This window comes from Lagopus leucura, unplaced genomic scaffold, assembly GCF_019238085.1.
Source record: "Lagopus leucura isolate 7727_CA_CO unplaced genomic scaffold, USGS_WTPT01 Super-Scaffold_100001, whole genome shotgun sequence".
NCBI classification, from domain to species: domain Eukaryota; kingdom Metazoa; phylum Chordata; class Aves; order Galliformes; family Phasianidae; genus Lagopus; species Lagopus leucura.
Window position 1 is genome coordinate 72423599 of NW_024962262.1, and position 124583 is coordinate 72548181.

The 124583-nt window shown below is 39.1% G+C and overlaps 1 protein-coding gene across 1 annotated transcript; it reads right to left on the bottom strand.

Annotated features, from left to right (window-relative positions):
- Nucleotides 1–20578: 20578 nt before the first annotated feature.
- DYRK1A (dual specificity tyrosine phosphorylation regulated kinase 1A) lies at nt 20579–105092 on the bottom strand. Its single transcript, XM_042867050.1, has 12 exons — nt 104974–105092; nt 75119–75197; nt 45194–45393; nt 32983–33075; nt 31869–32057; nt 31545–31692; nt 27957–28243; nt 26593–26739; nt 26057–26197; nt 25476–25782; nt 24628–24752; nt 20579–23933 (listed from the first exon to the last, which is right to left on the bottom strand). The coding sequence occupies exons 2-12, from the start codon at nt 75126–75128 to the stop codon at nt 23310–23312; spliced, it is 2271 nt and encodes a 756-aa protein (XP_042722984.1). The 5' UTR covers nt 75129–75197; nt 104974–105092; the 3' UTR covers nt 20579–23309.
- Between the last annotated feature and the right edge of the window lie 19491 nt (nt 105093–124583).

Consider the following 124583-nt stretch of genomic DNA (forward strand, 5'->3'; position numbering starts at 1 on the left):
ACGTGACTGAACATTTTGACTTAATTTAGAAATTGCTTTACCAGTAGCTACAAATTCCAATTTCTTCAAAGCCTCAAATCGGAAATATAATTTCCAGTTTAAGAGAATTAAAGAGAATTCCAGATTAAGAAATACTACCGCAGTCAGAACTTCAGTTGTATGGTGTAAATGGAAACTTTATTCAGTTAAAAGTGAAAGCTGCCCCACAACTCTTCTTTTCGAGACATCTATAACCTTCAAAAGTGTTTCACTCCTGCTACTAAGCAAAACAAACAGGTAAAGAGATTTTTCATAAACCACTCCAAGGCACAGTTACATCTTTTTATTGAAATATCAAGTACTTTTTGTCTGCATTTCTGCATGCCATTCTGCATTTTTGCAGAATGTTAGACTATGGAAGTTAAATGATAACACAGTTGAGTTAGTAAGTAAGAAATGTATACCTACCCTAAAATATGTACATATAATGTTATGAATAAATTAGTAAAATTGCATAAGTGCATGCACAAATCATCTTAGTCGGTAAATAAAGAGAAATCAGGAAAACAATCTTTACAAAGTTCAATTACCTACTTGTTTTCATAATCACATCTACTTCATTATTCTAACAGTAAGAGAAGATAGGAGATATGTATGAAAAAGTGATAGTTTGGCTTATTAACCTACCTTTAAGTCTTCTGCATTTCCCTAGAAATAAATTCAATGCACCTGTGAATGGGTAATGATGAAAGCATATTTACTAAGGAAGCACAAGAAAATCCTGTATTCAGACAACTAATTTAAATTTTAAATAATATATATGAGAAATTATTGTTATAGGAAAATTATTTACCTAATCTAAAATAAAAAAGGCTGTTAATAAATAAATTCATCTCAAACAAAAACCAACTTTGGGCATTCTGTTGACTTTATTTGCTCATGTTTAATCCACTGAAGTACAAATGCACAGCCAGTTATTGGCCAGAGCTTAGTAAAGACCTGGAGCCCTTAGTTCATGGCCTGGAATACAGGCTCCATTTTTCCATCTTTGGTTTTCCAGAGTACTTCCTGTGCAATTCCAGGACCCAGGAGAAAACAAACAAACAAACAAACAAAACAAAACAAAAAACCAACGTACTTTGAACATAATGTTACACAATTTTACAGTATTAACTGAAGTTGGCATGAGTACAAGTGGATCTGGGTTTTCTTCCTATTCCTGTCCAAAACCAAGCAGTGTCTTTATAAGCTTCCATTCACCTGTAGGTGGTGTACCTACAAGGCTCTGCACTTCAAGAAATGATGGATGCACAGCAGGTGTAGACAAGCTAGTATCTTGTTTCAGCCTCAAACCTGGAAGCGGGCCGTAGCCGAATGCTTTGGTTGACTCACATTCTACTCACCTCAGCAGAAGGCAAACTACATTCCTTAGCAGCAAGTTGCATTTAACTCTTGGTTTATCTGGCAACTGTTTCATCAGAAAATCAGTGAAATGCTGAGTAAATCTGTCCTATTTGCCTTCACTATCTCTTTCATCTGGCCTGCCAATAGGAGCAGAACTGCAGCACATAAATTCAATCACAGAGTGCGCAGCTCCATTGGTCCCTGATGACCTTTTCATGCAGCACGTGTAAGCATACATCAAACATCACTTTTATGGCACTACAGGAGTATGCACAAACGCTCACCCGAAAACTGAGGTTACTCAGTCACAGAAATGGTCTGTCGTGAATCTATGCCAAAACTGATGATATTTTTCTGTTGTGTGTTCAGATCACATCTCTTCTATAACCACAGTTCTTCATTGTTAGCCACAAAGATCACACTACAGCAGATAAACATTGAAAATTTGCTCATATAAAAGAATCATGGGATTCTTTTAAAAAAATTCACTCTTCCTCTGACGTTTAAGAATGAAGTAACCTTGCAATAGACAAAATGCTATTTTCGATTGTTTAGCACTACAAACTCCAGTGTTTAAAAAGTTTAAAAGTTAGTTATCTTAACACAATATTTCAAAAGGTAAGATAATTTTCAATAGTTCTTAAGCTCCTAAACTGCTAAGATATTTATGAAAGTTCAGCTTCCAGTCATTTTCCTAGGAAGAGTATTATTATTGCTGCTGGAGTACTTGAAATTAAACAATGTTCTGTTAGACAATAGGACAATAGGATGGAGATATTTTCTTCAGCTTGTGCTTCAGTGGAGTTCTGTTTCATGTGGGAAAAACAGCTAATAAACTGCAAACAAATAATTTTAAAGAAAGGATTTGCTGGGTAATTATCTGCATCTTTGAGACATTCTGAAACTCCTTTTTAGCACTTGCAGTTTCAAGTGGCGCTTTCCCACATCACATGAGAATGTATTCTCCTTCATGCTTTCTCTAAATATTACAGCACTAAATTACCGTGTAACATACTATAATCAGATTTCAAATTAATGGATATTTATTTGAATGTGCTTCATATTTAAGCCGATCTTATTTTTGCAAAATTCTATTTCCCCACTGACAACTCAGTTTTCAGTACTCTGCCCTTTTTCTCATCAGTCTTCTTCCTCTACGAATTCTGGTCATGCATTTCACTACATACCAAGGTAAACTATTTCTTATTGTTCAGGTTCTTCAACACCTGTTTCTTCAGCAAAGCCAATCATAGTTAACTCTAGCTCAACCTTTGATTTTTATAAGAAAAGCGGAATAAATCAAAATAAATTAAAGCCATCTAAATTCTGAGCACATGCCACAAAATGATTCAAAGCAATCAAAATAATCTTCTTCAAATTATAACCCTGGGTATTTTAGCTTAACTTTCTCAGTCTCAATTATAAAACGAGAAGCAACAACAATGAAGAGAAAATGAAACAATGCAGCGGTATTGTTAAGTTAGGTGAGGCTTCAATATGAACATGGGAATCCAGTACTATGGCTTTTGTAAACATCTCACACACACACACACACACCAAAAAAAAAACCAAAAACACAGAAGCTGCAAGAAGGAAAATTAAAGCTATACATAAAAATTAAAGCTATACATAAAACCATAGCATTGCTATTTTTGGAGAGCTATTTTCCAGTGCTAAGGAGAAACACAAGAAAGACTTTCAGTAATTTACCACTGAATTTGTAACAAAAAAAAACTGGCATTTAAATATAAATCTTGTTTAAATTTATGGGCCATGAATCTCTGTTTTAGTGAAGCTCACCCTAGGGACAGACTCCTGAGAACGGGAATATAGAGACAGATTACAGAGTTTTACACGTATATGGCTAATGAACATTTGTTAAGGATGGAACAAGCAGTAAGAACAGGTAGAGAATGCGCTCAAGGACAGAGGCAAAGTTAATTCCCGCAGAACCTTCTGGAGGAACATAATGTATAACTTTGTAGAAATGCTGAAGAAATAGCTTCAAGCAGGAATTCTGTGTGGGCAAAAGAACATGCAGAAGAAAGCCAGTGGAAGGGAGAAGTTAAAATGATGGCTTGGTGTTTCAATGGCCCAACAGAAGACTGCAAGGATGATGCACTATTCAGATTTCCTTGCATAGCCATCTTCCTAATTCCCAGTGATGGTGCATCTGCCCATGTGAGAGGGGTGGGACAAGGTGCAGATGGGAAGGAGAAGGATGCCAGCCACTGCAAACAGCACATTCAGGGCATCTAGAGAAGAACAGAAGGAAGATGGGCATGATGTGGTAAGATGCTTGCTTTCCATATGACAGCAAGTAGACTTCAAGGTACTGTATCACTGAATATCCCCTCTGGATTGAATATTTAGGCTGAATGATTGGTTCCAACGTTTTTAATTAAAAAAAAAAAAATCAGAAATTGAGTAAGACTAGATAAGCAAATTAAATGTATCAGAAGGAACAAAGCAGGCAAAAAAAGCAAACTTGGGAATATGAATCACCAAAATACTTACCAGCTCCCTTACCTGATCACTAATATACATTTTCTTCTTAAGCTGTAAAATAACTGAAAATCAGTTTCTATGATTTTGTTATGGAAACAAAGAAGAGGAGAAACAGCTTTATCTATGATTCAGTCTCCTGCTGGTATTAAAAAGAATATTCAGATAAAGTTTCACAATATGTCAGTAGATTATTACTCCCTGTACACCACACTTTAGATAACTTCAGTAGAAAGAACAATAGTAGCAAAAAAAAAGTAATCTAAGTCTTCAGAGAAAATTAATACATTGTACAAAACTGAATAGAACGATGCAATACAAAATAATCACAAGAATGCAACTTCCAAACAACATGCATTATTTACTAGCATAACTTGCAGCAGTTATGCTGTTCATGTTTTGCTGAAATGCACTAGAAGAAAAACAAGACAGTAACCTTTTAATCAACATTTACATTGTTTGGGGATTTTTTTATTATTATTATTATTTTAAATAAGGTTTGAAGGCATTGCGCCATCAGTTTAGGAAATTTTGTCTTTAGGCAAAGGAACAGAGGCACCTAAGGTCGTGGGTGTGTACAAATACCTTTCCCAAATTAGAGTCTATGGGCGCTACTGGAGCTACTCAGCACATCGCAGGATCATCTTAAAACCATCTGATTTTGTAAATGACCCATGGTGGGCTGTAAAGCAGTTTTATTTACTCCTCGCTGAACAGTAATAACTAGGGCACATGAGTTACCATGTAAGCATCTCAGCCTAAGTTCAAGGTACGCAACGTAGTGTCTACATGCAGCATTACTGTCCAAGAGATGAGCTAGGGGAGACACAACTCATTCCAGTGAGGGAAGGTCTTATGTGATGACCAGAAGCCAACAGCATCCTTATACCCAGTCTAAATCTCCCCTATTCTAGTTTGAAACCATTTCCCCTTGTCATATCACAACAGACCCTGCTGAAGAGCCTGTCCCCATCTTTCCTCTATCCCTCATGACAGGCCACAATAAGGTCTCCACAGAGCCTCTTAGCCAAACAGCTACAGCTCTTTCAGCCTGTCCTCATAGGGGAAGTATTCCTTCTCTTGGACCATTTTTGGTGGCCCTTAACACTCAGTTAAGCCAGCCTCACTTAAGACTCTTATCTTTTCCACTGAGCCTGTGCTGCTTTATTTTTTTTTTCTATTTCTTGTCCAAATTCAATGACTGGGAAAAAATGGTTCCTACTCATTGCAAATTATAAACGCACTAGAAATGCAGATGGATTTCAAAGGATATTTTTATTTATTTGTTTGTTTATTTATTAGCACTGATTTTTTGCTTCCTTTGAGCTGTATTCGCTCTGCTTTCTTCCTCTCACGTTCCACTCTTGAGTGATATGTACAAGTGTTCCGTGCTGGATCACATGTAATTTTGCTGCAGTCATCTGATACAGCAGTTCAGCTATTTCTGTAAGACTTTTTCTCTGGTATGGGTTTTGGTTAGTTCCACTATTCTGATTGCTTATGGATCTCTGATGCTTCAACTCCAGAAACTTACATTTTATGTTCCATTACTTCACAACATGACTGAGAAATTGCCCCTGCAAACATATCTTACTATTTTTACAAATCCTTCTAATAGCATTATGTTCTCAGATTTCTTCCATTGGCTGCTGTGGGATTTTTTCAGTGTCTCATTATTATTAATAGCTGTCCATCCCTCATGTCTCTTAACTCAAATTGACTTTCAGTTATTTCTGTGTTGACAGTTGCAGCCTCTGCATTTTATCCAACTGTGTACATCTCCCTTTCTTGAATTATGTTCTCCTGAAACATCTCAGACTGAGTTTTAACTTTTATCTTTCTGCCCCTAGAAATACAACACAAATTCTACCTTCAATGCATTCCAGTAAAAGGCTTTTAAAATTCCTTACTGAATATCAGAATATCCTTTCAGTAATATCCTTTCGTAAGAAAAAGTACAAAATTTCACCTTCTTTGCAATGTCATCTTGTGCCTATAAGTGATTGCATTCAGATAAAAAAGTGAAGAATGGTAAGTAAAAGAATGCAAGACAATGTCACAATGCACAAAGAATAACCAGAGGTTGGCAGTGCCATAAGTGCGCATGGGAAGGGAGCTGCATGCACATCACTTTGCTCTCCCCTGCCATGACCAGAGCCACGTGTTGCTCTGGCCAGTTTAATGGGGAGAATGAAAAGGCCACAGAGCTGAAGACATTTAATTCCCTTTTCTACAAAACCACATTTGAGAAATATTCTGTCTTTCTTCTAAGCTAATACTTGAGGAGAGATGGCATCAAATGCAAGAGAAACGTAACGGATAAAATACAGATTTGCTTAGTAAATGTACCTTCAGCATACTGCGCCAAACTAGATTTTTAGAACATCTTAAAACAACATTAAAAAAAAAATAAATCAATGCTGTTGCATTAGTTTTAATTGGCTTTAACTTTTCTACTTTTCTAGTCAAAATGCAACACATGAGGCCCGTTACAATTTGGATAGTTGGTGCTTCTAAACATAGTGTCAGAATGCAGTGAATGAGGGGGCAGGTTGCAGGCCAACACACACACAGCCAAGTGAAATAGCTGCTCCATCCGTGCTGCAAAATCAAACACATGCAGAACAGCAGCTATAATTAGGCATGGACAAACATATTTTCAGAGCCCACTTTAATTCCAATTAAAGTACCTCTTTTCAGGTACAAGGCTCTACCCCAAGTTAGACTGAAACCTGTTTCAGATGGTTATGAAGAGTTTGCCGCATTTTCACGTTTTGGTTTTCTTTTTTTTTTTTTTTTTTCCAAACAAAAGGAAAATCAAATCAGTAGAAATGTGCGTGCTTAGATCTGCTTTTTCCTGGTTCTCCGATTACCCCTTCTAAATCCTCCTCTCTCATTCGGATTTTGAAACATGCCTTCTTGAACTCACAGCTGTGAGAGTTTGGCCCACATTCAAAAAAGGGTACAAGAAGCTTTTTATGTAATACAAGGGAAGCCAAATGCGGATTCAGTGATGAAGGAGAAGGTTGCAGGACAGGCAGGCTTTGAGAAAGCCCGTACATGGTCACAGAAAGGATCCTCGTAGTCTTGTCCCTAACTATAGCAGGCACCAAACTTTCAAAGAGAGCAGCTACAGCAGGAAGCAATACAGGCAGCTCTTTGTAACAAGAAATAGCAAGGAAGTTTTCTCCTAACTTTCAAGGATTAGGTTGGATGAGTGCCTGTAAAGTTGAGGGTTCATTTTCCTCGTAATTATCCATTATTCATTTTAATTAACCACTGTCCTTATGTTATCTAACACTTTCTCTTCAGTCCTCAGTTTCAATTAAAGTTAGGGGAAGGAGTTATATGAACTTAGAACTGTGAAGGATAGGAAAGCCTTGACTTCATCATTTTCAACTGCAACTCAATTTCAATTTTTCAGCAAAGTAATTTCACCATATGAATTTCACCATTATTTAACCATGTGAATCAACAGGTGAACAAAAGTTTCCATTAAGTCCTTTCACACAAAGGTATATTTTATGTTTTTTGCTCCTTGTTAAATAAGCAGCCCGAGTCTTTTCAGCCTCCCTCCATGAGAGTTTTCCACTCTCTCCATCCTTTCTTCACACTCCTCTCTAATTCCTTCCCACTAGATAACTGTGCTGTGCTGCAGATAGCCAAACGCCATTGGGTGGCCTCCCCAGCTTGGTGAGATGCTTCTCAGGTTCCTCACAGCCTCCATGAACTTTGCCCAAGTTTACCACCATGCATCCTCTATGGGATTTGCCATTGTTTTCCTCACCTTGTTTCCAGATGTCTAGTAAGGACACAGATGCTAATCCAGGACCTTCTGTGTGTCACCTCAGATATTATTTTCATTCGCTTTGCTGTAACTTCCATCCTCTGAAATAGCATCATGCTTTCCTTCCCTGCCCCAGGCTCCCACTGAGTGTCTCCTTAACAGAGGAAACCATGTAAGCAGATGGCTTTGGGTCTCTCTTTTACACCGTCACAGCTACACAGACAGCAGGAATCATTCAGTTCCCTTTGCTTTACAGATGATGAAATAGAGCAAAAGACTTACGCTTCTCTTGTCAAGAACGATGTTATATTGCTTTTCATTTAAACAAATGTAAACAACATTTAAACAAATTTAAAATGTAAGTACAGCACTGGGGTAAGTAGACTGTGTTCTCTCATTTCTTGGGTTTTTGTGTTTTTTTCAGTTTTTTTTTTTTTAATTATTTTATTTATTTATTCATTTTTGCTAAAATCAGAAAATCTTGAGAAAAAGAATCCTTTGCGGAGAAGGAGCAAAATGGTGGACAGACAAGGAGAAAGACTTCCAGCTCTATCATTCATGAGGAAGAACATGTGAATGCTGAAATCTGATCTGTGTAGAACAGTTTTTCTGGAGTGATCATGACACTTTTTATTATATTTTCTTCTCTGTGTTATCACATTTGTTACCACCCTTAATCCATGAGGAACAGCAGTGATTATAAGCAGCTAAATGAGGGCATACGTTTCAGACGATGGCTAAAGTAAAATATACACTATTTTTTTGTTACTCAACCATGTTGTTCATCGTACAGATTGTTTTTAACAGTAAGTTGAGAATCAAATTACTATTTCTGCTCATGGAAATTATAAATTATATTAACCCAAGATATTCAAGGCTGCTTCACCAAAACTGCCTCTAGATGGCACATGGGGTAAGATTAGAGGAGCCAATAAGGATAAAAAGCCAGCTTGCTTTAATAAAGATGTACATGCCAAGTGAACACACAGTTATAAGCTACAATTATATTACCAATTTGTACTTAGGGAAAAAAAACATATTGGAGTTTGTCTAACTCAGTAACTTCTGTTTAAAGAAATATTTTAGTATCATTCTGAAATTACTTTTAATATTTGTCCAGAAAAAAAGAAAAAAAGCCACAAAACAAAACACAAAATGCCATAAAAGTTATTTCATTTTACAGTAAAATAGATGGTGCTTGATGGAGATAAGGCTACGTAAATTATCTCCATTGTAAGTTCCTATTTCTAGTGATTCATTCCAATTATCTATAACTACTACATTTAGCAAATCAGCAATTAGAACTCATCTCCAATTAGGAAGACGAAATTCCCAGTGTTTTCAGCTTTAAGAAAAGCAGTTTCTTCAAACATATGCTTTGCATCCATTTCTATCCATGTAGCCAAAAAGTCTAGAGCCAAAAAAACATATATTAGAACCAGGAAAAGCCCTTACTGAAACTAAATTGCCCATGCTCTACTTTCTGAAAGAGGTAATGAATAGCAAGGCATAAAAATCACCACATCATTTCTTTTATCAAGTGAAATTCATGATGAGCTGGCATAGATCAAGCAAACTGATTATTTTCTTAATTTCCAGTGGCCAGAACCATAAGCAAAATCTTGTCAGAAGAGAGAGTGTTGTGCTTGCTATATCCTAGGCCCATGCAACTGGCACTTGGAAGAGAGTAAAATCTCCAGAGATTAATGTCTAAAATCATATCATCTCACTGCAGGCTACTCTGGTTTTACAGCTCACTTCCACGAAGTATAAAGAAGTATAAAGAGCAAAGAACTGTGGCACCACAAGTCCTTCACTTTTACAAAGAAAAGCTACTAAAACCATTTATTATTAAAAACATCAAAAGGAAAATAAAAAATGATCAGGCAGATTCGTTTTCAGGAAAAACAATGAAGCAATGACTAGCTGTGCTCATTTTTTTAGGACAGAGAAAGGTGAGAGAGAAAAATAAAATGGATTTCCCACAGAAGCCAAAAGGCTTTGATGAGACACACAGCAAATACAAAATCATCTGCATAATTAGGACTGTGTAAATGTAAGCGAACCCTTTCAACTTGGACTTGTTAGAGCAGAAAGGTTGCTTCAAATGACTTGAGGCAACTTAGGTTTTTGCTCTTCTCGAGCATCTGAGCAATCAATCTTCTTTCTGAAGGTACTCTTGGAAATCAAATTTTATGGACACGGGCTCAGTGATTGCACTAACACCCAGGTTATCAAGAAATATATCTCAGCATCCTCAGGGATGAAGTCTTGTCACACAGGCAGGACCAAAACCCTCAAGCACTTCAAGAGGAGACAAAGAATGAAATTCTGTGCTGCTTCACAGAGAGGAAAAGTGTGGGCAGCAACAGGAGAAGCTCCACTTTAAATCTCTCAGATTCATAGGCTGCCTCAGGTCTTCAAGGTTAAGAATGCCGCGGTGACTTCTCTTAACTGGCTATAGGCCATAAAATTCTGAGATTTCTGTATCTCACTTATACATACAATATGCTATCCTGATAACTACCTTCCCTTGGTCAACATTATAAACCTTAAAGTAGTTCATGGTTTCCAGGCACCCACAGATTGAACATCTTCTATTTTAAACAGGTAAGCATTACTGAGAAGCCTCCCTTACTCCTTACCTTTCTTTAGCTGAAATAAAGACAATTGGAAAAACAGAACATTCCTGCCCCTTTCTCCTTATTCCTTGCTTCCCATTCTTTCTGAAAGACAAAAAAAAAAAATTGACAAGTCTCAGGAATTAAGGTGGAAACAGAGCCTCACAGAATCATTCCCCCCTAAATTTTACCACTGATGTTTTTTTCATGTATCATTACTCTCCTTTTAAAGTCTTTGCCACTTTGATTGCTGCATCCCATGTTAAATATTTTCCCTTTGTTGTAAGTTCTTGTGTGGCTTACTCTACTACCAAGTGCTTGCTTTGAAACTATAACTAATACCATTTAAGGCCTATACCATGTTCATATTGACTCTTTGATTCCTCAAAAAAATAATAATAGAAGCAAAAAATATGTTATAGCTGTTCACTGCAGCTAGGTTTTGAAGTTTGCAGTAAAACATACCTAGAATTCTTGGGTTAATGTCTTTGTATTTATATTCTCCTAACAGAATTTACAATTCTGAGAACATGACATTAGATGTATTATAAATATTGTATGCCCCTCAAAGAATCATAGAATTGTAAGGGTCAGAAGGGATCTCTGGAGATCATCGAGTCCAACCCCCTGCAAAAGCAGGTTCTCTACAGTAGGTCACACAGGAAAACATCCAGAAGGGTCTTAAACTTCTCTAGAGAAGTAGACTCAAAAACCTCTCTGGTCAGCTTGTTCCAGTGCTCTGTAACCCTCACATTAAGGAAGTTTTTCCTCATGTTCTAGTCTGTGCCCATTGCCCCTTATTCTATCATTGGGTAATACTGAAAAGAACCTGACTCCATACACTTGATTCCCACACATCAGATATTCACAGACATTGACAAGATCCCCTCTCAGACTTCTCATCTCCAGACTGAACGGTCCCAGATCTCAGCCTTTCCTTGTGTGGGAGGTTCTCCAGGCCCCTCATCGTCTCAACTGGACACTTTACAGTAGGTCCCTCTCTTTCTTTTACTGAAGAATCCAGAACTGGACACAGTGTTCCAGAAGTGGCCTCACCAGGGCAGGGCAGAGGGGGAGGATCACCTCCCTCAACCTGCTAGCCATGCTCTTTTTTGGTATCCCCTGGACACCACCAGTCACCTCAGTCACGAGGGCATACTGCTTGCTCTTGGCCAACCTGTTGCCCACCAAGACACTCAGGTCCTTCTCTCCAGAGCTCCTCTCCAGCAGGTCAGCACCTAATCTGCACTGATGCATGCAGTTATTCCTCCCCAGCTATAGGACTCAACACTTGCTCTTGGTGAACCTCATCAAATTCCTCTCCACCCATCCCCCCACCTTGTTCAGGTCCCACTGAATGCAGTACAGCTTTCTGGTCTATCAGTCACCTCACATAATCAGCAAACTTGCCAAGGGTGGACTCTATCCCATCATTTAGGTCACTGGTGAAAAGGCTGAGTAAGACCAGATCCAGCACCAACATCTAGGGAACACTGCTAGCTATAGGCCTTCAACTGGGCTTTGCTAGTCAGTCTGTTCTCAATCCAGTTCACTGTCCACTCATCTATCTAACACTTCCTAAACTTACCTACAAGGATGTTTTAGGAGAACAGTGTCAAACACCTTGCTTAAGTCAAGATAGACAACATTCTCTACTCTCTTTCCATCTACCCAGCCTGTGATGACATCATAGTAAGCTACGAGATTTACTGAGCATAATTTTTCATTTGACAGAGCTTGAGTACTCCTGACGACCTTCTTCTCTTCCAATTGCTTGGAGATGATATCCAGAATAAGCTGTTCTATCCCCTTCTCAGAGACAGAGGTGAAACTGGCTGGCGTTCCCCTGCTCCTCCTTGCTGTCCTTTTAGAAGACTAGTGACATCGGTATTCCTCCTCTCCTTAGGCATCTCTCCCATTCTCAAAGATGTTTCAAAGATGAGTGGGTGCCCCAAAGAGTGGGCAGTCACTTCTGACAGCTCTCTCAGCATTTGTGGCTACATCCAACCAGGGCCCTTGGATTTGTGTGAGTCCAATTTGACTAGAAGGTCTCTAACTAGATCTTCTTTGATCAAGGGAAGTCTCCAGACTCTCTCTTTCATCTTCAAGGATTGTGATCCCCAAGGGGCAGTCTTAGCAGTAAAGCTTAAAGTAAAGAATGTGTTCAGTATCTCTGCCTATTCAGCGTCATCCATTCCCAGGGTACCCACTCCACCCGGCAGCAGACCCAGATTTTCTGTAGTCTTCCTTTTTGCTATTGAGATACTTAAAAAAGCCTTTATTGTCCTTGACCTCCCTTACCAGATTTAATTCTAAGTTGGCCTTAGCTTTCCTTTTGGCATCTCTGCATGCCCTGACAAGATCCCTATATTTCTCCCAAGTGAATAGATACCTTTTCCACACTTCCTAGACATTCTTCTTCCATTTGAGTTTCATGAAATGAATCCCCACCCCAATGTAAATTCATTACATGCCGTCAGATTCCCTAGAGATAAATCTGCAGGAGACACCTGAACTACACAGGGCATCTTCACCATTTTGCCTGTGACACAGACATACAGAAGAGAAAAGTACTCATGTAGAGAATATGTGGAATTTTCCCTCCCTACACAGTGACCTATACCCAGTAATAGCTCCCAACTTGAGTTCAAATGCCTTTGCTTTCCCTGCCATTGCACTAGACCACACTTACTCCTTCTTTGCATCTTCTGCCGGTCCAAATTAATATCTAATTTCTTGCAATCAATAAGGTAATTTTAAAGCCTGGAGTTCAAAGTGCCTCTTGTTTCTTTTCTTACACCTATTTTGAAATCAGATGAAAGATGTGGTATGGCAGAATACCTCTTTGAAGTCACCGTGGAAAGGGGAATTCCACATCTCTCAAATCTCAGCTGAATGTTTTGTTTGAGGAAGAAACATTCACTAGTGATATAGAATCATAGAATCATAGAATCACAAGGTTGGAAATGACCTATAAGATCATCGTGTCCAACTGTCTCCTCATTGCCACTGCCACCACAAGCTACTAAACCGTATCTCGCAGCTCCTCATCCAGACACCATGTCAGACCTTTACTCCCCAAGTTCCTCAGTCTCCAAATCAGTAAGTAAAACACGTTCACTATCTTGTACCACCTAACTACAATTTGCATTGTGCATCTTCAGAGTCAACTCCTCAGCATAGTCAACAGATTGGAATGGATTTAACAGAAGAGAAAAAACATGACAATACCTTTGAGATATCGAAGTGAGAAAGAAGTAGTCGTCATGATTAGAGGAGAAGGCTCTTAGGAGACCTGACAGCAGCTTTTCAATGTCTAAAAGGGGGCTGTAAGAAGGGGACAGAGTCTTTAGCAGGGTCTGCTGTGATAGGACAAGGGAACATGGTTTCAAAATAAAAGAGGAGAAATTCAGCTTGGATATAAGGAAAAAGTCTTTACAGTTAGGGTAATGAGGCTCTGGCACAGGTTGTCCAGAGAGGCGGTGTCTCTGAAGACAATCAAGGTCAGGCTGGATGGGACTCTGAGTACCTGGTGTAGCTTTGGGTGTCCCTGTTCTTTGCAGGGGAGCTGGACCAGATGGCCTTTAAGAGTTCCTCCCAATTCAAATGATTTATGATTATCAGCACTTTCTTTGTGCCTCAGCACTTAATGTGTATATTTTATTCTCTGTGTACTGAAACAAACTCTTTGCTTGAATGTTTAGCAAGGAGAGATGCAAAAATAGGGAAAGAATAAAGAAGATTTAAAAAAAAAAAAAAAGCAAAAAAGGAAGAGAGAAGAAAATGGAAACAGAAGGAAAAGTGCAAATGTGTAAAGAAATTACAGACATTAAAATAGCATAAAGTGGCAAGAAACAGTGCAAGAAATTAGTGAGAACTTGAAAGGCATCAAAAGAATGAAAAAAATGCAAGATGTGAGCAGATGTAAAAAGAACAGAAAATACATGAAAATAAAATGACAATGAAAAAATTGATACCAAAGAAAAAATGAGGAAAATGAAAGAGTTAAATACTGAAGAAAAAGAAGGGAATAGACCTAAAAGACATTTGAAGCAAAGATGGAAATGGGAAGGGAGAAGCCTGAAAAGCATTGAAATTGGAATCTGAAAGCAAAGCAAACACCTGAAAAGCACTGAAAATAAAGAGGGGAAAGGAGGAGAAAGACACAGGAAGCACTGAATGGGGGAAAGGATGTAAAAAGCATTAGAAAGAAGAGGAAAGCAGAGAAAATCAGTGAAAGTAAAGGGAGAAAAGGAAGTGGGAGGGAGAAAGAAAAACAGAAGCAGAAAAGATAGGCAGTGAAAACAGGCCAAAAACAGTGAAAAATAATGAAGAGGAAAAAAAAACCCACAACCTGAAAGGCTGAGAAAAGAATGGAAACCTAAAAGAATGGAAAGCTAAAGTGGGAAAGAGAATGGAGAGCACCAAAAAGAAAAGAAGGGGAGCCTGAAAAACTTGAGAGGAAGTCAAGGGAGGAAAAAGTAAGGAGACGGAGGGAAAGGTGAGGCAGGGAGCAGAGGCCTGAAAGCATTTAGAACAAATGGGACAGGTGGAGCAAAGCAAGTAGGGAATGCACAGCAGGAAATTGAAGTGGAAAAGGCAGTAAAAATAGGGAAATAATAGAACCAAAAGAAATCCACCAAAAAAACAACCAACAACCAGAAATACAGGAAAAGTAAGAGGAGCAGCAGGGGAAAGACAGAAAAAAAGTGGGGATAAAATCAGGATAAAAATTAAAAGGTGGGAAAAAGGAAAAAACAAAAAAGTGAGAAGGGCACAAATGGGATGGGAATGAGGAGATGGAAGTTAGGGGAAGAAAGAAGAGAAACTGAGTTGGGGGAAGAAAGAGAGGGAGCAAAGGCCATACAGTGTTTCTGTTTCTGAAAAGGGAAATTGAATACAGTTTTTACTGAAAATAAAATGAGAGATTTTAAAATGATTTTACAGTATGCTTACTAATCTGAAATATCTCTGACCAAAAATTCTAACATTCCCCATAAACAAGCTCTGCATGTGACGTCTCTGATATTCAAAGCTCAGACCCCAGAGAGATTTCTGGATCTGTTTGCTGAGGTCAGTGAGGTTCGATCAGGACACAAACCTTGCTAGCGCTGCTATTTTAAAGTGACTTCAATTTGCACAATTGATTGCAGCTCTCATATCTCTGCTTTTTGCATTTCTTTTGCTTACAGAGGTCTCTTCACAAACACATAGAAAAGTATTATCTCAATGTACTGATTTTCTTAATTTTGAGACCGCCTACACAGAGCAAGTATGTTATTCCAGTACAGAACAAATTCATGGATAGCAATTTCCTTGGGACAAATGCTAAATTAGTGAGGGAAAACAAAACAATACAAAAAAAACAGTGTTAAAGTTACTTCATTAAGAAAGGCCAGCATTTTATACAGCCTGGAGACCAATTCAGGTGACAATAAAAATACCTCAGTGCTCTGGCAAGGCAAAGCAAGAAGGAATCCCAAAGGTATTGATATGTGCTGGCCCTGAATTGGGAAAGACAAGAGGTGGGAGTGAAGCTTTTGAACACCACATTCCTTCTGCTTTTTGTTGACTGTAAGGGCTCTGAATAACATTTTCTTCGGGTGCATAATATGAAAGAGTTTGTTGCAGTGAAACCGTAGAACAGTTCAGGGTATCTCCATTCAGGACTAGGCTTTCTTCCCGCCTGTAAAACACTCTTTATCATCATCCTTGCAGTCTCAAAAAGATTAACTTCATCTATCAACTGTTGGCATTTTATACTGGGAAGCACATTGTGCTGAATAATCCACAGGGTGGCAGGAAAGCGTCCACGAAAGAGGCACAGAAACACAGCAGGAGGTGGTGTGGAAGAAACCATTTCTACTGGTGAGAGATCCTCAGAAAGAATCTGGGTGGGGAGGTTTTCTGCTTGACATTTGCAATTCGTTGCTTTAGGACAAACTCACTCCATTCTGTCATTCCTCATTTTCCCATCACTATCCAATCTGTTATCTTTTGGTGGTCAACAGCTCACATTAAACTTTCCTCACCCTTTCGTTAACTTTTTAGAGACTACTCTGTGGATTTCCTTGAAGCCAATTTTCTTTTCATACGCACTACAGAAAGACAGCTCAGCATTAGCAAAGCCAGAACTTCTTATGCAATATCCAAAAAGAAAGCTACCAAGCCACGTCTTAAAATTATGTTACTTCCATACATCTTCCTCGGGTAGTAAGAACTGGCTGACACTGTGCAGAAAAATTAAGACAAGAAGCATGTCTGACAAAAACACTGCAACTTTCAACACCTTTAACAAAATAAAATGAAGCAATCATTTCGACTCAGATTGTTTTGTTTTCCAGGAGGAATAAGCCTATTCATCTCTTGTTATGTTGCGTTGGCAAACCAGTACCTTTCCAGCAACTTTTCACCACGGACTCCAGAAGGTAAATGTAGCAACAAAGAATCCAAATGGCTGATGTACTGAAGAAAGCATAGTATGTGTTATAAAAAGCGTTCATAAAGGAGACCAGTACATTTCTGAGAGGCTGCAGCACTGCCTGAAGTACACACGACAGCTCCACAAGGTTTGCCTGTTTGCACGCAAAATAACATTTTTGCTTTCCATTAACTGAGCAGTTTTAAATTAAGCTTGACATCTAAGAGGCCATGCTCTAAAAAAATATAATGCCCTTACAACTGAAATATATGCCAAGATGTCACGACAACTGCATTCCACACTGGAGTTTGCACCAGTGAGAAGCAGGAATTCCTGTCAAAGCTGTTCCTATGACATACTTAGACTCAGAGCTGGACAATGACTTACCAGAGATGAGAAGTGCCTCTTGTGAAGATATACAAGAAAGGTAGAAGGAGATTCCAGTGTACTACAGAAGTTTAATTGCATTGCCTTTTTTACCTAAAGCCACATTACATTCTGTCACCCAGAAAGTATGATGTATGTGTGGGTTTTTCTTCACTGGCTCTACTGAAATTCAGACCAACTTGTTTTGGGACATATCTGCTCTTTGGGGTTCTTTAAAATGCCAGATTGTTCAATACACTCTTCTTGAAAAGACTTAAGACATTTTTACAATAATGGTATTTGTCTTAGCAGTATTACTAGCCCTGATTTTCACCCCCTCCATCCCCCCTCCATCCCCCCTCCCCCCCCAAAAAAAAAACCCAAAACCTTTTATTAAACCAAAAATACTGGGGCCCTATTCCGTGCATGCTATTTTCACATCTGAGCTTTGCAGCTTTGCACTGTGACACTGTTTATCACTATTCAGTTGTGATGCTTTGCCCTGTTCTGAGAAAAATTACTCATCATGAAACAGAAGACGTCCTGCTTTCGGAATAAGAGTCACTGTGATTCCAGCTTACAAACACCTTTAGGACATAAAAATGAATATTAAGAGATCCTGTGCCCTTTTTACTCCAAGGCAACATTTTAATTTTTTTCTTAAGGATGTCTTCGGGGGCTCTCACTTTCACTCTCACCCTTCAAGATTTAATACAGTCACTTAACAACATACACTGCTTAACTGCTTTTTTTCTCCTACAGTTCTAGAACTCTTTAAATTCTAGCACGGTCTGCTTCTTGTAAGGTCTCACTCAGCTCTGCTTTCAGCCCATTTTAAATGTATATGTCTCAGCCTTAGCTAGTAAATAGATGAAAATATCGCTAAATGCCTACATGTTGACAATCCACTTTTTTCCATGACTGCTGCTTCTGCTGATCTGTTCAGTCCAATGTATTCTCATTTGCTCTGCTGTCAAAAACTAAAATCTCCTTCTTCAATTTAGACTTTCTTAATTGCAACGAACTCATCTCATCTTACATTTCTGCTCCCTTGCAAAATTGCAACTTAATTATAGTTTGGCTTCAAATCTACCTTGAAATAAATGCATACCTACATTCTGGACTTTTCTCACTTTAATTACAGCAATCCATCTTCTTGTGAAAAATGTATTATCCATTCGAAGTAGAAGTGTTAATCTTCATTCAACGTGGCCATGAAGTTCTTCATTTAGGTTCCATTGTAGGCTCTCTTTGGACCAGGACCACATAGGATATAATCTCAGTCTCACTTCGTGTCCCCACCATTCCGCTTTAGCTAAGGGCATTTCTCATTCTTCCCTGTGGTGTTATTCATCTTGTTTAGATTCCCTTCCAGAGAACAACCTTCAATTCCAACCCCTATCTTCTACTAAATCAAATCCCTGCCAAAGACTCAATTTCACTCTATTATCTCTGAACACTGATTGATGTGATTAAATTCTTCCCTTCAGCTGAGGAGCCTCAAGTGCACAATTTTAATGACCACTTTTGTCTGGCTCATGAAATATATTACATTCTTGTATCAAGGACTGTCACAGTGACTGTTTTGTGATTGAACTCTGTAATGCTCTGTAACATCTAGCATAAAACATGATAAACAACAGAAACTGCATATCCTCTCAGGTCTAGGCAGGTCGCATCTATATTTGATAAGGCTAATATGGAGAACTGTTGAAATAGAAACAAGGCATCTTAATCCACAGGAAACAAATAGTTAAGCTATCACTGTGAGGCGGAGAAATAAATCCTGATTTCAAACCTTTCAACAAGAAGTTACTCCTACAGAATGCAGAAAAAGAAAATCCAGGGACATACAACAGGAAACTGCAATTTGGCAAGGCATCTTTCTTTGCTTGACAGGCATAGGACGTAGCAAAATTCTAATACCCACTCTTCTAAATAAAAATGTATCACTTGCCACAGTCATGCTGCATCACATACAAACTATCCTCACGAGATCAATGCTCAGGAATAACTCTACTTTCTAGTCAGTTACTTGTGCTATTTTGACTGGAAAGATGCTTTCGTACTAGTCAGAAATTCCATACAACAATCTTATTGAAATATACTTGATCTATAAATCAGCACAGAATGCGTTAAACACCCTGTGTCAAAAAGTTATGGATTTAGATTATTTCCTTATTATAAAAAGGGATGCTTCTGATTGGTTTTGACAAGAATTATCTTCAAAGGCATTTAAGATTTTTCAAGAATAAAATATAAGCTTATTGATGGTTTAATAAAAACGATGGCAGAATGATAAACAATGAATACAAGTCACATCTATAGGTGAATCCAACCCTTCCGTAAACCAGTCCCATTCAGACATCTTTATACTTACAGGATGGAAGACTACATCCTGGAAGAGCAGCAGTTCTGAAAAGGACTTAGGAACCATGATGGATAATCAACTAAATTTACAATCTTTTAATGCAAATAACTGAGACTGAAAGATTTAAAAATGCAATCCTTGAAGGTATAAACAAACAAGCAAAGATATAAACTGAAAGGTTCAAGAATGTACCTGCACATACTACACGCACACAGCAATACCGAAATTACTACCAGAATGCTGTATGCAGTTCTCATGTCCACACTTTAGAATGGATTTTAAAACATCTGAATTTTCAGAAGAGCTGTAAAAGCTTTACAGTTAGAGATTTCATCTACATAGGTTATTAAAGTTAACATATTTTTTTTTATGTGAATAAAGTGTAAGAGTTTAGAGTAGTTATTAGTTGTTCTAATAGGCAGCTAGCTATGTGGTGGCCAGCAGCTGTAACTAAACAGTTCCAAAACCGAAGGAGGACTAAGAGAGTATGGAAAATGAACTAGCTGAATCGCTCGAGAGACATGGAGAAATCCTCACACTTGCAGAACCTACATGAAAACTGGTGTTTTTTTGTTTTGCTTTTTAAACTATGTTCTACTGCACCCAGAAGATACAGGCTCCATGATGCAGAAGTAAGTAGATTGAATCCTAGGGATAATGGCATGCCAGTCAGAATATTTCATTACCATGGTCACTTCTGGCCTTAAAATCAGCTAGTTTTGTATTAGGTAGAAAGCTGCAGTGCATATAAGAACATTCAAACTAACAGATGATAATATAAACAACTCAAACTACAAATACAGTCAAACAGAATCAAGCAGAGCTGTGTTCATACATCATTGATTTGTATACCTTGCTGTTTCAATTAAAAACTCAAAATTATCCATTATGCCTCCAACTTTTACTTTCATATTTTTAAGTCTGTTTCAATGTATCTGATATTTACATATTATAGTATAATCATACCTACCATACCATGGCTTGGAGTAGGTTAATTGCATAGGAAGATTTACTATGTTTACATTTTTTTTCTTAAATTACTCTTTTTTTTTTTTTTTTTTTTTTTTTTTTTTGTTTTTTTTTTTTTTTTTTTTTTTTTTTTTCAAAAAGCACAGTAAAGAGTCTGAGGACAAATTATTCAACTGTTTATCATACATAAGACTGCATGACTATAATACAAAGGGCTTGTCTTTTTCATTTAACGTTACAATATACACAGCAAGTCCGGACTAGATCTTACAATCTGAACACAGGTATTTAACCTTTTCCATGCTGTTTATGTTTACAATGCACAGAAGTCCTGTAACCAAACTGTGTAGTAAAGCACACAAAACTGGACTGTAACATAACACAGTATGCAGAAGCACTGGATTTTGTGGTTTCTTCTTTATGTAGGTGTTGTTGGTTTTTTTTTAACTGCTTCGTTTTTTTGGCGCTTGCTAAGGTGTGGCAACCCGTGCACACAAAAATACCCAGATTTCATATTACCCTTATATTCCTAGACAGCAGTAAGTACTGGATTCCTTTTTATATTGCTGAACTCAGCATCCTGTTTTTAAGGTGACAGCCTTCCAATTCCTGTAAACTTCTCTGAATCACTGAGTTTAAGAAGGAAAGAAAGAAATCAGGAAAAAAACAACCCACTTTCATCCACAGGGTTGACATGTCAATAGAAAAGAAATATGGATCACTTGTTAAAAAAGTCATGATTTACAAAAAGAAAAAAAAAAGGTAATCCCAAGTATTCATTCTCATGAACATGGTATTCAGCTGCTCTGCTGCCACTGTAAGTAGAAAAAAGTCCACCTTTCAAGTCTGAAAAAAAAAATGACTTAGCCACGTGGAATTGACCAGTATGAACTCTAGAATTTCTGCTGAATTGACTTTTAAAAGGGCTTGCTGGCAGAGGTAGATCACTGCTTCTGTAATATTCAGTGGGCAAACAGTGTTAATCTGGGATGGGCAATCACTGAATCACTCTTATTCTTTCAGATGTTTTTCACCGAGCTTTTACTTCTAACATAAATAAATCTCTGACCGGGCCCATAAATTTTGCAACTGCCAAGCTGACTGTGTTATATTAAGGCAGCATTACCCAAAAATTAGGCACCTGTTAAATACAGCCTGCTAACCTCAGGTCTCATGTGAGTGTTTTGCTTTACTCAGACTATTGTTTTGGACCTGTTCATGCAATCAAGGTCTTGCCTTCAAGTTTACAATTATGTTAATAAGGAATACAAGAATCAAACTGCTGGCTTCATAGCTTCTGGATCTAGTGTCCCTTTTACCTTCAGAAGCCTGAACACATTTATAACGTAACAGATGTTATAGTCTTGAAGTAGATGTCGCTCTATTATGTTCAGTACACAGATTGCTGTAAATGTATTGGCTATGAATTCAACAACAGTTCCAGTTTTGTTTAAGCAATAGTACAGCCATAATTCTCAACTGACATTTAAAAATGGTCTAGTTACACCTTGTGTCAAAGTGCAGAACTGCTACATTATTGGTTACAGACATCTATGTGCTATAAAAACAGCTTTGGTACAATAAATTATCAAAAAAGAAAATAAATTTTTGTAAAATTCACAGCATAATTGTGAGGCAAAAAAGCAGTCACATAAAATTCTGCATTTTTAAAAATGTTCAGGATGAACAGAAGACGTCTTTGTGCAGAAGTAATGGTGGAGAAACCACGTGCCAAGAAAAAGCAAAAGAAAAAAGTAAAAAGCGGGAAGGGACACAGTTGTAGCTATTTCCATCAAACGCAAACCACTACTCCTGTGACCTTCAACCAATAAGGAAGTCAACTTTATGACACACGCAAAGTGACCTTGCAATACCTTACAATAAGTGGGTCACAAAAGTCTATTTTAAAAGAAAGGCCTCTTGAATTACCCATTCTCTGTGTTTTCAGCATTAAGGACCGTCTGCAAAAGCATGTCCAAAAGTGATTGCATCTGAAATGGTAGGCTCTTCTAACTTAAGAGTCCAAATCCATAAGGCCAAAGGTTATCCCAAAGACCACCACTTAGACCTCCCCACGACTGGCCAGGACCGACCCGTTGATTGCTTCTCAGTGCACCTTAGTTATGAAACCAGTCATATTTCAACACTAACTCACTGTGGTCTCCAAAATATGAGACACACACAATCCCATTACAATTGCTGCTTTGATCCTCAGTAGATTCAGATAAGGAGAGTTCTGATCACCGCCACTGATCATGCTTAATGTGCCTTACAAACTCCATTACAACCGTCCCTTTTTACAACTGAAGAGTATATATTTGTGTAATCTGAAGGTCCCTCTTTCTTACAGTACTGCATTTCTGTGCCCGTGTTTGTTTGGGGAACTAAAAAAAAAATATATATTACTCACTCCTCTCCCACCCAAAAATTTCAAAGGGCCTTTTTGCAAATCATGTGCAATGCCATTAAAAATAAACTAGTTTGCAACTACAGCTAACATCTGAACAATAATTCCTGTTGAATGAGACTGAAAAAAAAAAAAAAAAAGAAAAAAACCTCTTTCTCTCCTCCCTCCCACCCCCCCAAGAAGAAAGCAAACTATGACTAGGTTGTGGCAAGTTAAGATGGGGGAAGCAAAAGGTGAACACTACTATGCTATCTGTTAAGGTGGGTCCGGACATGGCTCTTAAAAAAAACGAAACAAACCAAAAAAAAACTTCATTGTCCCTTTGCAATCTTTTCAAGTCTAAAAAAATAGTCAGCTTTGCCCTCCTGTAGCGGTTCAGTGAGTTTATCTCCTTCTGATTCAAGCAGCTTTGCACTTTGTTTTTGGAAAAACACCACTTCTATAAAAACACACAAGAAACAAACTTAGTTTCAGTTTAGTCACGAGCTAGCCACAGGACTTTGCTGAACACAAACTCCTGTCATGGGAGACTCTTCTCTATCAATCCCTTGCCTCATTGCAAGGTGTCCTTCAGTCATGTAATGAGCAGGACCTGTATTAGCAGAAAACTGGTACGTTGGATGTCCAGCTATGCCAGTTTCTTGGCGCGGATTAGAGTAGACTGTTAAATTCATGTCCATAGCTCCGTTTTGTCCAAAGTCCAAGGTGTTAGCAGCCACAGGGCGGTTCTGATAGGCCTGATTGCCTTGGTTACCAGTAGAGGAGGAAGATGTAGAGGAAGAAGTAGTTGAGGAAGACAGGGATGTCATGGAGTGGTGACTGTGGCCCACCTCCATAGAATCCTGGGTGGAGGAGCTGTTTGTTGGAGAATTGTAGACCCTTGGCCTGGTCCGGCTACCCAAGGCTTGCTGTCCATGATGATGGTGGTGGTGGTGGTGGTGATGGTGGTGGTGAGAGCTATTTCCGTGATGATGATGTAATGCATTCTGTTGTTGAGGGGTTACATGGAAGGTGGTTTCTTGAACTGGATGGTTTTCAACAGTGACCTGTGTAGGAGCTTCAGTGGCTGTCCAACCAATTGGAGGAGGAAACTGTTGTCGAACCTATGTTAACAGAAAAAAACAAATAGTAAAATGATGAATCACTTCTAATACACATTTCTAAATATAACTTAAGAAAGCTACATTTGCATTCTGAACTTTTTTTTCATACAAGCAACAGAAGTACGTCCAACACATACATGACCTTACTGCCAAACTAAAGTAAGCCAGATCTAGAAACACATCAATTTGTTGAATGAATTAAACTGCCTACTTGGGAGAAAAAGAAACTTTCAGCTGCAACAAAGTATGTATGATCTTTTCTGGTTTCCACTGGCTACTCCAGGAACTGCAGCAGAACTTCTGATCCACACTTGGTGCATATCTTGTCCTCCTCTACTCAGACCTTGGCATCAGCAGAGCTGTTTCTTTCTACGCTTACTCATTCCTTTCTCCCAGCTGCTGCTGTACAGTCTTTTTTCCCCTTTCTTGAATCTGCTATCACAGCAGTGCAACCACAGTGTCACTTGTTGGCTTAGTTCTAGCCAGTAGCAGGTCCCTTTTTGAGCCAGAAGGAGCCTGCTCTTATCTAACTTGGGTCAGCACCTGAATTTTTCTCAGAGGACACCTCTGCCTCCCTCCTCCACTAATGACATGACTCCTTGCCATGTAAACCTAATAAAATTAGTTTCAGGGATTTAATTCTCTCAGAAAAAAATATATTTATCAAATAGACAAAAGCTATACTTCAGCATACCTGCGGGCTGTGTGTTTCACAGTCCATAGCTTGAACAGCAGCAGTGAAGTGTCCACCACTATGTCGATGCTGGTGTGTGGGGTCTGACCGTGCCCTTCCACTGTTGCTTGTTCCAGAAGATCCACCTATAAAAATCATAGCAACACAAGAGAGAAAATTTACAGTAAGCTGTAAACAATGACAGCATAAAGATTTAAATTGATTCAAAATAAAAAATACAGGACGTATGATAATCACTCACAGTTGTGTAAATCTACTTAATTTTTTTTTTTATTAAAGCAGTTTCCTGTTCTAGATAATAAATAAATGCTTTTGATGACTATGACTGACATAAATTTTTCTGAATTACAACAGTGATACAACATTTCTCTGAGAAAGTCTCACAGAATCACAGAATGGCCAGGGTTGGAAGGGACCTCAAGGATCATGAAGCTCCAAAGCCCCTCCCACAGGCAGGGCCACCAACCTCCACATTTAATACTAGACCAGGCTGCCCAGGGCCCCATCCAACCTGGCCTTGAACACCCCCAGAGATGGGGCATCCACAACCTCTCTGGGCAGCCTGTGCCAGCACCTCACCACTCTCTCTGTAAAGAACTTCCCCCTGACATCGAAACTCAATCTTCCCTCCCTCAACTTAAAACTATTTCCTCTTGTCCTGCTGTTATCTACCCTTGTAAAGAGTTGACTCCCCTTCTGTTTATAGACTCCCTTTAGGTATACTGAAAGGCTGCAATGAGGTTACCCCGCAGTCTTCTTTGCTCCAGGCTGAACAAGCCCATATAAAAATCTTCTTTGACATCACTCAGAAATACAATTCTCTTTTCCATTAATGAGAAAAACCTCACCTGAGCTTGAAGATGTACTAGAGGTGGTTCCTGAAGACTGTGACTGCTCCATGGCAGGACTCGTAGACACACTGTTGCTTGTGTTGGTACCTTCGTCTGCTGTTTTCTTAAAGAAACTATGCTGTAGGGCATAATAAGGTTGAATTCGTGTCTTAGGGTCATAATCAAGCATCCTTAAGATGAGGTCTTTGAACTTCAAGTAGTCAGCTACAGTGTGACCCGATTCCCCAGCACGACGTCCACCTGGTCCTCCTGTTTCAACTCCTAGTATATTGTGAAGTTTACGAGTTGCAGGTGGTTTGTATTCCTGTTGGAAAACCAAGTCACATATATTAAGCTGCTTCCATTCATAGTTTAATTTTGTCATACAATAAGTCAGTCAAATCAAAGTAAGAAACTATTCAGTACTATGTAAATTGTCACTTAATCACCCTGTCTTATGACACAGAACAATGATAATAAACAATAAAGCTATGTTTTTGGTAAGATAATGTAAAACGAAGTAACATATCACCATTTCTTTTTTATTATTATTTTTATTTAGGGACATTCCGTATTTTCATCCTGATTATGTAACTTACCCTTTTTCCATCTTTGGTCTTCTTCAAGTTCCAAGTGCCATCTGGCAACTTCTCAAAGAACTTTCTTGCTTTTGGTGCTTGGTCAAGGATATGGGCAGGCGGTATCCCCAAAACTTCCACTATTTTATTCATTTGATCCACCTGTTCCACACAAAAAATATTCATGAATAATATGAGACACACAGCTGAGCAATGCAGTAAGAGTCCAATACTCTACATAATCACATGGAAAGCAAATGTTAACTACCCATAGACATTAAGTTGTGAATTAATTGCAAGTTTAAGAAAAATCCAACATTAACTAACCAAATTAGCTAATAAGGAACAGGGAAGGGGAGAGTACCCAGAAACAGAACATTATTACCAGGTGAGTTAGAGTTCTAACAAAAGGCATTGCTGTCATTCATGTTTTCTGATTTTATAATTATTAGTATTTCCTACTTTATGTATGAAAATAAAACAGATTAATACCACAGTGAGAATGAACAACAACAACAACAAAATCAAATCACGTGTACTGTATAACAGCTGCATACCTCATTTGCCCCACTGAAAAGAGGCTCTCCAGTGTGCATCTCAACTAAAATACACCCAAGGGACCACATATCAATTGCAAGATCATAAGGCATTCCCAGTAGCACCTCTGGTGATCGATAGAAACGACTCTGGATATATTGGTATATCTGAAATAAAACCATTTAAAATAATACACAGCATTCAAAGAGTGCTATTATGATTCTGTATTACAAAATGGAATTACCATAGATCACACTTTCACAGTAGGGAAAGCAAAGACAAGGTTTCAGTGATACTAAAGCTACACTGTAAATTTACAAAAATATTAAAATGTTAATTCTTAAGAAAATACTAACTCTTGCTTACAAAAAAAAAGTGCAGATTCACTCATGATGACATTTTACGCTTTACCGTTGACGAGGGTAATCTCATGCAACTACAGTTAATTATGCAACAAAATTTTGGTCTGGTAACATCAAGAAAAAAACTATTCTATGAGCCACATGAGAATTACATAGCATTTCTGACAAAACCTATGGTTTAAAAGAAAAATAAATAAATAAATAAATAAAAAGTCACAGTTTTGATGTGATGAAATTAGACAAAATTACCAGGTGATTCCACATGAAAAAAAAAGCTACTTCCCTACATCCTCTACTATCCTGCTCATTTCACAAGACAGAAAATTCTATACAGGAAAGATTTTTAACAGCTCAGTATCAAAGAACAACAGGACACAAATACAATTTTTTTTTTTAATATGATTAATATTATAGGTTTATCCAAATCTAAAGAAAGCAATGTGCCCCTTTGCCCTAGAAAAGCTCTGCATGTGTCTTTACTCATATTTATACCACCATTATGGAATAAGAAGATAATAAAAAAGCATACTTAAGAGCAGAAAGCACTGCAGACTTCTACAATCAAGTGCTGATGCATTATGCATTATAAAAATATAACCAAGGAGAAAAAAAAAAAAGATGGAGTGTTTATCTACTATGGCATTACAATGGCTATCTAAAGCTCTTCTCAGAGAGTGATCAGACCCTGGAATGGCTGCCCAGGGAGGTGGTGGAGTCGCCATCCCTGGCAGTGTTCAAGAGGTGTCTGGATGAGGAGCTACGAGATGTGGTTTAGTGCTTGTGGTAGCAGGGATAATGGGAGGGTGGTTGGAATAGATGATCTTGCAGGTCATTTCCAACCTTGTGATTCTATGATTCTATAATTCTCCTAAGGCCTGACAACGTCCAACACCCTATTCAATAATTAATTACTACTTAAGTCATCATTACTAAAATTTAAATTAGCTATCAAGTATTATGACTTACAAATATTACGTTTATTGCGTGTACCCAACAATAGCGCAATTAGAATTTTTACGTACCCTCTGCCCAAGTTGACAAGAACTGCCAAAATCAACAATCTTGATGGCGCTTCGTTTGGGGTTACAGAGCAGGATATTCTCAGGTTTTAGGTCACAGTGAATGATACTAAGTTCAGGAGTCGCCAGGAAAAGCAGTGCAGTGCACATTTGCTGCGCAAATTTTCTTGTCAGATTCAATGAGACACCTCTGAAGTTGGTGTTCCGCAACAAATCATACAGATTGTAGGACAGCATTTCGAAGACTAAGCATAGGTGGTTTCGGAACATGAAGTGGCGCTTCAAATGCACTTTAAAAAAAAGAAAAAAATTGTTAAATTTGTTTCCTGATATACAGTTATTTAATTACATGTTGGAAATAATATGCTTCTGCTATGCCTAGGTTTGGTTGGTTTTCATTCACACTACTCAAGTGCCCACAGGTATAACTGAGTACAGCTATATTAACAAAAAACGATTTTATAAAACAGGAGATTAAAAACAAAAAAACAAAAAAACAAAAAAAACACAAAAAACCAACAGAATAATTTAAAGCATACCGTAAGATTACTGCAATTTGTAACTCATGACTTCAACACATTAATTTTATTAGCATAATTAATCAAAATCACAAAGGCATTAAACTCAACCAGGCATAATCTCCAATTATGAAAGCAACAAACCCAATCTGAATCTAATCAATTTGTTTCATGAAATACACAAAAAAATCATTTGTTTAGAGGGAAGTGGAGTTTACCAGGTTTTTAAGCATTCAGGTTGGTTGCCATAAGAACATTGAAATATGAAAAAAATATTTGAGCACTTGGATAAGTAGCAATACAGTCTTCTCTTTGTCACAGTAAAATCTTGAACCAATGTTAGTACAATCAGAATTCAGACTTGCAGTTAAGGTCATTACTTGGTGTCCTAAAGAATTTTATTTTATTATTTTATGTCAGTTTTTCACTTGTCTATTATGACTTACTTGTAACAATACCATCTGCTTCTATCCCACAGAATCACAGAATTAATGGGGTTGTAAGGGACTTCAAGAGATCATTGCATCTAATCCCCTGCGAAAGGAGGTACCCTATAATAGGTCACACAAGGTAGGCATCCAGACGGGTCCTGAATATCTCCTTAGAAGGACACTCCACAACCCCTCTGGGCAGCCTGTTTCAATGCTCTTATCATCCATACCATAAAGAAGTTACTCTGCATGTTAGTACAGAAGTTCCTGTGTTCAAGTTTTAGGCCACAGGGTTTTGTCCTTTCACTACACATTGCCAAGAAGTGCCTGGTCTCATCCATTAGCCTCTCACCTCCCTTTAGGTATTTATGAACATTAATCAGATCCCAGTGCTAATTCTTGCAATACTGCGTTACCTAGATCTTTTGTACTTTCTCACCCCTAATATATTTCCAGTAACCTCGTACCTTAAAGGCAACAGCATTTGTTCAGGTTCTTGTGGCCTTCTTTCACCTAATTCCAACCCTCACCTACCCAATCTAAGCTTGCTGGACCTGCCAAATTGGCAAGAAATACCACCTGCTCCAACTAATATGTAATTGCCAGCATGTTATTTGGCCATCTGTACTACATGCAACTGCTATACGACTCAAATAGCCAGGACAACTGCCAGACTTTTCCTGCAATGGAGACATTACATTTGAATGTTTCTCCTCTACTCTGGCACCACAGAACTTAAATACCTCAAAGCATTCCTATACTTGCGTTAGATTTGAAGGAAACAAGCTATTAGAAGAGATGTCAGCAGTTTCACCTTGTGTCATTAAAAACTGGGCTAAAAATGTACATCTGCAGTCCTGTTTTCTAATTTCATCACGTTCCTTCTAAAATCTACATTTTACACCACCTCGTACATTATAGTATTTGCAAGTGCTTTCGGCCTCACTCAACGACTGTGTCAAGCAGCTGGGAGTCTATGCAAGGGTGAACAATCTCTATGTCCTACAGACATCTTTCTATCAAAAAAATATGTTGAATGCTTCAGTAAGTCTTGTTGAAAAAAACAGGTTTGAAACTTTTTGTTCCTGTATTTACAAACATTGTACAGCGAAGCACCAAGAGATCTCAGTTTTCACAACACATGTAATACATGGTATGCATTCAAAGCATGATCTATTTGGTGTCAGTTATTTAACTTTTATTAACGCTGTCATGTTTATTAAATACCATGGTAAAGAAAAAAGGGAACCACTCAAATATACCTTAACAGATTCAGAAACCAAATTGATCCAAGCCTAAAACTACTGAAATCAGTTGTGCTTGCCTAAGCAAAAGCTGTATGTTCAAAACTATTGGAACTTTTTTTTTTTTCCCTTTTCTAACTTATTTTTCTTTCTTTAAATATGTGAAGTTTTGGTCAATCTCATGTGGTATTAGAGACATTCTAAAAAATTAAAATTTCAAGAGCTCATTTAGTGGTGGCTACATTGTTTTTATTTGCTCTTGTTAATCTGAAACTGGTCCTTGCTTTCTTGCTCTTGAAGCATCTCTTCAAGGTAGGAGGGTATGAAGTATAGATTTTCTTTGGTATAAGCATGTTCCTAATAAATTTGAAATACCTTGAAAACATTTAAAATACATAAATATATTTATATAATGTATTTGCATAATGCATTATGAAGATAATAGTCTATAAATTACCAAAATGTTACTGAATAGTCATCAGGTAATAATTTAATATGCGTGTACTAACATTATTTCAAAAATTTCTTTCTGAACTACAGAAATAAATATTAGCAATATTAGTACAGCCATTGGTATTTCAGCATCTACAAAGATAAAGGATATTTAAAAACAGTTTCATCGTCTTTAATTATTCTTTCTCACAGTTCTCCATTTCGCATTACAATATGCTTTCTTTCCATCATATTTTTGCCAAATACTTCACTCCAGAGGACAGGATTTAATAAACTTTTTACTTGAACTGACTTCATTTCATTCTTACTAAGAAGTTCAAGTAGCATGTTAATAACAACCTCAGGGAACAGCACGCCAATCTACAGTAACAGTCAGAAGTATAAGCCTCGGAAATACTTTCTGAGATCTCAATGGGCAAGTCTAAACGTTTAAAAATTTTATCTCTACTTTGTTAAACAAGATTTTAAGCTTTTCAACATGCAAAAATAAAGAAATAATTATCAAGGTAGACATAAAACTACTGTATAGCACTGTTTTGTGTTAAACACACATCCTTTTATCCACGAAGTTTCCCAGATAACTTGAAACATACTAAAAGTAGTAGGAAACATGCAAAGTACTACAGCTTCTGTAAAAAAGCTAGTCCGTGGGAACTTGTTTTAGTGTCCATATCCTTAAAAAGTTCTACAGAAGGTCTGAATGTTACAGAATAAATAGCAAGTTGGTTATCCCAAAGCATTTCACGTATTTTTCTTCTGAATGCGGACCTACTGCAAAATGACATCTTGGTTATACAAAGTGAATGCCACTATTAAAAGTTGTATTATTTTTTTTTTCATTTTGTTAGCATCAAAAACATTAGTTGCAGCATTGTGCGCTAAATGGCAAGATATAAAATATTCACAGTTTGATTAAATAAATATTAAGAAAAACTATTTGAATACCTATATAGTACTTCATCTCAGTGTCATGTTTGTTCATAAGCTCAAGCAGTCGCACTTCAATCTGGGCTTGGTTTAAGAAAGCTTTCTTGTTTTTTATTATTTTGATAGCCACCCATTCCTGTTCCACTCGATCATAAGCTTTTACAACCTGAAAGACAAAAGCCGAAAAAATAAGAGTAACTTCTCAACCCGAGTATTCAACATTCAACCAAAAATATAATTGAGAGCTGAATTTCAAAATGGACAGGTATACTACATTAAATGATATGTTTATAATCTTTCACATGAATTAGAGGTTGTACAGCTGATAGATGTATTTATTACCTGTCCAAAGGATCCTTTGCCTATTAAAGAGTCAATTTCATAACGATCCATCCACTTCTCCCCATTTTTTACAATATAGTCATAGTTGTCATCATCATAGCCATCATTGTAAACTTTTCGCTCCTTTTTGTGACTGGAATCATCTCCTTGGCCCTGTTGATGCCGCCGTTTTTTTTTTGCATAGTAAACCTGAAGTAAGTAACGAAAAGTATATTGCTTAAGAGAGCACCTTTTAGAGCATCTATTCATGGAAATAGCTTTCATTGTAATCACCATGTACCTTACCCTGTGATTTTTGAAATATGACTTGGTATGCTGAAAGAAAAATACAATTCTCTAGATACATTCATAAAGGTTTCAAGATGAGCTAAAAAAAGTTTGTGCCACTCTTTACTTTTTTATGAAACATCAGAAAAATTTAGAGTTTCTTTATAAAGCAATAGAAAGTCATATCCAGGATAAAAAAAAATCTTATTGGCTGGATTGCAATGAGGACCATGACATCAAAGACTTAAAATGAGACCTGCAGAGAGGAACCATCATTTTTCTCATCTCTTCACAAGTCTTAAATGTTCAATGAATAATCAGAAGGAAAATTAAATAACAATATTTTCTTGAGATGAATTTCTAACTTTTTTCTAAGAATTTAACATCTTTTAGGCATGTTTTCAGAACTTGCAAGGAATCAGGCTTAGAAACGAAAGTATCCCAATACTTAATTAGCTTTGAAAATACACAGTTATTTAGAGCCAACTCTATTTCAAAAATTTTCAGCCATTTTCAAATAAACCTTCACTGGCAGAGAAAGAAATTAAAAAGCAATGTTACTCAAGGGGGAAAAAAGACTGGATTCTCTCTTTTTACTCTACTCCACATATGGGAACAAATTATTCTCTTGGGACACGATACAACAGGGCATTAATATACTTCTGTTCTTTGCAGGCACTTCAGATTTAATAAAAAGATTTACAGACAAAGAACTTTACTCTGCAAGACAAATCCAAAATAATGCCAATAGAGAACATGGTATGATTCACAGAAAATACTCTTAATAACTTATTTCGAACAAAAACTTCCTATCAACACACATTACAAAGATAGCTGGACCCATTACCTCATTAATATGCTTGTATGTTTTAATCAAATCTACTGAGAGTTTCCTCAAAGGAGCAGTAGCTGGATCACGGAAAGTTTGGGGCATCCGCCTCTGTAATGTGACAATATTAGATATATTAGAAAAAACAGGACTTCAATTATATAGAATTCCTCCACCAAACCAAGATTTTCCTCACAAAAGTGAGCTACTTCAATGTGACATATTCTTGATGACACACGCACAAAAACAAATACAGAAATCAAAGAAAATAACATTTAGTCCAGTTACTTTTTAATTTCCTGATCAATGAATCAATCAATAAATATCCAAACACATATCCCTTCTCAGTATACCTAACTGGCTTAATCCCTACAATCTTTCCTTTAGTTAAAAATACAGCTTATTTGATTACACAGATTCAAGCTGATGTTACTGCTCTACCTTCATGGCTGATATATGAACTTTATTTGATGTTTAGCTGCATTAAAATCACAAATGGAAGTTAGTAACTGTTGAAGAACTGCGACAATTTGCCACATTGAAACTACATTACATTCCAAATCAAGAAACTCAGGCCCACTGTGCTTTGCAATAACAAGTTTTAAAAAAATATATAAACCCAAAGAAATCTCAAGTGTGCCCATGAAAACCATACCGACTTTTGAAGTTTAAAAACATCCCAGAAAAGACGAGTACACTGCTCAGTTGTGTTTCCTAACACTGATTACTTCTCAAACATCAACATGTTCAACAGCAGGGTATTTTTTGGTATTAGTGTCGTAAAGCCGTAAGACTTCTGTGTGACACACTTATTCGTGCGCCTCTTTTTTCCTTGCAGACATGCCCCATACAGATTCTGGATCTACCACTCAACTGCCATTGCTCCTCAGGATTTGTTTGAACAAAGTTCCTGAAAAGATTCAAGTGTGAAGCTAGAGGTGATCAGTGCCACCAGATAAAACGGAAAAAAACTTAAGCCACAAACCATGTCATTTGGCTAAAGCTGACTAACTGTTCAGCATATACTTACCTAACAGCGCAAATGGACCACAAGGCAAACTATCAACTTCTCTGTCTCGCACAGTGTGTTGGATGGGGAGCTGGGAGACTGAGGAGTTTTAGCCAGTGCAACTGGTCCCAAAGCTTGTCTTCCCCCATTCCCTCTCTTCTCATTGACAACAAACCCCACAGCAAGTTCAACCATGCAGGGAAAAGCTTGTTTAATGTGTTAAAGTTCCTTTCACTTCCTTAATGCTAAGAGAGCCACCACACCTCAGCTGTACAATTCTCATCTCACATCATCTCATCTCACCCCAACAAATACACTCAGGCTCATAACCCTCTTCACTTCCACTTGCTTAATCTCATCTGCTGCCTCCCATTATAGCTGAACTCATAGTCACCCCCCTGCAGAGCTATGCAAAGAGCACAAGCCATCAACAAAAATAATGAAACTGGTTAATATGTAACTATTGCTGAGCTAATAAAGGAACTGGAAAAGCATAATCACTTCTCTTTCTTTCACAGTATTACTTAATTCTTAGGACTGTGGCTGTACAAATAGCTCTTCCTCCTCCACCCCCCTACGATGACCAAACAAAATTATGTTTATATTTTTAATTTAATCAATTTAATTAACCTCAGAAAGTTCTTACCAACAGAAGCATTAAAGAGAGTTTGGGTATCTGAAATCTTTGGATATCTGAAACTGGATCTGAACCCAGGCACCCAAAACAACCACACTGGAAAGGTTAGCTCATGCTCTCCTGTAGACAGGCAGCCACGGAAATAACTCATGAGAACAAAAGAGAACAAAAGAGACAGAGAGCAAGAGACTGAGAGAGTTTGTGAATGAGCTGAAGAGAGAGTACAAAAAAAGCCAAGAAGCTGTCAGTAACCACCTTGCATCTGCATAAGGCCAAGACTCCCAACTGCTGCACTCTGTGGAGCTTGAACTGCAATTCAAAGCTCTGGTGCACACCTCTCAGAATATTCCACATAACATTTCTACACACATGTGAGACTGCTGACTTTAAGCCTTTCAGATTAGAGACTGTTTCTCAGAGACAGTATAATAAACTTAAAACTTCCTCCAGGGAATTTTAACCCAAATCATGCTCTAGATGTTTACACTAATCATTCACTTTTGGATATGCCCTCTACCACCAATTTCCTTTCAGCAGGCTTATTAAATTAATTCCACCTTAATTCTTTTTTACTACAAGCACATGACCATTTCGTAAATATCAGGAAGGCGTTACAAAATTTTCTGAACAAATAATTTGATGTTTCCACAATATTTTTGTTTCTTCCTCTCATATGCCTAACAAATTTTAATCGTTACACAGATCACACCTAAAAATGATCATTTTTGGTACTTATGCTGCAATGCTAGAAACCTAAGCAGCATCCAGTCCTAATCACAACCAACACTGTTAGAGGCTTTTCACATGCAAGAGTCCCCTTTAATTTCTGAATTTGATTTAAAGAGATGATTGGAACATGGAAATACGGGTAGATTTGCCAGTAAAAGAATCTGGCACACAAATATTTGCAGAGACTTCTATCTGACCTAGGCTGATACGACCAGCCCCTGTAACTGCAGGTTATGTTTTGAGGAGATGGCTTATGTACAGAAGAACTCAATAGTTCAGGTTAACTATTCAGACATTAGATTGCTCCGATTTGGAAAAGGAATTTGTAGGATAAGTGTTCATGTTTATTTTCTAATTTAGAAATCAAATTTCTTTTCTTCAGAAAGTTTGGAGTGGGAGAGGAGAGAGATTTGACCTTTTTTCCCTTCCTCGCTATATTGAAAAACATATAACATTCCCTTCTTCTAAGATTCTTCTTCAGTCTTGTGCTCCCTTCCTTTCTGATAATGAAGACTATGAAACAAAGTGGTCTTTACCCAATTTACATAGCAATATTTTTAGTTTTTTTTTTATCATTAGGGTAATACCAATTTCCCCCTTGGCTTTGAAGAACTTTCAATAACAATAAAACAACCACCCAATTTTGCAAACACCAGTCTCTATCTGGTGGCCAGACAGCAACATTGCAACCTCAGATCATCCCAAAGATTAAATCAAAAGGTATTTCAAGATTAAGAGACAAGAAACTATTTTCATTACAATTTGTGTGTCAGTACAGGCCCATCACATTTTGACTGGTCTACACTGATGCCTTCATAGCATCAGCACAGCTACCTGGGATGATAGCGTGATGAAAATTAAATTGCAAGTAAGGAACTGAAATTTCATTTTCTTTTGATTAACTCTTGAGAAGCAACTTGTAAGTAGTATAAACAAGGAAGAATCAAATTAACACACACCAAAAAAATAGGTAGCCAAGAATCCAATTGTGTATATTTACCACATTTAAGACAAATCATGCTTCAAAGAAACTGTGACTGTTAACTCAGATATATTATTTTAAAGTGGATAGTGTTTGAGGCTTGCTTATGAATGAAAGAACAGATCGCCAGCACTCTCGATATAAAATTTCCCTCTCTTTGGGCATAGGCTTTATTATCCAAAAACAGATGGCACTGTTTCCTTTAGAATGCATGTTATTTTGACGAAGAGAAATTATGAGCAGGTACCTATATTCTGTTAATTGAATGCTTTGATGCAGATACTGAAACAAAAAAAAATTGATCTGCTTCTATCCACATTCAAGAGAGGGAAAAAAAGAGAGGGACTGCTGTTACCTATCAAAAAAGATTCATTTTACGAACAAAAGAAATAATGAAGATTTTATATTGTAAAGATTACAATAGGAATTCTTGTTAAAAGTTATGGCCTACATATTAAAGAATTGAACAGACTGTTCTAACCACCTGTAACACTAGCTATTTAAAACTCTTCTTCCATCACAATAATATAAGATAGGAAGTCAATGCTAATCTCCTGTGGCAGGCAGCCACATAAAAGATGTTGCCTCCAGAATCATAGAATTGCTCAGGTTGGAAAAGACCTTACAGATCATAGAGTCCAACCACGACCTAACCATACTACCCTAACAGCCCTCCGCTAAATCATGTCCCTGAGCACCACATCCAAATGGCTTTTAAACACATTCAGGAATGGTGACTCAACCAGCCCTTGGGGAGCCTATTCCAGTGCTTTACTACACTTTCTGTAAAGAAGTTTTTCCTGACACCCAACCTAAACCTCCCCTAGAGCAACTTGAGGCCATTTCCCCTCGTCCTGCCACCTGTCACCAGTGAGAAGAGACCAACCCTGCTCTCACTACAATCACCTTTCAGATAGTGGAAGAGAGCAATAAAGTCTCCCCTCAGCCCCCTCTTCTCCAGACTAAACAGCCCCAGTTCCTTCAGACTCTCCTCTGGGACATATTCTCCAAGCCCTTCACAAGCCTTGTTGCTCTTCTTCAGACCTGCTTCAGCATCTCAGTGTCCTTTCTGTACTGACAATCCCAAAACTGAACACAGTACTTGAGGTGAAGCCTCACCAGTGCTGAGTACAAGGGTGGGATCATTTCCCTAGTCCTGCTCAGAGAGTGAACAAAAATTGATATAATCGCAAGCCATAGTAACACTTCTCCCTGTAGTATAGAGCAAACTTCAGAATATCAGCAAAATGACTTAAGAAAAAAAAAAAAAACACACACATGCTACAGAACCAGAGATACCGTGACTGTAAACAGAGCTAGAATTATCCACAGATAGGGACACAATTTTTCAGTCACTGACTCATATCTGTGGGTACTGCCACCCTTTTCTGGCTTCCTTCCCTAGATTTTCACTCAGGTTACTGTGTAAAAGTAATAGTAAGCAGCAGATATAAGTTAAGCTATAAGTTAAATTAATTTTAAAAAGCAGCAGGCAAACAAGCATCTCTTTCAATACTTTATCCTGCCTGATTCAGCCCAATCATTTTTGAAAGAATAAAGCAGAGGGTGCTGAAAGAATAAAAGTAACTGAAAGAGAAAGAAACACACCAAAGTTCTTGTTGCCAAAGCATAAACATATTCTTCCAAAAATATCTGAGACAGAAGGAAAGCAAGGGAAATAAAATCCATGCTCACAATCACTACGTCTCCAAAGTCTGGTCATCATTAATTAGGTTAATGATTGGGTAGCTCAAATAATTAAGAATTTGCTACTACCTGCTACAACACATTAATTTCCTAATTATATCACTGTAATCAATAAAATCTCTGCTCAACAATCTGGTCAGCAAAACCTAGAAACGTGCAGGTGATAAGTGATCTTAGATATATACAGAGAGTAAGATGTTCAGCCATCAGCCTGACCTTTAAATTCCAGGTGCTTCGTGAAAACTCAACTGTTAGAATCTGTTACCAAATTCTGCCTAGGAATCTCACCTCAACTTCTTTATCAAGTGAATCAATTTTGTAATCTTTTTTATTTCACGGAAAAAAAGTTTTGAGCAGTCAGAATATCCATAAAGATAAATGTTAGCACAGCACAAAAGAAATGTTTGTTTGAAGACATGAAAACTTCTAAGCTCTTATCTTATATTGACATCAGGCTACACTGAACTCTCGAGATAAAGTCAGTTGAGACAGAACAGAGAAATATTACTGCTTGTTTCTGTTCAAGGAGAAAGGTCTCAGAGATCTCAGCTTTCCTATTCGCTCCAGGCCACATCCTCTCCTTGATTTCCCAAAGTGGGCTCTGGCACTTGTCAGAGAGGTAAGACCACACAACCCCATCCTGCAGGCAGGCACAACACTCAGTGAATCACTGAGAGTAAACCCCTACCATTCAGCAGTTTTGGGGAAACGAGAGCCTTAAGCCTGACTACTGGGGAAGGGAAGGGGGAGGAGGGAGAGGGAGGGAGGTTAGGGAATGTAAGAGGGGGGACAGAACTGTAAGTTCCTAACTGTAATTTAAAACCTTGTAAATAAATGGAAAACAAAAGCAGCCTGGTTCGGAAGTATCTTCCTGTCATTTGCTCCTTGCCAATGATGAGATGAGTAAGTTTTGGCCACCATAACCATTAGGCAATAGGTGCAAGAAAAGATAACGTAAACATCTTAGGGGTAACATAACTTAGAAAAAAAATTATATAATTTTAATATAAATCGCCATCACAGTTTCCTAACCTCTAAATTGCATGACTGTGTATGATTCATAAAATACCAGAATACGGTCTGCAAGCTATTACAAATCAAAACACAGGCAGGACAGAGGAGGAACAAAAACAACAAATTAACATGCAAGGCTTTACTTCCTTACAAGATAATACTCCTCAAAAAAAAAAAAAAGTCAGTCCTCAGAAAAGAAACAGACTAAAAAAAAAAAAAATTGGAAAAAAAAATCAACATAAGGGAGAACATTTTTGCTATTCATCAAAATGACATTGTTTACACAAAGTGCTGCTGTTCTAAACGCTAGAAGTTAAGAGCTAGTTTAAGCAACTGACAAGCAGTATCCTCATGCACCTAGCAGCAGCCTGACGTTTATTTCATGGAACCATAAAATCGTTAAGGTTGGAAAAGACCTCTAAGATCACCTAGTCCAACAGTTGACCCATGCCCACCACACCCGCTGCCCATGTCCCTCTGAGCTACATCCACACGGCTCTTGAACACCTCCAGGGATGGTGGAGGTGTTTCACCACCTCCCTGGTCACCCACCACATCCTTATCTCCAGATTGGAGGGATGTGGATTTGATGGGTGGACCACCCGATGGATAAGAAACTGGTTGAAACACCCACCGCAGACAGAGGGTGGTCATCAATGGCTCTACATCCAGGTGGAGGCCGGTAACGAGCAGCATTCCCCAGGGGTCTGTCTTGGGACCGGTGCTCTTCAACATCTTTATCAATGACATCGATGACAGAATTGAGTGCACCCTCAGCAAGTTTGCTGACGACATCAAGCTGAGTGGTGCAGTTGACACGGTGGAAGAAAGGGATGCCATTCAAAGGGACCTCAATAGGCTTGAAAGGTGGGCCTGGATGAACCAAATGAGGTTCAACACAGCAAAGTGCAGAGTTTTACACCTGGGCTGGAGGAATCCCAGGCATCCATACAGACTGGAAGGAACGGTCCTTGAGAGCATCCCTGCAAAGGACCTAGGGGTCCTGATGGATGAAAAGCTTAACATGAGCCAGCAGTGTGCTCTTGCAGCTCAAAAAGCAAATGGTATCCTGGGCTGCATCAAAAGAGGGGTGGCTAACAGGGACAGGGAGGTGACTGTTCCCCTCTACTCCACTCTTGTGAGGCCCCATTTGGAGTACTGTGTCACAGTACTCCACAGAAGGACAGAACTGTCGGAGAGGGCCCAGAGGAGGGCCACAAAGATGATTGTAGGGCTGGAGCAGCTCCTGTATGAAGACAGGCTGAGGGAGCTGGGCTTGTTCAGCCTGAAGAAAAGAAGGCTGCAGGGTGACCTCGTTGCAGCCTTTCAGTATACCTAAAGGGAGTCTATAAACAGAAGGGGAATCAACTCTTTACAAGGGTAGCTAATAGCAGGACAAAGGGAAATAGTTTTAAGTTGAGGAAGGGAAGATTTAGATTGGATGTCAGGGGGAAGTTCTTTACAGAGAGAGTGGTGAGGTGCTGGCACAGGCTGCCCAGAGAGATTGTGGATGCCCCATCCCTGGAGGTGTTCAAGGCCAGGTTGGATGGGGCCCTGGGCAGCCTGGTCTAATATTAAATGTGGAGGTTGGTGGCCCTGCCTGTGGGAGGGGCTTTGGAGCTTCATGATCCTTGAGGTCCCTTCCAACCCTGGCCATTCTGTGATTCTGTGCTACTGCCTCACCACTACTTCTGAGAAGCAATTTTTCCTAATATCCAACTTCCCCCTGGTAAATGTAAGACCATTCCCTCTTATCCTATTGTTACCTGGAAGAACTGCCACATCCCATCTCGCTACAACCTCCACTCAGGTGGTTGTAGAGATTGATGAGCCTCCTCTTTTCCAGACTGATCAACACCAGTTCCCTCAGCTGCTGTGCACCCCAGTGACAGCACTCCCAACACCAGGCAGGATAAAGGGGAGAGCTGGTGACATTTTTGCCTCTCTCTCTCTCCCTTGAGGAAGCAGAATTTGAGCCTTTGTTTACAATAAACAAGATATCCTGCCCTGTTTGGCTAAATTAAAGCGTTGGGGTCCTCTTGACTTTTTTCTTCCTTCTTATCCCTTTCAAATACTGCCTCAGTGAGGTCAGACACTTTTTTTTAAACACAAAATATTAGACGACAGAAAACATTAGCTTTTCTGGTACTTTTACAGCAACACAACATTAAAGTCTTTTCCTTCTTAATGTGAGGGAAACACATTATAGACTTCAAGAGGCAGCGGAGTGCTCAGCTTGGACAGCAGCCACCAGCTCGGAGTGTTGGATGTGGAAGCAACCAGAATGATGTGTCTCGGCAGCCCTCATCCCACACACATCCAGGGGAGGTGTGAGGCCTCCCATGCTCCCGCTCTGCCCACTGCAGCTACCAAAATCCCAGTGGGTGCCCAGCAGGAGGCAGCCGCGATGAATTTGAGCAGAGCCCTTTGTCCCCAGAGGGAGCAGAACACCTCTCTTCCCTCTGCATCTCTTTTACCCCGGATGGAAGAGGGGGCTTCTCACTCCCTGTGCACCCCAATAAGTGGAAATACACAAGAAAACAGTGTCTGTTCAGGCTTTGCCGAAGCAGGGAGATCCAATTAGACTCAATGCTTCAGTTTAATGACATCTCACCACTTTGGAACTGCACTGGAAGTTGATCCAAGCGTCGTCACTTTACAGGGCTGTGTGTGTGAACAGCTTTAGTTTGGCTCCAGCTCTAGCTGGGTAGAAAATAAGCCATGTTTCACTGTGCCTAGAGAGAATGTCATTTATTATCTACTTATTATCTTTTTTAATATCTCCTTGCTCTATAAAATGTCACGATCACAAAAACCGAGACTTCATCACCCTAGGTTTTATTTCCAATCCAGTCATTTTTGTCTGGACAGGAGCAACACACTCTAGGTAGAAAGTTCAGTAATTGTAGCAGTCAACTACCCACCCTTTTTAACACTTGTATTCTCGATTTCTTCAATTAAAGATTCACTGTGATGCCCTGTAAATCATTTCACACACTTTTAATTAGTAAGAATGGAGTTTATTCGAAGCATGGAATATTTAGAAGATCTGAGGGAAGGCATTCCTTGCAAACCACTGTTCTCAGCATGAGCAGTTCCCGGCCATGCAGTGCCCCGCTCCGGCCAGCAGATGGTGGCTGGAGCTCGGAAAAGAATTTTGCCCGGCCCCCAGCACGGCCAGCAGCAGCATCGGGTCTGGGAGACCCCTGCTTTCCTTACCACACGGCTGAGGCACCGGGGTAGTCTGGACACACTCTTGGAAGCAAAAGAGCTGGCAGCTCGCTGTCCATCACTGTCAGACAAGTGTAACCAAATGAGCTGCAATGGGTGAAACTGGTAGCATCAAAACAGACCCAAGTGTCTGGTGTGCTCATGACCTCTATTGCATTAGGAAGTTCTGGGAAAGGGAAGCTGAAACCTAACTTCTTTTCTGTCCAAGTGGATGTAGGACACTATATTAAAAAGTTGTAGTCTTTACCAATTACACTTCCTGCATCTGCCAAAGGTCTGCTTTTCCTTCTTCTGCCTTCATTTATGGAGATTAGATTCACCTATTTAGCCCTCTAGGACAGAGATTCAGCCCCTTCCTTAGTTAACTCAGAATAATTTTTCTTCGTGCAAGTCAAATTCTTAAAAATCCAAAATAATCAAAATCTTTAAATCTTAACTTGCTGCCCAAGCTAAAAACCGTGATCTCCTTGAGCAGATGTACTTCAAAACATAGGTGTATGCTAACTTTGCTACTAAAGAGTTCACCATCACTGAAAGGTTATTTTGATGTTACAGGCTTTAGTAACAGGCACACACTTAACAAAAAGAACTAAGGGCTGAGAGTGGGATTCCAAAAGAGAAACAGAACCACCACAGGAAGATGGTTCAGACAGTGACCTCTGCGAGAGGTTTTCCAAACCAACACATACAGGGCAGAACTGCTTTTATCAAAGACAGAGAGAAACAAGTTGCAGCACATTCAAACCAATCAATAAAAAGTGGTTCCTGTAGAACCATAAAGAGAGAATCTGCAAGATTCTCATGCAGACATGAAAACCTAGATAGTACGCAGATTTCATCCTGTACAAAAGGCAAGCAGATAGTGGTGTCCACAGCAAGGGAGAAATGTAACACTGCACGAAATCTTCACCAATGGAAGGTCATGGTTTGTATAGAAAGATATAAAAGTCAGGTTTTAATAATGATGAACTAGAACTGACAGCTAGACATCTACAAAAGCGCTACCAGAAAGAAGGAATGAAATTTTTGCTCACACAGAGACAAGGTGCAGAGCAGATAATCTGAGTCACTAGCATAAAGATGTTAGCTGAATTTGGTTTCACAGATGTGTTTAAGCAGAGATACCATGCAAAGGCAAAAAGACAGTGAGACTTCCCAGTAGGCCAACAGAGAACCTTCATACCAACCTGGAAGCTGATAATCCGAACTCATTATGTGAAATTTTGATGGGAGAAGTACAAAAACTCAAAAGAGGAAAGAATCATAAAAAACAAGAAGGCAGAAGATTTCAAAAAAGTGGCCCATAGTTTAAGTCTACAGAACTAAATGCAGCCAGAGGATAAACAAGTAATGATTCAGGGCTGCTTAAGGAAAGAACTATGAAGACTTTAGCTATGTAGTTACAGTAAAATATTAAATCTCAAGCTACAGTGCAGAAGAAAAAAAAAAAAAAAAAAAAAAAAAGGGGAACATAACTGGAAAAAAAACACTAATTCTAAAATGATATTAATGTTACAAAGACAGGTTTATTGTTCATATCAGGAAGTAGCCAGCTGATCATTTCTTCATAGGGTTAACCTCTCAGAACCAACCAAAACTATTTCCCTTCATTCATATACTCCTCTTGGTAGACTATGTTCTTTGGTCAACAGCTCTCTTGCCTACTCTGAAAGCTATTCTTCAGATTTCTATTATTCACCTACCATTTAAAAACCACTACCACCATAAACAGCAAGAGATGGTGATATATCCTAAAGTTCCTTCAGATTGCTTTTTTGAATAAACAACAACTAAGCACTAACATGTACTAAAGCTCATAGATGTGATGCCAGATTAGAATGCTTAGGTAAGTACCCTGGAAAGGTTTAAGGAACACGAAAAAATTTTCTTAATTGGCAGATTGGTTCACTAACTTCATTGTGGAGGTTTTGGCCTTTAGCCTAAAAAAAGTCTCATAAAATATTTTTGCAGATTTCTTAAGATAATGCTATTTTATATGGCCAGATCTACTCTTCCTATTGGATGGCTTACATGAAAATAAAAACATTCCTTGCCAGTTCCGTTCACTTCACCACTCTTCACAGAGCCCTCATCAATACAAATCTCCAAATCTTAGTATCAAATATCCTGGCACTTTGAATATTCTCATTTTCTCTAATCTTTTTCTGCATAAACTCCTTCTGACAAAGCAATACCAACAGAACATCTGTTGGTGGTACTGTACATTTTCTACCGAAGACGGGTATGAACAGACCTAAACCTGGTGGCAGCAAAAGACCTCAATCTCCACCTTCTTTAAATGAAACACAGTCTCATTAGACTGCATCAAATTTTGAAGCTATGATTTATAGACTTCTGGATTTTAACGCTTTGAGACACATTTGTGTTGAAGTCGTGACAACTGGGCAGCACCTCTTTGAAAAAAGAAACAGACATCTTTTACACAGGAAGATAGAACCAGAGACACTGACCATAACAGCTCAAAAGTGTCACAGACATTACCCCTAACTCTGCTCACTTTAACTGATAGCAGTAGAATCCCAGTGATAAGTAGTTTGCCTTTCCTAATATGTTTTTTGTACAAACCTGTACATTCCAACTGTATTAGCTAGCGACTCTGCATCAAAACACTCATCATTAAAACAATCACATTCTAACATCAAACAGCATTGAGGGAAAAAAAAGAAAAAAAAACTATTAGACTCTCTCCAACTCGACCTGAATGATCTTGTACTCCCCTCTCATCTCAAAAATGTTATAAGTAGAATAATCACAATAAATATGCACCAGATATCTGGAAACAACTTCCAGAAACATATTTGTCCATTCATCCTTGGCCTTGATCCTATAATTCATACATCTGTAAAGTACTTAGAGAAAGAACGTCTACATCTAAAGTAAGTTTCTTGTTGTCACTTACCTGGTTTGTTAGAGGTTGCTGAATCCGGTCAGTGTATGATGAGGCAGAAACCTGTTGGTCATTTATGTTCTGCTGCCGACGATCACTGTACTGCTGATGCGAATGGGACATCTGTCCAGCCATCTGAAGGCCAGCAGCATGGAATGAAAACGATGGTGCAAGCCGAACAGATGAAGGTTTGCATGCTGAAGTCTCTCCTCCTAGAAAGGTAATGGGAGTTTTTAATGTAAAGTTAATGGCTTTAAAATATTTACCTGAGTTAGTCTCCACCTCCAAGCCTACAGAGCATACAACAAACTAATAGTTTCACCATTTTAATATGTGTAAGTTTTCGTACAGAATCAACCCAGAAATCATTCTCATATTAAGATTATCTAGCTGAATTACCTCTTTCCATTTCAGTTGTGACAAGTTATTCATTAATCATTTATTCATATTTATCCTTAACATCCCATTTCTAATATCTTCATCTGTATGTACTAACTCAACTGGAATTTGACAAGGGTTATTTTCAAACATATGAAACTTGAGTGTGGATACCCAAGAAAGACAAGAAAGCATCCAGGTTCTGTCTTTTAAGGTTGTTAACAGCAACTTTTTGAACTGATGATACCAAAGGAACAACTTGTGCCCAACTTCATCTGCTCATCTTCTTTGGTCAGTGGCTATGGTTTCCTGTGAATAGTTTGCTCATTAACCTACATTTTGAACTTCCAACGCACACCGTGCTTCATCTCAGCTTACTGACTCCAACTGTTGAGTTTCACGGAGCTACAGTTAGCAAGTATGCAACCTCAATTAATGCCTTTTGGGAAGGTGAAATCAGACTGCAAGAAGCAAATGTAAAGCAAGAGACAAACAAAATGCCTGGTGTCAAGTTGCAGGAGAAAAGCAAACTGCATGGCCAAAGTATTATGTTCCGTAGCATACTTAAAAATGCCAGATCCCACAGGCATAGAAACTGCCTCCAACTGGGATGGATCCAACATCTCTCAATTGTTATTTCAGATATGTCAGATGGCATTTACTTGATTCATAGTCATCTTGTATTTTTACTGCTCTCTAACAGCAGAAGACAAAATGCAAGTACGATTTCATCTTCTTCGTTAATGAAAGTTTAGCATGTTCCACAGAACACCTATCCTTTTGCTTTTTGCTGTCTAAATAGATGTCGTGCTGGCACAACATAAGAGAGAGTACGATGAGACAAGCAGTCAGGCATACTGAAACCACTAGTGCCACTGAAAGAATACAAGTGGAAATTCAATCTAAAATCTAAAGCATGATTATTGGTAAGGATTAAATTTAGAAGCAAGATGTGAGACAAGCAAACTCCTTAACCAGCAAGGGAAACCTCCATTGCATTTACAATCAAAAAATCTGCAAGAAAATATATTCAGCACAAAACAGTTGATGAACATCTCACATCAATTTGACTTCCTTAAAAATAACTGACTGTTCAGTTTGCCACTTGTTAAGAAAAAAATAAAATGATGAAAATGATAGCACGTCATTGACTTGGCAACTAATAGGGAAGTCAAAGAACTACATGGGATGAAATCAAACATCGTATTAAATTAAGATCATTTTTCTCATGCAAGCTTCACAGTGTTCAACAAGGCCACACTCAAGGTCCTGCACCTGAATTAGGATCATCCCAAGCACAAACACAAGCGAGCAAATTAATGGATTTAAAGCAGCCCTAGGGAGAAGGATTTGGGGGGTGTTGGTTGATGACAAGCTCAACATGACCCAGCAGTGTGTGACTGCAGCCAAGAAAGCCAATTGTATCCTGGGCTGCATCAAAAACACAGCTAGCAGGTTTACTAAGGTGACTGTCCTCCTCTACACCACCTGCATGACACCCCAGCTAGGGTGCTGCAGCAAGCAAATGTTTTATTTTTCTCTTTTACCACTGGCCAGTTCCACAATAGCACACTAGGTACCTAGCAAACTAGATAACTAAAATTTTATTTTAAAATATCTGCATTTGCACATACCCCCAAAAAGCAAAAATTCATGTGTACATACAAAAAAAAAAAAAAAAAATAAAAACAAAAAACCCAACAGCATGGAGTTCTAATTTATATTCTGAATCCACAGTATCTTCTGGCACACACGAAAGATCACATCATTCAGAGAATACACTGAAGAACACACTGGACACAGCTTTTTGTTTTCTTTTTTGGTGTTTTTTTGTTTTGTTTTAAAAGGAAAGAGGAGAAAAGTATAGTTATCCCTCAAAAGAACGCTAATTTTATACCAGCTTTAAGCTTTCCATGTAGGCACATCCTTTCCCCTCCTGATTCCACTAGCGTGATGATACAGCTTTAGCTTTCTGCATCTTCCAAACTGAAGACACTCAGATGGATCAACTCTGTTAATTCAAAAGCAGCATCCCAGAAAGAAGAATTTCATGATTTACGAAAAGGTGATTGGACTGTAAATTCACAAAGAAAGTTTCTCAAAGAAACAGTCTGACAATGTACTCATTCAATTTAACTTTTCTTTTTCGGACATTCAATGTCTAACAAGCAGTTACCTATTTGCTTGGTGATAAGCTATACATGAACAATGATGTCAGCATATCCCAATCAAAAAGTTTCTTGTTGCAAACAATTTTATAAGTCACTGTCCTTTGTTAGAAACTTAAATCAGTTCTACAGAGCAACACCTAAAACGTGAGAGCTTGTCTACAGTCCGATGACTGGAAGTCTGGTAGACAAGTAGACAAGTAGAAATTGGCTAGTTAGTACAGTGTGTTCTTATGCCAAAGAGAGAGGCATTTTAATAGTCCCTGTCAATATGATGGTATATAACCATTAAAAATCCTGCAATAAGCAAGAATCATTTGGGTCAAAAGTTTAAGAACTGTAATTACTGGCTCTAAAAGATCAGTAGCCAAGTAATTTCTACCTTTACTTGCAATTTTAATCAGCAAAAAGCAAGTATGTTCAGGATACGACCCTTGATGAAAACACCTGACCTCAACAGATTTCAGACTTTGTTCCACGATAATTGCAATCTTTCCACAGGACAACAAAGCCCAAGAGAATCTCACAACATAATATAATGAGCCAAGAAGCAGCTAGCAACATCAGGAAGAAGTGAAGAATAAGGCTGGAATCAGAATGTTGACATCTCTATTGTTAAGCTGACTTGCCACTCAAAGAAGTAGGGGCCTCTGTGTGCAGATGAGTTTCAAAAAACTTATGATGGCCAAACTTCTGGAGCTCTAGACATTTACAAAATCAACCAATCTAGTAACATCATGAGGGTACTAGATTCCAAAGGAGCTCATACACATCATACATATACTACAGGATACAAATAGGTAAAGAACAAGTTATAGAACATCAGTTTTCCTTTCCAGCCCTATCCTGAAATGGTTACACTTCAGTATGCAACTTGCAAAGGAAACAAAGTGACAAGAAAGTAAAAAAAGCATGCCAAAATCTCTAAGTAATGAAATACTTCAAAGGAAGACACTGCAGATTTGCAGTGGGTAGAACCACCTTAAGAATGGGATTTAACTAATGTGTTAGGTCAGAGAATGGCAAAAAAATACACAGTTGATAATTTGGTTGCCTATGACAAGACTAGATCAGCACTTGTTGTGACAGTAGGTTCCAACTAGAGAATGCATCCCTCATTTCAAGGCCAGGTTGGATGGGGCCCTGGGCAGCCTGGTCTAGTATCAAATGTGGAGGCTGGTGGCCATGCCTGTAGCAGGGGGGTTGGAGCTTCATGATCCTCAAGGTCCCTTCCAATCCAAGCCATTCTATGATTCAATGAATCATTTCAGCCTGCAGTGCATATCACCTACAGTTACGAATGTAACAGCTCTTCAAAGTGAAGCTATTCTGAATGTTCTACTTCATATTGATGTTCCATATCCCATAACATAAGGTAAATGTAAATAATGAGAGTAACTTTTTATCTGCTGTAAATTTACTGTCTCCTGAAAGTAAAAAGTGACAGAAGTGAGCATCAAAAAAATGCAAAGCCACTGTACAAGCAAATAACTGTAATGATAACCAGAAAAAAAAAAGTTAAAAGGGGAAAGACAGCATAAATGTGATTATAGAAAAAAACTTAAATTATAACCTCAAATGAGGTTTATAACTCAGAACTATCTGAAAACACAGATGTTGCAGAATTGACTGGTCTGTCACATGGAAGAAGGTAAATCTCATTTCTTCATAGAAGTACTTGAGCATACTGGAAAGGGAATAAGTTCAAGAATATATTTCTTTATTTAGAGAGGAAGAAAAATAATTCCTTTGTACAAAATGGTTCATTTCAAATGACTTTTCCAATTATCAAATAAATTAGTAACTCAAAATAGAAAAACATTTGAGAGGGTAATTATTAAATACATGAACTACAACTGATTAGAATAGGAGAAAAATTGATACCATTTTATACATTAAAAAAAAAAAAAATTCAATAGTTTCAAAATTAAATCATCTACCTCACCTACAGATCTGTTCTTATCATTTTGACGTCTACGTAACTCACTTCCATGTTACCTCCTCTTCAAAAACGTGTAACACATCCAAGTGGTGTGCTGTAATACTGGTATTGTCCTTTTAAAATAAAACAATGCTCAAACATCCGCCAATTGACTGCTAAGAGTTGCAAGAGGCTCTGTGTGCCACCCGAGAGTGCAACACTGTCTCTGAAACTACACCAAGTATTTATGTAGTACACATAGTTCAGTAAGCACTGACTTTTAAATCAATTTTTAAAAAAAGTTGTATATGTTGTTCTTTTAACTTTAGTGTCTAAAAACATGAAAACTTCAACCAAAGTTTTCCCTACGGTTGGGTCACTGTAAGGTCTATTCTCTAGACAGACTGTCCAATATCTAACAGATCTGGAAGTCATGAAGGAGCCTTTTCTATGGTCACTACTTGGGCTACACACAGAATGTATCATGCATACTTTCTGTCTTTAAAAAAAGCCCGGAGATTATATATCAAATTCATACAGTAACAAAAAGCTATGCATAGTCACAGTGTTTCATGTTCCTTTTCCAAATGTGGAGTATGGTTAAATGTAAGCATGGAAGAAGTGCTACGTTTAATGCTGAAAACAATTACATTCTGGACTCCAAACATGTTCAAACTAAACCTCCAAAGATGTAAAATGCCAAATAAGCCTCACCAAAAAGGTCAAGAGAGCAATCCATGCATACAATCGGATTTGTTAGGTCTAGGAATAAGTTCATCTTTATCGAACGATTATTGTTCCCATGGGCTTTCATGAACACCTGTATCCTCCTCTGACAGGTGCTGTTAAATACATAGAGGCTGTCTGAACAACTAAGCTAACAGCTTATCAACAAATTATAGACATCCTGACACCCCAACCCAGGTGCAGTTACATCCTTACTCCAGCACATGTGGTGAAGAGAACAGAGCATTTCTCCCACAGGGAGAGGCTGAGAGAGCTGGGACTGTTCAGCCTGACCAAGAAAAAGCTCAGGAGGATCTCTTAAGAGTCTGCAAAACTCACCCTATTTCACTCTCTCTTCTCTGTTCTTCAGCATTTACCCCAGAAAGATCTTGACTGTCCTTTTACCTCCTCTACCTTCTGCCTCATCCTCCCTTTCCCTATCCTACCTCTACTGTCTACTATTTGGGTCATTTAGCAATGTGCTGAGATATTCCAACTCAGTGATAAGTTCACAGCTGAATGAGAACATGCTAGAAAACATGAGAGAATAAAAGTGTGAACTGTATCATTCACCACAATCAGTAGTCTCATTTCCACATTCTGAGTTCAAGAGCTTGTGGGTCTATACCACAGACCAAACGTGGCAGTTCTCAGTACTGCACACGGCTGGTTCACACTTCAAATCTGTTCATTTCCAATCTCTGCAGTGCCATCACAAGTTAAGGCCCCCATTCCCTCCCATTATTTTTCTCTGAGTGCCAAAAGAGCCATCAGTTTCCTCAAAGAGAATACTGTGTTAGTTGACAAACTGCACAACACTTTTTTTTTGGGGGAAAGAGGGGACAGGATGAGTGCAAAATTAATTTCATTGCAGAACTCTGTTCAATCTTGTTCTTTAAAATCCATGCTTGGAAAAGTTCTCTACTAATAATCATTACTACCTCAGCTATCATTCAATGCACCTTTTCGAAACAGGTCTGAAAAAGAGAGAAGACTGACCTGTGTACTTCTTTAACAGCCAACCACCTCTGAATGGTTATCCTAAAAGAGGCAGTGACAATTAGCAAGAGAGAAATCCCTGGATCTTGAGAACACCCTGTTCCAATGAACCCCCCCATTTAAGAAAAGTCAGACTACCTACGTCTGCCAAAGCACAATAAATGTCAAGCACTTGGGATTTTGTAGTCTGTATCAATCATTTTTAAGCAATAAGCAAATGCCAACCTGAACTCCAAGTGAACTACTGCTTTGCTGAAATGCTGTTTTGCCTATTGTCCTCATGCAGTACATTTAAAACGACCACATGAGGATTCGAGGGTACACAGATTTAACTCAGCTTGCTGTGGAATGAGGAAGGCTGTGAGAGAACCCAATGAACAAAGGAAAATTACCTGCAGCAGCAACTGCAGAACAAACAACTCCGTTATAAATATCCTTCCTCTGGAGGAGCTATATTATTGTGGAGGAATTATATTATTAAGAATGGCTCCTTCAGAAGCTATTCTACAATAACTATTCAGTCAACTTCCCTGTACAGAAATACTAAATGCTACCTTTGCTCAAAGCAAAATTAAGTCCTAAACTTAGAAGCAAGAACATTATTGAATCCTGTTCGCAATGCACCCAGGTCACAGAATTTTCTTGCTTGCACTCTTTCCTAATGGAGGGAGTAAGCTGCAGAGAAGACAAAGCATTTAGGAAGGGAAAAAAATTACTTCTGGGTGACATCTTTCCCAACAGTTTGCAGATCTTTGACATGACACGTCTGCCATGTGCCTGGATATTTGACAGAAGAAATGAGAAAGAAAAGCTAGGAGAAGCTTCATTAATTGTGAAAGTGTCATGTACGCCCCGGCTATCCTCTGCCCTAGATGACCTAAGGCAGGAGGTGGATTTGGGCAGGAATTACACGCAAACATTGCTGCTTTTGCACCTCTACTTCCATGGGACACCAACTCTACTCTGCTCTAGAAATGCTGTGGGGCTAACACCTGTGACTGAGAGAGATTGTGGTACACACCTCTACCCAACCAGCTCAGAAGTCTGGTACCATCAAACTAGGATTACATTCCCAATGCTCTCCATAATCCTCCCACAACAAGTGAAGAGAAGGGAATTTCTAAAACTCACAAATATAAAATTCTTTAAATGGAATACAACAGAGAAGCTTAGGAGTTAATCCACCGGCAACACTACAAATCTGCTTCATTACGTTGAGTAAACTGTTGGGAATTTTAGAACAAAGAAAGTGAAATTACTTTTTCATAGAAGGAGCCCAAGATCACCAAAATTCTCAGCTAAAATTTACAGGAAACATTAGCATGCTAACTCTAACCCCCAAAATCCTAAGCTCCACGAGAAATCTGCAATGTCTATTCTTGAGAAGTAGTGTGCCTAAAAGCACACATCTGAGAAAGTCTGCCACTCCAAAAGTATACGGTGAGAATGAAACCTGTATGTGCAGGCCTCCACAAAGCCCAGAAGCTTGCACCTAGGTATGCACTCAACTGAAGAAAATTGAAGAAGCTAGGAACAACAGAATACTTCCTCAGCGCCTCTATGTAAACCAATCATGGTACTATCTAGCTACACTAATAACCTATTTAGTTTAAAAGAGAGAATGAATGTAATGCTGACTGAATAGGTTGCCATACCACTAATTTTATTTTCATTGTATTTAATATAATATCACAGAATTATAAAATAGCTTGGGTTTGAAGGGAACTCAGCCCCAAACCATTGCCATGGGCACGGCTGCCACCCACCAAATCCTCACGGCTTCATCCAACCTGGCCTAAGACTGTGCCCCCAAATAGAGTTATTACTATCTGTAAATATATTCTACATAGCAGCCATTGGTTTTGTACCCATATAATTTTCTTTCTGCAGTATTCTTATGAGACTGATATTTATTTTATCTAAAGAAAAAAACAAGGAGAGGCAGGTTAAAGACAAAAAGGTTTCATGGCGTTAAATTTCTGATTTTATATAAATAGAAAGAATTCTATAAAGACCAGGAGCACACACTATAGGTAGATCTGCTTCACAGAGCTCTACAGAGGAGAAGCTTAATAGGAAGTTTCAAGAATTCAGGAAAAGTAAACCACGTAAGAGAGGTCTGAAAGATGTTCATTTCTGTTCACAAACAAAACTGAGCAAAAGGGGTACTTGTTTCATATTGGACTAAGAAGCACAGTTCTTTCTAACAATGGGACACTAACATGGAATTCCTCCACATACCAAATCACAGTTCCATTCAGAATCACTATCCTGTCTGACAGTTGTCAACAGCAGTCACCCAGGAGGACAGCAACAGGGCAAGCATATAGCAGTATGTGCCACGCATGTTCTTCTAGTCTCCAGTTCAGGAGTTACATAAAGCCAAATCCTTGTTATTAACATAATATACTTCACTCTTCTCCTCTATGGATTTATGATTTTTTTTTTTTTTTTTTTTTTGGCATTTCAGCATCTCTAGAACATCCCTTGGCAAAAGGCTCTGCAGCTTACTCAGAGCAACCCTTACTCATTAAGCAACATCTTCTTGTTGCTCGTTACAGACCTGCCATTTTCATCTGATGCTTCTGCTGAATAGTAAAAAAAGAATCATAGAATCACCAAGGTTGGAAAAGACCTAAAAGATCACCCAGTCCAACCGTTCACCTATTCCCAATAGCTCCTACTAAACCATGTCCCTCAACACAACATCCAGCCTTTCCTTGAACACCCCCAGGCTCGGAGACTCCACCACCTCCCTGGGCAGTCCATTCCAGTTTCCACCCTTTCTGAAACGTAATACTTCCTCATGTCCAGCCTGAATCTCCCCTGCCGTAGCTTGAAACCATTCCCTCTGGTCAGGAAAGCAATCTGCTTTCCTGCAAAGTGGCAATGATATGGACATGAGGAAATGAATGAGAGGCTTCAGTCCAGCCATTTTGTTTATTCTATTACTAGGGGTCTGGTTCATTACTTTTAAGCTCCCTTTAGACCGCATGCCTTCATGTGATCCTCAAAGATAGGATAATCTAGTATTTAGAGAAGAAAAATTCTCTATTGCATACCTGTATATACATGGGCATATTTTGTATTTAAGCTTTTTTTTTTTTTTTTTTAATAATATGTTCTCCAGAAGTTTTCCTACCACAATGCAACTCTGTCCAACACTTCATCATGAATGTTTAGTTTGAGAAACACAGGTCAAATTCAAGAAGTCTGGGCTGATGATTCAGCCCAATATGGCATTTTAATTGTGCCAAATGAAATACACAAATCAGAATACCTGAGCAATCAATACTTTATTAATTATTAATAAAAAAGACTAACATTTGCTTAAAAACTGGGAAAGATTTATTAAAAATCTTCAAAACAGCAAATATTCGTTTTTCAGAGGACAGATGTCGGTGAAAAAGAGCCAACCTTAATATTCTCATCTTTTTTGCCGTCCACAAACTTATGTTTAAAATTTCACACAATTATAACTGCAGCTGTACAGTTTATAAGTTTCTTAATTTAATGACAATCCCATCATTTACATAACATGGACATAAAGACAATGAAAAATGGATTAATTAGGTGAAAGGCCCACACCTATATATCAGTTCCCAGCATAACCCGTGAAAAGCAGACATGAATAAAAAAAACACCACTGACAAATTCAGTAAATAAAAAAGTGAAAGGGAGAATACCTCATAAGTTACAGTAACACAGCAACTTGGTGACAAAGTTTAAAACAACATGGTTGTACGAAGTCACTCCATTAAACACACTACAAAGGAACCCCTACACTTACATTCCATAAGCCCTCAAAAGCCAACTCCAAGTGCACACAAATTACATTATATCTTGGATATTTAGCTTCTTAAAGGCATTAGGAACCACCAAGTACAGCTGAAAAATTAAAACAAAACTCCACCGAAATAAAAACTGGATTTAATCACAGGTCACTCTGACAGCAAGCTCTGGTCTTCATGGCACATTGACTTGGAAAAGACTGCAGACTATTGCTCATCTAAAGCAACGCTCTCACACTCGTTCAGCCAACTCTAAGCACTGCATCACGAGAACGCTGCATGTTCTCTTGGTGTTTAAGAGCCAATCAATCAGAATTTATGAAAATCAAATACTTTTTGCGTGGGGATGTTTTCCATTAAATACATGGCACAAAGAAAAAAAAAATGTCGTCAAGTTGTACCACTTCTGGCAACATTCCCATTGCAGCTGAACTCAAGGGCGACCAGATCTGCTGACAACAGGGATATGTCACAAATACGCCAGCAAGAGTAATTTCCTCCATTACTGCTAAGTGCTAGGTGGTACCAAGCCTCATATATGTATTAATATCTGTGAGGGGAAGACAGAAAACAACAACAACAAAAAAGGATGCGGAATGTATGCAGATAGATTTACTCCATTCAGTAACGCGCTGGCAGGAGGGATGTGAGCATCTGTGTGCAGAAAGGCTGCGGCTTGCCCAGATGAGGAACCCTGAGAGAGGGTTCACCCTGGGAAGAGCAGGACTGAAGGCAAGCTAACCCGGGGTCAAACGGGAGAAGGGCAGATTTGGAAAGCTGACTTCAACAACAACAAAATGCTTTAAAATTAGATTTCCTCACGCTCTTAGGCAGGAATGACATGGAGACCAAAGAAACCCAGACTCCGCAGTTACAGCTGAGGGGACTTTTTTGCGAGGAAAAGAAAAAAAGATAACGTGAACACACCGTTTTTTTAAAGGCAAGTGTGTATTCCAGAAATAGCTGGTTCTATATTCCCACCATCCACAGATACGTATCTCGGGAACAGGGGTTACAGGGCGCCGGCGCTAAGCTGCCCGACGGACGTTCCCCGAGCCAGCTGCCTGCACAGACGCGGCTATCGCGATGTCAGGCGCTTTAATTGAAGAGGGAGAAAGAGAGAGAAAGAAGTGGGAACGCGCAGTGACGGCACTCTTCCATCCGCACAGCACTGGCGGTGAAGATTTATTTTCCATTAGCCGGCGCTGGTACATACCCACTGCACAGCACGTGCCCACGCACAGGTGCACACCGGGACACACGGACACACGGACACACACAGCGCTGAACGCCCCGTTCCCGCCCTCAGCCCCGCTCCCGCCCGTTGCACAATGCAGAGAGCGGAGCGCAGAAACCGCCGGAACCCCAGCAACAGCGGGCAATTAGCATAGCCTACCACGGCGGCGCCGCCAGCTGATTGGAAGAGGCGGCCGGCATGCTGGCCAATCAGGCGGGGCTATGCAAATCGCATCCCGCAGTTGCCAGGGCAGAGCTGCCGGCTATTGTCCAATCCGAAAACAAGCAATAAACAAGCCACGAAATTGAGCTTTGTCACATTTTCAAGTTGCTGTTAACACTTTCAAGTTTAAAGCGAAATTTGCTGCGTCTAGCGGGGATTACAGGCATGTTCTACATTTCAACCCCGCAGCAAGGGCAGGGCCGCGCAGTCACGATACGCGGGGATTAGGGCTCAGCGCTGCGGGCGGGATTCGAACTTGCGGCGTCACGGCGGCCCGGCCTGGGGGCGCCTCTCATGGCCGGGGGGGTCGGGGGGGTCACGCAGGCAGCGCTCGGGAGCTCCCGAGTGCGAGATTCCCTCTTAAAAAAGGCTTCAGGGGACTTTTCACTGTGACACCTGGAATAGAGGGGGGAAGTTCCCTTTCGGTGTGCAGTCAGATCCCCTGATACAATGATAAGGCTGATAAGCTGCGTCGGCTGGCGCGGGCTGCTTCCTTTCTGTTTGCGTTTTAGGAGGAAAAAGACTAAAGACAGAATCTCCTTTAACTGTTCACCCCGCTGACGGATCTTAAATAAATGAGTTGCAGCTCATTTGACTAAACAGAACCACCAGGTTAAGACTGCACGTAGGAAATGTGTGTCACAAGGAGAACAAGCCCATTTCTTCCCCCAGTTACAAAAACTAGGAGAATAGGAGAGACAATTGTGAGAAGTCTGAGAGAATACCTGCAGTTCTGCGTCTGCATACAGCAGCAGATACACACAGACCAACCATCACACGCCCTGACCACCAGCACCCCTCAGCTGGCTTTCCGCACACACGCACACAGATAGATGCAGTCAGAGAAGTGCCACCGCTCAGCGCGCTCAAAATGAGGCGTCCAGCGCAATGACCGACCCACGTATCCCTGCGGTCACCGCCTCGGAGGGGGAAGGCAACTGCACAGCCCGGCTCTACCGCCTGCTACACACACCAGCCTCTCTCAAAGCCACCCAAGGACAGTGACACCATTCCTCCCAGCCACCAACCCAGGGCACCACCGAAGGGTGGAGGGCTCCCTATTTCTTTGTCAGTCACTCAGACGTGCAAAATTTGGCAGCTATGAACCACAGAATCTACTTTTTTTTTTTTTAAGTGTTGAAAACATAGATTCCAGAGACTGAGCCTGACAATTCTGTTGGCTCCCTCAGCCCAAAAATTTAATTCTTTTCAAACATGTTATCAGTAGGAAAATTACTATTTCCTTATATGACCAAAATATATAAAATTGCCTTAGTATGTGCACCAGCCCCACCGACAGATGCAAAAAATCAATTCAATCTGTTCTGCATCTTGTTGGAGCTTTTTAAACTAAATTTGTGCTTTCTGATTTATGCCCATCTAGCAGCACACCCTGTACTGCACAGCAGCAGCAAGCAGAAGAGCGTTATCTGACCATCGGCTTACAAGATTTTCCAAGCAATCCATCCTGGGCCAATACCTCGCAGCACTAATCCTGCTAGTCTGCTCAACTGCCCTCTCCAAGTAATACTTTTATCAGCAGTTAAGTAAGAGTTCCCTGTATTTGTGCCGTGTCTTTTTTTCCCACCTCCAAAAAGACGACAAATAACATTACTTACAATCTTCCGTTGAGAGTCCAAAACTGAAGACCGAACATAAATTACCTGCTGCACGGCAACACAGCAAGCTGTAGAACTGTGCATGAGGTAGAAAACACAAAAATGCTGTACCTAAACAATGCCTATAGCTAACATGAAGCCCAATGTCTCAACTTCACATTTTAGATTCAGAGCGCTTTTCCAGCTGAGCACAATGGAAAGTTAGCGTAACTATGTGAATAATTTTTAAACCCCTCATTAAATCTACAGTACAAACACATATATATTAAAAAAAAGGAATCTTTTCCTACTCACAAAAACCATCAAGGGAAATAGAATAATTCAAGTCATTTCCCATTTGTAGTTACTGAGACACAAGATATATTTAAACAGTTGGTACAGAAAAAATGGAAAGCATCTACCATATCAATGTACAGCTAGCATGCCAAACCATTAATGTAAGAGCTAAACAAGAGATGAATACATCATGTGCAATAGTCTCACATGATATAAATTATTCAATACCTGACCAAAGAAAACAGCTTTCAGGAGAGAGGGGGAGGATCTGAAAATACTTTTGTAGTTTGAATAAATACAGTACCACCAAATGATGCAAAATAATCTTTTACCAAAAAAAAATAAATAAATAAATAAAAAGAAAAATCTTCCTACCCCTACAGCACAGTTAAATAATCATATTTAATGAGTAGGTTTCATTTGATACAGGCAAAAACATTTAATTTTTACAGTCAGCTTTACTTTAAATGATTTTGCACATAGGCAAGCATCTATTTTCAGAATTTATGCTATGACCCTTTCTCCCACTTGCAGGATTTGGTCAATGCACTGACATAATTAATTATGCCAAACAAAAGTACTTTGCAGACTTAATATACAACAATAGAAAACTAAGTGACAATTTGAAGAAAAAAAAAATGAATAAATACAGTTTGATTAAGGGGAATCTACTGTTGTAAGTACCCTGGGTCACGGCTGATTTCCTCTATCATTTTAAAATGGTTATTTCACCCAAACAGAAGTTTAAGTCCAGTTCTGGCCACTAACAAAGCAGTTATTTTGCTTTTGGAGATGGCATACTATTTTCACATCGTGTCATAGTAACAGAAATTCTGGTATTTTTTCTAAAAAATGAATACTTAAAAATTCATAAGCATGCAGTCCATATTAATCCACAGTTTATAAAAATAATAAAATTCAAAATGTTTTGTTTTGTTTTTTTTTACTTACTCCAGAGTAGACTGGGAGCACCAGCGCTACTTTCTTTTATAAAATATTTAAAAGTTATGGAATTGTAATGAAATCATTTTTCTGCTGTGTTTTCAATAACTTGATAAATGATATCCTGAGATTGGCATTTTACAATACATGTCTCAAGTCTGTCCATACTTCTTGACAAGCTAGATTCAGATTTTAAATCATTTCCCAGTAAAAAGCTCTAATGCTTCTGTATCTAGCTGGTTACAGAAAAATACAACTAAAATACATCTAAAATACAACTAAAATCAGAAATAAAACTTCAGTTTTCATAAGTGCAGTGGGACCTCACAATTCCAAAACGCTTATTTTAAAGACTAATTTCCTGCCTTTGTAACTTCTGTATTTGGTATACACACTTTTAAGTAATTACTTCTTTTGATTTGCCTCATTTTGAAGTAGTAGCTTTCAAAGAGGGAAAAAAAAAAATAGTATGGTTGAATACATGCTTGCAGCTAGCAACCACCAAAAGACAATGATGCCAAGTTTCATTAATCCAAACAAGAACACAACCCTGAAGTGTTTGGGGCTTGCTGAAAATTCATTGTTCCCAACCAGCATAAGTTTGGAAAGAAAAAAAAAAAAAGAAAAAAAAAAAAGAATTATCAAACCTCTATTCCTCTTCCTTTAGGATAATACTATAGTCTAAGAAAAATATTATTCAAGCATAACTCGCTTTTTCTTTAGAGACTTTACTGATCCTATAAACAGGAGGAGAGCCAACTCTTTGAAAGGGTAGATATCTGCAGGACAAGGGGAAATGGTTTTAAGTTGAGGGAGGGAAGATTTAAGTTGTATATTGGGGGAAGTTCTTCACTATGAGAGTGGTGAGGTGCTGCACAGGCTGCCCAGAGAGGCTGTGGATGCCCCGTCCCGGGAGGTACTCAATGCCAGGTTGGATGGGGCCCTGGGCAGCCTGGTCTAGTATTAAATGGGGAGGTTGGTGGCCCTGCATGTGGCAGGGGGGTTGGAGATTCATGATCCTCGAGGTCCCTTCCAACCCAAGCCATTCTATGATTCTATGATCTAGTATAAACTAAGCAGGACAGTTATAAAAAAGAAAAAAAAAATTTAAATGTTTCCCTTTTTCACACCAATGACAACAACACTACCCAAACACCAAAGCTGTGCAAACTGATAAAAGTTTAAATTTTGTCTACATTTTCATCTAAATATATCTATAAATCTTCAGAATCTCTAACCAGAGGATAGAGATCATGCTTACTATGACATGGCTCCTCCTTCCCCTACCTTTCTCCTCTAGGGATATTGTGGAAGATACATAAACCAAAGACATTCTGTTCCTGTTGCCCTGCTTAAGCCGTAGCACTTCAGCTTTTCTTTCTGTTGCTCTCTGAATGGTTTTACATGCCAGTTCTCAGAACAAGGTAAGAGAACAGCCCACCAGATGCACTGGCAGCATCAATATGGGAAGAAACAAAAAGATAGCAAAGTACAAGCAAACTTTGGCCACCAGAAAAGACCTCTTCCTTAAGGGAGCGCAAAAATGGTTGCAAATAAAAATAAATTTAAAAAGTCATTCCACCATTCCCTGAAGGACATCTAAGCTACACCTAAGAAAATCTGACTGAGATTTTCTGAGACAACATTTTGCGTTTGGTTTTTATGGTGTGTTTTTGTGGTTGTTTTGTTTTGTTTTTTTTTTGCTTCCACAGAGTTGCAGAGGAAGAAAAACATTTCACCTAAGGAATGAGTCTTGAGTGTTTTAAGGAAAGGGGATTATGTAAAATTGTTAACAGTACGTAAACACTAAACTCTAAACAGACAAGCAGTTCTTCAGGGTTCAGTTAATGGCTATGATCTGTGGAAAAATCATCAGAAGTTCAATTTGTAGCATAAATGCTAACAGAGCTCTGACCCCAGCAGGCTTTTAATCCTCACAGAGTTTCAAACACAACTGTGTCAGTGGTCTGATCACAGTACTCTTCCATTTCATGAGTACATACTGAACATTACATTTACAGGCAGCAGATAACTGTACTGTAATGCAGAAAGCCATGATCTCCTAACATATCATTTCACCTGGAGTCTAGGCATTGCAGGTAAAAAAAAAAAAAAAAAAGATCAATTGAAGTTTCAATGTCATTCTCTAAAAGAGAATGAAACAATTATAACTGATTTAGAAACAACAAGATCTGTTACTTAAAAAAATAAAAACAAAACCAAGCAAAACAAAATAAACCACTATCTTCCTAATTCCTTTCTAACAGGAAACTTTCTAATCCAAGAAGTACTGCAGTAAGGCACATTATCTCTTCAGCTATGCATACTATGCTTTACGGAATGAACCGGCATATATAACCATTTGCTGACAAAACATTCAGCTCCTTGGATGGCAGGCAGCTACCATACGTGAGGACCTTGGCAAACATGCTCTTGGAGATGTGCATCTTAACAGCTCCTTCAGCAAGTAGATGTTCAGGTAAGAGGGAAGCAGTTTGAAGTGTCCATCTTCTCAAAACTGAAAAAGCAGGCTCAGACCAATGGTTACATTAATCTTTTGTGGGAAAGATCATAGAATGGCCTGGGTTGAAAAGATCATGTAGTTTCACTCCCCCCTGCTATGTGCAGGGCCGCCAACCAGCAGACCAGGCTGCCCAGAGCCACATCCAGCCTGGCCTTGAATGCTTCCAGGGATGGGGCATCCACAGCCTCCTTGGGCAGCCTGCTCTAGTGTGTCACCACCCTCTGTGTGAAAAACTTCCTCCTAATATCTAACCTAAACCTCCTCTGTCTTGGTTCAAAACCATTCCCCCTTGTCCTATCACTATCCACGCTCATAAACAGATGTACCCCTCCTGTTTATATGCTCCCTTCAAGTACTGGCAGGCCACAAAGAGGTCTCTCTGGAGCCTTCTCCTCTCTGAGCTAAACAAGTTCCCTCACCCTTTCTTCATAGAAGAGGTGCTCCAGCTTTCTGATCACCTTAGTGGCCCCTCTTCTGGACCTGTTCCAAGAGCTCCACATCCTTCTTGTGTTGGGAGCCCCAGGCCTGGACACAGTATTCCAGATGGGGCCTCACAAGACCCAAGATGCTTGGAAAGGGGTGCAGAAGGAATGTTACTGACAGCAGGAGCAGAAATCAAGCTATAAAACAATCTTCAAAGTAATACGACTTTCTGTTACTACAATGATTAATTTTGGGGGGGAAAATATAATTAAAACCTAGTATCTGACACCTTCAAAGGAAAATGTGAGCTAGGTAACTTAGTATTCCCAACCAGTGCACTGCCACTGAGCAAAACTTTTGCCAAGTGCATGCAAAGAGTTTAAAATCCTGAGCAGAAAAAGAAAAAAAACACAACACAGCAATATTGCCACTGGAAAAAAAAAAAAAAAAAAAAAGAAGAAGAAGAAGTTGGTGCAAAATGAGCAGAAAAAAATCCAAACCACCTGCTGCTGCTTTGTAGCATCAACCATTATGCCAAGCAGCAGCAATACAGGAAGCTGGTATTTGCCAAAGCATCTGGGTTGAAAGCAGTACGGTGTTGTTCACGGTATAATAGCCAGACAAAACTGTTTCAAAATGTCAGTGAGTCTCAGTCAGGCTTTTGAAAACTTCTATAAAACTTTGCAGAAACACTACAGTTATTAACAACTGCACGAACTCCTATTTTGTACAAACAGAAGACATCACATAGAAGTTGCCCTTTTTCTCTCTTCCTCTCCACCACAAAAGAATAAGCAGAGATTGCTTATACAAAATGTCTAGGAACTAAAGAGAGTGGACAGAAGTGGCAAAACTTCCTCTGCCACCATTTGAGAGAAGGAACATTGTACTCTTCAGACTGGGACTGTACTGGTTGAACCGAACAGCCAATAATCCTGTGTTTCAAGATATCAGCAACAGTTAAACTTTATGCTACAAAAGTAGAGCTTGGCAGAGACTGATGATGGGTGGACAGTATTAGAAGGACTCAGAACAGAGACAACATTCCTTAAATGTAATTATTTCACTGTGGGCTGCACAACTGCAGAACAGACAAAGAACAATACAACCTAAACTGGCTACCTACATAAGCATGTCCCAAAGTCATCCTCTTGAACGAAAGATTGAAAGATTGACCTAGACCGTGCTCATCGTCCAAAAGGAGTCAGCACATGTTCCTGTCATGGGATGAGCCACTCCACACAAGAATGTGACCCCATAGGCTCCTGCAGCTTTTTCTACTCTATGTAGCAATTTTTATCTTCAGATTACAAAGTTTCCAATATCGTCTTTGAGGAGAGAACAGAAAAGAACTCTGAAAGTTTTAGCTCCTAAAAGAAGCTAAAATTCTTTTATTTACTGAAATTTATTTACTGAAAGTCAAAAAATGTAAATGAGCTTGTAGTGATGGCATAAAGGAAAAATGCTCAAATATCTAACTTTGACATGTATAAATAATAATAAAATAAGCAGATGTGTCTGGGCTACTGGATGCCAATTAAGAAAGCAAGCAAACTTTCATATTAAATACTACTGTGGAGAAACATAACAAACAGATAAATACAGCAATAAATCTTAGACCAAATAAAGCCACCCCCACCTATTCACTTAGCTCTCACTGGACATTCTTTTATCTTTCTTTATCAAGGACAAAAGAGCTACTGTCATTTTTAAGAAACCAAGCAAACGTATCTTCACAGATGCAATAGAATTTTAGACATTCTCAACACTGACCAAAATTCCTACTCAAATAGTATGGAGCTTTATCATTTGGTTATCAAAGATGCATAGTTGTACAAAGCTTTTGAAAAGTTTTTAAATAGGAATACAAATATATGCATATATGTCCATGCTTCCAATGATTCTCCACGGCGTTTCTTCTTCTTGAAGAACTGATCAACTCTTGCAGATAGTTTATAATTCTGAATGGACTTTGATAAGGAAAGAAGGGTCTGTGAGAGGTCCCATTAATTGAAAGGGTGCAATACCTGTCTAATTACCCGACATTCGATGAAAATGCAGCTGATTCATTAGATAAGTGATCATGAATCTAATCTTGAATGGAAACCCAATCCCTTTGTCTAAGTAGCCTGCTACACAGACTTGATTATAAGACACCGATTCACTTTTCTCTAAATTGATCAAAAGCTTTAGATAAGAGGGAGATTAACCATCTTCCTAATGGCTTACTGCAGCTTCTTGGAAAGACAAAGCTATTGGTAATCTGTTATCAAGGATAAGGTGGATTTTTGATGGCTAAAATATATTGCCAGTAAATCTTTGGGGTGGGGAAAAAACGTGATTCAAAGTAAAACAAAACTGTATTAAAAAACTCTTAAAACATAACCAGAATGTAAATCACACGCAAAGCAAGAATTGTACTCTGTCCTCTATCCTTTCTGAAGAAATAAGTTTGTTTGTTTGTTTGTTTTTATTAAAGCTATACAGGCTATCGATTGCACAGTTACAGGAAACCAATTAGTCCTGAGCTTTCTTAATATGGACTTGAGCTCAATTACCTGGTGCTGGAGTGAAAGACTTCAATTATATAGACGTCACTGTAGATCTGGCAGAATTTTTAACCCAAATCTTTGCTGTAGACAAAGTTAGCTCCGAAATTCTATTTAAGGAAACTGCCTTCTATTGAAAAAGTGGAATATTCATCTAGCTACATTTTGGTGGCATTTTTTCTGAACAGAGTGTCAGAATTTTTGCAGTTGGATGGCAGCCGATAGCGTCTGGATTTCTCCCAAGAAAGAATGAAGTTTCACTACTTGCCTTCCCCTGGAGCTCCACATGCCTCCAGACATAAAGAAGAAAAAAAAAAAAAACAAACAAAAAAACACAACAACTAATTTTTGCCTTTCTCAAGATACAAACAGTTGCTGCCTGGAGCCTCTTGCTACCAATGTATTTGTTGCAGTACAAAGCTGAACACAGCATTCTGAACTAAAGTTGCAGAATCCACCAATTGATTTGAGTGTGAAATAGCTTCTTTTCCTGAGGGAAACCTCTTTTTTTTCAGAAGAAAAGTCATGAAGACCCATAAAGTTCATAAACTCAGCCTAAGCCACAGAATAACTTTGCAGATAAAAGTTATCAGAAGATGGAGGAAAACAAAAACAAATACAACACAATAATAAAAAATAAAATAAAATAAAATAAAATAAAAATAAATAGAAACCCTGCAGGAAAGCAACACAAAATTCTCTTGGGCTTTGTAACTGAGAATGAAGCAAAGGAGTATTTCTGCACCTCCAGGTCAAAAAAGAAACAAAACAAAAAAACAAAACAAAAGAAAACAGGTTATATTCATATATATGTTTATATACATTCTATATATACACAGCAAAATGTAGAACAACAACATTTTTTTGTTTTGACGAAGAAATATCCTTCCAAGACAGGAAGTCCAAAGGGAAAGGGAATTGTACCAGTCCTTCTTTAAGAACTAGAAGATAATAGTGGAGTTCATAGTTTCATACACAGAACTAACAGCTGTGTACATCTATACTGGTGCATTCAGTTGGGTCAAGGAAGGTGCCCAAGAACAGGACTAAGCTCTGCACATGTAGAATCCATTCCAATAAGCACTCTTGCCCAGACGCTCTTGGGAACATGCAGTAGTCACCGTGTTCCAGGAACTAATCCCAGTATGCAGCTTTCAGGCAGCCACCCAGTTTTACAGGCTGGGATGGTTAACTCACACAGATGTGTGCTGTTCCATGTGATCAGCTTCAGTGATGGGGAACATTCAATTTACTAACACAGAAGTGGGCATTTCTGTCTGTAAAATGTTATTCTCAAATCTCTTCTGACTACATCTGCTCTTGCACCTCTTTTGGCGTACTTTACAGATACTGTGACTTGCTGTTCTGAGAAAGTCTTGTTCCAAATAGTGAAAATGGCAGGGGAAAAAAAAAAAAAGAAGAAAAGGTTCAAGTGTGAATATATATATATATATTCATATATATGTATATATATATATTTTTTTAAGTTAAAAAAAAACACATCAGGGTGCAATGGAGGAAGGAAGACATGTCAGAAGCTATCATTTAAAACTACCCTGTTTGCTTGAAGACTTTGGCCAAATCAATCTGATTCTTTGCAGGGCTCTTGCTTCAAAGGAAGCTAATGCTCTTATCAAACAACTGCATAGTGAGATCAAAGGGCAAGAACAATTAGTAGATAATGAGGATCGCCAAGCACAGAATATATACATTCACACTACGTGCATACTTCACAAACTAGTCAACTCGACTACCTAAGACTACCTGGTACCTTTTCAGTTATTTGCCAGAATCATCTTAACAGCAGAATCAGAGTTCTCTGTTGACATCTAAACGTGGCAATTTTTAACAACTACATCTTAGAGAAAATTTCAGAGATGTGAACATTCAGCTTAAAAGAAAGACTAGATTTTGTACAACATTTTCTGAGAGTAAACACTCTATATGGTACAGAAATATCATTTTACACAGATAAGACTCCAAGAATTACTCAGCACTGTATAACAATTACTTAAGTTTACAACAGGAAAGTTTAGAAATGTATAACTTACTTTCAAGAAACAAGAGTAAATAAATTACAGATGTTTTTTTTTTTTTTTTTATAACCTTGAAGGAGTTATCATATTGCTCACTTTAAAAAAGCAACTTAAGATAAAAATAAGAAACATCACCTAAAATAAAATTATAAATGAAAGTATGATGGAGATCAGTTGCTTTTCCACAGGTGTTGTGATAAACTTTACTAAGTGAAATATTTCAAATGGCAAACTTAGCTTTGCATTCCAAGGTAGCACAAACCTCTTTGCTAGAGGACAGCAAGCATGCTTACCTAGTTTAGCTTATTAAGAGCACTGATGTAATATATGTAAGCAAATATTCCATAGATTTGTGAAGATCTTCTCTTAGCATTCTCACATTTCATCCATTTAAAGAAATCTGATCATTTCTAAAACATTAGTAGATAGTCAAAACTTGTGCTAATATAAGACAGATTAAAGCATTTATACTTTTAGTAATACATGAAAACTTGCTGTGTCAATTCACACCATCTAGATATGTTCAGTGTCCCTTGCAAAGATGAATGGATCTACCTACACTGAGCTAGCATTCAGAAGAGCATAATCCATCAAAATTCGTTTGTATTCAGCCCACTTATTGTACTTCTGTAATTGCTGCTGCCTGTAGGGAGATCTAAGAGTATCATCAGAAATGGTTATTTATTCCACTGGAATGGTGAAAAAGCAATGAACTGAGGACGATAATAACAGTGTTATAATGCTTCTTCTCTACACAAATGCTTTACTACCTGCATAACCAAATAAAACATTGTTTTCGTCCACAAACCAGGTAAGAATTAAATCAACTTCGTCCATCTTTGTAAACCTGACCCTTCTACAGTAATTCCTAGAAGGCACATACCTTGATCCTCCTTATACTCAGGAGGTAGCGTAAACAAGTGCAAGGTATTGACCTCATATAGGCAAGACACACAAGTACAGAAGTTCTAAGATGTTAGAAAGTATTCTGTAAGACAAGGTGATAGCACTGGATTGTGTACCAAACTACGACAGATTCAGAAGCCAATGAAATATAATTCAATTTCTAATTTTTTTTTCTGCTTTAAGATTTGCTATATTTCTAACACAATAATATAGAAAAACGTTTTAACAACCTGCAGAGATCCCTTAGTAGCTATTTGTACTACAAGCAAAGTTTTAAAGACAGGAAGATGGGGGGATAAAAAAAAATAAAAAGAAAAGAAAATGGAAGAACTAACACAGGCACTGATAAACTGTCATGGCTAGGCAAGGTAGACAGGCAAGGTAGAAATCAAGAGCAAGTCTGTCTTCCATGTCTGAAAAAGAGCTGCTGTCACCTATTCTATCTTTATAACAAATATGGTAAAGAACTGTCCCTGACTGCACTACAAAAAGAAATCTGGATCTTCAGAGATATTTAGGTACTTAACTCACAAAAATGTCAATGGAAATTAAATGCAAGTATCAGTGAGTGCTGGACATCAAAAACAAGGCCACAGAATTTCACTACAGCTGATAATATACTGTGCTGCAAATTATCCACTAACTCCATTGCCACGATAACTGGCAAAGGTCAAACCAACACATTTCATATCTCACCACCATTCATAAAAACAAATGGCTGTTTCTTGCTTTCTTATTTAATCATTGTTGTAACAGTTTATCAACAAATACATTAAAAAGTTAAGAGCGTCAAGATGAAAATGTGAGAATAAAAACATTCTCAGATTCAAGCTATTTTCCAAGTTTTATTATTTTCCCTAGTACAGAAAGTTTTAACTAGACTACTTCACTTACATTTGAATTGCATCTAGTGACATAAAATATCTGGTAAGTATGTCCTTAAGTTGTCTTACAGAATCATCCATGTTGACAAGCTTGGATAGTTAATTTCATGTTTGTTGTTCATATTTGGGCACTTACTGCAACACATGTTAAGACGTAGACATCATCCTAAAATCTGGTGAAAGGAATAACTATTCCCCTATGCACACCTAGACAAAAACTTCCATAATCAAGACTTAGAGTACCCTATTTTGGTTCCCAAGCTGAAATTATACCAGCTTGACATAACAGTTTTGCATCACACTGTCAGAATGCGTGTGGTCACCACTCCCTGAAATAACAGTGAATATAAATGTACAAATAACCATATATCAAGAGATGAACTGAATAGGAAGCAGAAGACTGAGTAGTAACAGAGAAATAATAGTTTTTTTAAGACATCACAATGTCCAATTTCAGGAAGACTTGTGACCAGCGTTTACATAGTTCTTGTATCCTACTTGATGAAGTAGCATCAACAGAATCCCTATTAAATAACTATCAAGTACTACTAAGGATGGGCTCTTAAGAGAGCCACCATAGGGCCTCTTTCACTCTGCCTTCAAACCTAACCCCCAAAAAGAACATAACTATTCTGAGATAGAGAAAGAGGACAACCAAGTGCATAATTTATAAAATAGGATGCAGAAGAAGTGCACATTTAAGTTACTATTCAGGCTTGTCTAGTGCTACAGCCAGTTGAAACTGATGAACTGAGGGTATTCTGTCTCCACAGACTGCAAACCCAAATAAACCCACTGCTGCGTCCAGGCACCAATGAAAGGTTTCAACCCAAGGATGTAGTTAAGAACACAAGACTTCAGTCATGATTCCTAGAAAACTGTAAAGGGCAAACTCCTGAACAAGCATTGTCCTGTGCAGAGTTCAAGGAAAGAAGCTTCCTCTGTAAAGAAACTGCTGCTATTTCTGCAAAAGGCTACACATCACCTCAGAGCCTGCGCACCACTCCTGATGTCACTCACAAGTCACCCAAGCCATGCACAGCATCCCTCCATGACAGAAGCTTGCTACTCCAAGCATATAAAACATGACAGAAAAGCTCTGTCTGTTATACAGCACCAAGTGCAGGACACAAATGCTCACACCTGAGCAAGAAAGCCAATATGATACACAATGCTCAGTGAATATTTACAGCACTAAATGCAGTCCTAGCCATCCCATTACTGTGTTACCCATGAGAACTTCTGCTTTTCATTCACACACTGAACACTCCAACACCGCAGGTGCCTTTTCACTCCAGCTGCCCATTTGATGACTTTAAGGGACCTAGAAAGACTTTAAATTCATAGTATTCACTTGGACATTCCCAGTGGGCTAATCAGAAATTCCAGAAAAAGGTTAACACTTCTTAAATGTGTAACAATTTTTATAATGGTTAAGATCATGTTTCTTAATCTGAACATTTGTTCAAAATCAAATATTTGCTCAAGTCTAAATGAGTCTTTGCTATTAGAAACAGCTAACAGAAACAAGCTTCAGCCTCGCGATATTGCTGCAGAAGCTCAACTACTCATTAGAAAAACAGTGTTCAAGAAAAAAAATTAAGTTATAAGTACTATCTCAAAAAAGGTGCTTTGTTGTTTAGCTGTTGGTTTTTTTTTTGTTTGTTTGTTTGTTTTTTGTTTTTTTTTCAAAAAGTTCACCACAAATCAGGATAAAAAATGAGCATTAATTATTTTCTAATACATTGAAACAACAGACTTTTATTTGAAGCATTATGCACAAAAGTGTTATGCTTTTGGAAGTGCAGACTTGCACTGACTCTCCTATCTCCTGATGGCCCACCAAGCTGCCATCTCAGCTCCACCAAGACAGGACAGGGAGGGTCAGCCACAGCAGCTGGAATTCTGCATGCCTCCCTCTCCCTGCAGCCCTAAGGAAGTCAGCTGCTGCTGGCTGCTGCCATCCAAGACCTCCACGGCCCTACGACACATTCACATCAACATCACACCTAACCTTCTGCCCAACATAGCATTTCAATTAATTCTGCTACAAAGTGCACATTCAAGTTCCAGAGATGGAAAACTGTGCAACTACTAGCACAACTTTCTGGAGGAATTTAAACTTATCAAAGCTGTTCTCTCTTAGGAAGAAGCAAATTAAATAAAAACAGAGGCCTCTAATGATTTCCTATTTTAGATGCTTTGGTCTACTCCTCAACAAGTCAAGTAGCATTCTCTAGGAGGCCAAACTTCCATGACAAAACCCAGAAACAGGTAAACAGACTTTTGTTTTATAATTTCTTTCCTCTCCAGCAGGGAGTGAAGCTGAAAGACTAAATCTTTAATATCACAGGTACTAAGTACTTTTGGAGGAGGGGAAAAACTTACTTATTTTTTAAATAGGCAACTTCTTTTTAAATATGGATGCAGGAGTCTAACTTTAGCTGTCTATGTTTTCACATTTCTCATCTCAGGTAGAGAAAGTGGAGCATTAATCTAGTCTCTTGACTTCAAGGTTATCATTCATTGAGGTCAATGACTCCACCTGTGAAAAGCAGAACTTCCACTTTCTGTATGATAGCTGGTTGCTTTTCAGTAAGCAGTACTGTTCAGCTCACCTCTGACTGCTTTCTCACAATTGCTGGCAGAAAACAGCCAGAAAGACAGCACAGACAACTCCTGCTGGGGGAGTTACCTATGTAAAAATAGTGGTTAACCCTAAAAGCATTCCAATTCATGCAAAGCACTATCTGTATTTAAAACTAATACTGCTAATAAGCATCCCTGTCTCTTACATTATTTTCTTGGCATCTTCCTTTTGAAGGATGAAAAGAAAATCTGCACAGTCAAGACCTGAACAGCCAAGAAAAAAATCCCTGTAAGGATACAGTTAAACATGTGACAGAACTACTGACAGAATCAGTCCAACTGGAATGGAAGCACAGAACCAGCTCATACTGCACTTCAGTACGGAATTGTATCATGGGCCAAGCATTTGCCCCTTTTTAATCCAGTTCTGGTTTTATGCCAATACCACATCTCACAAAAGAGATTCCAGGTATGCAGTTACCTATGTGGAATCACAGATAATGCATCCATTATTTCTACAAAATTTAGCAAAATACAAGTACGTGATAAAAAGGTGATGCCCTAGTAAGTTTCTGGAATTTCCTGGTAAATATTCAAATAGCTCTGAACAAACTATAGTAGATCTACCAAAGTGTCTCTGAGGTAATGTAAAACAGGTGAACTTCAAAATGCAGAGCAGTGACAGTGGACCTGGCTTTCTTTTCACTGTACAGCAACAGGGTTTGGGGGTACTTTTTGTGATTTTGTTTTTTGTTTTACTCATTTGTCTTTCCAGTCACACAAAGTATTCTTTAAAATAGCTATAAATTCAACAAAATCTGTAGTAAGAATATTATGAATGAGACAACGCCCAACTCTTTTCATTCCACTCTTACGTAAAACTAACACCCAATTACTTGCAAGACTCAACCCAACCTAAAAACTTCCCAAAGGTCCTTACTCTGCATTTCTTACAGCTTAATAAGCAATGCAACCGGGGGAAAAAAAAGCAACAATATACGTACTTACTATTTACACTGTTCCAGTACTACTGTTATTGAGCAGTACACCAATGGGCTTTTTTTCCTTTTCCAAACATGAACAATATTTTTGTGAAGAACAATGTGATCATTCCCAATGTTTTTTTCAAACTCGAATATAGCATTTTCACATTTTTGATCACTTGCTTGGTTCTCAGAACTATTTTTCTTTCCCTTCTACTTTCAAGAACAATATTTCCCCAACACTAACTGCTACCAGTTATTCAGCATGTGGCATGAAGGACGAAGGGCAGGATCCTTCTGAACACTTACTTCTAGTTCAGTAGATCTACACTGGTCCCGTACGCACTCAACTGAAATGTGAGTCTTCTTGCAAAGGTCAAGAAAAAGGCTCTTCAGAAACTTAAGGATCAGACAGTTAATTATTCCTACTTACATACTACCGCATCACAACCAACAAGAAAAAAACAAAGCCCAAGCCAGAATGTTACTTGTTTTAAATCCAATCATCCTCCACCTCAACCCACCCCCAAAAAGAGAGGGGAGCAACAACAGCAACAACAGTAAAAACAACCACAGTGTCCTACTCTGCTTAGCAGGTGCAGGACAAGATGTAGCAATCAATTGCAAAACACACACTTCCAAACAAGATCAATCCCTCTTGTAACTACACAAACACAATCCCAAATTTCACATCACTTCACAGAAAGATAAAGTGATACTCAATGAACCAAAGATTTGTTTTTGTTTTTCACCCTATACAGGCTCCCATTCTTTAGCCAAAGGTAGCTTAGAAATTATCAAGCATCTATGAAACCCCAGATCAGTCACTCTCGGAAGCCAAGTTGCATTAAGAAAGTAAAAGGAATCACCCTCAGTAACCACAAAACCTTTCAATTTCTGGCCTGAGCTCTCACCAGCTACTTTGAACTTGAGACTGGTATCAGCAGAGTCATATGACTCCTGCTGTTACTGTATTAAAGAATAATTACAGCACATTTTTCTCATTTTAAGGCATGCAAATCACGTTTATTCTCAGAACCTCAGCATACAAATATTGGCTCTCCCAATAGACAGAAAATTGCAAACAAATCTTACTCATCCAATTTCAGTGACTTACCAGAAGTCCAAAAGTTTTGGTAAGATACCACTGTTTTTTATTCTGCATTTATCATGAGACTTCTAAACAAAGAGTATGAGCTTTAAAAGATAGGGTTACTAATTAAAACACTGTATTTAAAAATCCTGTATATATTCCCATTCTTCAAGATTGTAATTCTACAAGCTCACTATCATCAGAAATCATGGCCAACACTGAAAGTGTACATATAAAAATACCTAACTTAATTCTCTAAAACAGTACCAGGTACTTAAGTTACTATTTTGTGCTGTCATATTCCCATTCAGTTGTGACATGAATGCTTTTAAACTTTCAAAGCAATGTCTCAATTTTAAGTTGGGCTACATTTTTATCTACACAGCAATAAGCAAATGACCTAGAAACAAATCAGTTGCTATGACTGTCTACTTGACAGTGCTCCACAAATTTTAAAGGACATGAAGATTCAATTTTAAGATTTTAAATACTATTCCTCTTTATATACATACACGTATTTAGAATAAATGAAGTATCAACTCTTTAGAATATTTTTCCTTCCTCTTCTTCTTTGCCGTACTGCACTTTGTAATTTTTTAGGCCCAGTTTTACTTGAGCCATCAACGTACAACTTACACACGTTCAACTGAAATGAACAAATGCTTAGTTTTCACATAATGAAATATCCACTTACAGCATCTTGGCCTTAATCCAACATACTCCATGTAAATATACCCCGTAAAGCTGTTTAAGCATGAACAGCTGATGCGACTGAAAACTGTCAATCAAGAGATGATCTGCACGCATACGTAAATGTATCCAGCTCCTTTCCCAGCCTCAAGGATTCATAGGTTTTAAAGCAGAGCCAGCAAATGAAAGATTTGTCACAGGCCTCCAAATATAAGCAATGCATAGTTCTGTGACTTAAATAAGGGTACGTGGGTATAAACTGCACCAATTCTCTTGTGAAACCTAACTTTCATTCTACTTCTGCTTATCATGATTTTTCACATCAAAACAGCAAACAAAATACTACCACTAAAAATAAGCCATTTACTCAACAAGTACACTGGGGACTTAAGGTATTTTGTTTGGAAAAAAAATGCAAGAACTTCCTAAAACGTAAATTCTAAGAATGTCTAATGAGTTGAAGATGTTTAAAGATTTTATCCGTGTTTCTTAAGAAATTTTATAGTAGCTGAACACGAGGATGTGATTAGGCACAATGAACTCCAAGTTTTTTGTTTGGTGTGATCTTTTTTCAGATGGATCCATAACATTTCTGTACAATAAAGCTAACACAAGATTGAAATAGCACATCACTAATCAGGTGACATGCATCTGTTGGTAACCAGGAATCATTAAAATGGGGTAATAGCGAGCAAGAAAAGACTAAAACCAGTACATGTAGTCAATATTCTTAAGAGCAAACCCTTGTTTCATAAAACTTTGAACACAATATTTCCATTCACAGAAACCACTTTCTTTCTTGGCCAGTTGCAAAAAGTCTAATAGGGCAAAGAAACATATTTTAAAAATTCTGCAGGTTCTTAAATATTCTACTAAGTTTGGAATGACAATTTTGGAGTTGTAGAGAAAGGAATGGAAACAAAAAATTGATCAAGAACATCCAAGATTTTCCCTTATGAAAGCTCTTGAAAATAAGCTCACCTGTATGCATCGTCTTCTTTCAAGTCTCATATCATCCTGTGGGGTTGTGGGGACATGGGGAGTCCAGCAGGAAACAACACTGCAAAAATTAGGGAAAAAAAAAAAAAAGTAAATAAAACCAAGATATCTCAATAAATGTCCCTGTTCCACTGGATTTGCATGTTTAGTTCAGCCCTAAGTCTCAGGCGGAGCCACAGATGTAAGCCTAGGAAGTTCCAACAGAAAATGAAGTTCTCCAACATTAAAAGCAGAGGTGAACGTTATCAAGTCCTTCTGACAGAACTTCAAGGATTGACTTAAACTTCCAACTTGTCATTCAACATTTCTGAAAATCAAGGTCATCAAAAAAGTTCTCAAATCTCCCAAACTAAAACTCAGAACAAGGTTTATACAAATTCAGTGGGATTTTATCAAACCAACAAGCTAACAAAATGTAAATGCACACAAATCTACACATAGAACTCTATTTTCTCCTCAGATCTCATATGGCATTCATTTAGGTTCACCTTAAATGCCATTAACAATGCTCAGAACAATAAAATTATAACTTTCTACAGAACAAGGAGATATAAAAGGTTTTTATAACCCCATCAAAAGAATCATGGAGATTATGTAATGGAAAAAGAGAACAATAAAACCACCATATAAACAACCCCTAGTCAAAGCAGTTCTGAATTATTTGCTTTTCACATTTTGAAATACAAAATCATCATCATGTAGAACCTAAGCAAATATCAAAAATTTTTGCTAATAACAGAGAATTTTAGCAAACTACTCAATCAGATCATCGAGTCTAGATTATTTCTAAACACCTGATATACGTAACTTCACTAAAGTGCTTCCAGCCTAAAATGCACTCAGATAGGCAAGTGAAAAATGTTGCAGTTCATATTTATTTCTTGATCAACCAGAACTGTGTAAGTACTGCACCTATCATAGGCCCAGCTACCTGTTCTACCACCACACCACAGAATTGCAATACAAGCTAAAAGAGGCGGTGGTGAGACAGCACAGTTGCAGTGGTTGCACTATTACTTGGCGAGTAGGTGATTTTTTTGCTTCATTTCTCCAAACAGCAGAAAGGGACAAACAAAAAACTTACCATCCTCCATCATAAATCAACACCTCAGTCTTTCAAAAGTGACATTCCACAGACATACCAAATGTCACTGCCAACCACAGTAGCTGTGACCTTGGCAAGGCCAATGAGTACTGTCTAAGGCAGGAATATCCAAACCCATGAGCCACATGTGCCAGGTCCAGCTCACAGTGCAACCTCACGCCCTACCCTGTGCCATCATGGCAGCATTTCCCAGCCTGTTCCCTCAGCACCAACAAACACTGGTGCATTATGAATCCCATCTGGGCCAAAACTAGGGCTCAAGACACAGTGCAGTGCCAGCTCAAGATGGCAAATAAGTTTAGGTACTTTGATACATTGGCCTGCGAAAATATGCAGTTGTGCTTTCAGTTTTGATACAGAAATTGGAGAATAGGTTCCAAACTTGCCAAAAACTAATCAACATTTTACTTGCAACTACATTTTCAGTCAATGTAAATACATTACTTGTGAATTTCAAATGGAATGTAGAGCTGCAATTCAAAATTTCATCATGTCTCTTTACCAGACTTCTATAAGCCCTCTCCTACCAGAGAGAAATATCCCTTGATTCACTATCGCACCTTATTCATGTCATTGCTTTTAGCAGTACGTACACTTGTGAACAACTATCTTCAAGGATGAAGCACAGGAAGAGTAAAATTTCATCAAAAATCTCTACTGAACATCTTGAGAACTCACTATGAATTGCAATCACTGCCACTGAACCAGGCTGATGTGCTAGTTTCACAAATACAAGGTCACATATCCCACAAGTTTCACGGTACTGTGGCTCTCTTTTTCATATGTTTTAATAAAAAAAGATTAAAATGAGCTTTGTTACTCTATATACATTCATTGCATTATATATTTTATGAGAGTGGCTCCAAAAATAATGCCTCCTGCTTTATCATTTTGACCCATGACGTCAGAGGCCAATGTCAGTGGTGTGGCAGTAGAGCTTGAACCAAAAATATTCTATTACATTTTGTTGCTGTGTGAAAGATGGCAGCAGGTCAAGTCCGACACAATGGTGTCTAACATGGACGCGCATGTGAAATAATGGTGTGTCTCAGAATTTCTCCATGTGGAAAAGATTGCACCCATTGATATTCTTCAACACTTGCAGGAAAAAAAAAAAAATAGTTGAGAATTTGCTCTATAAAACAGTGTTATTGTGATCTTTGTATCAGTTTTTGTTTCCATGCAAATAAGTAGGAAGCATTATTTTTGGAGCAATCTACTGCATGTGCACAGCCCAAGACAATTCCTTTTCACTCAGCGTGGCCCAGGCAAGCCTTAAACACCAACGACCTAAGGCTACACAAGGTTCTGCAAACTAGGTGCTGACATGCCTAAGTGACTTCTGTTTAAACTAAATAAATAAATAAATAAATAAATAAATAAATAAATAAATAAATAACACCCAGTCTGCTATTTATGCTAAACCAACATACCATATAAACAGACACAGAAGTCTCTTGCACTGAACTCAGTCCAGCTAAATTCACAGAATGGCCTTAGTTGGAAGGGATCCCAAAAATTATGAAGCCCCAGCCCCCCTGCCACATGCAGGGTCACCAACCCCCACATTTAATACCAGACCAGGCTGCCCAGGGCCCCATCCAACCTGGTCTTGAACACCTCCAGGGATGGGGCATCCACAACCTCTCTGGGCAGCCTGTGCCAGCACCTCACCACCCTCACAGTAAAGAACTTCTCCCTGACATCCAAACTAGATCTTCCCTTCCTCAACTTAAAACCATTTCCCCTTGTCCTGCTAAATTCAGTAGAGACAGTCACTTGCATTCAAAAACAAGCAGAGAGGAAGAAGAACAATCTTGTCTCCACTTAATCCTAAATACTCACTAGATTTAGACAAACAAACAATAGATGTCCTAGAGTGCTAGATATGAGCAGCCTACATGGGTATTTTAAGTTTACAGAGCCATATTCCCATACTTGAAACTCTCCAGCCAAGATTCTCTTTGCTTTTAAACTGCAGTACCTATGGACACTAATATTACAGAATGTTTATCCAGCAGATTTTGCAAAGACTGAAAACATCACCATTTTGTTTTTCCCACCTTGTAGTTCAAATACAACAAGGACCTCCTCTTATTCGTTCATTTCAGTATAAGGCCAGTTTCACAGAATCATAGAATGGCTCCAAGGACCATCAAGTTCCAACCCCCCCTGCCACAGGCAGGGTTGACAACTGCTAGACCATGTACTAGACCAGGCTCCCCAGGGCTCCATCCAGCCTGGCCTTAAACACCTCCAGGGTTGAAGCATGCATAAACTCCCTGTTCCAGCACCTCACCACTCTCCCAGTGAAAAAACTTTCCCCCAACATCTGATCTGTATCTTTCCTCCTTTAGTTTAAAACCATCCCCGCTTGTTCTATCACTATTTGCCCATGTAAAAGTTGATTTCCATCACATTTATAAACCCCCTTGAAATGACGAGGTATCCCTGCAATTTTCTTTCTTCACACTGAGCAAGCCCAGTCCCCTCATCCTATTCTCATAGGAGAGGTGTTCCAGCCCTCTGATATTCTCTGTGGCCCTCCTCTGGATCCTCTTCAAAAGCTCCATGTCTTTCCTGTGTTGGGGGCCCCAGATCTGGACACGGTACTCTAGATGGGGCTTCATGAGGGCAGAGCACAGGGGGATAACCACTTCCCTGTCCCTGCTGGCCATCCTTCTTCTGGAGCCCAGGATACCGTTGGCCTTCCGGGCTACAAGCACACATTGCTGGCTCACATTAAGTTTTTCATCTACCAGGGCCCCCTTCAATCTTTTTCGGCAGGGCTGCTCTCAAGGAGTTCTTCTACCCATCTGTACATATAGCTGGGATTGTTCCCGTTCAAGTGCAACACCTTGCACTTTGCTTTGTGAACCTCATTAGGTTCACAAGGCCGCACCTTCAGAGTTTACCAAGGTTCCTCTTGATGGAATTCCTTCCTTCTGCAATTGTTTCAAATACAGATAGTTTCAATACTGTCCATTTAATTCAAACTATCAACAAACATAGTCTGAACAAAGCTAGATGATTTTCAGCCAGAACAGATTGTAAAGCATTCACACAGTGTCTTCTGTCAGTTCTACGATGGGATGGTGAGCTCCAAAAGCAGCTCAGTAGCACATCTCCAGAGCTTCACAACCTGGCATATTACCAAACTGATGGCAACACTAATAACATACAACAGGGCTGTCACGGCCAAACAGATTCACAGAGTAACAGAATCATGGAATATCCCAAGATGGAAAGGACCCACAAGGGTCACAAGGTAGTCTCAGCTCCACACAGGACTGCCAACAATTAAGCCATATGCCTGAGAGTGTTGTCCAAACACTTGACCTTCAGCAACTTGGTGCCTTGAAGGCTTCCCTGGGGAGCCAGTGTCAGTGCCCAACAACCCTCTGGTTAAGATCCTTTTCCTAATACCCTATCTGAACCTGCCCTGAGGCAGCCTCATGCTTTTACTTGGCGTCTTGTTACTGTCACCAGGGAGAGATTAGCACCTCAATCTCCTTTCTTCTGAGGAAGCTGAGGACTGCAATGATCATCTCTCAGCCTTCTCTTCTCTGAGCTGACCAAACCAAAGGACCTCAGCCACTCTTCATAAAACTTGTCCTGCAAACTTTTTATTCTGAACTATTCTGAACTGAGAAAAGGAAATCATTTGATAAGAACATGCTGTCCAGTGAACAGAGAATTTCAAGTTATAGCTACACAACTTCAAATCATACGTAGTTCATTTTGCCACAGCAATAAAGCAATTTTAAACATACGGGAAGAGTTGCCTTTTGCTGATAGTCTATTACTCTAGAACACTTTTAGTTCACTTTTAATACTAACTCAAAGCATCCACCTTGCAAAGGATTAGTAAAGATATTAAAAAAGAAAAAACAAACTGGAAAGATATCACAAGGAGACACAAATCATTTTTTCAAGATTAATTTAAAGCTACAGGCAATAAGCTGCTGAAGTAACTATGAAGTCATTAACAGCTCACAGAAGGGAATGAGTACGTTCACCCATATTTCTTCATAACTAGCCAGCAGAACGCACCCATCACAAACCAATGCAATTCCCCAACCTGCCTTTAAGCACAAAACAATTCCCACATTCTGAAGAGCTGGATGACTATTGTGGAAGTGCAGAATGATGAGGAGCAGGAGGCAGCTGTCTATCATAGTGCAATACTCTAGGAACTGACCCACAATCTAAAAAGTAATTTTAGAACATTAACCAAAACAAAAAATAATTAAATTGTGTGATAGCAATATCATAGACACAACATCAAAGGATAACATCTTACGCTATTTTATCCTTTATAAAAAAGATGCAACCTAATAGCACATAATTGCTCCACATTTAAATTCAGTTATTGAGTATCTTCTATCGTGTCTCTGTATTGCTGAGTTCTTAAAGCCAGAAGACCTTTTACACAGCCTGTATAAGTTTCAGGTAATCATAAATCAATGATGAGAGTAAGCAAGGACAAATCCCACTCATTACACAATCTGCAAGATCATTTCTAGGTTACTTAAGGAAAATAATAACAATGTTTAACGGGCTTCAAGAATCCAGCTTGGCCTACTTACTGGTACATAAAAGATGCAAACTAGAATTAAAGAATGGAGAAAGGAAGAGATGATAAGAAAGGTGTAAAAAAGCAAATTATTTCAAGTGGTATAGCAAAAGAAGAAAAGTGAGGTATTTCACTTAAGAGAGCAGTTCTTAGAAATCAATTGTGTATGAAACTACCATGCTAAAACAAGCTTTTATTTCCTATTTTACTTGCTGTTGCTTTCTAGTCTTCATCTGTCCTTACCAACATAATGCTCTTCCTTTGATCCCTTCAAAATACAAATGGTGGGATTACCTACCTTTCCAAAGCACTTCCACATTCATCAATAATTTTAAGTGTGGAATTCAGCTTCACTACAACATGTTGTAGTTGACTAGTTAAACTAATCAAAGATGCTGAGTATATCTTATATTGTAAAGATGCGAACTATGAAAAAATATAAAGCTTGTGTCTTTGACTTTTCTTAATTCTATAAGGTGAGGTTGCCTGCTAGCATTTTTAAGGTCATTGTGTGTTATTCCACCATATTCTTTAACAGCATTTTCTCCTTCTTTCAAGACACTGAATAGTCAACTTATTTGCCAGTAGGCTCACTAACCCAAAGTCGGTTTCAGAATCATCTTACACATAAAAACCTAATGAAGTGCAAAAAACATCAGTAACATCTCTCTAGAGGTTTCATCATCCTTCCCCATTTTTCTTTTTTTGTATGTTTGCCTGGATATCAAACTAGATCATGAGTTTATGCAAATGGGGACACTTTTATAACATAAGAATACAAGAAGAATCCAGTTCAACAGGATCTATATGTAGCAGAGCTGTAAGAGTCATATATATATATATATATATAATACATATAAAATTTATACATTTATTATATAATATACATATATATTTTATATATATATGTATATTAATATATTTTAAGCCTAAAATGGCCATAATACATTGAATTTTTTTATTATAAAAGTGCTATTAAAGCATCTACAGTTACAAGATTGTTCCATGCAATACAAATATGCAAAGTGTTAAAGGCAACAAACACCAATGCCTTTAAAAGAAAGGCCACACTCTCACCACAACTTGGGTTTAATTTTAAGCATCTGCATAGCACTCCTTCACAACAAATTTAAATGAGAGTTTTCAGAATATCAACAACAAAACACATAAAAGCATGAATTAAAAGTATTCTGGGTAGAATTTTACTTTTTACATGTTACTAATTAAAATTTTGTACACAGATTTATTTTCCTTATTTGGTTATCACTGTGTTAGTATAAGATTCTGTATGGCACTTTCAGTGAAGAATTGAAAGACTGTGCTAACTAAACACAACTACATTCTGACATCTCCTTTTTCCTCTGTGAAGAGGTTATTGAGTATTACTTTAGAAGTCACAAGAAGCACCAGAGAAATCTCTGACATTCACTGCTGTAAGAAGTGAACAGAATTCAGGTCACTGGCCTTCAGTAAATACAAGTTGCTAGAAACATAGAATGTAAGTACTTACTTTAAAAGTAAACAATATTTATTTACTGGTGAAAATATCCTGAACTATATAGTTACTGAAATGATTGAGAAGATTAACGTATTAAGACGTAATGAAGAAAGACACATATACAGCTATATAATAACAATTTGTTAACCTGCATCTCAACAGCCTACTCTTTAAAGTATGTATGGGCAATAAGTGATGCTGCTTACAGAATCACAGAACTGTAGGGGTTGGAAGGGACCTCCAGAGATCATCGAGTCCAACCCCCCTGCCAAAGCAGGTTCCCTACAGCAGGTCACACAGGTAGGCATCCAGGCAGGTCTTGAACATCTCCAGAGAAGGAGACTCCACCACCTCCCTGGGCAGCCTGTTCCAGTGCTCCGTCACCTCACTGTAAAGAAGTTCTTGCGCACATTTGTGCAGAACTTCCTATGCTCCAGTTTCTGGCCACTTCCCCTTGTCCTGTCTCCACTCACCACTGAAAAGAGTCCGGCCTCGCCATTCTGCCCCCCACACCTTAGATATTTATAGACCTGGATCAGGTCCCCTCTCAGTCTTCTTTTCTCAAGGCTAAACAGACCCAGTTCACTCAGCCTTTCCTCATAGGAGAGATGCTCCAGGCCCTTCACCATCTTTGTGGCCCTCCGCTGGACTTTTCCAAGAGATCCCTGTCTTTTTTGTACTGGGGAGCCCAGAACTGGACGCAGTACTGCAGATGAGGTCTTACCAGGGCAGAGTAGAGCGGGAGGATCACCTCCCTCGACCTGCTGGCCACAAGGGCACACTGCTGGCTCATGGCCGACCTGTCATCCACCAGGACGCCCAGGTCCCTCTCTGCAGAGCTCCTCTCCAGCAGGTCATCCCCCAACCCGTGCATGCAATTATTCCTCCCTAGATGCAAGACTCTACACTTGCTTTTCTTAAACCTCATCTGGTTTCTTACTGCCCAAACATACTTACTTATATTCTTACTGCTCAATATAAGACATACTGGGGAAAAAATTCAACAAAATGAACAGAATTGGTAAATCATTTAAAATATTGCACAACAAAATGTGAACTAAAATCAACACTAATTTCTAATAAAAAATAAATTCCATAGAGTGTTAGCTATTATCAGCTTCTAGGACTGGTTCCCAGAGACACACAGCCGAGGAACTTCCAAACCACTGTTCTTACAGCAACTAGCACATACGTTGCATTTTGTTACTAAGTAAAAATCCCATCAATTAGACAAACGCATCTGGTCAAACACATAAGATGATGTGTGGCACAAACTGGAAGACAGGAGGCTCTGTCTGAGTGCCAGGAAGCACTTCTGTGATGCACAGGTGACGGAACACTGGCACAGGCTGCGCAGAAACCATGGAGTCTGCTCCTTTGGGATCCTTCCAAAGCCAAATGAATGTGGTCCTGGGCACCTCGCTCTGGGTGTCCCTGCTGGAGCTGGTGCTGGGCTAGATGGACCTAGGGGGCCTCTGCCCAACTCAGTCATTACGGAGTTCTGTGAAATCTTGTGAAATCATAATGACTACAGGAAAGGTACGGTAATGCAATTTAATTGTTGTGCATTGTTGAAGTATAAATAGTGCAGACTGGATGCTACCTCTAGTCCTCCAGACATCAACACAGATCCTCAGTTAAGAAGCTATCTTCTGATATCTTTAACGTGTTAATTAGAAAAAAAAAATCCAACAGCTGCAGTGTTACAAGAAGAGACCTTTATGATACATGACTGGATTTCACGCCAGTACCAGAAGGTCACTACAATGCAAACCTAGTTTATACTAAACTTCATTAACACAGCATTCGTGCCAAGAGCTCATGTTATCCTTTTTACTACCGAAGAGTCTTCAATGCACATTGCTGAACTAGATTAGTTTCTAGATAAACACTTTTTATTAGACACTTCTGAAGCAATTACACCCAAACCAAAACATACATACCATCCTTATTCCTGTATACTGTACAGCTATGATTGTCAGTGCTCTAAAAAGCACAAGTTCCTCTAAAGAGAAAACGCTGTGAATGACTGGTTTCACTCATGCTAAATTTACACTGCGTGATGCAAGAACCCATCCTTTAAGTGTGAAAGCATGTGCAAACAGCTTTACTGAAATCACAAAGCTTCTCACCCAAATTCAATTCTGGCAAAGGTAGAACTACAGTTCCAGTTCAGTGAGAATTTCTTTTCTTAAGCAGTCTGCATCCTTTCCACTTCTACCTGCTTGGATGAGAGAGTGCTACTATTACAGAATCAACTTAGCAAACAGCAACGATGCAGGTGAAAAACAAGGTGCCGCAGAAGGAAAAAAGACCATTATTTTTAACCCAATTCTCTAACCAGTTCTCTAACCCAATTCACTGGAGATGCACAGCACAACTGCAGCAGCAACCTGCCAGCAGGAACAAGCAGCTGGGACAGAAAGGGGTTTCCTAAGCTAGAACTGCTGACAAAATAATAAACACTGAAGCACACCTCACATTATTACAGAATAACCTATAGAATGGTGTCACATCAGGTGAGACTTCAGATTGCAATATGGATCTCCAAAACAGCTGACTCACAACATGTATGTGGTTTGATTTTTTAGCCCAACCTCTTTATGAAATTAAAGGTGTAACTTACTCTTTAAAAAAGGTACTCTTGTCCTTGAACTGAACTGAGCAAACCTTACAGTTGACCCACAGAGCCAGACAACTTAGGGTTTTTCTTTAAAAAAAATTGTTTGTTTGTGCAAACCGTGGAATAAAGCCTATTTTAGGGAGCATTAAAGTGACACAAAACAGGAAAGGAGGAAAAGAGAAAAGCACACACTAAATAAAGATCAATTACATTACATTTATTTTAGATAATTTGTATATGCTTATTTCCTTGCTCCTTTTCTAGAATCACAAACCCATAATAGTTATCACCTTACTGACCATATAAGGAACCACAGAGTGGGAAGTAACTTTTTCTACCCATTTAATACTGTCAAGCAAAATAGATATTGTTAAATTTAACTGTTTTAGAACAGCTAAGTCATGCCACTTTTTACATTCCCTTTCCTCATCCACAAGCAAAGAGATGTTACAGCAGGAGCTGCCCATCCCCAGCAGTGTCACCAAAACATTCACAGTAGTTTGATGTCACTGTATTCCTATAAGCACATACTTTCTTCTTCATGTTAACACATACTTCCCAGCTATAACTCCCTTAAAAGGTGACATCTTATATGCAGGAATGAATTAATTTCTCTTAGAAATAGAGTCATTTTAGTTAACAAGTTACTCATGAAATAAACAGTAGCATGTGAATGAAGTCATAATTCAGAGTATCTATGAGGGCTATAAACTAGTTTAGCACATTTAATTTGCTCTCAGAGTTGTGAAATGCTTCTCAGAGATTTTTCCACGTATGACCTCAAAAACATTGATCATTTCATTTACAAAAACTGTTTCTGCTCCTTGTAGTTGAGAAAATAACTTCAAAGCTGAAAAGTAAAACACATGCCACTACATATTTTCATTCATCAGTTTAGAACTTTAGGTCTAAAATAAATGCCTCGAGACAGTGTACTATTCTTCTTGTCTACTCATCATTAACTTCCATTTTTTCTCATCCTTCTCTTTACAAAACAGACTACCTACTTCTTAAAGACTTGGCCAGAGTGGAGTGCTCAGATGCATCAACTTCAGCTTGATCTATCCTAGAGCTGGAACAAGTAAATGTACTGAAATGCTTTTACCTCTCAAAACCTGCATGAACTCAAACCCACAATACACAAACAGAAGTATTACAATACATTCAACATAGTCCAGCTTTGAAAGTGAGCCATCCTTATCAAAACTCATGTGTTACTTGGTTTTGACATAATTTGTTCCTTGTTTTAACCTTTTTTTTTTTTTTTTTTTCCTTTCTAATTCTGCCCTGAAGCATGAAAAACCCCCTATCATGCTGCAATATACCTGTAACGGGATATGGAAATTAATTCAGAGGTTATCATCATGTTCTAATAAACATTCCTGTAATAGGAATGGTTAAAAATAGAGACAAAGCAGAATAAGTACTGTAAAATTATACTCAGACCACAACAAGGTCTGTTAAAAAATACTTTATGTACGTACGAAATTATCTGTACAGCATGTCTAAATGAAATAAGATCATTTCCCCACTTCAACTGTAGCAGCACATCGTTTTTGACCTTAATTTCAAAGGCAATCTAAAGTTATACATTTCAAGTACATTTGTAACAAACCTACATGTCGGTTGCCCTGATCTGATACAGTAAGACCTTCTGTCTTGAAGGCCTCCAAAATATTTTACTACATGGAGATAAGCCCACCAATACTGTTTGAAATAAAAGCGGACAAACAAACCAACTGTAGCTCTGTAAATAGAGAGCTTTTTTAAGACTTTGGTTCAGTGATTTGTTCAAGCAATATACAGGCTTATGTGCTTTTTAAGTACTCTTTAAACTATAAACTCACCATGGTATAACTGCTGGTCAACTGATCCCCATACAGCAGCTCCCATTGACAGCTGCCATGCCACAATCTAATTTTACCTTTCATTATCTCGGAGATACAGACTGTATAAGTATACATACAGCTAGGTGCTCTTTCTTTAGATGTTCACCATACCTCTGGGTCTTAAAACAGACTTTATCTCCAGAGTCCCTGCATCTTGCTATCACATTTCTGATACAAAAGTGATAATAAAGAATTAGCGCTGATATACTTTCCACTTTAATACAATATTTACTTTCTCAAGCTCCAGTTTAAGCTGGAAAACTGAAGGTGTATATTTTTGCCTTGTATAACAAGAAACTAAATGAAAATATTTAGTTCTCAAACACGTGAATTTTCCTTAATGTATCTGTCAAACTTCACCCATTTAAATGAGTTCTCCCATGGACACTTGTTCAGGCATATTTCTGAGACACTTTAACTAAAAGAAATAGCAAAAGAAAGAGATTTCTTCAGTTAAAAATACATTTTACCCATTCTAAAAGTCCCACAGAAATCTATGTAAAACTCTAAAATAAATTTCTAGCACTTAAAAAAAGAAAAATAAAAATAAAAATCAATCAACAAGTTATACATATCTTAAGCCTTCCCAACAAGGCTACAATCCATGCCATCATTCTGATGGCAAATTCACTAGTGACTGTGAGAAGGATTACAACAACCATTATTTAGAGCACAGTAAGTGAAGAAGGCCGACATTAGATGAGAGGGCAGCCTCAGCTCTTAACTTTCTCTCTTTCTTAATTTCTTTTTATCTTCTCTCGGGGAAATAAACGAGACGGCCTGTCTTATCATCAGGGTGATGATTTCTATGCAGGACAAGCTCTGAAGCTTCGCATTTATATTAAAAGAGATGAACTCAGCACTTCACAAACAAGGTAGACACTGCCCCTCCACAAGGAGGGCAGGGGCTGATTAACAGGTTAATAGAAACCAAAGCAGTTTGGGTTCACGAACACAAAAGTAACTTTAAAAACGTTCTTCAAAAGGTGAAGGATATCTTACTTCTTTTTGCACAACTCAATCTCAGCACCTTGCTGTTCTTTCTACAAATCCCAAGAATAGTACCAAAACAAAATCTGAAATAGTCATTTTGCTTTCCCTCTCCATTCACTTAAGTCACAGAACTCGAAGTTACATTAAGTTTGTGGACAACACTACATTGGGAGGAACTGCTGACTCCCTCAAGGGTAGAGAGGCCCTGCAGAGAGATCTCAACAGGCCAGAGGGCTGGGCAATTCCCAGCAGGATGAAGTTTAACATGAGCAAGCGCCTGTGACAGGGAAACCCTGGGTCTATGTACAGATTGGGAAACAAGAGACTGGAGAAGCAATCTGGGGGGGGGCGCCCCCCCGTTCTGGTTGGCAGCAAGTTGAACATGAGTCAACATTGTGGAAGCCAAAAGGGCCACCAAAAATTCAGTCAGAAGGAAACAGCACTGTGGTCAGGACAAGGAGGTGTCCCACTCTGCTCTGCACTGTACCTCAAGCACTGTGTGCAGTTTGGGTGCCAAAATATAAAAAGGACATAAAATCATTAGAGATTGTTCAAGGCGGGGCTACATAGATGGGGAAGGGTCTGGAGAGCAAGGTGTACGAGGAGCGGCTGATCAAACCGGTCCCTCGCTGTGCTCAGCGCAGAGCAGAGGAGCTGAGGGGAGGCCTGATGGCGGCTGCAGCTCCTCACAGGGAGCTGAGGGGCAGCGCTGAGCTCTGCTCTGTGTGACAGCGACAGGGCCCGAGGGAACGGCATGGAGCTGCGTCAGGGGAGGGCAGCTGGGGGTCAGGGAAAGGGGCTGCACCACAGGGCGGTGGGCGGGGAACGGGATGCAAGGGGCTTGCGGCACGGCCACCAGTGCTGGAGCTCAAGGAGCGTTTGGACAGTGCTCTCAGACATAGGGTTTGAATTTCAGGTGATCCCATGTGGAAGCCAGAGCTGGACTTGATGATCTTTGTGGATTCCTTCCAGCTTGGGATATTCTATGATTCTAAAAAGAGGGGGAATCCATTTTATCTGAAACTACACATATGATGACTGCCCCTTCAGCTCTAGCTTGGAAATCTGAAAAGAAGCTCCATCACCTGCCAGTCATATCAGTACAGACAAACCATATTTAAAAATCTTTTCCAGTAGCTTTCAAATAGCAGTTCAAATGAAGTTCAATAGCTTTGAAAATAAATTAACAGTGGTGGAGCTCAGGCTCTATGACAACCAGATGCATTCAAAAATTATAATGAATAAATTGAGTTATTTCATTAAAATAAGAATTCTTAAGCTGCAGTTCCACAAAAGCCAAACCTGATGTATTTGGCATGATGTAAAATAGTCACCTTTCTTGATAAGTTTCCTGCTGACTCTACACACACCAGAGCCTGAACTTCCAGCTTAAAAATCTTCACAGCAAATAAAAACCTAACAAACATCTTCAGTATATGCAAATAGCTAATGCACTCATACTCTGCATACTAACACTTGATCAGGGAAAACTGTATCTGCATTTCTGCATCAAGCCTCTGATGTTCTGAACCTTTGAAACTGACAGCTCATAGGTCAGGACCACAAGTCCGGATGCTTGGTTGGGAATGTGAGCAGCCAAGCTGTAGAACTGAGCCGGGATAAGAGATGGGGCATTCTAGTGGCAGAGGGAGAACACCATCATTGTAGGTGTTGTGTGATATAAAACAGAACTGTGACCCTTGCCTAAGAAGCTCATCATCTAAACAAATCAAGTTTGTGCACGGAAAAGCAAAAGTGGAGAGCTCACTAACTTCATCTGTCTGTAACTACACTCACTGCGTACACTATGAATACAGTACAGAGAAGTAAAGAACAGGTTAGGTAAAGCATTTCAGGTAGTACTTGCCAAATTGCCACAAAGCAGCTTGAAAACCATAGTTAACAGCTGGTTGATACCAACAGTTACAGACCCTACCTCTACTTCAAGAACACAAGCGAGATGTTTACCATCTTTTCTATATATAGTTCGTGTCTGTCATAATAGTCTCCATAAATAAACTTGAAGAAATAAATTTAATCACACATGCCAACAACAAACTACTATGATAGCAAAATGAGAAGAAAAGAAGACAGACTTCATCGCAGCGTCCACACTACACAGCTTTTGGTGTTCCAGCCTAAACACCTACAAAGACATCCACAATATGCTCTAAGTTCTACCTCAGGCTCAGTTTGACCAATGCAACAGTAAAGGAGAATTCTAAAGCAAAATTGCATCAATTTTGGATTTTGGAACATCATTCCCACCATACTAGAGATACCAAGTTAGAGAAGCTAAAGAGAAATCCTGTTTTCAGAACTGAAGGTGCCTTTAGCATAAACACCACAGCATCTATTTCTTACAAACTGCACCTCACACATACACTCAAATACACAAAGTCAAAAAATATCAGAGTGCTTGTAATTTTGCCATATAAATTAACAAACGCAAAAACATATAATTTATCAAAGTCCTTCAGAAAATTAATTAAAAATTACTTAGTATTAAAGCTCTTAGCAAATAACTGATGGGTAAGTTGCAAATACTTACTTTCCACCCACACTCCCCACATTTCATTCACATGTTATTCAGCACTCTAACTTGGTGGCTGCCCTCTTGGCGTAATTCACATGATATCTTTGCACAATAAAAACATTATCCAGGAACCATTTCCTATAAAAGGCATAAGCGCTGCTTATTAATTCTTATTTATTATTATTAATTTTTCTTTTTTCCTCTTCTTTTAAGGTGGATGAGCACACTAGTCACTGGATTGGATAGCCATGTTTCCTTTTCTTGCCCTGCCCCATGATTCTTTCTTGTACAACAGCACAGATTAAATGGGTCTTGCAGACAGTCAGCAAGAACATGTGAAACATCATGTGCTTACATGCTCTCACTTGAAGCAAAAAAATGAGTTTGTATTCTTTTTGCATGAAGAACATGCTAAAGGGAATAGTTCATGCATGTCCTCTTACAACTGAGGTCTCAACGATGAAACTCCCAACACTCTCTGCACACCTCCTGTTTAAACGCCCTCAGTTCTAAACAATTCTCACAGATTTCAAATAGCTCAGATGCCTAACTCCAGAACAAAGTTATGAGACGGAACTAATTCTGTCATAGCCATCTTAGAGAAGAACACCATTTACAAAATAGCTCTTAAATCAGACGGGATATCTTTCAGTGATAGGTTGGACAGTTTCTCAAAGAGTATATGAGCAATTAATGCTGTATCCTGGAAAATACAGCATTGGGTTCTTAGAGCACAATTTCAGATCTACAGGTAAAATTATGCCTTTCAGCTGAGACGATCCAGCAGGCTGCCAGCGGCAGGGAGGGCAGCCCCTCTCCCTCTTTCTCAGGCACACAGCTGTGTCCCCTATTCCTCCTGAAAGCTTTGCTGTTTATTCATACTATGATAAAACAAGATAACACAACAATCCAACCAAAAACTCTTCACGTCTTCATCAGGTTCACTTCCTGTTCTGGTTCAGCAAAGGGCAAGAAAAAATTAAAGCTTGAACAAAAGGTGATACAGGCCTTCCTGCAGCAAAAAAACAAATGTTAGTTCAGTTTATTCCCCATTACCTAACTTCACACAAGTGCATGGTTTCACAAGCTGATGAAACTCACAGCTCCTACTCAAAAGAAAGGCCTGCGTCACAGGCAAGACTCATCTTCCTGGCACTCCTCCACCTCATGATGAAACAGCTTAGGTAGCTAAACTAGCAGTAAAGTTCTTACCTTTGTTTATATCATTAGGCTGTTGCACTTAGCTTCTAAAACTAGCCCGGCACGAAAAAGTAAAGCAAAGGTGCCAACAAAGAGCAAGTAATGTAGGACCAAGGGAAAAAGCAGACACAGTTTCCTTTCAACCTAATTTAGACCGCTGTCAAATCAGCCCCATCATATAACCTACTCTAACTTCTGATTGCTGGTTTCCCTTAACATCCAGGCACCAAAGAGGTAGGTGTTGCCAGAAAGGCAGCTCCAAATCCAGAGGATGTAGCTGCATTTCCCCCCTCTCCTAAGTCAGCTTTGAAAGTAGGAAGTTACCTCATGAGTGTGATACATGAGTTACAGTAATCTCCCATGCCTTAAACATCACAAGGCACTCCAAAACTGTGGTAAAAAGGCTAAGTAAAGCAACAAAAAATGCACAAATGGGTTTTCCCTTCTTTGTTCCTTCAGAGTAATGAATAAATAAAGATGAATAAATAAATGATTCCAAATTTACCTCACATCATTCACTCCATAACTACAGCTCCATTTATTAGAATACAGACCACTGCCAGCTACAAAATTTAAGAAAAATACTCATCATACTAACAATTATTTTCAACTTCACATAATTCAGTATGGTTAAATTCCATCTGCAGTTCTTTTACCATGGCCTTATTCCCCAGTTAAGGAATCACTGACCTAGAAAACTCTCATTGAGGAAGGAGATGAATTAACAAACTTCAGTAAATTGTCACGTAATCTACTGGTGAGGTCAAAACACTTATTTTTCAGATTTCAAACTCCAAGGTCTCATTTTATTCTTTTGTTGTAGCCTCCATCCCTTCCATTAAACATCAGTTTGATGTATTTGAAGGATACACCATACTACATAGGTTATGGATAGCAAATGCTTGGTGAATTTTAACTGATATGATAGACCGTTATAGAAGAATTTAAACACCCCATTCAAGTAATACATGCACATGTATGTGGATGCATGCCCATAGACAGAAAAGCCAGTACAGACAACGGGTACACATCAACTAACAAAAACTTCACTGGGCTACATTTATTATCGATTATTATCGATTATTATTATAGTAGCTCCACGTCCCTATAAAATAAAATTGCAGGTAGCTCATTGGAGACTCCAGAATGCTTGTTGGGGCAAATATCAACCATCATTAAGCTCAGAGCATATTCATCATAATCTAATTAAACTGTCCTCAAATTTCAGCCAGCAATTCCTCACCAAGCCCTCACCTTCCTGCCAAGCTATGGAATACCCCAAAAAACAGACCTAATCATTTAAAAGTCTTAAATATCAAGAAACTCTGATACGCCTTTCATCAAATTTAAATAATTACCAATTAGCATTAAAACAGTATTATTTCCTGCCTTGCTATATCAAAAACAAGGATTTTCTAGAGTGGAGAATGTTTTATGAAACTAGCAGAAGTTGCTATCTTATGGTGAGGTCACTGCAACCTCTCTGCCTTCCTCTCCTGCCCCCTCTCTCTCATTGTCCACTCACTCTTCCTCTTCTCCTCCCTCAACTCACAACAAATGTAAGAGTTTGCTTTTGCTCAGATGACAGCAAAAGAAGGCTGAAGTCAAAGATGAAGGAGCACATGGGAGGGCATTCTGCCCACATTCCTCCCTGTCCCAATCCTTACTGCTCTAATGCCACCTGATCCAGAAGAAAACCAACTTCAATCAGGCCTACTAACTTGGTTTCACAAACAAGTACTCGTGTCATTTGAATAAATACATAAAATTTAGTATAATAAGGGTTTAAAGAATTCAGAAACTTGCAATTTTTTAATAACTTGTTAAATTATTGTCCTGAACGTACTGACCAAGCTCCGTCTGTCAACTTGAGATAATGTTGTTTTGAATCCCTTTTTTGGTGAGGTCGCTATGAAGATGATGTATGGAATTTATTTTTTTAATGTTCTTTGATAGCAGCCATAAAACAAAAATTAAAGAAAAAAAAAGAAAAAGAAAAAAAGACTCTCATTGATATAAAAGTCCAGAAAAACTCTCATAGTGGCCCCCAGATGAAACATGTCAATTCCAAGTGCCAAATAGAAATTGTTGAAATTCTGGGATTATTGATGGCGATATTTTGGAACTCCAGCAGTTCCAGCACCCAAATACTGAGAAGAAATTGCTGAAGCTAATGCTCTCCATGACACTAACATGGATTAAACGATCCATTTACGTAACTCTAAAAGAAATATTAAGATTTTACATCTTTTGATCAGTTAATAGTATCTCCATAAATGTCAGAAGTTGCAAACATTTTGTCCAGAGGAGTTTGGTTTGCTAAAGCACAAAGATGAACAAAGCGAGAAGCTCTGAAATGCACAATAATAAACCCAAAGGAATTCCAGGAAAATGAGAAATAAGTGCAATGGATTGCTGAAAAAGGAAGGGGGATGTCAGCCACTCAACACTGAGGTATCTAAATCATTGTTTGACTGAGGCCTCATCTAATCCCAGAAACAGAGCAATGTCACGCTGCTTATCTTATGCAAGAAGTCTTCTGCCATAAAAAAAAAAACATGCATAAAACAAGCACAAGAACTCAGTTTACTGAAAAGTAGACTGGAACAAAACCAGGAGCAGAACAGAAAATGGGTGGGTTTAACAAAAATACAAACAAATCACTGAAGAGGCATAACAGTTATGAGTAACACTTTTATTTATTAACCAAGTAGGAACCAAACTAGCATTTCCAAAGGCAACTATTGTAATCCAGAATAGTGTTTGCTTATTAGCATGTACATCCTGATGGTAGGCTGCTTTCTACCCTGACTTACAGCAGTTGCCCTAACAAAACAAACATCTGCAGGCTCAGAGAGTTTTAGTGCTTCCTCATGTAAGAGTGCAAAAGTTACAATGCTGTACACCAGAGTTAGCATGCAGAAACTGTGCCTTTTATACAGCAGACTTCAGATCCAGTCCACCTAAGAAAAGCAAAGGAGATGGGAAGAAATTTTTCCCCGTTACAAAGAACTATATTATCTGATCCTCCACGTTTCTATATGAATTAACTTCAGATTATTAAGAAGTAGATGAAATCACAGCTCAGATATTAAGGAATCAATACTCTTAATTATTTTCTCAACTAACAGGTGAACGATTGGCAACAAAATTTCAATAACTCAAACAAGAATATCAAAAAATCTGAATACACAGAGTAAAATAACAGAATAACCCCAGCAGCTCGGGTCATGTTTTTAAGAGGACAAGCAAGCATGAAATTTCCAAAGGAATTGTTTGTTTGAATACATAATCAGAACCTTTTATAACATCAGGAGAAACATTTTTTCCATGTCTCCAATGTATAGTGGAAGCAAAAAACCTAGGCTTTTTCATTCCTCAATTTCCCCTTGATATCAGTAAGTTAGGCTCGTACTCTATACTAAGAGCTGAAAATATAAATTTTACTATAACATCAACTTCAGAAACTTCAGTTCATCTTTCAATTTGTCCAGGTAGGAACAATCTATATTTTGTGTGCACATACCTATTATATGGCAGTATAGAATTCAAGTAGAAAATCTGGAAGGGTGTGAGATTGAGAAGAAGTCAATATGCTGCATTGCTTTGTGATAATATTTGGAAAGCAAACAAAATTAAAAACTTTTGGTTTCTCAGGAGTTTTTCTTCAAAATTGAAGTGTTACTTCCTTTCCAAAGTGTTGTTCTAACAAGAAGCAAGTGAAAACAAAAGAAAAAGAGAAAGCAAGAAGGATGAGAGAACACCGAATGAGCAAGAAGAGGACCTTGAGAGAAGCACTAAAAAACGATGCAAGACAATAAGGGCATAAGCACAAGACAGAAAAGAAAAAGGACTAAGTGACGCGGAGAAAGAACCTGAGTAAGAGTAGAAGCAAAAAAGACTGCCAGAAAACAGCTGAAATAACAACGTAGTTAGGAGAGTTAGAGCAAGAACTTGTTATCAAAAAGGCTGATAGTTTTCAGGCATGCTAAAGCACACACAAGAAGGACAGCATCGCAGTGGGAATAAGCATGTCAGTTTAAGATAGCAAGAGAAAGTTGGAGAGGAAGAGTGCAAGTGTGTGGGGTGGGGAGGGCGGGTAGCGTGCATGTGTGTGTCTGTCTGTCTGTCAGAGCAGTGATTTACTACAGGAGGGGTGGCAAAAATTCCTCAGAATGATGTTCTCCATTGAGTAACAGAGCTATCAAAGCCAGTTAACCAACCCCTGCCACTCTTAGGCACCCTGCTCCTGTCCACCCACACAACCCGTTCCATTATCTTGTCAAATGTCTCAGCAGCAGCACAGTATACTGGGCCTAGGAACCGATCTGACTGAAAAGTAACCAGATTCTCCACCCCCATACACACCCAAATGTTATATATATAAAATTATTTATTTCAGCCAACTCTGTTTCCAAGTCTGCTTCACTGGTTGGTCTTACAAACAGCTGTGCCAACACAAAGCAGGTGGGAACAAGCAGGCAGAATCTGAAGAGAAGGGGAACTGCTTAAGCTGCAGTTGCCTTCAGAGAACTGCTTGTTGCACACTTTGCCTCAGAAACCACTCTCAATAATCTAACCCAAAGTGCTTCAGTGGCAGCACATATTATAGCAGGATCAGTTTGCTAATACTTATGCCATAAAAACAACACATATTGCACCATCAGATTTAAGTACTGTTCATGTCCCATAGCCCTTCTAAATGAAATATTAAAACAAAAAGATGTGCTTTTCATAGCTTTGCTTCTTTATCTGTTATTTCAGATTTGGTACAGATACACTTGGAGGAAGAGCAAGGTAGGAGAGGAAAGCGGGGAGATAATCAGTATTGCCTGTGTTCTCCTCTGGATGTACTGTTCTTCATGGTGCTGTCCTTCAGCATTCTCTGAACACTGAAATGATGTACCAGTGTACTGTCATGTTCCATGCCAGAAGACTCAACTGATCTAGATGAGCAAGAGATAACTAAGTACTCCTGAACTTTGCCCAAATTTACAGTACAGTACCAAAAGACCAATAGTTTCAATCTTCATCACTTTCTGTCCTTTGATTCCTCCTCTGCCACCACTACTAAGCAGTGCCCCAAGACATTGTGTCAGCTGAAACTAGAACAGGTTATTACTGTGGAAGAGTCATGATTAAGACACAAAGCCAACTCTGCCTCCCAAAAGCCAACCAAACCAGAGCATACAGAAGCGTGGTTTACACAGCTATTATACACCTGCACAAGTCACCCACCGTTCTCCAGACTGTCCCCTCTCAAGCGGCTGATCCACAAAACCAAGAACTCATTCCTGTCAGAGGCAGTAGTAACCTGTTAGGCCAAGTAACAGAGGTGACATATTCCCATCATAAAAACCATGCAAATACCATGTACCTCTCTTTCTGCTACGTGAAAGAAGTTTCGTAAGTTTCATAAAATTGAAGACCAAGAAGTTAGATGTTTAAGGTGGGCACAATATACAGCTCTGTCTGATTTTGCAATGCTAATCTACTTTCACAGTCGAATGCTGTTGTGTTCACTGAACAGACAGACATGAGGAGAGCGGCACACAGAAAACAAAGTCACACGGTACGTGCCAGCTATACAGTAAATGATACTATTACTGAAACACTCCACCGGTTCTTCCAGAAATTGAAGGATGTGTACCAATAGGGCAAGAGACTGAAAGTGAAATCAATTTAATTATTTTTCTTAAAACACACAACCTCCTTTCAAGAAAAAAAAAAAAAAAAGAAAATGAGTTCCAACTCTAATGCTCTTAAATTTCCCAACAAATCCTAAGTTCCAGGAGCAGACCACTACCTGGAAATGCTGAGTCACACTCCAGCCTTAAGAGACTGCTTCTGTGAGTTACAAAGCACTCAGAATATAAACTCAAGACAAACACAACTGTAACTACTTAGCATCCTGCTATTAAGACATAACTCAACTTCTAACCTCAGCTCCACCCTTTGCATCACCGTATAACTTTAGGCAAGTCACTTTACCTTCATTTTGTTCTCATTTCCCTTGCTAAAAAATACCTGTTAGTAAGCTGCTCCTGTTAGCAAGGCAAAATCTGCTTTCTGTATAAGCAAGACATACAAACAAACAAACAAAGTTGAAGGTTTTCCTTGCATCAACTTTGGTAATAATTTTTCTGTGTATTAGATCCTAACCACTTAAGAAACATCTCTTCCACATGATGCTAAAAAAGTCTGAATGAAACAAGAATGAATCAAAACACTAAAAGCAAGGAGACTTCCCATTTTTGTCACTGAGTTTTTGACACGGTTCGGGAACCTTCATGGAAACAGTTGAGCCCAAAGAACAGCTCCACAGATGTTTGCACAATTAAAACATAAGGAGAAATACCATGATTGCAACATGTGGGATACAATGTGTGCCTGTTTCCTCAAATGCACAAAGAACCTGGCACTGCCACAGTGGAAGCTCATAGGTTCTACGATACCTATAATGACTAACTAATATAATAGAAATTATTATTATAGACTAACTAATATAATAGAAATTATATTCTGAGCCCACTGTATGCTTGCTAAAAATGCAACTCAAGCTCATCGTCTCGCCTCATACCACAGATCTCAAGTTGTTTTGTTTCATGCAAACAAAATTTTCTTCTAACATACAAAGATTAAAGTTAAGATCAAAGAAGTAGCTGTAGTCCAGAGAAAGAGAACAAAAGCAAAGCATATAAAGAAGTGCATATAGGAAAATATTAAGGATAAACTTTTCATATACAGAAGTCTAAAATTTAAACTCTTCACTCATATTCAAACTCTTGAATAGAAATAATTACATTATTCTCACATCTCACTGAGTCTGGCAGGAACTACAATATTCACGATCTTAAGAAAAGAGTGAGGCCAATAGTACTGGCAAAACAGTGTCAGGTATATAAGCCTAAAAGGATGCTTTTGAAGGAAAAAAGTCAAGTTGCGATAAAGGTACATAAAATGATAAATAACACAAGAAAGGTCAATTAAGTCCACTCTTCCGTAAGAGATTTATCTCCTTAGATGTATATTAAACAAGCATCAAGAAAGTTGGAGATCTTTTTCTTTCCATCTGCTACTTAAAAAGCCGCACGCCCTATAAATCCTTAGTTTATAGGAAAACAAATCACAGATCGCTGATCTTCTCTAACGCTGCTAAGTGCAAAGCACCACACGTATACAGTGACAGTTTCAAAAGACCTGTTTCCCTCACGTGCAGAATGCTGAGATGAAGGTTTTTATGTATGGCTATCTGCATTTTACCTTCATATTTCACTTCCATGCCATCAGCGGCAAAACAGAAAGAAACATATTTTAAAATACTTCAGTTGACTTAGAAATTTTTTTGAAATCATTTTTGCAAAATAGACAATGATTTCCAAACACTGTACTTGAAACTTGTGAACTGAAGGTTGACTTTTTTTGTGAGCTTGACTCCTCATAGAGATACATATATAAAGGTTCTGATGGGCAAGAAGACTGAAAGTTGACTCAAATGAAGTGATACAGAGTCCGCAAATCACAACTGTGTCAAATACAAAAGGGAAAATAGCATTTAACAAACCCTACAAAGCCAGGAAAGAAACCCTCTTATAAGGGCATCAGACATCATTCATGATTTCCGCTCACGTCTCCAGGTTATTAAAATTTAGACCACCATTAAACTTTTGTACAACAGCGGCGGACTACCAACCTACAATCCCTCCCAGCCTTCTGTATTTGCATGAAGAAATAGCGATCAAACCACTAACACAAACATTTGCACAGCACCAGAACCAAAATGCCATGCAGAAGAACATCAGGAACGAACAGGTATGCCTCGTCAAGTCATGAAATCAAATGAAGAAAGAGGTAATACTAAGTTTATGTACAAAACAAAATGGAAATCCGATCCCAGCAAAGGTCTCCAAGTAGTACAACAATGCAAAACCAAACAGTTTCAACTACACCCTTACGCCACAACATTCAACCATAATTTTTAACACAGAATCACATGTACTTTTTCCAGCCAGCCTTCAATGTAAATGCATCATTTATGATGCTGTCTCTAGTAGATGCTCACAGAAGACGTTACTCCCTTAGAAGTAGGCTTGTAACACACAGTGTATATTAAAAATAATAAGCCATCAGGGGAAGTTAGAGGAGATGCAAGGGTCATTCAGTATGAAGCTGCACTAACTGCACTGTGAAGTGCCCCCTCCCCAGAGCTGCACTCAGAACCAGCACTTCTGATTTCAAAGCAAAGAAAAACGTGTGGTAAGTTTGTAGCCTTAGCATACACAGAACTTGACTTGAGCAAAAACCTGACTTGAGTGGGAAGACACAGACAAACATGTTGATGTTCAACATTTGTGGTAATGCTCATTTCCCTGCATAAGGCCTGCCATAAAAATCCCAGCTTTTGAAGGCACTCTGTGACACTGACAGGAAAGTCACCCTAAACACAAGAAACACAGGACTTATGAACAACACACACTCAACCGTGTTATCCCAGAAGCATAACCTACTATTTGTAGGATGCAATCTCTACAGAAAGGGAATCTCCCAAGATCTTCCAGCAACAATCACTTCTTGCAACATTAGCAAAGACGTCAATATATTTTAAACACTAACTTGCAATTTTTGGCAGACCATTAAATTAATGCCTCCCTATCCACAAATTAGAAAGAATAACAGAAAGAAATCAGAACCAGACATGATCCAGGAGAGTTACTAAGAGCTTTCCAGATCAATTGGATTTTGAACAAGAGTGCATTAAAAACATATTTGCCTGCAATCAAACACACACTCTACACGTAATTCATTTATAAATCTTGTAAAAATCATATTTTAAAATGAGAATATATGTGCTTATGTATTTATAAGGCAATACTACTTCTTCTGCAAAGGAAGTGGATGCCCTCTGCTCCGATGGGCTCCTCAGCACAGATCCACTGGCAAAGAGAATCAAAAGCAACCAAGTGATTTACATAGCTCACTGTAACACAAATGAAGATTTGAGCACGCAGAGATGAACAGGATTCCAAAACGACAACCTGTGTTTGAAGCCAAAAAGCCAAACACTGATGAGCAATAGTTTTTCAGGTCACTAGGATTTAAAAGTTTCTTTCGAAAGGTTTACAGACGTGTTGGACTTAATCACTGAAATATATTTACTTTTGCTTATGCCAGCTATCATTGTACTAGTTGAATTTTTTGAGTAACTCATCAAAATTCACCCAAAACATTTTCAACCATGTTTTGAAAGAATAACTCTGCCATCAGAAACCAATTTGTACGTTTCCATTACTCTTGTTTCACTATCCAAACAGTTATTAAAGCGATAGAGGAAACTTTTCAACACATAGACATATTAATACATTATTAACCTTCCCTTTAACAGACTCAAAACTCAGTTTACCTTTATTTGCCTCAGGGGAAAAAGAAAAAGAAAAAAAAAAAAAGAGAGAGAGCTTTCAAACTTTATGTAACACAAATTGAAAGCTTAGTTTCTCACAGCTGGAACAAAAACACTGACACTTAACAGAGTTGATTTCACTTTCAGTTACACAGTTTCGCTTTCGGATACCAAGTGCTACAGATCCTAGAAACAATGCAAGGAGTCTGCTAACCAGTAACTGCTAGCTTGTGCTATTTTAATTACGAAAACATTTTCACTGCTTTTGAATTTAAGAAATGTTATATTCACAGATGAAATTAAACTGATTATGTCTGTCACAAGTCAACTGAAGTAGCTACTACCTAGATTTCATACGCTCCACAGTATTTATATTGCATGGACTTAGGAAAGCTGACTGGGAACTATCTGCTGCATCTGCCAATCCCTCCAGTTGGTATAAAGGGAAGGGAAGGGAAGGGAAGGGAAGGGAAGGGAAGGGAAGGGAAGGGAAGGGAAGGGAAGGGAAGGGAAGGGAAGGGAAGGGAAGGGAAGGGAAGGGAAGGGAAGGGAAGGGAAGGGAAGGGAGCTAAAATCCAAATACAGCTGAGGTGCTGAAGACCCATCCTAAAGTAAAAAATAAATTTGTACTAGCAAAAGCAATTGAGCTATTTTTTTTCCACAAGTTTGATAAAACAGAATCAAAAGCAGAATTTTATCTTTCTTCCACACAAAGAGAAAAGACAATCTAGGGATATCAATTACAAACTGTTAGACAACTGGTGATTGGGTCACTGCAATTCTATGGACATACTGAGTCACCTCATAGAGATTACTAATTAACTGTACATATCAAATACATCTTTCTGGAAGGAATAATTGTTTCTAGAGATTTTTTTTTTTCCTCCAGTGTTTTTAAAATATTAATATACCATAATTCCCACAACTTCCTTCTTGAAGGATCCACCAATGTGAGGAAGGAAAACGAGAGCATTCCTCTTTCCAAAGTATTCCTGATTTTCTTCACCAGCCTTGAGTTCACAATGAATGATGTGTTTGTTCAGAAAGGTTTTCGTATTATTTTAAATGGTCTCAGATCAAAAAAAAAAAAAAGAGTCTCACTAATCATACAAGTCTAGTTAGTGGAACAGTTACTACATATTAGGGGAAAAGAAGTTTCTTAAACTCTTGCTAGAAAAGGAAAAGAAATGAAACTGTAAAGTAAGTTAACAAATAATCTATTGTATTCAGTTATAAAGACAAAAGCAGCAATTCTCTGTAAATAATCCTATTCTACAACAACAAGATCTATTTACAGAAGGATTTCAGTAGTGATATGAGTTTTCCATGCTTCCATAAAACAAAGGTATCAGGAAAGCTTTTGACTTCGCTTTAGAAAATAGTTGTCCAAATGGCATTAAAAATGACTGCAGAAAGACTAACCAAGAACATCAGCTGTAACAACTTTAACCTTGACTACAGGACTACAGGTTGGAAAGCACCTGAAATAAAGACACTTTAAAAGGAACACTGAATAGAGAAGCTAATTATAGCAACAGAACTTGCTTCTTTGCTAAGAGTCACCACCCATTTTGGTTCAGATAAAAGTACAAAATGCCATCACAGCAAATAAGGGATAGTTTTTCATGAGTTTTATTAACCGATCTTCTTGCACATGACCACACAAGCAGGTGTTTCATACACAGCAGCGTAACTTATTCAGGACTTTCACACTTTGTAAAGCGTTAACTAACCTATTTCTTTAATGACAAAAAACTCACAGTAAATTCATTAAGGCAAAGCCTAACAATACAGTTAACCCAGACACATTTCTTTCCAAGGCCCTACTGGAATCAAGATGTGACATACATGTTAGCAGCTATGTCCCAGTTAAAAGTAACTTTAAGACTTTAGTTATTACTTTCTTGTCATGTCTTTGTCCATTGCAAAAACCATCTACCAGTGTGTTGGAAGTTACTCATGGTCATCATATGCTAACTCCTAGTCCATTCAAAGCCCACATGCTTTAAAAATTAACAAAATCCTGATTATTACATCCCTATTTTACACAGGTAAGATTATACTATCCATAAAATGACATTGAAATAGAAAACATTTGGCTGCTATTAGGTAAAATTATCCTTGTTGCTGCTTCTCTGTAACTGTCCAACACTGGGGGAAGGGATTCCAATGACAATTTCCAAAATTGTCCTTCACCTGAGTACTGATTCAGGAACTGGAATACTGCAACAAACTTACTTACCTATTGGCCTGGAAACATTATTAAACTACCCTAATGTCTGCATATACAATGATTTAAGAGAAGGGACTGCAAGCTTTTTGTGATCAAAGAAGACTGCGCTATTGGACAGCTCAGTCAAAAATGTTCAGAAAATATGACTGAAACTCAATAAGCTTCATAAACTTTGATACAATTTTTAATTCGTAAAACAAATGTAAATCCAATATATGCATTCTACTTCAGATCATGACTGAAAAGGCTCTGGTTCTAAGTATTTTGCATAAGCAAAAAAACATTAAGAACAACCTACAAAAGTAGTCTACATATACACACACATACAGAGTTCACAAGATGTGGATATATCAGAGTTCACAAGATGTGGATATATCAGAGTTACAAATACTATCTCATATTCAGAGTTATTTTCAGTGTTATTATTCAAATTCTATAAAGCATAATTAATTTTCCAAAAATATCCAACCTACAGAGGTTGGGGGGAGTACAGATAAGGAGAAACAAGTTCTACCAAAACTTCTTTGGGCTATGTTATTCCAGTATGTTAGGTTATGTTCTGCTCAGTTACTCACAGATAATAAAGTATGAGTACAAACAAAACACTAGTTTATTTGTCCTCCAACATTATTGAGGAATCCTTCAGCTCTACCAATACAATGACCAAATAAACTGTTAACTTATCCAGACCCCCTACAACGCTTAAAGCCATGTAAGAGCTACTGTGTGCACCTACTGGCAAAAGTTACCTGCACGTTCCCATTGGGACTAGAGCAGTAGGTTGTCCAAAACATTCCTGTTGATCTATTTCATAGTCAGATATTCCGCCTTCATTAATTTCAATTTTAAAGAACAATGAATGTTTATTTCCACCGATGACTGTGGGGTAACAGGAGAACTAAGTAACAGCAGCAATCTAGACACATGATCAAAGGACCCCTACATGGCCTTTGGGCAGACTAAACTCTAAACTTCAAAGCTGACCAAAACTCAAAAATGCACCAATTTCGAAATTCCAAATGACAGCGCTTTTAAATTGTGTTTTCTGATTTTGCGGCAACGGGAGGAAATACCGCTCCGGAGAAAGAACCCCCTATACACCAGAGAAGGTCTCCAACACCTCCAGCAGCACAAAGCTCCATTCCTACCCGGCTGCAGCCAGCCGCTGACACCCCGCAGGTCCCCGCGCGCCGCTCAGCCGCCGCTCCCCGCGCTCCCCAGCGCAGCCCGATGACAGCGGCCTCCCGCAGGCGCTCCCGCCCCGGCCCCAACTCCCCCCGACCCCCGCAGAAGGTGCGGGCAGGGCCACCACAACAGGTGCCCGCCGCTCCAACGGCCCCGCTCCCGCCACCCTCCTCTCCCCGCTCCCAGGCCGGGCCGAAACCCCGCTCCCGCCCACCGCAGGGCGTTGCGCATCAGGGCGAAAGGAACCGGGCGAACTCCCTTCCTTCATCCCCGCTCCCGGGGCCCGGCTTGCTCGCAGCCCGGCAGCCTCTCCCGGACACCGACGCGAAAAGGGCCGCAGAGGCCGCAACCGCTGCCCAGGCCTGTCCCATTAGGGGGCGGCGGAGGGGAGGGCGGGGAGGAAGGGCAGCCCCGAAGCCCGCAGCGGTTCCTCGCCCCACCAGCGCCGGGCAGCGGCCCGCCGGGCCCCGCGCTCTCCCCGCCGCCTCTCTCTAAGATGGCAGCGGCGCTGCCCCCTGCGCTGCGCCCCCTTCGACCGCGCCGGGCCGGGAGGTGGCACCCGCTGGTCCCGCTGCGCAGCCCCCCGCCGCCGGCTCACTCACCGCTCGAGCCCCGCGCTCCGGCCCGGCTCCTCCCGGCGGCGGCCTCTCCTCTCCTTTCCTCTCCTGCCGGCGCGGCGGGGAGAGCGAGGAGCGAGCGCTTCTTCTTCTTCCCCCGGCCTCGGCCCGGGGCCCCGGCGCGGCGGCGCCTCCCTCTTGCGCGCTCCGCAGTCCGTCCGGCCGCTCCGCCACGCTCGGGCCCGCACGGCCGGCGGCGGTGCCGGTGCCGATCGCAGGGTCTGCCCGCTGCGCGCCTTCTTCTCCGGGCGGCGGGGAGAGGGGGGGGGGCCCGGCCCGGCCCGGCGGGCGGATCCGCGGCGCTTCCTGGCCGGGCTGGATTTTCTATCGCTCACAAAATGGCGCGCGTTCCAAACCTGCGCAGCGGCCGGCGGCGGCAACGGCGAGGCCCGGCCTCGCCTCGGCTCGGTGAGGTGCGGCGGTCGACGGCGGCCTGAGCCCCGGCCTGGCAGCGCGGGGACAGCGGCGGGCGGGCGGGCGGCGAGAGGGGGAGGGGGAAGAGGAGGAGGAGGAGGTGGTGGTGGAGAAGGAGGGGGTGGGGGGGAAGCGCAGCGCTGTACCGAGCCCCCGGGAACTCCTCGCTCCCTCCCTCCCCTGCTTGCCAGCCAGCCTGCCTCTACCTCCTCCCACCCCGCCCGCTCCTCCTTCTCCTCCCTCCCGGAGCGGCTCTGCGCCGGCACCGCTCCCTCACAGCGCGCCGCAGCGCGGGGTGAACCTCCGGCGGACCCTCGGGGACGAATTATTGCCCTTTTTGGATATACATGTATATATATATATATATATATTTTTTTTATGAGGGTGTTCTTCGTATTTCTCGACCTTCCGAGGGAAAGCGGGAAAGGGGAAAAATAAAAAAATAAATGAAAATAAATTAAAAAACCACCACCACCACGGCTCGGGCGGGAAAGGGTTTTGGTTTTTTCTGATTTTTTTTTTTTTTTGGGGGGGGGGGGGGGGTTGGGGAAAAAAAAAAAAAAAAAAAAAAAAGGCGAACCGACAAAATGGCGGCGGGGCGAGCTCGTCGCTGTGGCAACTGTCCGTCAGGTCGCCCTGCTGCCCCACCCCGCCCGAGCGGGCGGGAGGGAGGGAGGGAGACGGCGCTGACGTGGGGAGGGAGAGAGCGGGCGACGGGTAAAAGGCGGGGCTGCCGTCGCCTGGCAACCGCTGCTTCTCCGCCCTCCCCCGGGCCTCGGTGAGGCTGTGACGCTTGCCGTGCGGCCGCGCTGCTGCCGGTCGGGATGGACCCGGTTCGCCGGGCCCTGGAGCGTGAGAGGGGGAGAGGTGGTGGCAGGCTAAGGAGATGCGGCCCGCCACAATGGTGGCGCCTCCCCAGGCTGCAGGGGCCGCCGGCAGCGCGAAGGGGGCGCGGGTTGTGGCGCCCCCCGGCGGGTCGGGTTGGTAGGGCTCGGGCGGGCAGAGCTCGTTCCCGCTTAAAAAAATACCTGTTCCTCTCACGTGAAAGGCGCTGAGGAGCTGGCTCTGCCGTGCGCTTTGTGAAGGGAGTCACGGGTTCCTGAGGGAAGGCTGCTTCACAGAATCACAGAATGGCCAGGTTAGGAGGGACCTCCAGGATCAGGAGCAAGGATCATGAATCTCCAACCCCCCTGCCACATGCAGGGCCACCAACCTCCCCATTTCATGCTTCCCTATGGGCTGTTGCACACAGCCACCCTAAACATGCGCTGGGGTTTGGTTTGTTGGTTTTTCATTTGTTTCTGGAATGCTCACAAAGATCGGAAAGTAAAGGATGGCCTATACATTTTAGTTCTAACCTGTGACAGTTTTGGTTTTTTTTTAGCTCCCAGACAGGCTCCTTGAGAAAATGAGGGCACGTTGCTGATACCTGTTCCCTTAGCTTTTATTACTACCTTAAAGTTTTTTCTTGCAGCAGAGAAGGTGGCAATAAATGGCCAGAGATAGGCAGATAGGTATAGCAGCAGCCAAGTATTACATCACCAAAATACCTCATGGCTTTACAAATGCAGTATCGCAAGCAGTTTGTAGAATCACAGAATGCCCTAAGCTGGAAGAGATAGGCTGGTGTTTCACTGTCACACTTTAAAACAGGATTTTGCGTTATATTTCTTAAGAATAAGATAATGGGCTCATAAGGAATACCTGGTTGGATTTCTCTTCCAAAAAGACAAACTGCACCAGAAAGCTCAATATTTGAGGTTGAAAAGAACTACAATAAATAAAACACTTTGGGGGGAGGGAGGAGGGGGGGAGAAAGAAGAGGAAAAACCTACTTAAAAAGTTTTTTAAAAAAAGAGAAAACAGGGAGGAATAAGATTTGAGAGAGAAAATGATTTACAACATACGTGACAAACAGAATAGATGTAGAAGAAAGCACAGCAATATAAAAGTTTTCTTAGTTCAGTAGGTGAACTAAGTGAACACAGTGTGCAACACCCAAAATGGTGAATTACAGTATCCTAATGGGACAAAAATGTACCTTAGAGTCAAATATAGTGACTATTCCACCTCTCCTTCTGCCTGTCTTTCAACATGTTGAGAAATACAATCCTTCCTGTCTTCCTCTGTTTTGTTGGCATGCACTTACATCTATGCTGCCAACAGAGAAGACTTAGGACCAGTGCAGAAATGGTTGCAAGTAGAACTCAGAGGATACAAAAGTTCCTGTAAGTGCAGGACTGTCACAGAAAGTATGCTGTAGCAATGAGGGTTTGCCAGACGGATGACTTATTGCTACTAGGGAGAAAAAAATGCGTACATTATCATCCAAAGAAAGAACCATATGATATGGCACAAACATGAATGTAAAGTCACAAATAAATATTCATGTTTCTATTTACTCTCCCTTTTATCAAGGAAATAGAAGGGAGATCAGTGAATTGGTGAAAATTACATTTTTCTCATGCTTTGAAGCTTGTACTTAGTAAAGTTTAGTAAAGATCTGTTAGGTCTACTTGTTTTATAGTTGTTTCTGGTAGTTGACACTATTATTCAGGAAACAGTACTAAAGTGGTGGACTAACATGAATTGGCTGGAGAACTGTGAAAAAAAAAAAGCTGTGATTCTTTAATGATTTTGAAAGTCAAGCGAAACGTACTGTTAATGGATGGACTACATGGAGCTCTCTCCAGCCACCAGTTCTGCTTTTTTATTTGTTACTTCATTTGTTTGCCTCTGCTTATGGGTACAGTCTACTAGCCTACATGCAATGCCAGATTTACCTATCTTGATTCACAGATGTTGGAAGCAACAAGTGATTTCAAAACCTTCCTCACTTTGTATGGATTACCAGGGCTTCATTACCCTACTCAAACAACTAGTATATTAAGATTGCGTTTCAGTTATTCAACCAAGCATTCTGCCATAGGCTTAAAGCAGTATAGCTGTGTCAGCAGACATCTATGTGGACTTCTGAACACCCATTATATCAGTAAGACTATTTCTACTGTTTCTGGGGTGAAAAAGTTTTCCTAGTTAGGGAGCTGAGTACTTCCCAAGTCTATAGAAGTTGCTCGGTATATTATTGGCCTGGTTCCATATCTTTCTCCTGCTTCGGACTATGGATGTGCTTTGTTTTTAGTTTGTTTTTTAACCGCATAGTGGTTCCTGATAGTGGAATATGATTATGGGTAATATGTCCAACTTTTTCTCTTTTCAGTCTTGATTCATTGAGAGGTCCATTTTCCTCTCCAACCTAGTCTCTGGAAGTCTTCATTCCCTAATCCTAAACTTAAAGAGCCCTCACACCATGCAGTATTTCATTTGGAATGCATGCATTTCTGTTAGAACTCCAGGCTTCCTTCATATCAGTCATGGGAGCTCCGACTTCTGCAGGGTTTATTATTTGTACTTGGAATATGTACTTCAATCTAGAAGATGTTTTGTGCCAGCAGCAACTCAAGTAATCCTTGGTATCCTACACATCTTCTGCAAGAGTGTCTTAGCCCAGCAGACCGCACTTAGAAGATATTCAGAAAGGATTTCTTCAGAATGTGGGAAAAAGATTGTCAGCTGTTCTGTTAACTTGTGTTTCTCAGGCAAAGCCACCATATAGCTCACTCCCTTTAGGCCGCAGTCTGAAGTTAAGTCCCAAAAGAAGATCTCTCTGGGTTACATCATTAGCACTTCAGAGAACTCCACAGCAGCGCTCAGACAGACTTAATTCTAAATCAAACCATCATCTGGAATGAGCAGCTTGTGTTTCGCCTGTCAAAAAGGTGCTGCTAAGTAACTAATGTGGTCCATCTCTTTTTAGGCCAGAGAGGTTGCCATAGTAACTTATCTGAATGCAGATAGATATGCTTTTGAGTCATCACCAGAGCCTGGCTTTGATAGTACAGGGTTTGGATTGACAGTGAGTACTGCATGTTGTGTAGGTTGGCACGCCTCTGGACCAGAAGGTCCTGGAATTGCTGCTGTTGCTGCAGGATGAGGCTTGCTGAAAAAAAAAATACAAAAAAAAAAAACAAAAAACCCACATTGTGTAGCTCCTTGAATTTTCTCTAATATTCTCTTGAATGGTTGTTAGGTATTCCTTGCTTTTCTCACTCTGTAAAGAGGCAGGCTGGAGATCTCTTTTCTAAATGGTAAGTTCTCACTCCAATTTCAAAGTTCTTCCCCAAGACGATGGAATCTTGGGGAAAAAGCCTCTAGGAAAGAGGCTGTGTTACTTCAGAGAAAAAGTGTAATTTAAAGTTGTACCATATAACTTCTCTTGAAACCACTTTCCATGATGCATAAATTTGTATGAGTGCAGGAGAGTTTTCCATCAAAATCAGGCAACTTGAAGAACTGTGATTCTTTAATAATTTTGAAAGTCAAGTGACACAGTCTCAAGTATGTCCCATCTAGGAATTCCTCTGCATCTTCAATTTCCAGCTTCTAGAGGAATGTGTTTTCCCTGTGTTTGGAAACACACAAAAGACATTCAGTTAATTCAATCATAACACTTCACTCACATCTAAATGACCCCAAAGCTTCAGCATGTGACCCTTTTGAGCAAAGGTGACTGTGAACTAGGATTTATTCAGAGTTTATGGGTGTAGTTTGACCAGTTGGCACACCAACCTGAAGCATTAACATTTAAGACTGTGGTTCAGCTTTTCTGATAGTGAAAAATTATTAACTAACTGACCAGGATCAATCATCTCACCAAATTTTTACTAACTTTGTGTTTCTCTTATGTGAGATCTCTGCCAGAAAAGTCATCTGTGAATCCGTGATCATTACTAGGAGTTAAAAAATTATGATGAGGGATGGGCTAAGGGACCGATCAAGAAGTTAACTCAGCCTTATAAAACCAGAATAAAATGAATTTGTTCTTTTTACTATGCGTGTAAAATAACTCAGCTGTGTATACATTATTTTCCTATAACATATGTTTCAGAATCAGTTCCTTGTCTAGCCACACTCTTTTGGCCCTGGAGCATATTCTGTGGCATCACAGATGTAGGCTAATTGCTACGTGGGCCAACACTCCTATTTTATTTTATTTATTTATTTATTTATTTATTTTTTGTAGGGCATGCTTTTTAGGGGCCTGCAGTTTCACCTCAGCAAGTTATTCCAGGGAAACTGGCAAGACAAGCAGGATTGATGTTGACCTTATGCTGTGAATGCCCTGGCCCACCTCATGATCACTACTGCATGCCAGTAGTGAGGCCAACCAGGCCTGTGGTGTCAAGTCCCACAGAGACAGTCCTGCCAGAATGGAGTTACTAAAATAGCGGATCGGCTGCTGGGCAGGGTTTTTCTGCTGCTATGAGGATATCCCATAAGTATTCCTTCTGAAAGTTCCGCAGGCTGGCTGTGACAGTCTGGTGAGGGCGGAATGTCACAAGCATCTGTGGGGGAAACACACATGGGGGCACTAATCTGAGACTGGCATGGGAAGAATAACATCATGCAAACAATTCTGTGCAAGCAGGTCAGCCAGTCTGCTCTCCATGTAGACAAGTCAGGTCTCAGTTCTCTCTGAAGGTACAAGAGTGAGGGGATGGGTCCACAAGTTCACCAGATGGTTTGCAGTAAGTTATGCTGATAGGAGAAGCCTCAGGGGCTCCCTTCACTCACCTGAAAGGAGGTTGTAGTGAGGTGGAGGTGAGCCTCTTCACCCAGTGATAGGATGGGAAGGAATAGTTACAAGTTGTGCAAGGGGAGGTTCTGGTGAATATTAGGAACCATTTCTTCTCAGCAAGAACGGTGATGCAGTGGCACAGGCTGCCCAGGGAGGTGGTGCAGTCACCGTTCCTGAGGTGTTCAGGAGCCGTGTGGATGTGGCACTGAGGGACGTGGGCAGTGCGCGTGGGGGGGTGCGCTGGTGGTTGGACTGGGGGATCTGAGAGGTCTTTTCCAGCCTTAACGATTCTATGGTTCTATTATTCTCCATGACTGTTCTCTAGAGAGTTTTCCATCCCTACTCTTCTTAAAATGGCTACGGGATTGTCTGTCCTCATGTCAATTTTAGTGACTTCCATCCTAAATTTCCTTGTGCTGGGACTGTGATGTGCAGTTACCAGCCAGTTGTACTTCCAGTATGAGAAGAGGAAAAAAAAAGTTGAACAAATGATTGCTTTCAGTCTCAGGAAATGACAAAAACCTGCAAGGACTGCAGCCCACCAGAAACAAACCTGGGCTGATGCATGTTCTTTCCTCATCACCTGAAGTCAAGAGGTCTGATTGTTCATTTATTTAGTACAGATGTGTTTGAGAAAAAAACTTTCTCAAAAAGTTGTTAGGGTAACATGGTTAGACTGCAATTGGACTTGGTGTAAGGTCTTTTCCAACCTGAGCAATTCTATGATTCTATGAAAAAGTGGCTTGAATTGCATTCAAATCAGCATGAGAAAACCTGAGATCAACCAGATTTTGACAATATATTCTGGCTAAAAATTGGCCCATGAGCATTACAGAACAGATACCTGGGCAGAAGTTTTTCCTCTGCAGGATCACGTGTTTTTTTATTAAGGTCAGTTCCAGGCTTTGCATATTGAGTAAGTCTCTGACAACACAGTATGTATGACTAGAAGGCTAGCATTCTCCAGCTATTTGGAACTCGTGTAGTCACATGGATTTGTTTAGGATATGTTTACACACCAACAAAGTCGTAGCTACTGATTGCCTAAAAATGGTTAAGTGTTATTAGCATCAACATGTTTGGAGTACATTGCTGCATAAAATCTTAGCTTTACTTTAAATATCTGTCCAATGCTGCATTTTGGCATCTAGCCCATCTTAGCCCCTCTACTGTTACTTCTGTCACACATATGTGAATAGTACCAATCCTTTTCAGCTCACCTTTATCTGAAGAGGCGCTCCCTTCTCTCTTACTATGACACTGATTGCACAAAACTACATCTCTGCTTCTACATTCTGTGTTAAGTGCACTGCCCATAAATTCTTTCCCTTCTGGAGAATAAAATTAGCATAAATCCAGATATCTTTATGCGTAAGGCCTATCAAGTTTATGAATGCACAGAATATCATGCTTATGAGTGCACACATCATCAAGTTTATAAGCTTTAGCACATAACAGTTATGCTTGTAGCACATAAACTTTATCTCTTGATATATAAAATTCAGTTATGAAAAACAAAAGCTAAAAAAACTACCATTTTTTCACCCTTCCAACCTACGTGTCATAGAACAGTTTGTCACAGTAAGCCTCAACCAAGTTTTGCATATAATCGACAGTGGGTTGTTGGGTTTTTTTGTAAGATATTACAAAGTTATGTGAGACTGGACTTCTTTAGCAAAATTTCAGGCAGAACATAATTTAATTGAAATTTAATTCAAATTTAGAAATTATAATAAAGATAAATGGAAAGCACATAGAAAATTCAGTGTCTAAACTAACTTGTAAAAGGTTACTTCAAAATCCCACTGCAGAAGAACTCACAAATACATTTATTTAAAAGTTGGGTTTTTTTACACAACTTTATTTTGCATTAATCAAGATGAGTCTGCAGTAATATAATATAAATACAATTAATATATATATATCTATATAAATCAATGTAAAAGATAATGTAACTCATTTTTTTAAGTTTATTCTAGGTACACCACTATTCAATGTAAAACCCATATTTGACACTTAGAAGTCTGAATACTTCTTCTGAAGAACTAGAATATGTAGGTTGCTCCAGAAGTAATGCCTCCTACTTATTTCCATGGAAACTGCAGCAGATACAAAGAGCACAATAATATTGTTTGATAGAGCAGATTCCCAGCTATAGAATACTATTTTTTTCTGCCTAGCTTTACATTTTTGCCAGTGTTGAACAAGAGCCTGTATGCCATGCTTGTGAAAATCTGCACCAGCAGAAGTGACCTCCTGTCACTGTCAGCACTGCTGAAGCATACCACCCACCCCTCACTCTGCTCATATCACTGTTTGATCTCCATAAACGTTCAGCAGGTGTTGATGAATATCACTGAGTTCCATCTTCTCCACATGAAGACATTCTAGCAAACATCTTTGATTCATACGCACTTCCATGTTTGACACCGTTTAGACAGATTGCCCCTCTGCTGCCTCTGTCACATGGAAACAAAACGTAATGGAATATTGGTGGGAAGGTTCAACCTCTACTGCCTCACCACCAACATGCTCCTCTGACATCATGGGGCAACATAATAAAATAGGAGGCATTAGTTTCAGAGCAGCCTTCATATATTCATAGTCATTTAATAAAATGTTAATTACAAAGAGCCAATTGTGAGAGACACACAAAACCAGTGCTTAGATACACCAGTACTTTATATCTGGAATGGGCAGAGTGTGCTCTTTTATTTTGTACATGAAAAGCAGTACAGACTACCATGTTACTTAGGTCTTCTATTTTATAATTGTTAACTCTCCCTTCCTAGTGTTTAGCTGTTCTAAATGCTACTCTTAATTGCTGGGTTAATGGCTGTGGCCACCAAATAGAACAACATGCACCTCACAGCTGCACCAAAAAGCTGGCTAACCTGGTCAAATGCTCAAGCAGACGAAATAAGATGTCACACTTGAGCTGTGCTGTGGACAGTGGCCCAGCATGCTGTTAGCACAGCATCTGTTGATCTTAGCTCAACAGACAGCCCTAAAAAGGCAGGTACCTCCCTACCTCTGATTGTCTTTATCTGAAGTGAAGGCATGATTAGGCCTTGCTTTCCGTGTAGGAGCTCATATGAGAGAAGCCACTGGAGGCTTGTGGCCTTTGCCATAGTTAACTTGCTGTTTTATACCAGCCCACATAGTCATTTTGAACAGTATACTTCTGGGTCTGACTCAGAATTGAGAATTATACTCGTTATTAAATTAGGCAGAGTCCTAATATTGCAAAATACCATAGGCTGTATCTAAGATGTAAAAGCAAGGGCTGATAGAAGTAACCCGGCAAGCACACCAAGAGCAGCAAGAGGCTCGAGGCTAATCTCACTATTACTTCTTTTGCTGAAACTCCTGTATCATCTGGCCTACACTCCAGAGATATTTCTTCCCCTATTTGTATCTATCCTCTTGCCCAAAGTAATCCTACTTCTTATCCTTCCATGTTCAACCTAATATATTTCTCAGCAGCAGAAATGCTAAAGAGACAAAAGAAATGTTCTCCCTGTAGATGCGCAGAGTTTAGATGCCACCAAATGCTGGAACAAGTAATGCCAGTTAGCCCACTGCCTTATTATTTGGAGAAGGAAGTTCGGAATTTATCAGTGTAAAGTTCCTACAGTGCACAGACAACCATGATTCTTCAGGCTTTCATCATTTCGACCACAGGAGGATAATAGGAAGGGTTGAGTCTCCTTAAGCCCTGGCATGAGAACCGAGTCCCTGTTTCCCATGGGTTCAATAAGCCTGACACTGAATGTTATCGATTTGTGTACGTCATGTAATCACTGAGACCAAACTCTGTGCGTGCTACAGAGCCATCGTCTGCACATGTGCATTACGTCACATGTCTTGGACACGATGTACTTGTGTGCGTGGTGTTCAGAGCCTTGAGCACCCGTGACGGGAAAGGAACAGAACAATTCTCTCACATCAGGGCAGCACCTATATTGATTATTAAGAGCTGTTTTCAGTGCTTTCAGTTAATAGACTTAGGATTTTACAGAAATTTAAAATAATATACATATGTCCTTCTAACTTCATCATGAGAAAGGGCTGAAACCTTTCTGGCATTTTTTTTTTCTTTCTCTCCAGAACACTCAGGCTGAGGCAAACAACCAGCTAATCCTTGTTTGTTTGTTTGTTTTCCATTGTTTATAGTTTTGCCAACCTTCAACGGCTTGGAAGAAATTTTGGATTCCGGGTGTTCCTTCAGGCTTGATTTTTTGTTTGTTTGTTTTTTCATTTTTGAGAGGGAGAGAAAAGGAATCGGGAGAGGTTGGGGTTAGTTTGGGAAAGGTAATATTTCAGTTTTGGACACTTACAAGCAACTGCAGACAAAATGCCAGTTTAAAGGGCTGAGAACTGCAAAATTATTCCAATCCTAGTTTTTCACAAGCAGGAACTTTTTGTTGTCCTTTTCATGTGGCTTTTTAGAGCAATAAGATCAGTGTATAATAAATTACGGTAAATAACCCAGCTCAGTGTTGTTAATTCTTGCCCAAATCCCAGATAGCTCTAGGCCTCATCTACTGCTTAGCCAAAGAGACAGTATACAGTTTTGTTACACCCAACACACAAGTGTCACTGTACATGTCTACAGAAGAAAAGAAAAAAAGCATTAAAGTTTCTTCAGAACTAGGGAAAGTTTCCAGGCATTTGTAGTTCTTTTTCCCAACAGAGTATCACAAACTGTAGAAAACAGGGCTTTCAGCAGCAGTTTACCGTTGTATCACAAAATTGTGTAGTGACTGAGCCACACTTAGTTTGAAGAGAACACGTGAGAAGTCTCTACTCCTTCAGAACCAACAGAAGCAACTTGTAGTTCTGATATGATGCACAAAATACCCCTTCTTTTAAATGTTTCCTTTTATGGCTAATAGAATAAGTACATTACTTCAAACAGAATTATTTGTAAATTAGCCATATTCCTATTCAAGTGTCAAGATCTGTTGTCTGATATAGATTTTATATATGTGTGGTAACGGATCACAGTTTAGCAGCCTAATCTAAATACAGTCACCTTTCCAGTCCCCTCTTGGATAGAATTCTGGAGTTACCACCTCCAAAATGGCACAGCACTTGCAACAGAAATGTCAGTTATAGTTTTAACAGTTAAAACCAAAAGTTCTTTAAGGCCATTGCTAAGCTGTGTGAGGGAACTTCGCAGTGAGAGCCATCAGTATTGTAGCAGCTCAGTGTTCATATAGCTCTACAAACAATTTTTGCTATATGTCACCTGGAGTGAATAGTGGTTTTTTTCTGCGTCAATATGGATATTTCAATTTTAAATACTTGCACCACCAAAATACTAAATTTATTTATTTTTTTCAGACTTAGATTCCAAATTTATTATTTTGCATTATGTTTGTGTGACATTTGAGTCAGATGCTCGTGGAAATATATTTTCCTACATGTTATGTAAGTAAAAAATGTTTTCCCTTAAGATTCTCGGTAACTTTTGAGTTGAAACAAAATACACAAAGCTTTACTGTGAAAAGATTTTTAAGTGATGAAAAAAGGAGATAAAGAAGAACATTCAACTATAACTTTAGCTAATACAGTTCAAAGCAGCAAGCTTTGAACTTGAATCTGGAGAATGTGCAAACAGCGGAGGTAAGATGAACATTTCCTATACAGTCAGCCTTCAAGTTACCTTTATGCAGCTGAATAAAAAGGCTTAAATTTAGGCTGAATCATAATATTCTACCATATTCTACCATACATCTAAAAGAAGTTCTGTGTATGCAAATACAAAGGGAGGAAATTACATCTCCTTTCTCTCAGTCATGCAACATTCATGCACCCTCTTGCATTTTTGCCTCCCACAGTTGCACTCCTGTCTTTTCTGTTTCTCATAATGGCAGTGCCCACCTGAATAATACAATGTTTTGAACAATCCATGGAGATCTTCCATTTCTCTCTGGAGAAGGATGTTGAAGTGGCCTCCTGTCCTACAAAGTGATAGCCTTTCTTCTACCGTGTATTCTTTCTTTCTTATTCTTGCCTTCAAAGTTAATTCTCTTCCCCTGCAGAGTGGCACGACTTTGGAGCCAACAACTGTCCCAGAGATGACCAGCAGAACCCACAGACACCAGAGTTCCTTTCCTGCAAAGACACAGTGTTAGTTATTACACGTGGGTGACTGACTTTAACTGCTTAACTGCTTTTGACACTATTTTTTTCAGCTCTATGGATTAAGATTCTTTTCTTCCAGAAGCTATCAGTGTTTCTCCTAATCCTTCATGACTCTGAATCGTTTCAAAATGGTAAATCTTGTGGTGTCTGAATCTTTTCTGTGGTATGTGCATGACGAACTGCTATACTGTGAACTTTAAACTCATCTAGTTTACTATCTGGTTTCCAGCAACAGCAATAGAGCATATCTAGCGTAAGAGTAAGGTACATGTGTTGTCCCCAAGCACTCCAGTGTCCACTGATTTGTGGTTTAGAGGCTTCTGCAGTGTGAATAATGTTTCTTCCTTACATTTAATGGAATTTTCTTCTGTTAATTTGTTGGGTTTTAACTCCTACACCTTTAACATCTTGCAACATCTTATAGTATTTTTCAGCAAAGAATTCCACAGCTTAATATCCTGTGAAGAATTCTTCTTTTTTGTTTTGAGCATATTTCCTAACAATTCCATTAATATCCTTTGAACTTGTTTTGGAAAAACAGTAACAGTGTCTCCACATTCATCCTTTCTCTATGACTGGTGATTTTATAGACCTCTGTCATGTCTCTCCTCAGTCATCTGTCTTTCAGACTGAAGAGCCTTTAGGTATGTCTCATGCAGAACCATTATGTTTCTTCAGTTGTCCTTATCAAACCTTTTCTGAATCATTCCCAGCTCTATTATGCCCTTTTTGAGATGTAAGGAAAGGGACTGAACATACTACTCAATGCACGGTGTACTATGGATTGATACGGAGGTGGATGTATTACAGTGTTCTCTGTTCCACTCGTAATTATTTCAGCTATTTGATTTACTTTCTCTGCACACAGGGGAACACTGAGTAGATGTTTTCAGAGAAATATTCATCAGAACCCAAAGATCTCTTTTGTGAGTGGAGAATCAGCTTATAGTCCACCATTGTATATATAATTTTTTTTCCCGTGTGCACTACTTTGCATTTAACTATGTCACATTTTATCTGTCGTTTTATTATCCAGTCACTCAGTCTTGTAAAGTCTTTCTATAGCTCTTTAGTTCTTCACAGCCACTTTAACTTCATCACAATTTGTCCTCTAACTTTCCTTTACCTGAATAGCTTAATATCATTAGCAATCTATGATACCTCACTGCTCACTCTCTTTTTCCAGATCATTTATGAATACATTAAGTACCACAAGTCACAGCACAGGTCCCTGCAGACTCCTCTTGTGATCTTCCTCTTCTGTGAAAGCTAACCTTTATTTCTGTTTTAATTCTGCTTCCTGTCTTCTAGCCATTTTTTTATCCATTCCCTTTTCTTCTTATTGCATAAAGGCTTTTTTTTTTTTCCTTTGCTTTTCTCTTTTTTTAATGAAGCTTTGTCTAGGGATCTCATTGCCATTGCCACTGGGAATCCTATAGCCCTTAAACAGGAGCTCTCCTTGTCCACACGTTAACTCTACCAAAGAATTATAGATCTGCAACATGTGAGGTAATGTAACAAAAGCTGTGCTGTGTCTTCCTCAGTATGTTCTATTTATATGTGCGTCCATTGATTCTGTTAAGGACAGATAATACTTATAATACAGATAATACTTAGCAGGACAAGGGGAAATGGTTTTAAGTTGAGGGAGGGAAGATTGAGTTTCGATGTCAGGGGGAAGTTCTTTACAGAGAGAGTGGTGAGGTGCTGGCACAGGCTGCCCAGAGAGGTTGTGGATGCCCTGTCTCTGGAGGTGTTCAAGGTCAGGTTGGATGGGGCCCTGAGTAACCTGGTCTAGTATTAAATGTGGAGGTTGGTGGCCCTGCATGTGGGAGGGACGTTGGAGCTTCATGATCCTTGAGGTCCCTTCCAACCCTGGCCATTCTGTGATTCTGTGATTATTTGTCCAGACAACATACCAAACTTACTGCTATATAGCTGCTTGCAACTTCACTGGAGTCATTTCTGAAATTGGCTGGCACATTCCCTACTGAGTTACCAGGGAAAGGGGTTTTAAAACAGAGCCACTCACTTCAGTACTTCAACTCTCAGATGCCTCATTTCTCTCAGAGCTCTAGCATGGGAGGCCATCTGGTCCCCACAGTGTCTCACTTATTTGTTTTTTCCCTAACATCTTCTGCCCCACATTTAAATTTGAGGTAAATCTGCTGAATTCCTCATAATGAAAAGTGCTGGCATGAGTTTGTCTAAGCCCTTGCACTGTGAAAACAGATGCAAAAACATGAAATAATTCATGATCTACAGGCCCTGTGGAAAGCTTCAGACACCTAATGGGAGAGGGCTTGGGTTTTCTGTGTTGTGTTTAGTTTCCTCACGGCCTTGCAAATCATTCTGCAAGCTCATTTTTTAAATTTCCTTTGTGCTACTGATGTAACAGAAGCTGTGAACCCATCTGTACTTTAAAAAGTATAGTTTCTGTGCTGTCCTTTACCCCGCTTTAAAATTACTGCCATCCAAACACTAAGAAAAATATGCCATTAAAAATGCATGCCATTGCTCAACATTTTGCAATATCTCATTGCCTTTGTAGCTATAACATATGAAAGGAAAAAGCCATTTCAGGGAACAAGTTCCGTAGTTTTATTTTTAATTTACAAGAAGAAAGCTAAAAAAAAATCTATTTATTATCTTAGGTAGTTCCACAGTCCACCAGTAGAGTAGGAGAAGAGTAGAAGAGTATGGCTGTGAATATCCAGTCACTGGCATTGAGTTTATGTAATCCCTTCCAATTGCAGAAGGAAAGATAACTGAATAAAAACAAACCCATAAACATGATTTTACATTTGAAGTTTAAAAAACTAAATCACAGTAAAAATGTTAACAGTCAAGGTTATTGATATCAGTTACTGATACCAATTTCTGTTACTTTTTCTAGTGTCACACCAAGTTTTCTTAAAAGATGAAAAAGTTCTGTGACATACAAGTCTCCTTTGAGGCCACTACAAAACGTAACTATGCAAAAGTTGTTGATTATAAAAGCTGATGTAAAATGTGAGGTTTATATTGGATTATTAGCAAGAACATGTGCTTGTTTCCTGGAAAAATGATGGTAATCTGATCAAAGCAGTGGGCTTAATAAACACAGATCAAAGCCAGATCAAACTAGTGAGTTGATTGATCCAAAATCCTGTTATCTCCATGAAACTTGTTGGAAAACACATCACAGAGAGTTAGGGAATATCCAGCTCCCAGGTATACACTGAGCAACAACTTTACAATGTTTAGTGATCGTGGATGAGAGTTGTAGAGTTGTAGAATATCCTGAGTTGGAAGGGACCCATGAGGATCATTGAGTCCAACTCCTGGCTCCACACAGGACAAATCCTCCTCTTGTGTGCAAAGGAAATAATGAAAAGAATCTGGGTGAATGTCAGAGCTGCTACTTTTATAATTAATAATGTGTCTGTCAACTTAAAAATCAGGAAAAAAACAATAGCTCTTTTATTCTGAGATAAAAACATTGAATCACTGTACAGAATTTCTCAAAACCCATTATTAATGTTTTGCACTACAAGATATATATATAATTTATTTCTAAAGCTTGCTATCTTATTCTATATTCTAAAGTCTTATTGCCTGACACTATTTACTTTACCTACGAGACTCTTTCAAAAACAAACAAACAAAAAAAGCAATTGAATGTCTCAGTCAGACATAAAAACTTGTTTCGATTTATGCACTGTTGGTTGTCTGTCCCCCCCCCCCCCCCAATGTTCCATAATGTCATTTTCTGTGTTTCCTAACACTTTTGAGAGAAGAGTAAAGCTTGGTGCAATTTTCACTCAGTTCTAGCCCTTTTTTTTTAAACAAGCTAATCACATTTAATCTGTGGCAATTCTGTTAAAAATGATGCATTTTGGTGGAAAAAATGTTACTTGGTTCTTAAAAGCCTTCAGGATTCATAACCAAATATTATCCTGTTTATGGAATTAACTGTGTTTAACTATTTCCTGTTTTTTCAACAGCTCAGCTTCCAGCACTGCTTTGCCTCCTGACACAACAAGTACCCCCACATTTCCTGTGACCAATCAGTTTGCAATGTTTCTACCCCTTGTAGAGGAGTTCTCATCATGCTGCCAACTGCAGTTCTCACAAAATTGCTCTGAAGATTTCAACAGCACAGAATCTCATGTTTTTTGCTTCCTAGTAGCTGAGCATGGCCCTCGAACTGATAAGTACAATGGATGTACACATACCTCCTTCAACTTTATGGCTATTGTTTGCTAGTCTATGAGCACTTTTTTTTTTCTTACTTTTTTTTTTGTCTTTATGTATTATCTGGCTTTCTTTAGTATCTTCTATATGAACTCTTCTTCAACTAAGTTTCATTGACTAGCCTTCTCCAACCTTTCCTTGTCTATATCCAGCACGGTTCTTCTAAGCCTGATAAATCTTAAAGGATAATTTTAAAAGAAAAATAACTTTCTGTGCAATGAGAAGCATTTCTGAAAATGTGGTTCAGATTTAATGTGTATACAGCTCCTATGTGGGATAAAGATTTTTCTTTTTCATTATCTTCCTTGTTTCTGAAGCATTCAAGAGCCCTACCAAACACTTATGTGATGCGATGAGGGGCTTTGGCATGATTTCTGCACCAAAGATAATGAATTTAAATATGCTCCATGTTGTTTAGTGGATCAGGTACAGCACTTTTGTGTTACTTAGAATGGCTTTTCCACTCCTGAGGTCTCATTTCTTTTTGGCTTGTCAAGCATATGCTTCCATAAAGCAATTAAAAATTATTCAATGAATGAATATTTATAATAACTCTTTTATTAGCCTTAATAATCTCTCTCAGCAGTGTGTGTTCTATATTCTTGTGATGACAAGTAGTGAACTTTCAGATATGATTTCATATTACCTGCACAACTTCTTCCACTGAATTCCTTAAGTAAATTGCTGTTCTCTAGGCAAAGGCAGTTATATTTTGCTTATTTCAAGTTACAAATGCAGTAATGTGATACATATTAATGCGTAAATTTCAGCCTTGTGTTGAGACAAAAAAAGAAATCTGATTATTCTGAACAATTTAAACATATTTCTTAAAATAATATTTTAAGGTAAATTAAAACAAATGCATGTGCCATTCTACTGAATTTAATGTATTTTTTCATTTATTTTCAGTTTCAGGTTCAACTTGTACAAGAGATCTCCTAGTTTGTTCCCTGTTCAGGGTCAACAAAATTTAAAAACAGTGACAGAAGTTCAAACTCAAGTTTGCATTTGGCTCATTCTGCAAGTACAATTATATCCAATATGAATTAAAGCAAAATATGTACCCTAGTTCTTTGTGGGGGAAAAAAAATATTTAATCTTATTCTTGTAGCTGAATGCAGCATTGCATGAACCGACATCAGTAACAGTGGTACGAATTAAGTAATAAAGAGCTGTCTTGTGACAGTATCCTCTACGTTCCTAAATCAAATCCTATCTCCTAAATAAAACTATGTATAAAAAAATAGTGGGAAGGGAAATAAAAGAACTACTTTGAGGAACAGAAATATTTAGTATGATTTTTTCATTGAAATGCATACACGGAGAGCACCTGAAGTCTGCAGAGTAACCTTAACTTTATTATTACCAAACCTATCATTCTTTCACTCTGAAGTCTTACTAGTATCTATGAAAACCTAGAAACTGAGGGAAGTAACAAAAAACCCTCCCAGATTCTGCTATATGGAACAGCAGTGATTCCCACATTCATCCCTTGGACAAAAATGTCTTTATCCCCATCATGGACCACTGCTGCTTAAGTTGACTGTGGACAATACCAGCTGTCACCTTCATGTGGCAAGACCTGCCCTCAGGAGGGCACTTGCTTTGTGCCAGGCACCAGGAGTGCTGGCTGACACCCAAGGAATATTGAGAGGTGCCCTGGCCCAGAGCCTGTATGCTGCAATAATCCTTCACGTAGCCCACTACCCCTTACTCCCATTTCATCACTCCTGCACTTCCAGACTGGAGGTGGTTGGTGTGTATAAAGCTGCAACGCTATGAATTACCTCCCATTGGCTGAACAAAGCCTAAAATTTTCAGTCTCATCATTTCTCCAAATTTGGAATGGATTTTTCAAGTGGACAGAAGAAGCATCCCCTGACAATGAGAAGACTCCCTGCCAAATTTCAAGCCCTTGCTCTAAAGCTTAAACTGTTAGTCATTTTGCTGCAATTTTCAAAATAATTCCCTATGAGGTAAATAATGTATTTAGTAGAGAAAATGTATGACTTTGATCAATCAGAAGAGATCAGTTCTTATGAATAAATATAGTTATGGCTGTAACTAGTAGCATGACAGAAACAAATAATGTAAGAAATGATCACCTGGGGACTCACAATCTTCCCCTTAAAGTGCTGGATTAGACTATGATGAACCCTTTTTTTTTCTTCTAATCTGTGAATAAAACTGGTTAAAAGGAGAAAGGACAATTAAAAGCATTATATATATAAATAAAAACATTAAAAATTGATTTCATATTTTGGAAACGTGAATTGAGGAGATGAGGATGGTATTTGTCTCCAAACTGGCCAAAGCATCTCTAAATCTTCTAACTAGTATTAACTCAGTCCAGACATTTAGAAACACTGATGACCGCATCTGCAGATCTATTTTAGCCACCAGCATATATATATATATATATACTCCACTATACTCTACTATGGAGTATATATATATATACTCCAACAGAATATATCTTGAATCAAAGACTGCAGTCAAGAAGAAGCTATCATCAACGCTGGCAAGAAGAATTGCACAAAGAATGCTTGCTGAACTATTGATACAGAGACCGTATTTGGACACTGCTTCATTGGGAGCCAGGGTGCTCCAGACGGATTTGTTTGTGATGATCAGTGTTGCTAGGCAGGAGGGCAGCTACAGCTTGTACCAACGGGAGCTTTTTCTGGACGTGAGACCTCAGTTCCTAGAAATAAGTAACTGAAGTACCTTCAAGCGTTTCCTAAGGATAATAAATACTTGATTGTGAAAGCAATGGCAGAAAATCTACATACTCTGAAGATGACTGCACTATCTGGGCAAATACTCTTTTCAGTTCTTCTTTGTTGGGGTAAAAAATAAATAGAAAAAATAAGTTCCTTTATACCTGTCGCAAAGTGACTAGCAACAGGGACTAGCTATGAAGCACAGTACTAATCCTTTGTAACTAAATATTCCTTTCTCTTAGCACTTAGATTCTGTCTTTGAAACACTCTCTGCAGAATGTTTAATGACAGCAGTCTCTGCTCTTTCCCCAGAACAAAAGATGCTGCTAATTACGAATGTGCACTGTATTGTTGGGTTTTGTTTGTTTGTTTGGCCAAGCTTTCCATAAGCACTTAAGCAGCATAGATGGCATAGTGTTTTGGTGGTCTTC

Excerpts from the sequence above, each read along its gene's own strand:
- DYRK1A (XM_042867050.1), bottom strand. Across the intron at positions 33,076-45,193 it reads AGCAACCTCTAACAAACCAG|AGGCGGATGCCCCAAACTTT; the intron begins GTAAGTGACAAC and ends GTCACATTACAG. Across the intron at positions 25,783-26,056 it reads AGACCAAAGATGGAAAAAGG|GAATACAAACCACCTGCAAC; the intron begins GTAAGTTACATA and ends GTTTTCCAACAG.